The sequence below is a fragment of the Melanotaenia boesemani genome, chromosome 10 (genome assembly GCF_017639745.1).
Source record: "Melanotaenia boesemani isolate fMelBoe1 chromosome 10, fMelBoe1.pri, whole genome shotgun sequence".
In the NCBI taxonomy this organism is placed as follows: domain Eukaryota; kingdom Metazoa; phylum Chordata; class Actinopteri; order Atheriniformes; family Melanotaeniidae; genus Melanotaenia; species Melanotaenia boesemani.
In genome coordinates this window covers 18,227,649-18,371,827 of record NC_055691.1, presented here as the reverse complement: position 1 = coordinate 18,371,827, position 144,179 = coordinate 18,227,649, and the positions used below count along the sequence as shown (strand labels likewise).

The following is a 144,179-nucleotide window of genomic DNA, read 5'->3' as shown; positions in this document are numbered from 1 at the left end:
AAATAGTTGCCAACTTTAGTGCAAGGCTTCAAAGAGCCACGTTGATCCTTAGATTTGTATGTGAGGTTGTGATGCTGTGAATGAGATCAAGTAAAGCTCCTTCATTTTGGAACCTGTTGTGAACATGTCAGTGATTGCAGATAGACTGACAGTGAAGCAGCTGTAACCATTCTCAGACTAATCCATTCAAGCTTTTGCAAAACTACATTAGCTGCTCATTCACACAGCTTCAAACTTGGCTCCATACTTCTCTCAGGTCCCCAGCAACACGCCCACTAAATTTATATTAGATTGGATCATTGATTGTGAAGAAACACGAAGAACACACATGCACTACATTTCAAACAATCTACTTCAAAAAAAGGTTCAAAAAAGGGATTTGAAAGAATCCAAATTAAATAAACAGATTCAGATGTGATAAAAGTGCAATTGAAGCTCTTCCCTATTTTCAGCTCAGCTCACACAACTGTTCTCTTAAAGGATTTGGTAGCGTAAAAAAACAAATATGGAATCCTAAAAAATCCACTCACAGGTCTTAAGGCACCTGGGAAATGCAGGGGTATTGAGTTAAAATGTTTGTGACTATGGTTAATCTTTTTGCTCTGTGGACTCTGCAAAAGGATCTCAAGAAGCTCCAGGTTTATTACAGACATATCTCAACAACACACAAAACAAATATCCACAATACTCATAATGCAGAGGAAGCAGAGCTGAAATTGAAGAGATTGAAGTGAAAATTGAATTGCTAAACCTCATTTGTCAGTGGAAAAACAGGAAATAGAAAACGAGAGCTTTGCTTAATCAACAAACACTAACATGTTCTCTTTTTTTTCTTTGTTTTTAAGTGTTTTCTGCTTCATTTTATTTCACATTATTTGTTGATTACATGCACTTCCTTTGCCTCTTATTTTTCTATCAATCTGATGCTGCTGCATTTTTTTTTATTTATTTAATTTAGCTTATCTAACTCATTGCAAAACTCACCCACTCACTGTGGCCAATCCCTGATTGTCCTCAGCCTTTATTCTGTGTTTAGCTGAATAAATGTTAAAGACAATAGGCAGACCTAATTGCCCAGAGGACAAAATAATAAAGATCTGTGTCGTTTTGTTATTCTGTCTCCTGCACCGTTTTGCCTAATCGTTCTCAGAGTCAGCTGTGAACAGGCTGTGTCATTAAAATTTTGCTCAACACGCCAGGGTAACTTATGAACCTTGTCATGGCTGAATGCCTGTGCACAATTCCAGCACATTGAACAGCGTGTTTTCTTCATTTCAGTGCCACCCCCACTTGAGTAGATGCAGCATTCAAGATGAAAACTACCTGTTCATTAAGGCAACATTGCTATAATTGTCCAAGGTGCATCCAAACTCATCAGAATGAGCAAATTTGGCATGACAAATATGTCAAATTTTATTTTGGAGAAAGTAAGTCAGAGTGTGTGCTGCTTTCTGACAAGACAGGTACATTAAAGCTCGGCTGTGTGTAGCTCACACAGCAATAGCGTCAGGGTCTATTGATTTAGCAGCCAGCTCTTGGCATAATCAAAGCCCATCCCAGAGGCAGCACCATCACTGCTCTGCTGCACTCCAATCATATTTGCACTTGATCACATCCCAAAGAGCTTGTCACCTCAGTGTTTTGTGACACTAAAACCAAACATATACACCCCCGATGTGTAAAATGGAAGCTGACCTCTCTCTCCCCTCAGGTAAACTGCAGGCTCCAGTGCCCTTTGAATGAGATTTTGTTTCACAATGGAGTGCCTGTTACTGCTGTGCATTACACCACAAGCCAACTAAAGGACTAATATGTCAAACTTTAGTTTAAGGAGTTTTTATGGAAGAATAATTCAAGGTTATTAACTTGTCAGCATGTGATATTGTATCTTAAATAGACTTAACGTTATTAGATTTGCGGTAAGCAGCGCCTGCTAGGAGTATTGAGTGTTTGCCTCAAACCACACTCATGCTAAGGTTGTTGTTATACAAAAGGAAGTAGAATAGAAATAAAATTAAGATCAAAATAAGATTAAGATCAAAAACATAAAAGGGTATAATAGTCTACAAACCAATCCGCTAGAATCATCTTGTGACTCCCCTGGTTTGGCAGACCATCAAAAGAAAGAAAGAAAAAAATAATTAACTCATTTAAAAAGGAAAGAAAAGAAGAAGAAAAAAGAAAAAAAAGAAAAATGGAAAAAATTGTTATTATTTATGTTAGAATAAACAAGTGTGCAGGAACACTAGGAAATTCAGCTTTTGTAGGCTTTGCACTGCATCCTGTGAATTGAGTTTAAAACCCCATGATTAATTATTAAAGAACTTTCTGTGGATTTTCCATGTTATTAAAATGTTTACTGAGCAAACATATACAAGGGTGTGCAAAAATATTGAGCTAACCCCTTATTTTTTTATAAATTACAGGTGGAAAACATGGTTCTGTGGAAAGCTAATTATTATTTTATCCTGAAATACCCATTCTGTAGATAGGCAATACTAGGGATGGAAGCTCCGACTCTTCTGGTTCGACTCGATTTACAAGAGCCGACTCTTGTGGCTCGCAGGTGGCTCTTTATGCATCATGCATTCCAGCTGTCTTTGGAATTCATTTTTTGAAGGAATTTTTGTTGGAAATGATAAAGTGACCTTCTTTTTCCATACTGAAAACTAAAAACTGTGTTGCAGAGACTCCAAATTTAAGATGGCTGCACCCAGTACCACCAGTAGTTCGTTATTTTTTCTACATGTTTTATATCCACTAAGTTTCTGGTGTAAAAGCACAGTTGTTGTCGATAATTACGTTGTTATGGTGGGGTTGTTAAAGAAATGTTGCATATGTGTGGTTTATTAATCATTATTGTCAAAATTGGCTGTAGTTCACATGATTTTTGACTTTCTAGTTATTTACAGCATATTTGTAGATGCTCACAAATTGGCTGTATAGGAGGCATCAATTTTTTCTGACTTGTTACAGCAGGAACACCAGTCGCCTAATAATAGGCTCTACTCTCGGACGCTAGGAGTTACATGACAGCTGGAAAGCACCATTAGTATCACTCAATGCTTTAAATGTTAGACTGATTGAGCAAATATGAATGTTTTGTTTGCTAGGAAGCAATTCTTTTATTCACATAATGAACTATATCTATTTTAATTTTAAAAATTCAGCTTTAAGCTTTGCACTTTCCTTTCTTTTCTTTTTTATTGAAATGAACTACAATTAAATGGGAAACTACTTTTTCAATCCCCTGGAGGAGATTATAATGTTGTTTTGTGTTTGTTTGTTTGTTTGTTTGTCATATCATATTTCAAAAGAAAACAAGATGTTTCTTTTTAAGTTTTTGCTCACTTCTTCACTTTTTCCCACCCTGCTTGTATTTGAAACTTTCTCTATCCCTTTGTGTACCTGGCCTGTACCACTTCACTGCCTCTCTTTAGAGCATTACCCCTTTTACTGCTTTCAAGTTATGGTATGATCCTAGTCTGTTCTCACATGTGATTGGTCATATGGTGCGCCCATCAAACTATAGTCCCACCCCTGCTGGCATGGATTTTCAGCTGAACTGAGCAGCAGAAATAGAAGATTCAGGATCCCCAATGTGAGTCATTTCTTCTTGTTTGTGACAAAGAATCTGTTCTTAGAGTTGGCTCATTTCTGAACAACACATCACTGTTGGATACAGTTTATCTTGGAGCTCCGAGGACCATCACAAACCTTAGCACCTGTACACATCACTGCACATTGGATGCTTGAGTTAGATGGTCTGCTTTGTTCTCTTGTAGACTCAGACGCTGACATATTCTCATTAATTAAGCAGTTCTTGTCTGCGTTCAACATATCTACATAGTCATATCCTTCAAGGATATACTGGAACTCACTATCTTTGTCAAAGAGCCATTTGTGTTTTCTATCCCCAAACTAAAATTGAAAGAAAAACATTTTAGCACACTGCTCTTTCTGCTTGGAATAAGGTGCAAAAATCATCAGAATCATAAGAAGCCGGTTTCACTAAACAGATTCAGGCTCATTTTAAGAATAGATATGTCTGGTTGTGAACGTGGTGATTGACCTTTCTAGCTCTGTTTGACCTGCAATAACTGAATGATTACATTTGCTTGTGATGTTTTAAGTTTTGTTTTAACTTGTGGTGAGTTTATGTAATTGGTGTTTTTAGCTGCAGGCTTGAGCTGCTCCCTCTCCTTGAAAAGATGTATTTTTTTGGTAAAAAGTTCTTGATTAAATAAAGGTTTAAAAAAATCAATACATGAAATATAAAGAATGAAGGCATGGCCTGAGACTTCTGCACAGCACTGTGTTTACAATGCCCTTCATAGATCGTTTTTCACGCTCTGGTTGCATTTATTTTACTGTTCATTGTTTGCCAGACCATAAACATGAGCACACACTGTCTGGGGAAAATGGTGAATTACCAATTACCAAAGGCTTCAGGATGAAAGTTGCTGAGAGTTCACTTAAGTTGTCTTGAATGTTCAGCATCAGAAAGCCTCAACATATGCAAAGTCTCCTAGGGCAAACCGGTATCTCTTCCATCTATCCAACTACCATGGAAAAGTATTATTTTGCTTCTGGTCATCTCAGTCATTTCAAAATGCTTTTTTTTATGTTTGCTGCCTTGTCTCTGAATTTGCAAGAAATATTTCCTTTATGTCTTTTAATGTCATTCTGGAGAAATGATTTGACTTTCTCTTCTCCTAAGAGAATTACAACCTATTATTAGAAAATATCAATAAAGCAGTGCGCCAGTTTTGTGCTATTATGGTGGAATAGAGCATGTCAAATGTTGGCCTGATCCTCTAAAAGGTTACTGATCAATTTGTGGTCACATGGATTCATGGCGGATAGAAAGCCATCAGAGAATGGCTGGAAAAAAAGGCATCCCCAGGAAACTGTGTACAAATTACCATTCTAGCTATCAAGCCCCTCTCCATCAACCTGCATCTGGCTGGCAGGACAATTGATTGATGACAGCTGTCAGTCTGCTGCCTGCTCCAACACTTCACCCTGGTCAGATGCCACTTCTGTCACAGTAAGAGTCCATCTCCCTCTCCTGGCAGGTCTGACAGAAAAACCGCATTGAAACGAGAAACCATCCAACCAGTCAACAACAGCTGCCCTGTCTTTCCCTTGAAAATCTCTGAGCTAGTAAACTTGGTGTGGGGAGGGTGCTTACAAGAGCGATGGGATGTACTCCGATCAAAGTATGCACCGTTTTCTTTAGGGATACTTGGACATAAAGACAAGCCTAAAGGTCTGACTAAAGCTAAAATAAATCTACAATGAGAGTTTCTTAAAACATATAGAAACATGCTGTTAATCACCCAGCCAAACTGAGTGTTTCGTGATTTCGTGTTTCCCTTTCACCCAACCTGATTGCTGATGCGCTCCACCTGCGCTATGCTCTTCATATACCTGTGTGTGACAACCCCTCTCTGCCAGATCGTCTTGGTTCTTCCCTGCACATATCCAGCCTTTGTTTTCCTGTCTGCCTGCCTGCCATCGACCTTGTATTTCTGGACCTGGATATTCGCCTCTGCCCACTACCTCGGCCTTGTTTATTGATTGGATCTCCTGGATTACTGACCTCTGGATTGCTCTCAGGATTTGGATTCTGGATCACGGACTTGGCTTTTCTGCCCTGACGGAGAAACACGGAAGCGCCCGCCGCTGCCTTCCACCACTCGGACTCCCTGATCTCCGCCAGTGACATCATTACTAACCTCTTCTCTATTCAGCAGTTGTTATCCCCACTCCAGCGGGATCCTGCCAGGTTCCTCTGGTCCTGTGCCAGGTGCTCACTCACCACCTTACGCTGCATGCACAACAACACCTGTTACGTGGAATCATATTATCCTGCATCATAACCACAGACTTCCTGGCTACTAACACCTGTTCTCGTACCCCCATAGGGGAGATGACCAAGAGTGGCCTGATTTCACGTCCTATCTTATTCACATTGTTCAATAAAACTCCTTTACCTATCCCTGGGTTTCTGATATTGACTGAGTCCAATCTCCGGGCCCGTGACAGAGTGAAAGAAACCAAATACAGTACATAATGTTTGTGTTTGTGTGTGTTGCGTGTGTGCCAGTGTAGTCAAAAAATGGTTACTGCTGCAGTTTGCAGACTTCTGTGGTAATCAATGCCTATCACTGTTGTATTACCAGTTATCCTGTTCATGCATAAATGGCACAGCTGGATTTTCTGTATATCTTCCCCTTGAAAAGTATTTTCCATTTTATTTTATTTATATATAATATATTTTGGCCATGTAATAAGCAAACAAATATTCATAGATTAATCCTTAAAGGTACAGTGTGTAAGAATTACTGACATCTGTTGGTAAAGAATGGCACAGAATGCAAAGCACAGTTGTGAACAGACGGTGGCTGTCAATGGTCAAAAGTGAATCCAGTGGCCTTAAGTGTGGTAATGACTGCACACCAGGTAACTACTTAAGAATTGTGTACATGTGGTCAAAACTTATTTTCCAGGTGGAAAAAAATCTCTAAGGTCCACTCCTTTGATTCTGTGTTAGTTGCAAATGACTCACAAAGGACAGGCTTATTTAATGATAAAAACTTTAAGGCTCAAGAGTGCAAGCTTTCTATAATATTCTATCTTAGGGTTCATTTCTTTCTAGAGCATCATTGATGTTATTTAATTTGTAATTAAAATTGAACAATAGAGTTTCAAAAAAAAAAAAAAAAAAAGAAAGCTTTAAACACTCTTTTGGTGTAAAACCTTCAATATATAGAATATTTCCATAACATTCTCTGAATTTAATCAGGCTTTAACAGCCACTGTGGTGTAAGACGTAAACTGGCACCTCAAAGTTTTGCAGCTTTTGAGGAAGACTGGTGAGACTGGAGGAAAAAGAGAAAGTCAAGACATCAAGTAAAACCCAGAGAGCTGCTGCTGATCATTGTACTACAAATGTGGTTTTGCTCCAAGTAAACCTGCCAGAAAGCAGCTGAAAGGCTATGAATGTCATTATTAGTAACATTAGTAACAAGTAACATCAGAAGTCTCCACATCTACATCAAAGTAAGTAACTTTACTTTCATTTTGCTAGCAGCGCCAGGGATACAGCCATGTGGAAAGGTTGTGCTTCTTCTCATTTTCTTCTTCTTTGCTAAATAGGAAAGAAAAAATTTGATTATTGACACATTTGAGCTTACACAAAGAGGAAATGTGGACAGCCATCACTAATTTTGGCAACATAATATCAAATTTTTGTAGCTTAGTACTGCATACTAACTAAATTATGATTGAGCTGCTGGATGCTGGACAAAAAATCTGCATTTTAGCATTTTATATAAGAAATATTTAAGGATTTACATTTCCCTGTAGAAAAAGGCATCTGTTCTTTCTAATAACAATGTTTATCACATACCTTTAAAATTTCCCAACTGTGATTTTTACTTGCCTCCTTATCAACCTCAAAACTCCCATGGCTGCAAGTTTCCCGTTGGCTGGAAGCCAAAAATACACTATTAAAACCTCAACATTTATAGTACAATACTTGCATGGTAACACAGTGCTTTATACTGCGTCATAGAAGCTGCATACCTGAATATGATGCACACCATGAGCATATATGAGCAATGACATGAAAGTGTCAGACTAGTGCCACTCCAAAGTGCTCATAACTGTTTTCCCTCAATAGACGTCCTGATTTATGGGACCAGTGACTAATAAATATACATAAAATATCCCCATAGATGCTAGCAGACTGTTACAGGGGCTGGCTATATCATGATTAATCTACCAGTCTATCAATAACTCATGACCTCCCGACTGTGTGCAGACCAGAGCTACTGGATTATGCTGACTTTTATATGCTCAAACGACATAAAACAAACCTAACATGATATAAATTTATGAGGTTTGTCTTCTCCAATAAATTATTAAGCTGAAGAAAATCAAAATAACTTAATCATGTAATTATAGTATAAAAGTAACACAGGACAAACAGAGCAGATGTATGGCACACTGTGCTGCAGTTGTAGTTTTAATGGTCTGAGCCAGGCTGCTAAGCTTTAGCTTTTCTACATAATATTTGCTGTTCTATTTTTACTCAGTTAATTAAAGACCAAAAGAGATTAGTTTTTCTTTTCTTGAAGTAACACAAACTAATTCTCTTAATTGCATCAGACAGCAGAGCATGATGAGATTAGAGAACCAGCGTAGAATTTGAACAGATAGGGTAAACTAAGAGTTACTGTTCTAACCAGGTCCTAGCAGAAAAGCACATTTTAAACACCTAAAGTAACTCAAATCTCAAAAATGTTGCCACACTTCTGTCAATGAGCGATTGTCTGTGGCTCTGTGGCTCCACAATGAATGATAAGGCTTCACATCCTTGTATGCACATTTCAGCTAATCAACATATCCTGCCATTGATCAGCTGAGTCTCTTAGTTTTTTGCTATTAGACTGGTAGAGTTTTAACCCACTAATACATAAATTGTGAAAAAACAGTGCCATTATTTTTTTATGTGCTGCTTTTCTTTATTTTTGATGTTATTTGAATTTTTATTTAGTTAGTTAAATTATAAAATATGTTGTCATATTTATATAAGATAAACATTCATAAAATACAGCTGTATCAATTTTTTAATAATAATAACAATAATAACAATAACAATAACAATAACAATAATAATAATAATAAAAAATAATAATAATAATGGATTAGATTTATATAGTGCTTTTTTTTCAAGGAACCCAAAATGCTTTCCATTGTAACCATTATTCAGTCACTCCTCACTCATACCTGGTGATGTTAAGCTACATGTGTAGCCACAGCTACACAAGCTTGTTTGTCCTGTTTCTCAGAGTCAAACTTGGTAATTACAATGGACAATGTATATATATATATATATATATTATATTTTAGCATATATTTATTTACTCTTTGGTAAGTGGTAGCATATTGAGTCACTTCAATGTCCACTGAAGTGATTAATTTGCAGATATACCATCCAAATCCATGCATATATTAGAAAACGGCTTTAAATTTGTGTCTACTGTAGTGGACACTATGCATAGAAGGGTTAAGTTATAGCTGATAGCTATGCCATGGTCTGTCCAGTCCTCCTAGAAGGACACATACAGAAAATATTCAAGGGGATGCAACCAGAAGGTATCCTGATGAGATGCCCGAACCATCTTTCCTGACTCCTTTCCATATGGAGGAGGAGCAGCGCTACACAAAGCTCCTTCCAGATGTATAAGTTCCACACTCACAGGCTAAGTCTAGTCATTTTCCAAGGAAGCTTAGTTCAGACATTGGTATCCAGAGATGGGGACTCGAGTCTTGTCACTCTTAAGTTGCACTTCTAGTGACTTGAGATTAGACTTAGACTCGCAATTTTAAATATTTGTTTTTGTTTTGTTTTTTGTTTTTTTATTTTTTCATGATCTGTCTAATCTCCTGTCTGTGTTGCATGCTGTAATTTCCACAGATGTAACACTGACGTAACATCACAGAAGTGTCTGCACACGCAATCAATCAAAAGGCAGAACAAATGAACATATCTGTTGTTTTTCAGAATTCCAAAGACAGACAGACAGACAGACAGACAGACAGACAGATAGACAGATAGATAGATAGATAGATAGATAGATAGATAGATAGATAGATAGATAGATAGATAGATGAAAGTGGAGTCCTCCAGGGGTCGGTTCAACTTGTATATGCTCCCTTTGGGTCAAATATTACAGAAATATAGCATTTATTATCACAGTTATTCAAATGATACACAACTTTATGTGTCTTTGTCACCAGATGACTGCAGTCCAATAGACTTATTGTGTCAGTGTCTGGAGCAAATAAACACCTGGATGAAGGAGAATTTTCTACAATTAAATGAAGACAAAACTGAGATTATTCTGTTTGGTAGCAAAGAGAAGAGGGTCAGCATTGGCAAACACCTGGAGACTCGGGCTCTTAAAATCACTGACCAAGTTCGTAACCTTGGAGTGTTGACAGATTCAGACCTGACTTTTAGCAGCCACATCAAAGCTGTCACTAATGGTGTGTTTCCATTGAGCGGTTCGGTTCGGGCCGGTACCAGCAAACAAAGGCAGAGAGGGAGGGCTGGAAAGAAGACTCGGCAACTGCACTTCTAGAATCCATAATAGATCCTCATGGAAAGAATTTTCCCACTTGGGATGAGCTTCAGCTATGCTAACTAGTTAGAAAATTACAGCAAACAACCAGTCAGTCTTTGCACAACTTCTTTGTAATTCAGATGAAATGAAAGGCTCGTAGTTAGAATGCTAGCATAGCTTAGCATTCTATTGTTTCCTGCCTGATGCTAACAGCTATTTACAATTGCTAACTGTTCACATCCTGTGTATTATTGTCGTTGTTTGTGAATCAAACTTGTGATATTTTCATTTTCAGATTTAGTGGAGGGACGTGACACCGATGCCTCGTCCTTTCTGGACGAGGGTTCATCCACTTCGTCAAGTAGCCCCAGTACCCCGGTAATTGCGTTACCACCGACCCAACCAGAGATGACACCCACTGCACTCCGGTGTCAACACACTGGTAGGTCATGATGTTCTGAATAAAAGTTGTGATTATGTATTTCTCCAAACTTAGAAATGACATTAAGCAGTAAACAAGCTTCCTCTGTAGTTTATTTGCATTGTGAAATCCATAATCATAACTCTAAATAATCTTTAAATATTACTGTTTTATTTTCTTAATGTGTTTTGATTTTCTCTTTTTATATTTTGTATTTGCGTTTGTGCGTAGATTTGCCTTATTTTTTCTGTTGTTTTCCGTTTATCTGATTGCTGCTGTGATAGGAAATACCCTTCATGTGATTTATAAAGTATCTTTTAAGCTATGATCGCAGTCTGACCATATCTTAACTAATGTATAATCACCCAGTTTTTTTTTTTTTTTTTTTACTGTTGCTTAAAACCCACTATTCTGGTCTTTTGCATATTCCAGTTGACAGAAGACGGTCGCAGCTGGATGTGTGCACAGTCATGGAGGAGACGCCAAGGAAGCGAGGCAACAGGAGAGAGAACTTACACGGCAGCAGGTGGAGCAGTCAGCTTCCTTCAACCAGGCCTTCCTTGGTGTCCTTGGGCAACTTATTCAAGTGCTGGGAGGCAGTCGTGACCCCATGCCACAGCCCAAGCAATAGTGAGAAAGCGACAGAAAAACTTTAGTTTAGTTTAGCTACTATTTATGTTTTTATTTTATTGTTTTTTATAAAGGTGGTCTATCTAGTACATTTTTTGTGGATTTCTTATTTCTAATAAGTAAAATATGTAATCTGTTTTTTGTCTAGGTTCTGTGTAATTATTCCAGTTTATTATTATCCAAGTTATTAAAGAAAGATTTTAGTGCCCTGTAGAACAAGGTAACAGAATTTATCAAGGCAAACGATCACTTAACAAAATGTGTAGAGGCCATGGGAGTGTCTGCTTATATGTAACATTGAAAAACCTTGTTAAGTGTTGAGGTGCCGCATCAGAGCCTCACATACTTCACTCCCCTCTTCTTCAGCATCCCAAACTATTAGAAGTACTGGCTCTTCTGCAGACATATCCAAATCATGCTGGTAGTCTTCTCCATGACTTTCACAAAGGTTGTGAAGAGCACAGCAAGTAAGCACCATGCATTTGACAAGTTCAATGTCACTATCATTCTTCTTTAAAAGACATCGCCACCGACCATGGAATGCCAGCCTTTTCTGTTGAAGTAGTCAGTGTGGTATTCTTGTGGTGCTATTATTGGTATGTGTGAGCCATCAATAGCACCAACACACTGTGGAAGGCCCCACCTTTTCTCAAAGTATTCAGCCATGTCTTCAAGCTTTTCCCGGTCTGGAAAACAAATCATTTCAGGAACTAAAAATGAGCAGGCAGTCTTACAGAAGTCCTGCACACACCGACACACTGATGATTTACTGACACCAAAAAGATGACCGATACTTCTGTATTCACTGTTGGTCGCCAGCTTCCACAGTGCAATGGCAACTCTTTTCCTCAGGGGCAAACAGGCTCTGGAGTTGGTGTTTTGCTTCTCCATCACTGGACGTAGCCGTGCAAAAGGTATGAAAATGTTTCCTCAGACATTCGGCAATTGCGGACCCATTGCATGTGTGTGAACCCCAGGACTGTCACATCCCATCATTCATTGGCCCGGCTGAAAGCCCAAATGACTGGTCGGCGGCGCTGCTTCAACAAAAGAAGAAGCATCTAAAGAAAAAAAAGAAAAGAAAAAGAAACACAACTTAATACACTATTAAGTCAATGTAATACAACATAAAATTCCTTACAAAAAAAGGGCATGTATAAAGGGGAGCAACATAAATAAGGAAATATGTGATTTAACATAGATATATATGAAACCTGTATCTTGTTAAATCATGTATATCCTTTCCATCTTATATGTTTTCTTTTTTTTTTTTCAAATTTCCTTATTTTTATGTTATGTTTTCATAAACAGAAGAAGTAAACAAAAGACTGCAGAATTGAAAACGGAGTTCTATTCTATTCTACAGTCATTTAGCAGACGCTTTTATCCAAAGCAACTTACATTTGAGAGTAAGAACAACACAAGCATGAATTCAAACAAGATGGGACGTCATCATTAAGTAGTAGTCAGACTGCTGTGAGTCCAGTTGGACCCAGGTGCTGTCATAAAGTACTATAGGCAGTGCATATATATATATATATATATATATATATATATATATATATATATATTTAAGTTTTTTTGTACGTCATTTTGTTTAAATACAACATCACGATTTCATCAAACAATGTCAACTTGGGCATAAGTGCACACAGCTTATTCAGTACTTGGTTGAGCCAAAGGGCTGGACAAATGTTTCTAACTCATTACATCACAGTGCAGTTCATATTTAAGCTACCCATGTAATATCTTTTCGGGTACAGAGGTTTTTTTTACAAGTTAGTAAACATATGAGTACAACTACATGACATACATGATAACATGGCATGAAGTCGCTTACCCTGTGGCGCCTCTGTCTTTGTCTTTGCCGCACAACGGTGTATCTCTCGTTCCACCGCAAGACCCAAGCCAGAAGTTTTCTTCTCTTTTCGGCTGTGTTTCTCTTTGCCGCCCGCAATCTTCTCTCGTACAGTGTGGCTTGTGATGTTTGTACAAAGAACCACAAGCTACTTTGGTGGCGGCCAACATGTGGAGTGAACAAGTTCAACTTTGTGCCAAAAATGTGAACAGGCATACAGGGACCTCACAGCATGCAAAAGTGACTCTGGCACCCTGCAGCAGCACCCACTCACACAATTCCTTGAGAGATACAATCATAAGTTTTTCTAAGTCCACCAGGCACATGTATCGCATGGTCAACCTCCTGCATGCACCCCCTCAGCACCTCCTGAGTTTAAATTGGTAAACAAATTGGCCGGAGCCTCTTTTCTATTGCTCTGCAGTAAATTTCCCCAGCTAAGCTAAGAAATGTGTGGTCACCCAATAGTTGGAACACTAACGCAAATCCCACCTTTTTTTTTTTTTTAAATAAGGACTAAATATATACATTGTGCTATTTTCAATGTCATTATGTTGTGAAAATTCAATGCAATTAATCCATGAAAAACAAAATAGAAAAACAAAACAAACAAAAAAAAAACAGCATTTGTTATTATATCAATATTTAAAAACATTAGTTAGTTCTCTAGCATTTTTAGCCATGTATTGGGAGCCATTGTGGAAGATCCAGAGAATCACTTGCTGTTCCAGAGCCGCAGGTTGCAGACCCCTGATTTAGTGATTGTAAACCAAACAAGCATTTCATTCATATAGCGGTAGGCCCTCTTTTAAAGGAAAATAACAATGCATAACAATGTGATTAATCATGTTTAATCACAACATTTTATGTGATTATTCTTTATTAAAATATTTAATTGTTACCCAACATTGATGTATACAGTATGATTCATATACAGTATGGATTTTTCCAAATTGGATGTCACTTTTTTTTTTCACTGAGGTAACATTTTAATTATAGATGAAAACCGATTCCTTCCAAGAGATAACCACTATTTTTCCTTAAAAGTAAGTTTGGTAGTTTGCTGTTTGTTGAAGTACAAATTTAAGGTTTATACGTACAATAACTATGACTTTGAATTTTAAATGTAAGTCTATGTGTATCACACAGCCTAGAATTCAGATTTACACAACTTAAAGACTAAAACTTCCTCTTCAGCATTCAGAGCACATTGTGACAGAACTCTCCAGGTCAAGAACAAGTGTCACAATGAAGGGAAAAATTATACGCTTTAAATCTATTCAATAAAAGAACTTTCAAAAAACTTTATTTACTGGGATGCTAAACATCCATTTAAAATTAGAGTGTATGTACTTTCCAGAATGTCAAAACAAAATCACACAGCTATTTATCTCAAGACCCCCAGCTGTAATGCTCCATATATCTGAGGGCGAAATGATGCAGATGCTCTCTAGACTCGGTTGTTAGTAGCAGATATGGCTGGTTATATGTGTGTTTCCTCTGGTGGCATTTGTCGAAGGGGATTAAAAACATAAATATGGTGAGGGAATCCAATAACCGTGTGCAGTGAAGGGGGATATGCATCATCTACTCCTCACAAACACAAAATGTCAGCAAGCATAGCTGCAGCTGTAACCTTGACAATGACAATAATGCCTATTAAAATGGAAATAATGATAGCTTGCCCAAAGGGATTACCACGTCTGATCTGTCTGTGCAACCATGTTGCACTCACAAGTGGCTTGAATCATAAACCTTATTATAGTATGATCACAGCACTGCCGCAACAAGAGATTGATTACCTCATAAAGGTAGTTAACAGAGAAGGCTTTTCACTTGCAACAAAGGCTACATATGAAAACACAAGGCACAGAGGAACCTGTACTGAAGCCTCATATAGTACATAGAGGCATGAATGGTTGAAGTGACCAGCTGATTTAGTGTAAGATTGTTACTCTTCATAACAATAAATCTCAATTTATCTAAATAGCGTCAGCTCACCTGTCTGTTAAAAACACTAGTAACCCACTTGATGCTCTTAGTGTGTTAATGTTCTTGGTGTTCTAAGAAAGATGCGTGCCCCCTTTACAGACACAAATGCTCTAAAATTACTGCCTTAATCATAAATCAATAAACATTTTGTTCTTATTTTTTAATTAGAAACAGTATTTTACAAAATGTGATGTTAGACCAGTTTATAGTACAGTATGCCTTTAAATTTAATTTCCAAAGGCTTGGATAAGAACTGTACTAGCCACTTGGAGGTGTATTAATTTGAGTGATAATTTCTCCGGTGGGTTGATAAAAAAATGTCATCTGTATAATGTTTATTAAACTAAACTCTATCATTATTTACTTAATATAATAGGCTTTGTCTGGCACATGCAACTTGTTCTGCTATTGACAAGCAATATGTCAACTAATATTGTGAAAACTGAGGCTGAGGATTTATGTGCATATATGTGTCAGTGAGAGAGCATCTACTAACAGAGCAAGTTCTGCACATCTGGTGGTGGATAATTTTACTGCGTCAGTTTCTGTGGCTTTTCAACTGCTGATCACCGTGAAGTGTATGGTAAGGATGCAAATAAAGCAGCTGGTGCCCAAATATAGGTCTGCGGGGACAGAACTGTGAACGCCTCACAGTGGATACAGAGAGTTCTTGGCAGTCTGTGTTCAAATCAATACAAATGAAGATGTCTTTTTGAAATAGGGCAGCAAGCTACTGCTTCCTGTTTTGGCTCTGCCAGCAGATCAATGAGACAGGGCTATGAGTAAGGCAGGTCTACAAACACAAGTCACTTAAACATAAAAACTGATATTGGCTCAGTTCCTCTGCAGAGATTTGTTTAAGAGTCCCCTTCCTTACAGATCTTGATTAGAGATAAAGTCTTCCCTCTGTGAACTTTGCTTATTAATTCCATCAGATCTTAAAAGCAGAGTAGCTGTGAGTAGCTATGGGTATTTACTTGTTGAACTTAAATTTTGGGGACTGTAACAACCTCACTTCTGCAATTTGCCTTTTTGACTTTCTTTTGTGCTTTATTCTGAAATAAATTATATATATTATATATATTATATATATATAATATATATAATATATTATATTTAACTTTTTGTGCTGTCTTCCTTTATTTGCCACAGTTTTAAAGCGGACGCCACCGGGACAAAAATGTTTACAGTCATCATTTTTTAAAATTATTTTAATTTAATGGCCAAAGAAAAATCCCCACAGAGTCCCCAGTGTATTAATTAATGGGTACAAGGCTTGTTTTACTGTCAATACTAACAAAAATTCCCATTGCTTGTCAGGGTGCAATGCAGACTGAAGAGGTGGGAGGCAGAATAAAGGTTTTAATTAGAACTGACACAGAAGAACTAGGAAACATGGCGTATCATGACATGAAGACAACAATGACCTGGAAATACACTGAAGAACTAATAGGATACTGGTGAAGTAAATTAGCTAATTGAACCAGGTGAGCTGACGAACAGGAAGCAAAGCAGAATAGAATACGCAAGGGGAATGAACTTACAAAATACAACAGGAAACTAGACAAGACAAGGGTGGAGGTGGAGCAGCCCTCCTCAGAGACAGGAACCAAGGGCAGAGGAGCATCCCATCCTTGGATCCTCTCGGAAACAGGAATTCGGACTGGGTGAGGTGCCTCCCATCCCGGGACCCCTTCAGAAACAGGAACAAGGCTTGGTGTGGGCGGTGTCAACGACGAGGACTACTGCAGCACTGGACAGGATGTCAGAAACAGAAGCACTGGACAGGACCTGGACGCCGGCGTGGGATGCTGTGGAGCTGGTGGCGATACAGGAGTTGAGGGCCGTGAAGTTGGTGGAGACACAGGAGACATGGGGCGTGGAGCTTGAAGCTGTGAAGATTGCAGCTGTCCATGTAGACCCATAAGAGCTGGGTCTCCCAGAAGGCATCCAGACCACCAATCTGGACCCCCAGAACGGTGACTTCATGGGAGCATGGTCAATTTCTGGGATCCAAATACAGGCTTACAAAGCTGGAGGCAGGCGGGTACAGAATAAAGGTTTTAATTAGAACTAACACCGATGAACCAGGAAACACAACGGGTACATGACATGAAGACTACAACGAACTGGCAGAGAAAAACTGAAACCAAGGGGTATAAATACACTGAGGAACAAATAAGAAAATGGTGAAGTGAATTTGATAATTAAACCAGATGAGCAGACGAATAGAAAGCAAAACAGAATACAATCCACAAGGGGAATGAACTTACAAAATAAAACAGAAAACCAGACAAGACAATGAACCCATAGAACAGTAAAACTAAACCAGAAACACACAGATCATTACATTGCAATTAAAATTACCCTCCACTACAAAACTCAATCAAAACCAATTTGTCTACAAGACATATGATGAGCAAAATTAGCAATGAATAGTGCTGTTAATGTATCAATCAATCAAACTTTATTTATAAAGCCCTTTTCAAACCAAAGGCAATACAAAGTGCTTTACAAGATTAAGACATTTTTTTTTCAACTTGTAAGATTAAGACATTTAAGCAGAATCCAATTCATGCATATTAAAAACAAAATAAGCCTTTACACATCAAAACTGAATTACCTAAAAATTAAAAACACTCATTATGATCTTTCACCCCACCCTTTCCCCCAACTCTTTCCCTTCTGTCTCCAAGCTGAAAGAAGGTATAAAAAATTAAAAGTAATAAATAAATACCTGGCTTGATGCTGCTGTGAGGAAACGATATTATTATGGGGATCCATCCACACCCGGAGCCAATCCACCCATGTCCTACATGGGCCGCCGCCGTGGCAGCCATCCCAATCAGAGCAGACCGGGGCCCACACCACAGTCATAAGGCTGCAGTGCAAGGCCCCAGCGAACCAGACGAGGGCAATCAATGTGGCAACAACCCCCAGACCAAGCAGGTAAAACCCCTGGCGTGGAGGATCCCTGTGAGGAAAACACTGCAGTTAAAACGAAAATTAAATTACCTCAAGAAACAGTAAGAACAGCTAAGAATGAATAAATAAATAAATAAATGAGTAATTAAATAAATAAATTAATAAATAAATAAGGAGCAATAGAGTCTAGTAAAATGAAAAGAAATTAATGTGAGATAAAATGATGTAAAATAAATTAAGATCAAATAAAATTTAGTTAAAAGCCAAGCTAAAAAGGTAGGTCTTAAGCCTCTTCTGCCATCTAGCTGCAAGGATTATCTCCTCTCTAAGCTACTAATGAGCATTCACAAATTTACCAAACAATCTGGCTTATCCCGTACCACTGTCTGCTTTTAGATATCACTACTCTGTTGTGGAATCAGAAGAGGTGTGGTGTTAACTCAGCGAGTAAAAATCAAAAATTGAGAATATTCAGACTAAAATCAAATAAAATGATGTTAGTGCAGTAAGATAATTACACTTGGTAAGAATTCCTGAAATTAGAAAAACATCTAGAATTTACACAAATAGGCTAAATCTTTAAAAAAAAAAGTTGTGAAACACTCATTTCAAGTCCTTTATTAAATAAAAAACAGCAAAATTACAGTACTTATTTTCAGTGCTGTTTCGTTCTCAGTGGTCTTACTGGCCATGATAGTTAGGCAATACATCTACTAAAGGGAAGGAAAGAGTTTAAAATTCACTTCCAAGCTCTGATGTCAGTTTCACTAGCAATAGACAAAAGCAAACGTGATAGATAAAATTATGACAATGCACATTCTCAAACAGAGACAAAAAGAAGTAGTGTAATAGACAGTGATGGTCTGTGCAGCCATTAAATACATCATGGCTTTTTCTTCTTCGTTTCTTTTGCCAGTTGCACCTACTGCCCTCACATGGTACTGCTCTATTTGTTATGTTTAAGTACACATTTGTGAGCTCTCTGAAAATATACTGAAATTCACCCAAAATGAATGCTGAGGATGGGAAAAAGGCTCCATCAGTATGTGTAATTTATGGTGAGCATAAGTGAGCCCTTAAAAAATTTACACTAGTCCCATTGTAGTGTGATTGTTTACACTTTGTGGTGGTGCTAGTGACATAGATTGTATGCCGTCATATGCCAGGGACTTTTTTGCTATGGGCAATGTGGGCAACCCAGGGCGCAATCTGTAAAGGGGTGCACCGTACATGAGGGGAAATATATATATATATAAATAACTGTGTGTCCGCTAATTTCATTCATAATTTCATTAAGTTATGGGGGTGGGCGCCCTCTTTTCTCTGGAAGTAAGTACAGAAAGGGGGCTGCTGCTGAGAAAGTTGCTGTTGCTGTAAGCAGCAGTCTGTGTTGGAAGAAAGGCAAGAGGGGCAGAGAAAACGCTTCAAAATAAATTGTATTTCAATAATGTTCTGGCTACATATAGCTATACTTAGGATATCCTTATTTTGCTCACACTGTAAAATATTAATAAGTTTGTAAAGAGACAGTTCTCGTATTGTTTGTCATGTCTGTGATTGGGGATGTTAATTATAAAATGTTTTATTTAATCCTACACAAAATTATATTAGGTTACAAATGATAGTCCAGTGGTATGGGTATTTTTGACAGGCTAATCTTATAAATTGGCTCATTTTCCATACAGACAAATCCATTGGTTGCTTATTAAGTTTTTTTCAAAGCTGATAAAGATACAATTATATACTGAGAAGGGTTTTTCTCTGTTCAACATTAAGTAAAACTGTACCGGGCATGTATGCAGAAGCAGAAGACAGATGGGGATTGCATCTAAGGAAACAGGGTTTGTCGCCAGAAAGCTATTTCATTAGTTGATTCTCAAGTGCTAAATAATTGATGGAAACTAAAAGGTCAAAAAACCCATCAGGCTCCTAGTTCAGAAAAAGAAGAGAAAGAAGAAGAGAAAAGGACAAAGGACAAAGTTATGCACTATGATGTCATGTCATCTGAGTATTATACATGCAATGAAACAGAACAGCCTTATGTGAATTAGTGTGTTTATTAGCCTCTTGCTAATAGTAGTTAAAAGTAGCAGTATTTAGCTATGCTACTACTTATACATTAATTTAATTTTTAAGCTCTGATGAGTGCAATCTGTGGCTGAAAAATATTATTTTATTAGTTCAACTATGAACAGGCTGTGTAACAATGTGGAGGTAAGGACCCAGTCGCAGGACCCAGGATGTAGGAAGCAGAATGGTGCACAAACAAGTTTCAATTAAATAATCAAGAAACTCAGGCACCACATGACAGGGAAATACCACAAGGATCTGATTCGCACTGACTTAAAACCAAGAGGTATATAACAGAAACACAACTAACGAGATGCAGGTGCAGTGAATTAACAATGAGAACCAGGTGCTCTAATGAACAGGAAAATAAAACAGGATTAAACAAACCAGACAAAGACCTACCAAATTAAAACAGGAAACCAGACAAGACAACGTAGACAGGACAGTAAAAAACCAAAAAACACACAGATCATGACAGGCTGTTTACATAAAGACTTTCTAATTATAAAAATTGTGTCTTGGTCTCTACCTTTCTAAATGCTAACATCTAATGTACATTAACATTTTGTAAGCTGTACTTTGTGGCATCACTTTTTGAATAATTTGGAGTGTGTTATGACTAGTTAATTCGGTGTTAAGTTTACTAAATTGTGTATGGTGACATGTTTATTTTAATTGGGTAACTAATGCATGTTCAGTGTATTTTACTTACATATTGTATTTTAATGCAAATTCAGGGGCACTTCTAAAATACTTTGGCGCACCCTTTGCCACTAGGCAGAATGAGAAGCTGTGTACCTCCTCATTCACACAGGCCTCTCCAGAAATGGTCCTGGACTCTCAGAAGGAAGAGGCATCTACTTCCTCAGCCACACGTGTGTCTCAGAAATATATCCTAATTTGTATATTGCTTTTCAGAATTGGTCTGACCCTTCTGGTAAGAGCAGCTGAGGAGATTTTGATGGGTTGGGTTTTATGATAAATAAAGACACATGAGTTGGACCTATCCCACATCTGGCCTTTCTAAAATCACACTCACTGCAAATGGAAGTGCGTGAGTTTGAGCTTGAAAAAGTTTCTGAAATTCGTTAGTGATATGGCTGAGAATTTCTGCTTGAATATAAAGAGCACCATATGCTACAAGAATAAAAGATATTTACAACTTGCTGGGTGGGACTTTTGGCACATACAATGAGGAATTAATTAAATGAGACATTAGCACAAGATAGAAAAGAAGTTAGAGAGAGCAGGGTGGAAAAGACGGCAAAAGCAAGGCTGAGTGGGGCAGTGGCCCTGGCCATGAGAGACTGCAGCTGGCAGGATGGAAAGCACCATTTATAAAATAAGCTTAAAAATTCTGCCTTTGGGCAAGCCCAAACCTACCTTACAACCTGATGGTCATGTGACCATGAAATAGCTTGCCAGTGAAACCAAACCCTACATCGTATTTGCATCTGTGCTGAAGTGTACAACTTTTTTTTCACATAGTTTTAAGTTTCTCAGTCGGTTTTTGATAGAAAATTATTTATAATAGTATGAAGTTATATTAATACCCGCAGTTTCAAGGCTAGAAAAAGATATATGGTGAAGCTAGTGCCAGTAGGACTGAATGAATGCCCATATGTCTATCCACTATCACATTGTGACTGCTAACAAGAAGCATTGAGAATTTCACAAAAACCACCAACAGACATTTGTTATTGTTACTGTAACCAGACATGTCATGGTATTTTTTAACATCTATACAAAAACAACCAAACGTTTTAGTCACTAATGCTAACAGACAGACAGACAAACCAACAACAACACAAACACTTGACTTTTTTTTTTTTTTTTTTTAAACTTGTCCTGTCCAGCATCATAGCAAGCAAACTGATAATCTGATTGCTGTATCATGCTGAACAAATTTGCTCTGCCAAGGGGAGGCCTATGGGTAAGGCTCCTCTTGATAATGTGATTAATTTATTTATTTATTTACTTTGAATCACAGAATCTATGTAATCTTGCTGGACCTGACCGGAGGGGACAGAAAAAAGATGGAAAACAGCAGAAAGAGCAAAAGGGAAAGAAGAAAAGAGACAAAAAGATCACAGACAGAAGGCAACGACCCTTCAATCCACACCATCACCAGACAACAAACAAAAAACTGTTAGACCTATACATGAACACACCAGAAAATTTCCTACAACTTTTACAAAAGCAGAAACATGCACACAGAAAAAAACTAGTCATTAAGAGTTTTTAAATAATAACCAAATCAAAAAGACATAACAGCGACCAGATACTAACTCACAGGAAGAAAAAAAAAAAAAAAGATAATCACATGTTTATTAAAACCCACTGGACAACTCAGTGACTGTGTCAGCATGCAGGGCATGAGAAACAAGGAGTGATCAGTGATGAAGAGTGATGAGTGAGATCATGCAAATGCGACCACGCCTCCACGGAGGCCAGAGGCAGACCAGGGACAGAGGCCCGGGCCCCCAGCAGCAGACCCGGAGCACCAACCCAAGCCACCCCACCACGAAGATGACTCCAGCCCCACCCGAAGGGCGGCGGAGGAGAGTCCCAGCAAGAGCCCCCCACGGTCCCGGGGCACAGGTCCCAGTGGGCCAAGATCAGCAGCCGCTGGCCAGGGACCGGCTACCCAGGGCAGCCCAAGCGAAGGGCCCAGGGCCCCAGGAGCCCAGAGGCAGCTGCCCCACCCCCCCAAAGGCAGAGGGCAAGCAACATGCCTAGGAGTACCAGGCCCCCCCAGACAGCCACCCGGCGCAGGCCAGCACACACCCCAATGTTCCAGCCACACACCCCGGGAACCAGGGTGCTATCGGCCCCCTCCCCCCACTCCCCACCTGCACCCTATATAACCCCACACTCACACCCTCCCCCACGCAGCACCCACAATCACTCACCACCACACAGTCACGCCACACACAACCCACCCACCATGCCCTGTTGGGGACACCCCAGGCGGACCAAAGGACAGCGAGCCCCAAGCACCCCCCCTTGACCCAACACCCACAGAGCCAGCAGCCCACCAGAGCAGCCACCCCGGGACCCAGCCCCGGGGCAACCACCTCCCCCCGCCCGCCCCCGGCCACACACAGGGGTGTGAGAGGTCCCCAATACCCTCTCCCTCCCCACTCCTGACTGTTTAGGTAGTGTGTGTTGTGTGCAATTAAAATTGAGGGGCAGTGACCACAATGAGCCGGGAGCCGGGCCACCTAAGTGGCCCCGCCCGACATGCACCACATGCCGTGCCCCCCAGGTGTTGTTTGTGTGTTGTGTTTCTTGTGTTTTGGTGTCTTGGTGCAATTAAAACTGAGAGGCGAGTCGCCACGGGGTCCATCCAAGGAGACCACTGAACGGTCTCTTCCGTTCGACCCCGCATGGCTCTACGCCTCCCAACTCCCTATGTGTGTGTGTGTGTGTGTGTGTGTGTGTGTGTGAGACAGAGAGAGCAGGAAGTAAGAAGGGTCCGGGGATGTACGTCCAGAGGGAAGTTTGCTTCCCTCTGGATGATGAGCCTCTAGTGGCATTAGGCACCCCTGCTCCCCAGGAGGCCCCCCAAGGCAAGACAGGCCAGGAGAGGCCGCCCCCATGACCAGGCCACTCAGGGACCACAGCCAGTGAGCCGTCATCAACCCTAGAAAGTACCCACCCTCCCACAAATAAGAGGATGGGGACAGCGGCAGACCCACGCAACAACATCAACATCAACAACATGAGATTCAGCTAAATAGTCAAACACTTGACTTTGATTCTGACATTTCCACTTGATTATGATTTTGTAGAATTTAGCTCCCTCTTCTTGAGAACTGCTCTCTGGTTAAATTACTTTAACATCATAATTGCTAAACAGGGTCTAGGGTAAACAAAGTTGAGTATCATCTGCTGGAAACCAGACATGTGGGCAGGGCTAGTTGAACATATTCACTGATCCTCATTCGATGAATGACAAAAAAGCCATAGTCATCCTCAAGTTGTTTTAAGGCCAAAAGTGCTTTATCCATGAAAACTGCCCCAGGGACATACCTTAAAAAACCACCCGCCTCATTTACATAATGAGGCAGAAATGCATGTAAAAATGTAAAGAGGAGTCAAAAATACATAAACTTGAAAAAATAGAGGACAAAAATGCAATATTGAAAATAATCACATAAATATGACTGAATTTAAAAGAAAGGTGTCAATAAATAAAATTTTATATGAAAATGAAATACAGAAATAAATAATTTTGAGGATAAAAAAAAGGGAAAAGGAAAATAATACAGAAATAAATACTGGCATAAAAAGAAAGGAGGAAAAATGAAAATAAAATCCCCAAATAAATAAATTGAACTGAAAATGACAAGAAAAGGTAAATAAATAAGAAGATTTTACACAAAGTTAATTTAAAACAAAACAAAAGTTTTGTAATTATTTGTAGGTTTCTTAGTGAAAAAAAGTAATTTTATTTATTTATTTATTTATTGTATAATGTACTGGCACATTAATTTGTTTAATGAACCACTTTTATATTTCTGTATTTATCTTTTTCATTTTGGCAGTTTCGGTCCTCCATACATTTTGGGGAACGTGATTAATTATGTTTTACACTAAAAATAACAACTGGAGTGAGAAAGGATATGTGCAAACACTTCATATGCACAGCTTCAATCCTGTTTTGAGAGCAAATATATTTTAAACAGGTTCTGAGTCACACTGAGTTTGGTTTAAAAAATGAATAAATAAGCACAACTTGTCAATAATTTAATCAGAATTTTTCAGTGGAAAACAAAACTGACTTTTGGTTTGTCTTTGTTGTTGTTAATAAATGTCAATATATAATGATGACATGTACATGTAGACACGTATTCACTTGAAAGGTTGCAGTGGCTCAATGGAAAGAGGTTTGATTGAACTGTTCAGGTCAAATGATGGTGTGTTTGTACAGCAGCAGTTACCTGGACACCAAGTAACAAGACTTTCAAACAATATGGGCTTTCTAAAATACCAGTCCAAAATTTCAGGACCCTCATTTTTAACACCACTTTTGATACTTTTTGTATGTCATTTCTTTTGCATTTTCAGTTTTTTTTTTTTTTTTTTGTGTGTAATTTCATACTGTGTTCACTAAATATAGTAGTTAGAGTAAAAGTACAGTAGCTTGTATGAAAAATCAGATTCTTCAGACTACTACAGTTCTTAAATTGCAGCTGCACATACAGCATGAAGTCAAATACACCTTTCAAACCAATTTGAAAACTGCTTTTTATTCTTTGACTTTGACTCATTTTAGTTTCTGTATTTTTGTCTTTGTTTTTCTGATCACCACTCACTGTTTTTAAATATAAAGTAAGCTTATTGGTCACTAGTCTTCAGGGCCATTTTAACTTGTCTAGTTAAAGCTGTCTCATAAATCGGATGTTTTCTGATTTACTCTCTGAAATAACGTTTGTAGTTTCAATTCCATCCATTTTTTCAGCATTTGAGGCATCCCTCCTCTCAGGTTTAGACTTCATTTCATTATTAAAAAATCTTCCATGCTTTATTTGAAAAACCTCTCTCTCGTTTGCCATTCCTGAATATATGCTTTCACTTTGAAGCCATCTTTTCTTTGTCTTTTTAGATGTTTTTGTCAGTCATGATTAGATTTTTATCTCTGAAAGCCAACTTTATCCACTTTTTATAATGCATCAGATTTCTTGGTTGAAGCCTTCTGTTCCCTCCACCATCTTGTAAAGCTTTGTCCTCCGGGTGACTCACTTTTCTTCTCATAGGCGTCTCATACTTTTCATTGTTGAAGACCCTCTTTTCATGAAACATGGCCTCTGTTTTCTGAACTGATGGCGCTCCTTCTCTGGTCCTCACTGAATTCTCTCTTGAAGATTTTTCTTAACTGATGCTCTCTTTCTCCAAGTGGAACACGTTCCTTCACTTTTTACCTTTTTTCTTCAGATGCTCTTTTTCCCCACTGTTCCTATCCACTCCAAGAAAACGTCCCTCTATAATTTCCCAACAACAAATTATTTGGCTTCTGCATCTGTCTAGCTCTCTTTTTAGCTATTTTCTAAAGCAAATGAGCGTTTTATACATATAGCCAAGATGTGCTTTGTAAAGATCTCCTTAAACCAGGGATGGGCAAAGTTGGTCATCAAGGGCAGTTTTCCTGCAGGTTTTGGATGTTTTCTGCTGCAGCACACGTCAGTCAGATTAATGGGTAATCATGCTTGGACAGAACTTTACAACACGATGTTGAGGAGAGACTTTTTATCTAAATCAGGTGTGTCCGAGCAGGGAAACACGTAAAACCTGCATGACTGCAGCCATCAAGGAGTTGCTCATCCTTGTCTTAACCTCATCAATGTGACAATTCAGAAAGCAAGCATTGGGCCTTTCCTTGTCTTTAAGTGTGGCTCAACCATGTTCCCAGAGAGAACACTTTTTCAACAAGAGACAGACAAGTGTCCAAACAAACACTCGTGCATTTGCCTTTTGTGTTCAGTCTTTAAAAGCTGATGAGGCAGTCTGTCAGGCACAACCAAACTAAGACCAGAAAACACAAAATATGATGCATATCTATCTTCTATTTTCTACAACAAACTATATAAAGGACTTTGTAAATGTTTTATGGATTTATCTGCTACAAATACCTCTGGATAGGCATGTAATTTTTCTCAAATTCTTGCTATAGAATGACAGAATGCAGAGCCCTGCCTCTACATAATCAAGATCAGTCTGGGACCAGATGCAGCAATTTCATTCTTCCCCCATCTTCCCATAATCTAATCTAACTATTTTTGGTAATTTCTTAAAAGCATACTGTTCATTTTTAAGTACACACAGTGTAATTGAAGCTTTATATCAATCTTTTAAAAACAATAAGTTCAAGTCAAAGCAATCCTTTCTTACCTGGTCCGTGAGTTTTTGTGCCATTTCTTTATTGTTCTTCTGTTGCCATATTTGTCTATTTTCTAATGAATTGCTCAATGGTTCTTTGATGAATATTAAAAGTTTGTTTTTTTTCCTCTCTTTTTCATAACCCAACCCTGATGTAAACATTTCCAGAAACCTGTCCCTGACTTGTTTAGAGATGGGTTGAATACTTCCATTAAGCATTTTACATGCATGGAAGGGAGAATACTGTGCAGATTGATGACCTTTTAAAATTAGAAAGATGGCTAATTACTTTTTGAAAACAAGTTCATGTTCCACAAGTCTAATATAACATGATCATAAAAGCAGAAAACTCAAAGCATGGTACATCCTAAGATATGAACATGAAACATCACTGAGATTCAGTATTAGACATGTTTTACACTTTATGTTGGTAAATAGACAGGATCACTGTGGTCCTCTTTAATATGCAGTAACTCAAATTATGTTTATAGCTCAGTGTATGTTTCACGGATTTTGGATGCAGAGTTAGTGGAAGGACCCGAATGCAGGGCTCGCAATGATGAATGAAGGTAGAATGAAGGTTTAATTAAAGCCACAACTGCAGACAAGACAACACTACTAACACACAAATAAAGACCATGGAACTGATGGGACTAACTGCCAAATAACACACAATGACCTGGCAATAAAGACAAAAAAAAAATGTAGAGCATATATACAAGGGGTTGATTACAAGACGAGAAGCACGTGTGACAATGACCTGAAGCCTGGAACAGGAAGTAAAGCAAACAGAATACACAAAGGGAAGTTGCTCTACAAAATAATACAGGAAACAAGACAGAACTAAAAAATGAAAAAAAGACCAGAAAACTAAATAGACAGCAATAGAACAAGAACAAAAACCCAGTGATCATGGCAGTATTATTTTTGTCCAAGGTTAGACATTTTAGAAAGATTCAGAACAACAAGATAATAATGTCACACAAACAAAAGAACACAATGCTTTCACAAGAACTCATTATATAATTCCAAAGCCTTTAACTGCCACAGCCATGAAATAAATATTGGAGCAATATCACGTTGTAATGAGAAACTTTGTCCCTGCTCTAATTTCCAATATAGTCAAAGTAGCTTTACAAGAAACTGAAGCTCAGGCAAAGTTCCAAAACTATATTGTGTCCTCTCTGAAGATATTGTGCTTTGCAACTTTCCACTGCTTGCTCAGAAACTTGTTTCAGATGGTCTTGTCCACCAAAAAGCTGCAGAAGGATATACATCATATTGAGTCGGCCACTTAGAACAATGGCATTGCTGCTCTGATAAATGATATGGGTGATCCATCAGTGAATTCTTTCTGAAAAGCAAGCAAAAACAACAACAAAAAAAAAGTTCCTAAAATAATTATTCCTTTTGCATAACTCCACCCACTGCTGAATTTGAAAAATGCCTGAAACTACAAGGGTGGGGATTAGGAGATGTGGGATGATCAGGAGCAGAGTGGGTGGGTCAGCATACACATGCAGAAATGATTGACAGACAGCAGCTCAGCTCACTTGCACGTCGCAAAGCGAGATTCACAAACCAGCTACTCTACAGAGCAGTCTTTGAGGTGAAAGACTTTTCCCATCCTGAATCTCCTCACATGAACAAGGTGGTCTTGAACCGTATCAGTCTGAGCCATTAGCGCTGTTGCGCTGGGCTGTCCGCAGCTCCAGCAGCTCTGGAAAGCTGTGGAGACTCGCGGCAGTTTTGCGGCAGCTGCAGGAAGTGCTGCTGTAAGTTGCTGCTGCTACAATTTGAGCTGCTGTCTGTCGCCAGATGAGGATCAGCAAATAAAGAATAAAGTCTAGTGTTCCTTTTACACCCCTTAAAAATCTCAAATCCATCCCACCGCAGGAATATTTCATCAGAAACTCTGTGAAAGAAGAAGTCTGAAACTAGCAAATCTACACCAAATAAGCTCACATCCCTTCATATGCATTGGTGGGCGTGGGTTTCTATGCCTGCAAGGTAAGGAGTCATCTATCTGCATCTGGAGGGAGGGGCTGTGGTGTTTTTAAATTTTCTTGTGACATTGATAACCTCTCTATGTCAGGAAAAACATTACCTGGTTTTACCCTGCAGAGGTATGAGCTATTTTTTACCCACAAAATCCCATTTTTAAAATAAATTTAAAAAATACAAATTTTATCAACAGAATGTAGTTTCCATCTCAGTTAAGTAATTCAGTGTTGTTTACAGCTCATAAAACACGTTTTTGGGTGCACTACCCCTTTAAGCTGAAAACAACACAGACAGAGTCCAGCGATAGTGAAGGGCTGCAAACACCAAAAACACAAAAGACATTTGTTTTCCAGCATTCTGAAGATTGGTCTTTAGGTGATTGTCCACTTGGTGTACACAGTAAAGCCCTCTACAGTTCTAGCTTGCACACTTGCTACTCCTTATCCTGTCCATGTATGCAAGTAAATTATTACTCACAGTAAGGATTTTATAGTCTGTAGTTTCCATCAGCTCTGCAAAACCATTTCCCTACATTCTTTTGTGTCTGCTATTTGAGTTGTTTGGTGACATTTTTGTATAAAATATTTTTTAAGCTCACTGCAACCTGTTCAGAGAGTACCCTGTCTCTCGCCTGCTAATTGAACTAAGCAGTATTGAACATGGATGGATGGATGAATTGATGGATGGATAAATTTTTTAACTCATTCCTCTGGAGTTACCAACTTCAGTCCTCAAGGCCCACTGTCCTAAAGGTTTTAGATGTCTTCCTGCTGCAATTTGCCAACATGCCTGATTCAAATGAAATCGTTCTCAAACAGCTTGTTATCAATTTCTGCACAAGCCTGTTAATGACCCATTGATTTACGCCTGTTGTGTTGCAGCAGGAAAACCACAGGACAGTGGCCCCTGCTCCAGCTGGACAAGTCACAAAATGCAGCTCCACATTGACCTGGGTCAATGTCCTATTATGGGCTACCTCAAGATTTGTGCGCATAAGAAGGCAGTAATATTTTATATAAGCCTCTCTAGTTCTAGATCAGATGGTGAATAGGTAAAAACTTGTAATCTATAATCTATATCTTAAAACAAGCAGTAGGGACGAAAGAACACAATAGAGAATACAAATTCACCGACATAATCTTTTGTCATACATCAAACTCCACACCTTCCAGTTAGTTATGCAAAATTAGGTAAAACATCAAGTCTGAATTAACACAATAAAAATGTACTTAAAGAATCTAATAAAACAGACATACTGTGTATTAAAAAATATTGTTGGGATAACCTTGATAGCAGTATTTTATTTGGTGAAACAATAAAATGTGGCTGTCACCACTACATAAAAGGGATCCAAAAAACCACAATTAAAACAGACTACAATTCACAAAATGTTTAATTGTAGAGCTAATCTTCCATAAGAAAAAAGTGCCCTACAAAGTAGATATGTAGAGAAGATGTCACCTCAAAAACAAAAGGACATGATTCGTTTACAATCTGCTTGTAATAGGATACAGAAAATGTTTGCTAATAAAGATGATTTTCTTTAGAGCTTGAGAGCAACATACAAAGCTGAGAATCTGTATTATCCTTCTTTTAGGCTTTTGTCAGCTAGAGGCAAGAAATACTGTATCAAGCTGCAGGGAATTGTAATACTCCCACACAGACTGCACAGTATTGAATAACAGCCTGATTTAAGTGCCCATCACTGTCCTAATTGGTTTCCTCTGGCTCAATGTCTACTCTATTTTCTCTGGCTCTCTCTAACATTTGGACCATGCCGTTCTCGTTCTTCCTGAGAGATTGGGCACATCTCTTTCTGTCCTCTTTCTTACGGTGTCTTACTGTTTGGCCTTTTGTTTTACTGATTTGGCCACCATCCACAATGACTATTAAAAGCTGAGCCAGGTAGCACTTCCATTGATTTGTCCTTATTCTGCCACTTTTTATTATTGATAAGCATTAACAATTCTTACAAGGACATTTCTTATTTTGATGTCTGTTTAAATCACCTCTAGTAAATGTGCAGGTGAGGAACTGTAGTCTTTGTTCAAAAGTCAACACTTTCTGATTAAAACTTTTCCACTAATAGTATACACTTCCTTAAAATACCAGGTTAACAGCTACGGGTTTAACAGTTAACTGGATATAAATCAATCAACCCTTGAAACTATGCTGCTTAAACAACTCTAATAGGTCCACATATGGACTTTATAAGCCATTCTGAAACCTCAGCCCTATAAGTTCCAGTCAGTTCCAGTCGGAGTTACCTTCACAGCTGACTTAAGTTGCCTTTGTTAACATATAAAAATAAAAAGTAGTGGTGGGCATATCCATCCAAATATCAATAATATCAAAACTAACATTGGTATTGATTGATACTAGTGTAATAAGATTGATACTTTAGTTTTGCTTTCTCTCCTATATGCCCAAACAGACCCAGACCCCTGAACCAGAAGCAATGCTAATTGACAGAAGTCTTTCAGTGTAGAACAGAACGTTTGGGTAAATCGTAAAAGTACAATTTTAGTCATTTTCAGTATTATTAATTAATTTGATTATTTTTCAAAATGCAACTCATTTATTACATTGTCCAAATCAAATATTACAAATTTTGCTAAGGCATAATACATTTATTTAACTGAATTGTGCTATTTAAGTTAATATGTTTAATTCCAAACATAAAGTGGGAAAACTTTTTCAGGGTCTATGTACACAGTACAGGCCTGATCAGAATTGTAACCTCATTTAAGACATGTTGGTGAAAGCATGACTAGTGATTCGACTTCAACCACTGCATTTAAGTTTGTACATGTGTCCATAATAAAGCAGTTCAAGGTCTTACTTTCTGTGCATGAAGTAGAGGAACAACAGAAATGGTTTAAGTTTTTCAAAAAACAGCTTCATTTATTGCCAAGTGTTTGTTGTTTACCAAAAACAGTGGGTTCTATTTGTATATTTGTTCATACATTTGCATCTGGTGATGTAACTAACTGAAATAACCAAAGAAAACTAGCTATACTGGAAGTAAAACTGTCTAGAAAAAAAATATATTAACTTCACCTAGAACAGAAGATTAACAATAGCAACAGAACCAACACTAACCAAACTAGAAGATAACAGAACCAAGATACAATACTAATAAAAAAAAAAACCCACAGACCCTGAAACCTGTGATATGTTGCCCACTTGGGAGCACATCAGTGTGGAATGTCAAAGTAACATGCACCTAATTAGCAGGAAGCAAGGTACAGAACATTGCCCAGAGCATTTACGCTGCATGTGCTGATGTGTCCTACTCCCATAGTATGTCTTATTCAGGCAAATGGTGCTCACACAACCTGTTTTCAACATCATGTAAAAAAAGTGTCATTCAGATTCAGCCACCTTTTTCCACAGCTCAATAATTTGATTCATACATGCCCAAAATGAAGGTTTTCAGCAATTTCTGCTGCAGTTCAGTGAGGTTACAGTTGATAAAAGCATGGCACAGACCTGATTTCATGATGACCTTGCAGAGCCGGAAATTTTACTCTTTGCCTTATGTAAGCTTGAAATTAGGTTGAGATCATTGGGGTTGAAGAGGAAATGTGGTTGGAAAAAATCCTTAATGATGATGATCGCGAGCACTCTTTTTTTTTCTTTTTTTTTTTTTACCAATAATAAATCAGTAATTACACATTTGGTCAAATCCAACTGAAGAAAAACAACAGTAAAACTCAGGGCTATATTTAATAGTGAAGGTAAGCGCATTTCTACAAGCACAATGTGAAGGGAACTCAAAGGATTTGGACTGAATAGCTGTGTAGCCATAAGAAAATCACTATGTGAGGCTAAGTGGAGAAAAATGCTCCAATTTGCGAGACAGCATAAAGATTGGACTCTAGAGTAATGGAAGAAGGTCATTTAATCTGATGAGTCCAGATTTACATTGTTCCAGAATGATGGGAGCATCAGGTTAAATCTGTGAGTCAGAGGAAGTGATGTGCCCATCATGCCTAGTGTGTACTGTACAAGCTTGTGGGCGCAGTGCTATGATCTGGGGTTGCTGCAGTTGGTCAGGTCTATTTTCAGCAACAATATGTACCCAAAGAATGATGTCAGGTGACTACCTGAATATAATGAATGACCAGGTTATTCCAGGTTTCTTCCCTGATGGCACAGGTTTAATCCAAGATGACAATGCCAGGATCCATCAGGCTCAAATTGTAAAAGAGTGGTTGAGGAAGCATGAGACATAATTTTCACACTTGGCCTAGAGAAGGCTTTGTGCAGTGGTCAGACTCTCCCATTACCAATAAAAGACTTTGGTAAAAAAAAAAAAAAAAAAAAGTTACATTTCTTTTTTAGCTCTTGTCAAAAACCTGCTAAGAATTGCAGTCCAATGGACCTTTCCCACTAGTATCCACTTACCCCTACCTTAATTCAACCGACACCACATCATCCCAGTTTCGATTGTTCCCATTACAATAGTAGGAAATTAAGGCCGCGTGGTACACACCACTGACTCATTACAAGATTGTAGACACCTGTGATTCTAATTAGTGGACACACCTTGGATTAACATGTCCCTTTGGTCACATTATTTTCAGTCTTTTCTAGGCGTACCATCGTTTTTGTCCAGGCCTGTTTCATGAGTTTATTTTTTAAAATAATTCTGTTGGAGTATGGTTGAAAAGCAATGTCTGACTTTCATTGGTTAAATTTGATAGAATTTTTATTTATTATTACTTTTGTCAGATTCAAGTTATTTTTGTGACCATTGTGAGTTTTTCTTTCATTAACCGAAGGGTACCAACAATTTTGTCCACGTCTGTAAAAACTCATTTTAATTTACGTAAAACCTCCAACTCAAGTATAAAACATCAAAGTTCAATAACACAAACCTGATCATACTCTCTTTCTCACACACACACATCCTCACACTCGTCCACCCAGCAAACACGTACAACCCCCACCCCTCTTTGAAAAAACATAAACTCTGGCTTCTAGTTTCTGTCTCTTTAACTGAAACATCCCTGTAAAAACATAACTGGAGATAAACATCTTAAGATAAACATATGGCTTGATGCTGAGGTGAGGAAAACAATATCTAGGCAATCCATCCACACCAGGAGCCACTTCACCAAGGACCACAGAGGGAGTCACCACAGAAACACCTAGATCAGGGCAGGCTGGAGCCCACACTACAGCCAGGGCTGCAGTGCATGACCCCACGAGCTACCCAGAACCAGGGAGATCTTCACAGCAACAGCCACACAGACCAAGTAGGCATAGTCGATGTGGCAGATTCACATGAGGAAAACACTGGAGATAAAAGTAACAACACGATCAAAATAAACCTAAAAACAACAAGAACAAAAAAGAACCATAAAAGTAAACCTAAAATAATACTAAACTATGTAAATATAAATATAAACATAAATATAAATAAGAACATAATTAAATATGTAAAAAGTAATAATACATAAATGGATAAAAATAGATTAAATAAAACAAACAAAATATATAAATTAATAAATAACATTTTCAACTTTAATTTAAACTAAAAAAGTAGGTCAGGAAGCTATTTAAAGAAATGGACAGTCTGCCCTGAGGTTCTCGGGTAGGCTGATCCATAGACGAGGACCGTAACTGTGGAATGAGATTTCACCATAAGTTTAGGAACGACTAGAAAGCTCATACCGAAGGACCTCAGTGTGCACGAGGACCCATAATTTAAACGAAGGTCAGAAATTAGAAGGCCTAAACTTTGGTAAAATTATGTCTCGCTTGTCTTCACGATATATAATTAAAACTTCAGTTTTGTCCTGGTTAAGCTGTAAGAAATTCTCTGCCATCCATGAATTTATATCTAAAATGCAGTTTAATGCAGACATTAACTGGCTCCAGGTGATCTGGACACATGGCAATGTAAAGCTGCTATTAAAATCAATGCCTCCTGATGACATCCCCAGGCAGTATGTACAAATTCAAAAAGTTTGGGCCTAAAATTGAGGATACCTGAGGAGCATGTATCCCTACTTCTGTAAATTTTCTAGCCATAAAACCTGTTAAAACAGTACCAGAGATACCCACCAGACTTTTGTCTGTTTAATAATATATGGTAATCTACTGTATTGAAAGCTGTGCTTAGATTCAGCAGAACCGGGACTGAAAGCTTCTATGAGTCCACGTACATCTGAGATCATTAACAATCTTTAAAATGGCCATCTCACTGCTATAATTTGTCGTAAAACCACGTTGATGTTTTTCAAAAATGCTGTTGATTTAAAAACTCTAAAAACTGTAATTGGAGAAAACCAAATTTTTCTATAATCTTACTTACAAACGGCATGTTGGATACAGGTCGGTAGTTATCAAAAATGTTGGAATCTAAATTAGTCTTCTTCAGAAGGGGTCAAGAGTTCCTATGTGTATGTGCAATGGCAAATAAATTTCTTCAATCTTGAATCTCACCACTGCTGTTTTACAGGCAGATGTGACAACACCTGTCTGAAGATAGCAATTTATTGTGTTTAAAAGCTCAAACTCAAAGAAACCACAAAATGTATTTATAAGCAATGTGGGAATAGGATCTAAAAGGCAGGTTGTCGGCTTTAGTTGGAAGAAAATTCAACCAAGCATCAACCAGGACAAAACTCTCCAGTGTTTACTTGGGTAGAAACAATGCATATGACATGTTAAAATCAATATTTTATTGAGATGAAAGACTGGATAATAGCATGGATTTTATTTCTAAAGTGGCTTGCAAAGTCCTCATAAACAACATCTGGTGCTGTCATGGAGGACTTGTTCAAATCTGTGTTTATTAAAAAAAAATGTGTGATGAGGTTTGAACAGAGGAGAGTTCTTGCCTGTTTTACTGTGTTGTAATGTTTTGTTGTTCCTGAAAAATCTCTAATTTTGTTTTCCATCATTTTCTTTCTGCTTTCCTGCAGTTCCTTTTCATGTCTTTGTTCTCATTTCAACTTTTTCTGATTTTCTTTTAAGTGGAGCAGCAGCATCAATGGTTCACTTTGATTTGGTGTTAAAAATATCTGCAATAAAAATAACATGATGCAAGTAAAGATTGAGCAGGGATATGGTGTAAAATGTCAATAAAATTTGCAGCCACCATATTTCTATATATCGTCTCCTTACAATTCTCACCAGGGCCTCCTGTTGGATAAACTGGTGATATTTTAAAAAATACACAGCAGTGATCAAACAAAGCCAGGTCAACAACAGAGGACACACCAGAGGACAGGCCGTAGGTAATGACCAAGTCCAAAGTGTGCTCTCTGTTGTGGGTAGGCTGTGTGACATTAAAATCGAGATTCAAACAATCAGTGCATATCTTCCACCCATTTTGCCTCCCCTGATCGGAAAAAAAAAAAAAAAAGAAAAAAACTAAAGTTGGAAGGGAAGCATTAGTGAGAATTACTGGTCAAGTGCCGAGCCAGACCACTGTCGTCTACTGGACTGTTTCGTTTTATGGCTTTTTCCAAGAATGTTCATTATCGTGATCTCGTCCAAAGTTGCCATGTTGGTATCTAAGGGTTTCCTGTATGTGTGTTTGTGTGTGTGATCTTGATCCCACTGAATAATTGTCTGCAAGCACTGACAATATGCCCTCCCATTTAGCTGACATATCTTTAAATTTAAAAGTGACATTACAGATATAATCAGCTACTTTAAAATGTAAAATGATTTCAAACCATGATTCCATACAATATGAATTCTACTTAAACAGATTTTGGCTATAAGTTTGGCTAATAATGGGGTATTTGATGTATAGTCAGGCTCCTTTTTTTATTATTTAAAATATCTTGGCCTCTTATTTATTTATACTGAAGCGTCACTGTGAGAGCTATGTATTCCAGTATATGTTACCATTATTTATAATGATGAACAAAATCTAAAAACATAAACCAATGGTGATTAAGGAGAATAGCTTTGAAGTGTCCTCTTCTAAAGGGGATGGTGAGAAAATCCGTGCTTGTGATAAGGGCTGAATTCATAATATGACAAATTTAGAATAACAAAGAAAAGCCATATCACTGACACAGAAATGTATGCCAGAGACATGATAAGGCACTCTGAAAGCAGGGATGCTATTGATTCTTGCAGAAATATTCTCAACATTTCATCAGTCAGACATTAAAGTCTTAATTATTCATTGTCAGCACACTTTCATCCTAAAGTTTTCCAACAAGGCTGCTTTTACATATAAGCACATTTACTTCCTGTTAGAATGAAGTGCCATGATTAAAATATGTCTTAAATACTTTCCATCCTTGCAAGGAGTTGCTGCATGGCATTATTGTTACCATAGTTGTTCTGACAGGATATGAGCTCTGACTCAGAAAAACTATTTCCTTTTACTGTAGTAAAAGATGGCAGCTCCAATTTTTTATATGCTGTTTTTCAATCTGAGCTGTGAAAAAAAAAGTACAATCTCTTTCTTTATGGGCTCACTCACAATAAATGTGAACACTGAAAGGCTCACTTTTATTGGAACGAGTTTCTCTAAAGGTCTTTCAACATCTTTAAAGAAAGAATATGTGTTGTAATAGTTAATCCAAGTCTGTTTTGTGACAGGGCTTTTTGTGTGCTGTAGTACATAAAGTTACGTAAAGCTCTAAAAACCCCCTCATCACTGAGACAGCTCAATATATCAGCTGAAGGAATTAGATACCTATCGGCCTGGTAAATGCTTGTCAAACAACCTGTCATGTTAGTGCAATGGCAGACTGGTGGCTTCATTTTCATGAACATTAAATGCAAAATAAATTCCTATAAATGTATTTTATAATATTATATTATAACACAGTAAAACCTGTGATTTAACAACTGTGTAAAGGCGGATTTATGCTCACGTGGCGTCTGCGTGCAGTCGGCCACGGCGTAGCTGATGATAGTAAGTTTGCTCTTGTACTCGAGCATAGGGGGTGCACATCATTTTGGTGTTGTGCTGCAGTTTCTCCTCCTAACCTGAAGGTGGCAGCAGGGGTGGTATCGGTAGTAGGGGTGGTACCTGGTAAACTCACCAGGTCAGAGTTCTTTTGATGGTTCACTTCAGTTCAGTAGGTTTTTTTTTTTTTTTGTTTGTTTGTTTGTTTTTAACAACAATGGCATCCACTAAGGTTCAGTGTCTTTATTAGCTTGTGGAAGAAAGCAAAGAACCCAGAACCTGGGTGGGGGTGTGTGTATATATAGGTGGGTGTGTGTGTGTGTGTCTGTAGGTATGCTTGTGTGTGGGTGGGTGTAGAGGGATGTGTGTGCTGTACGTGTGTGTAGGTGTGTATGAAGGTCTGGGTGTGTGCGTCTATGTGTGTGTGTGTGAGGGGTGTGCGGGTGTATGTGTGGAGGTCTATGTGGGATGTATGTGTGTGTGTGTGTGAAGGTGTGTATATGTGAGTGTGTGCATGTGGAGGTCGATGTGTGTGTGGAGGAGTGAAGGTGTGGGTGGAGGCGTGAGTATGTGTGGAGGTGTTTGTGTGTATATGCAGGTATGTATGTGAATGTGTGTGTAGTGGTGTATGTGTATGGAGGGGTATGAGAGTGTGTGTGTATGTGGGCGTGTGTGTATGAAAGTTTCCATGTGTGTGTATGGAGGCACCGGTGTGTGTGTTTATAGGTATGTGCCTGAGGTGTGTGTGTGGAGGTATGTGCACGTTTTGAGGTGTTTGTGTATAGAGGTGTGTGAGAGGGTGTGTGAGTGGCTGGAGGAAAAAAAAAAAAAAAAAGAGGGGTGTGTGTGTTTGCAGGGGTTAGGACGTGTCCTCTGGGGGGCGCCCTGGCCGGGTGTCGGGGGCGTGGGCCTGGGGTTCCCTTCCTTCGCCTCGCCCCCCTCCCACTCAGAAAGAGGAAAGTGGCCCCTTGGGCTGGTGGTTGGCCCCTGGGGGGGTTCGTGGCGTGCTTGGGTTGGGTGGCTGCTCCGGGCCTGTGACGCCCTTCGGGGCCGGCGGAGGACGGGGGCGCCCTGAGCCGCTGGCGGGTCGTCTTCCAGGGGGGAGGTTTACTCCCCTCTGGACCTACATCTCCTGACCCCTCCCCTCCCCCACTCTTCACTACATACACAGGTAGGGCTGTGGGAGGTGTGCTTGTTGCGCTGGGCGGGGCAGGGGGGTCATCATAGTGGCCCCATTGCTTCGCCAAGCGGCAGCATGCCTCCCAGCTTTTAATTCCACTTAGTCACTGAGCACAAATAACATTTGCAACATACAAACACGTTTTGGGGGGCGGAACATGCGAGGTCAGGTGGGTGGGACTGCTCAGGTGGCCCCACCCCCTCCTCAATGCAGTTACTGCCCCCCAATTTTAACTTTTTTAATTGCAAACAGCACATAATATATTCCCTCACTAGTGGGGGAGGGAAGGGGGATGGGGTCTTTGGCATTGGCCCGGGGCGTGGGCGGGCTGTCCAGGGGGATTCTGGCTGCTGGCCCTGGGGGGAAGGGGCTGTTTTGGGGGTGGAGAGTGGGGGGCTGGGGCGGTGTGGGGGGGTGGGGGCCTGGCTCATGTCTCCTCGCCTCCTGGCTGAGGCTGTCCCCCCGGGACATAAGGTGGCGGGAGGCTGATGGTGAAAGGATGGTGTTTGTGTGGGAGGAAGGTGTATGTGAGGGAGGATGGTGTATGGGTAGGAGAATGGTGTGAGGATGGGTAGTGGAAGGATAGTGTGTGTGTGTGTGTGTGTGTGGGAGGATGGGGTATGTGTGGGAGGATGAATGGTGGAAGGATGATGTATGTGTGGGAGGATGGGGTATGTGTGGGAGGATGGATGGTGGAAGGATGGTGTGTGTGTGGGAGGATGGATGGTGTATGAGAGGGAGGATGGTGTATGGGTAGGAGAATGGTGTATGTGTGGGAGGATGGGTAGTGGAAGGATAGTGTGTGTGTGTGTGGGAGAATGGGGTATGTGAAGGTGGATGTATGGTGTAGAAGAGGGAGGATGGTGTATGTGTGGGAGAATGGTGTATGTGTGGGTGGATGGGTAGTGGAAGGATAGTGTGTGTGTGTGTGGGAGGATGGGGTATGTGAAGGTGGATGTATGGTGTATGAGAGGGAGGATGGTGTATGTGTGGGAGGATGGATGGTGGAAGGATGATGTATGTGTGGGAGGATGGGGTATGTGTGGGAGAATGTATGGTGGAAGGATGGTGTGTGTGTGGGAGGATGGATGGTGGAAGGATGGTGTGTGTGTGCGGGAGGAAAGAGTATGTGAGGGATGGATGGTGTATGCGTGGGAGGATGAATGGAGGAGTGGAAGGAGAGTGTGTGTGTGTGTGTTTGTTTGTGTGTGTGTTGGTCTGGGGGGGGGCAGGATTAGTTCTCGGGGTGTGCGGCTGGGCACTGGGGTGTGGGGCTGGCCTCTGGCGGTGGCCGTCTGGGCTGGCCGGGTCCCCCCGGGTGGCGTGCTGGCCCTTGGCCTATGGGGGTGGGGGGTGTCCCTGCGCTCCTGGGCCCGGGCCCTCTGCCCCGTCTGTCCCGGGCGGCCGGTGCTCGGGGGGGGTCGGGGACTGCTGGCCTCGGCCTGCCGGGGCCAGTGCCCTGTGTCCGCGGGGGGGCTCCTGCTGGGGTCTCCTGCTGCTGTCTTCCTGGGCGGGCGAGTGGTCGTCTCTGTGGACCGGTCGGGGTCTGTTACCTACGGGGGGGCTGGTGGCCTGGGTCTCGGGACCGCTGGCCTGACTCTGGCCTCTGTTCAGGTGAGGTGGCATCTGCATGATCACTCTGCATGGTTACTCCTTCCTGAACGTCTCCACTCCGTATATTCTGTATGTTGACACAGTCTCTGCGTCGCCGTGTAGCCGAGTCCTCCAGCACATCCACACAGGTTTCTCTGCGCGTGTTCTTGAATACAGCAGTTTCACTTATATCTATTATCATATTTTTTTTTTTTTTTTTTTTTTTTCTTCAATATACCTTTTCTCTCTATTCTTATAATTATTCTTAAAATTTTATTATTATTTCTGTTATTATTATTATTATTATTACTCTTATTATTATTATTATTACTATTATTATTATTATTATTATTATTGTGATTAATATTATTGTTACTATTATCAACTAGTTGTGTAATGACCTACTGGCTAGGATGATGTTAGCTATATATGTTGTAAGAAGTATGGATTACATGGTCTTTTGTATGATGTCTGAAGTCCCCACCTGCACTCCCCACACCCTTTCTGTCCCTCTCCCTCCCCTCCCTCTTCTCTCTCCCTTCTTTTCTCTCTCTCTCTCTCTGTCCCCTCCGGTCGAGTCCAGCATTAAGAGTTTGATTTAATAAAGTTTTTCATATCATCAAGAGGGACTTTATACATGTAGTATAAATCCCTGCTTGATCGAGTAAAATTGCCCGGCACCAGACGGCAGCCAGACATTCATTCTGTTTGCAACGATGCTGGACAAGACAGGTGAAAAAAAAAAAAAAAAAAAAAAAAAAAAGAAAAAAAGGAAGAAAGCAAAGAAATAATTTGATCAGCCTCTCATCAACTTGATCCACTGGTTATTGAAGAGCAGCAAGAAGATCCAGATATCTGGCAACACATGATCCCAAACTGATCAATCACAAGGGAGTCCCTCCATGTAAACTTCTGCGTAGCAGGGTGCACGTCAGGTCTGGAAGAGGTGCGCGTTGAGCCTCTTCGGAGCAACGCCGAGCCAACGGCAGTGAAGGAGACGCCTCACGACCATAAATCCTGCTTAAGTCCCTGTCTTTCTGAGAAATAGATTTAGATTCCTTCTACTAAAATTAGTTTTTACTATGCCAACAAATAATAATCTCTGCTGGTGACCTACTGTATTTCACCTTAAGAGAAGAAAAAAAATCTATACTTATATACTTATACTTATAGATCAGGACAACAGCTGTACTCGCTGTAGCACATCCTTAGAGAAAATCCCAGATATGTCTCAGAAAAACAACACTTATTGTGCTTTTGGAGCAGATATTTAATTTCGCCCAGTGGATGTGATGTGAGGCCCCAAATTTTCCCATTTACATACTGATTTGCATGTCATAGAAGATCAGCTGCAGGGTAACTTTATTAGGGTGGAATGACTGGCGTATCTTCAAACAAAACATTGTTAAATGTGAATGTCACTGCTTGTTGAAACATGACCTTTGCAGCAAAAATACGTCTCATCATTGGTTCACTGTGGGCGCAGCACTGTTTGTCTTGTTCAATGTGTGTGTGTGTGTGTGTGTGTGTATGTGTGTGTGTGTGTGTGTGTGTGTGTGTGTGTGTGTGTGTGTCTTCTGATCAACACAACATTCAATCTGATCAGTTTCCTTAGAAAATAAAACAGACAAATGAAACTGTTTCTGTTTGGCTTAGATTAATTAGTAAAGAAATACTGATTATTCTAAACCGTGCTCTTTTTGGCTTGTACAGGTTTCAGTCTAATTTTATTAATTTTTTCTTTAACTTTTTAACTATGAAGGCACACTGTTGATTTCTCATGCAGACAATGAATATATGCTAAGAGTTTATAGTGTCTCAAAGTCAGAAAATTGCAACAAAATACATCTAGAAGTTCATGATCATGAGATAAATGGTCTCTGCTTATATGGGACATTTTAAGCTTGTTTAGGTTCTACAAAGTGCTTTAAAACTAGTTATCGTGCACACAGCATTGCTTACTTTATATACCTGCAGCCTACAAATCAATGCAAGTGAATATAAAAGCTAATCATCCAGAATATTCACATCAAATCACTGTTACTTTTTCATATTATAATCTATTTTTCATGTTATAATCTACTGATTATTATTATTATGTGGTATTAATGTCAAAACAGTGATCAGGCAGCATTATCTGCATCGCAACATGATGTAAACAAAACAAAGATTTCCACTGTGTTGCTTTTCTATCATGTCCTGATATATGTGGGCTCAGCACAACTGTTATTCCATTTCTGGACAAGAAACTGAATCTCCAGTCCAGAATCGCCATCTGTGAAGTGTCTCTGTGAACAATAACTGTTTACATTAGAAACAATTTATCATGAAGCTCTGAAGTTTATAACAAATCATCACATCTCCAACTGGTCTGCTTTGTCTACGTTCAGATATAATCATCAGTTTGTCCGTTTGTCTGGCAGCTGTGTGATGCTCTCATGTAAATATGGACCAAACCCTTGGAGGAATATTTTCCTTGTTGAATCTATTTCAACAAGAATTAAGGCAGTCCAGAGGGCAAACAACCTGGTTTTAGCAAGGTGGAGCTAATAAAGTGGCTGGTGAGTGTAATTTCAGAAACAAATAATGCCTGCCTGCTTTATTGTCACAAAACATGATAACGGGTGGAAATGTTGAGCTGTGGAAATAAAAACTATATAAGTTATAGTGAAGGACAGCTATGTATGATATAGGCAAACCTGTAGCTTTGAGTCTGTGATGCTGGGAAAGCTAAGCTGTTGAGCCATTTCCACCAGGCTAAGTGCTTGAACTCTTGACAGTGTGATTGCAAATGACTCCTGTGAGCTCCCATGAGCTGTGGCTTGCAACTGAAGACAGGAAGTAGCTTAACTTTGTCTGCTTTCATGAAATTACCAAACATATATGACTTGTTGTAGTCTTGTTTCAGTAAGAAACATGAATGAAAATGAATTTTCAGATTTATTAAATATGTATCCTACAAATGCTCAAGAATGAAACCATGCCAGAGTACGAAGAGTCAACAGAAGGCAAGACAGTAACCTGTTGCACCACCACAGCATTGGGTGGCATCTATCTATCTCTCTATATAATCAGAGGTGATGGATTGTGTGAATGAATTGTCTTAGAAAGCATCTTTCCCACTTGAAATACCGCTTGAATCCAACTAAAATCACAATGACCCAGATTTGCACCAGCACTTAAATGCACAAAGCTGTGAGGCTCCCAGAAGTGTGAAAAGAGTCTCAGAACCCCTCGTGCACTTGTAAACTGATCTGTGCGTATATACAGTTTTGTCTGTAGCCATAACCGTCAATTCCTGTATATGCATTTAAAGATTTGTATGCATAGCAGCCTTTATGAGCACAAAACTATTAGATTTATGCAGTTGAAGGTTTAAAAAAATGTGTGTAAAATAACAATTTTTGTGCCTTTTTTGTAATTTGTGCACATTTATTTTGTGTGCTTAATTTCTTTATATTTGTGTGCATTTGAACACACATTTGCAAGTACCTGACATTACGCACAAAATGGTTTACACGGTTTATGGATCATGTAATACAATGAAATTGAGTCTATTTTTATTAAGCTTTTTTTCTGTAAAAGGTGTAGGTGGATGAAAATCCAAAGTTACTGTTGACACCTGAATTCAACCAGATGTGCCCTGAGGAGGTTGGACTGTGTCCGCTGTCCTCTGAAATGAGTTTTCTCTTTTCTTGAGTAGCTTTGTTTGGAAGGAACGCCTTCCCTCTTATTACCTCAGTGTCCCTCTTCCTCTTCTTGTCCCATTTACCCTGTACAGCTCTAGAGGAGAATCTTTGGTGTTTTTCCAACCATCTCATGTGATTGTCCTAAACTATGTGTGTGTGTGGTTTCACTTTTCATACAAGAATGAAATATACAGACATCTTGATTCTGAAAGACTGTCATTCAAAGCATTCAATTGGTCTTAAAGGGGAACTTGTATTGAACTAAAAGTATCCACCACCTGTGAAAGTTATTCACTTTTTTACCCTTTTCATGAATAGTAATCTACTGATGCTTTGCCCTGCAGAGATACAGTTCTGGAGTGTTAGGGCAACTTTTTATTTTAGAAAGTAAAGCAATGTAAAATATATATATATGAAAGTAAAAACATTTATTTGAAATATGTGTAAATAATGTATTCTGTAGACCTAGTGGGAGGACTGATTGAATATTCTCAGTTTGGACATGTACTGGATGTTGGTTTATTTAAAGAAAAGGAACGAAAAGAAAGAGAAAGAGAGAAAGAGAGAAAGAAAGAGCTAGTAGGTAATAAATGCCAATAATCAATTTACTGAGGACAAAAAGGTTTTAAAATTTAAAATGTTTAGTTTTATATCTCATGGAAAGGAAAACTGTCCCAGGTGATCTTAGAAGTTGTGATGGCTGGGGGTGAGATTTTCTTTTTCACAACCTACTGTTACACATGGACTCCACGGAGACAAGGGCAGGTTAACAATACATTATTAGCAAGACGGAACACAAGGTAAAGGGCTTACTCAGACAGGACAGAAGGAGGGAGAGGAACCAGGAGCGGAAAAGGGATGAGTCCAACAAGGTCCGACAGGGAATGACTGTGGTGCTGGTGTATATAAGGACTGGTGAGTCAATGGGGGACAGGTGCGACCGGTTGGGGAAGTGCTGGAGGAGTGGCAGGACAGACTGTGACACCTACAATATTTTGTGTAGTATCCACTTGAGTTTATAACAAGGCTAGATGTCCTATTTAGAAAAAAATAAAAGCTGACACCTTGGTCTAAAGAAAAGAATAAAATTGTATTCAAATTAAAACAGAGCATCCATCTTTCATTTTATGCTTTTATCACCAGCTTCAAGGTAATCACTGATAGGTCTCAGTGTCTCAAAAGAAAATGAAATTTTAAAACAAGCTGCTCTACTCCAACATTCATTGTACAGTAATGAACTGTGGGTGTGAACTGACAAGGACGAAGGTGCAATAATTTTAAAAGATGAAAAGGATCTGGTGAGTATGCAGAGTTTCACACAATCATACGGGTGAAGTGAAAATCCTGCAGATATAATAGAAATAAATCAAAACCCATAATAGCAATGGGACTTTTTTGCTCTTTAATTGCACCTGCAAGATTTCAGGTGTTGAAGCCTTAAAAATTAAAAAAGGAAATTAAAGAAATCAGTGGATAATTGTATATTTGGGTTTGAGCAGCACATACTACAAATCTTTGCATTACACAATATTCTGACCTGTATCTCCATCTACTTTTAAGGGATAAAGTCAGTGTGATGGCATTTAAGGAAAATGAATGACTACTTTGCTGTCATCAGGGAGTTTAACATGTTTCCTGTTGTAGTTCATTGCTTGTGGAGGGAAAGTGAAAAAGCAGATTTTTGAATGACTGCATGATATTTGATATGTGTACAACCAAGTGTAACATTCAAAAAGAAGTAGTAATAATAACAAAAAACTATTTTCCTTCTGCCTGCTCTGTGGAGAAAATGCCTTGTGTTTTGCTTTAGTGATCTAAAATAAAAAAAGATGTATTAACATGGGTATAAATACAAGTTTTGTTTGAGGCAAAACCAAGAAAACTGCTCATCTGTTTCTGGCTTGGTTTTTATCAAAAACAGTGTCTAATCTTCTGACCCCCGGGAGTTCGAGAAAGTAGCTGTGATTTTTGCCATTGTGCAATGGTAGTTGAATCTCATTACATCCAGACCAGCATTCACTGTTTGGAATGATGGAGACAGTCAGATTAGTCCATCCTGAAGGCCTCAGCATCGAGAATTCACTCATTAAAAGTCTTGAAGAGATTTGTTTAATCAAATAGCAGTGTCTCAATTTTGGAGAGGCGGAAGGATTTTACATCTAGTCACATCATTAGTGCTGTTGAACTCATGTTCACTTCTCTTCCATATTAAAATACACTTCTTTTTGTCCAGAAGGCTTCATCTGAGTGTGTCAAAAACACAGATCACTCCGTCCTGCTTATACTGCAGGACTATAAAGACAGCATGATGATGAGGAGGCAATAGCTGTTTGAGGAATTTGGCAAAGTGACAAGTCAGATTGAAAGTCAGAAGTCAGATTCAATCATTACACTGGCATTAATGAAATCTGTCTACCTTAAAGAGATAATGGCTCTGCCGGCAATTTACATGGAGAAGGCTGTGGTTTCAAACACACCACAGAGAGCCATCTGGAACTGCAGCACAATGGCAAAGATCTGGATATTCTGTTAGTACTGATTGCTACCACAGTACCTAAGCCAATCAGCATCACATAAGGAGCTTACTGTGTGAAGCAGCTGACACACTAGTTCCCAGTCTCAGTGTCGGTTGCCCCATCTTGTCCCAGGTGTAATTTCCTTGTTTGTTTATTTCTGCTGGACTCCAATTAAAATGTGTGTTAATCTGCTGCACACTGATTTGTTCTGTCAGTTACATAAATTACATTTCAGATGCTTTACACTCTTTTTGAAAATAAATAAATAAATAAAAATAATAGTTTAATCTTTCACAATAGTACTCAAATACAACCAACTGCAGTAATACTGTCACTGGAGACAGAAATATTCTCCACATGCAACTACATCATTTCTCTAGATGTTCATTTCCATGCCACAGTAATTGTCAGTGTTGTCAAAGCCCCAATACAGGTTCAGTTTACATTACTTCGAGGTCATGTAGACAGTGCACCATAGTTACATGCATGCAGTCATTATGAGCAAATTAAAATATAATAGGAGTCAATTAACCACCCAAAATATCAAGCAAAAGACTCCAGTAATAAAAATTATTAAATTAAAAAGAACATATCTTAATTTTGTTTTATATTTTTGTTATAGTTAACATCTTTATAACGCCACTCTCACAATTTCTCTAAAATTTGTGTTCTTCAAAATCGACTATTTTGACATTTTGCCACAAAAGAAGTCCTTAAAGTAGATTATGTATGATGTTACTGAAAATCTTCATTTGGCCCCTCTTTCCAGCTACATTATGCCAAGTAGAGGTTTCTGCAGAAGAGATGAGGGCATTTCTCAGTTGGAGTGGGAATTTTTCAATCACAAAACTTGATTGGCTAATTAAACCTGAAGCTTGCATCTGCTGCTGATTTAATTACTGCTTATTTCTAAAAATGTCTCAGCATTTTTAAAGTGATAGAGAAGTGACCGAGAGGTGCGACACCAGTATTGCCTCATGAGGACAGAATCTACTCTGAGGTGAGTGTGAAGCACTATGTGTAAATATAGTTAAATATACTGTAGTTCAAATCACAGCACAGATGGTAGGAATTTAAGTAAATGGCATTTTTGTGATGCGCTTAAACTTTTTTTTTTTTTTTAAATATGTATTTTGCTTGCAGAAGCCACACAATGCAATGAGGGAGTAGAAATGGTAAAATACAACTTGTAATGGGACACCTTTTTGTCTCAGTTTTAGACCTGTTTTGCCTCAACAGAAACAGAAAATAATGTGAAAGAGAAAATGGTTAAAGAGAAGCAAATAGGTGTAAAGGCCTGTCAAAAAATTAGAATGCAAATTTGATATGATGGTATCATGGCTATATTAATTAGCAGATTAGGTTGTCAACTTTAAATTACGTTTTTCATACCATTGTAAATAGCTGACAACACTTTGCTGCTGTTATATTATTCTACATGCTAGCAGGATCTCTGTTCATCTGACAAAGTAGGCTGGTGGTAATAGCATTTCCCTCTTCACAATTTTCTTTTGCTGTTACCATGAAGTTAATGCAAACAAAAACCCCATCTCCCAATAAAAAATTTGCATGCTTTGACAGTAAAAATACCATCAAGTACTCATTCAAAGTACCATTAATTTCATTCAAACTCATCTGTTCTTGCATTTCAGGTGTTTTGCATTAGAAAAATAAGAACTTTTGTTTGTATTCTATCACAATGTTGCACACCGTGCAAAACAGTTCACCCCCACTTTCATGACAGACACTGGAAATCTGACATGCACTGACCTTGGCAGTAATTTAAGGCGGCAGATGCGACACATTTCTCTTATTTTTCTTTTTCGGGTCGAGTAGACATGTCTACGTATATTGCTGCCATCTACCATTTGATATTATGCAGGTCACATTTCTCTGGCAGATATCTGGGCATTACAAAAAAAAAAGCAAAAACATGAAAATAAAGTTGACAAGGTATTTATATCAATGCTACAATTTGTCAAAGTTAAATGAAAACTGCAGTGACTGGACAAAATTGCAAGGCATGCAATATTCAAGAGGACTGGCTGAATTCATAGTTCCACTTGCAACATCACAAATTCCTACAGGGACTATAGGCCTCTTTATTTATTTCATCATTTATTTTTACTTTTATTTTATTTCAATATTAAATTCAATTGGTTTTGTTTTGTAGTTTATATTTGTTTGAAAAATTGTGTTAGTGGTGCGTATGTGTAAATCTGATAAATATCAACTTTACAGTATAACTGGTAAAACAGACCGATGTCTTCATTTTTTTTTTTTTTTTTGGTTTTTAATACAATATTAATTCAAGCTTCTTCTACCACAAACGTATAGAGTTGCGCTGCACCTTAACCTCCTGCAGCAAACAAGCATCCATTAAGAGGAAAATCGTTCTTTAATGTCACTCTGTAAGGTAGACTGGTAATTAGCCAGTGAGTTCACCTGACAATGTCAGTCATACCAGCTGCTTAATCATGTAGTGTTTATTCCTCAATACTACTGCAAACAAAGCACTGTTTATCTACAGCTACAGCTATCAGCAGTGATATGTGGCTCTGCGAGCAGAGCTGTCAGTCAAACCCCTCTGAAATGTTGAGATTATTTCTGGTTTAACTGCAGCAGTTCCCATTTTACAGATGAAGATTTTCACATCATGGTGTGTTTTTTACATGAAAAATCCATGCCAAGTTGTATCAGTTTTTTTATTGTTTTCTTGCTGATGTTTTTATTGACATCAGTGTTGATGCATGTTGTCACTCAGCTTGTTAGCATCACTAACAGCGTTATGTTGACGCTGTAAACACTGCTGTTGTGAAACTTTAACACTCCACAATACATATTATGTCTCTTTGAATGTAAAAGTCATTATCTTCTATTTCATATGATGAATTCCCTGCTCTGTCCTCACACCTCCCCCAACCTTTCTACTTGCTATCTTTATTAGCTTCAGGATTTGTTTCCATTTTACAGCTTTTGGCTCACTCTCACCCGCTTCTCTCATTCAACCTATTGGTGTTCAGCTGAGAGTGCTGAGTGAGTACTAAAGTGCTTGTGAAGGGCAAGGTGTGGAACATATGCCTTTTCTTCCAGAACATTTTAACTGCTGTTAAACTGCTGTAGACATCGACATATGCTATGTATTTAGACATTAATGTGTTAACGTTTGCTGGTGTCGGCATGTGGGCAAGAAACTTTGTAACAACCTTTGCATCGGCTCATTGAAGAAGTTTCACTTTTGATTAAAACTTGTAAGAAATTATCGTATTTATGACGTATATGAGGGCAAATCACAGATTTCTTGGAACCTATAGCTCACATTCTGCTGAGGTAAATGATAAAAATAAAGCATGCTTCTATGATACTAAACATCATTAAGTGCGCTTGTTGATTTTAAAATACCAGGGTGAGGAAGACTAAGAAAAGTGGAAAAAACCATGAAGGCCAAACTGTGGAAATGCACAGCATGTACAGTGAAGCAGTGCAAAGCTTTACTGCACTTTTTTTTTCTTCTGGCAGTGTGTGAGGCCTTATTATTGCAACAGAAGCCAGGAATCCTTAATCCACAGGGGTCTCAGTGGGAAGGAAAAGCTTCTTGAACAATTCCCGTTCTGGGAGCCTGTGGTGAAATCCAGCGATCAGTCAACCCTGAGCCACTGAGCCTCCTGAGAGTTTGGGACTCAGGCCAGTGTTTTACAATGGCCCTGGTACACTGAGGAAGAAACAGGGAGAGCGGAGCAAGGGGAAGCGACAGGGGCAGAGAGAAAAAAAAAAGAAAAAGACAGAGATGCAGCAATTGAGACAGAGAAAGACAGCCAAGGTCTGCTGGGGGGAAAAAATACCATAACTCACTAACATAAAAAAATAAGCTCAGCATTGGTGTATTCATCGAGCTGAGTTACAAGGCTGGCAGAACACATGGGTGGGTGTTGATTTTGCAGGAAGCCTACACACATCCACATCTCCAGAAAGAGTGTCTGTATTGCACCATTGCATTTTTATGTGAATAGAGGAGGTCTCTTCACCAGGGACCATTTTTGTGAACAAAATCCCCTTTCAGACTTTTATGTCATTCAAGTCATCAGGGTCCAACAGAAATCCACAGGAGGCCATTTTCTTCATTTTAAAACAGTGATTTAGAAACCATTCATGCTGCACTGTGCATAATCTGGCTATGTTTCTTGCTAGAATCTCTTCTATCAGTCAGAGAGGTTTTATTGTTGGAATGTGAATGGACTGCCACATGGTTTCGCACAGCTCCTTGAAAAATGTAAAGTCTTTCCCACATTGATTGCTGGCATAAAATATCTTAAATGTCACTGAAATTAAGAGCTGTGGTGAAATTCTTGTTCATTAAAGAACAGGATTTTAGGGGTGGAACTGTTGTCCTGCACGGCTTCAAACTGTTTCATACAAAACTGTGTCAATATTATTGTATTTTCTATTTTCTCATCAACTCTCTAATTAATAAAAACCTTTGACTCACAGAGAAATTCCATCCATGAGCATGAGTTAAACATCCTGTAGTGTCTTTTTCCCAGACGCACTGACCCTGCCCCGTCATTTATAAGAGCACTGGAAATGTGTGTTTGTCCATCACTGTTTTTGTTTACATAATGGTGACTCTTTCCATGAGTATTTCACATCACTGAACAGCACTGCTCTGAGAATCGGAAGCAGTTGTTATGGAAATCTTCCTCCTGGTGAGTCATGTGTGCATCAGACTCTTTTATTGGAAAGGTATTTTCCCTTCGGAACAATCTCTAACGCACAGTGATTGTAATTCCACAACAAAGTGCTTGCAGGCAAAGCGGCATAATGAGATGTCATTAAAGCTCATTTATTCCTCCAGCAGAGGGCAGTCTTAAGTGCTCTCTTGACCTCACAGCTCTCCTTGATTCTGCCTGGTGGTGCAGCAGCTGTATGTCATCCCACACAGCCGGGTTTATGTGCACTCAGCACACACATATATATTCTATAATCCCAAGTTTTTAAAAAAAGCCCAACTTGCTGTAGTTTAAACTGTAGTAGATACAATGAGCAGTGACATTTAATAAGAATTGTGCAGCTATGACCTGTAGACTGAACCTTACTCAACACAGTATAGAGCATCATTCCCTTTTCAGACATGGAAACTGCTTTTGACCTGTCAACACATATAAAAAATTTCATACAAGAAGGATTATGCACAGTAGTCATGAAAATGCTGCTGAAACTGATTTTTTTTAAATAGTCACCTTGTCCCACTGTGATAAGCTCTGCGTCATGATTTTGTGTGTTCATGAGCTCAGAGGCACACAGAAACAGAATGTCAAACATTTTTTGGGCTCCAAGCAGACTCCTTTAAATGTTTAAATGTTTAAATGATAAAGAATAACATGTCTTCACATGTCATCCTCAGTCAGCATTGCAAAGTAAAAGGTTATGAAATAATTTGAAGGTAAGTTTCAGTATGATTAAAACAAGTGTGTGACAATGACAGGCTCGATTTGTCATGTGACTGAACTTAAACACAGAAATTAGCATATCATGATGTCATATTTCATGTCTACTAATTTGAGCCGACTTGATGGAAACTCTGGCTTCCACCTGCAGTCTGAAGGTCACTTACTACCCTCGTCTACGTACCCATAACAGCCCCATAACCTTTGTAGGATGGGCTACATTTGTTTCACTCTTGTTATTTTTTGTAATTTCCTGCTATGTTTGTCTTAGGCAGGTGAGAGGCAGGGTACACCTGGACAGTTCATCACAGGGCCAACACAGAGACAAACACTCACTTTGTACTTCTAGGGAGATTTTAGAAACATTAGTCTAGCAAGTATGTCTTTGTACTGTGGGAGAAAGGTGAAGTACCTGAACAGAACCCATTCATACAAGGGTAAAAAATGCAAACTATACAAAGAAAGGCCCCACCTGAGGTCCTAATGGTGGAGACTTATTGGTGTGAGGACAAGATAACCCAACAGGACAAAATCCCATGACACAACCACTGCCAACTAAAATAGGTTCAGTGTGGAAAAGGATTAATAGTTAACTGTATAAAGAATAAATGGATGGATTTCAACTCATTTAACAGCTGTGGCTCCAGTAAATTCTAATGTTTATTTACCATGTTATTCACGGCTTGTTTGATGATTTTACTTACCCTGCTTCTAATGGTAACATTTAACTTAATATATTTATTAAATGTCCACTCATTTATCTAATGCAATCAATAAAAACTCCCTCCATCTCAACCTTATAAGACCAAAGCACTCTGCTGGGAATTTTTAGATGACTTGAATATATTTTGAATACTGGGTAAGTCCAGGTTTGCAGAAATAAGAATTTGATGCAGCATTTATAACCCGGTAATAAGCTGCAGCACATTACTTATTGATTTCAGGTGAGGGATCAAAGAGGGTTTTCTCCTACTTCATAGACTTAAAAGTCTCACATGGCTTGGTCTATGTTTGTTTATCATATATTAGAGCCACTCTTGTTCACAGCAGAGGGACTCAGTGTTAGAGAAATAAAGTCTGACACCCTACTGTCTCCACTTCCGTTTAGGAGGCACATGCAAGCAGCTGAACAACTGGCATTTCTCCCCGTATCAAGTGACACAGAGCATGAAATTCTGAATTTAGGTCTGTGTATGTGCTCACTCTGGCACACAGCTGATTGTTAGAAAGATTTCTGCCCCACACTGTCACACTGATGATCTGGTGGCTTTGATGGAAGGTAAATCCAAATTTATAGGAGCCGCTGTGGTGTTACACATCAATGTATGAAGCATGTGTCACCAAATATGATTAGAAAAGTTATTTTTTTATGTTAAAAAAGGCACATTTGTTTAAATGTTAAATTCTAAGAAAACGTTTAGATGTTCAGCACAAATTATGCATTTATTATAGTAAGTGTGGCTGATTAGCTATTATTTTCCCTTTTGCCTTCATCATTATTATTATTATTATTATTATCAATTTCCTTTGCATTTTTTTTTAATTCACTGTGTTTATTTTTCTCCAGAAGCACTGTTTAATACCCGAGGATGCCCATCCCATATCTCTGATGACAACACTCCCCACAGCATTGCATTTGGGACAGATATTCAAAGTCACAAAGCTGTCAGGGAAGTGATACACAAACTGGATGCAGGGAGTGTTTAGCCAAGGAGCCCCTGCACCGAAGAAAACTCTATGTTAATAGAGATTAAAACCCCGAGCTGAAGTTCACAGCAAATGCCAAAGCAGAGTTTAGGCTGAGCTTCCAAATTTATTATCATGTTACATCACTTTAAGATCAAGGAAGAATGTGATTGGCACGGTTAATCATTCCCTCTCCTTAGGCAGTCAGAACAAATGATAACTTAAGCTGGAAAAAATTAAACAGAATACAAACAAGCAAATTAAGTTAATATGGGTGATGGACTGTCAAAAAAATGAGAATAATGGGCTTAAAAGTAACTGATGACTAGTGTGTGCTGAGTTCTGCAGCACAAAACAGAAGCTTAAAAAATGGCTTTTGCCATTAAGTGAAAATATTGGCTGTTGATCAGCTGGAATACTTAGAAAGTTGAAAATGTAGCCTGTGAGTGAGCTGATGTTATCAGCAGCTGTCGATCAGCATAGAAAATCACTGTGGGTGCTGGCCATGAAAGCCTGGATCATTTATCGATTGAAACCCCCTCAATAATTCCTAGGGCTTCAGATGCTTTTGCTTGACAAAAACATCAGATTTTAACCTCAAAGAGTTCAGTTAACACCTCCCTGACTGACAGCAGTAGATGCTCTAATTGCACTGTGAAACCACCATTGAGTGTTAGGAAGACATGGAAACTTAAAAGAAAGATATGGTGGCAAAGGTTTATGCATCTTAGTCAAAACTGTTTCACAATTCCAAAACAGAATCAAGTCAAAGATGTATTCTTAATGAAGTGTGATTGATGTTTTTTTAACCACCTCCTGTATGGATAACAGTTTTAAAACCATTACCAGCAATATTTTATTTTATTTTATTTTATTTTATTTTATTTTATTTTATTTTTCACTCAGTCTTTGAGAAAAATTACCTTTGATCTGTGATATTCCCAGACTGTTTTGCACTCCTTGTTGACATCCTAAAGAAAATCTTTACTTTGCATTATTCCCATTTGCCAGGGATGCACATTAGGCTGATTTGGACTATTACTGTCGGTCATCTGAATTTGCTGGTCCTCCTTATTTACCTACAATCATAAAGGATGAGGAGAAATATGAGCAACAAGAGGAAGCTACACTATTTCAAGTAAAATAACCTGCACTCAGTCTGCAGCAGATTTCTTTCCATTCTTGAAACAGCATTTTTCATAAGGGAAACTTTAGAAATCTACATTTTTGCCCTCCAGCTCTGTCACTCTTACCAGGGCAGAGGAACTTTTTTTTATCATTAGGCTCCAGCTAGAACACAGAGGTTTACTAATCACATGCTTTTAGATGTTACAAGATACAGTTACAAAAATAGTGTTCATGACTTTCCAGTGGTCACTGCTAATCCATGGAACAACTTAACTATTCATATAGGAACTCAGAGATATAAATGAAGACCCGCTTTGAATTTAAATAAAGCCTTACACCTTGATTTCATTCATAGGTTGTTATTGTGTTCTAACTGGAATATTGCTTTATTCATTTTAATCCCCCACTGGGTATCATTACAATCTGAGCCACGGCAAATATAATTACTACATTATATAGTAGTTATTTAGTGATTACTCATCATGCTGCTTGATAGTAATGTCAAATGCAGCCTAGACTGAGGAATTTTCCTTGAAGTATTTACATTTATAAAAAAAAACATAAAAAAGCAGAACTGAACCAACTTTTTCTTGTGCCTAAAACTGAATTTATGAGTACAAACCAGTCCATATATTCATATAAACCTCTTCAGTGCAAGACATATTTCATTTTGTATTCTGTGGGCTACCTATAATAACTTCCTCGTAGCTCACAGGTATGGTGTATCAGTATTAATGCATCACAGCAATGAAATTGAAATCCCAGAATAATAATGAGATTTAGACTCCACTTTTTTAGGTACCACTTGCTAGTATTGGGTTGGATCCCATTCTGTCTTCAGAGCTGTCATGGATTCAACAAGAGTTGGAAAAATTCCCCAGAGATTTGCTCCATATTGACATGACAGCATTACAGTTGCTGCAGATTTCAAATAATGATAATAATGGATTTAATTTATATCGTACATAATTTAAAGCACTTTACACTGAATTCATTATTCATTCACTTGTTCTTCCACATTCACACTGGTTTTAGTAAGCAACTGCATAGCCCTGAAATAGAACATGGCAACAACCTCGCCAAGCACCAAACATTTCACTGGCAGTGAAGTGTGAAGTGTCTTGCCCAAGGACACAACAGTGTCATGGGTTCAGGTATGTGTGTCTCCACCTGCTTCATGGAGTCGCTGTGTGGAGAGGTGTGGTTGCTTTAAATTTTGCAGGTACATCTGGCACAGCTGTCCTCTATCAAGGAAATACCCTGGATTCACCTTCAGTTAGCAGCAGATTGTTGCCTATGTGGTATAAAGCTGGATCCGCCTTGATGAACCAAAAGTATTGTGAGTAGTGTTTCAATATGTTGCTTCAGCATGCTAAAAGTCACGTGAGCACACCAACCAGGCATCGTCATGTCATTTGTGTGTGGAGCTGGAGGACAAAAGGCTTTTTTGCATTGTTGTAGTGCAAATCATCTTTAAAACTACTGTAAAATGTCTCATATAGAGGTTGTTACGACCCGACTCAGGGGTATGGAAGGGCGTAACAAAGAACACAGCGTGGACAGGTGGTAAATTATAATGAAAGCACATTTATTTACAATTCCCGTGAAAAGTGATGGACAACCTGTAAAACAAAATAAAGATGAGCTGGGGTTAGCGGACCTGCAGAAAGAAACAAACCAAAACCTATACCAAACACTCACTGAGTGCACACAAAGACACGACCTCAACTCGGTGAGGAAACTATAACCAAACAAAAGCAGTGGGCCCATAACTAAATAAAACACTAACCTAGCCCAGCACTAAAACAACCACAAAGTAAACTTAACACAACTAAACACTTAAAGCACCCATTGTGGGAAAAGGAGGTGGTCGCGACACACACACCCGGTGCACAACATGAGGGGGAGAGCGGCCAGAGCCATTCTGGCTTCTCCCCCTCCAGACCTGCCTCGGCTGCAGCCTTTTCAGCCGGAGCTTCCCTGTAGGCTGCAGCCTGACTGGTCCAGAGGGGTGCCAGTCACACAGGGGCAGGGACAAAGGCGCTGGCCTTAGCCACTTCGGGCAGCGCTCTGCCGCCCCTAATCAACACACAAACGGCCACAGCTGTCTATGACAAGCAGGGCCGTAACACACCCCTCACAGTGTCAAAATCCTCTCAAGGATTTTGGCACAAAATAAAGTCACAGAACACAAACAAAGAAAACACACAAACATCCTAAGTGGTAGCGCTGCTCTACATCCAGCCTGTGCCCCAAAACGTTCCCCACTGAGAACACAGAGGTACGCCAAACCTTCTGGGACCATTCTACCGTCCCCGACTAGGGACACCAATCCGGCAGGACCCATCCTGCTACTTACACTCGAATAGTCCGTCTACCAAAAGGCTACCAATCCGCACAGCTGGCACACAAAACACAACACTACCACACTACAAATGAGGGGAGACAAGACACCCAGTCTTGCCTCTTCCTCCAAAGGTGAGGGAAAACAGACTGCAGGCCAATCACACTAAAGTTTCAACAATCACTCACTGATTCCGAAACTCTCACACACACAACCTGACCAAATCAGTCCCTCACTCCAAACACGAGCGAACCCTTTCGGCCACCACAACCGAAAGGGGGCCGACGGCGAGTTCACCCCCGCCATGCTTCAAATGACAGGCTCACAATTCACCACGGAGCAGCAAAAGACATAAATAAAGGAGAGCGCCTGAACATGCGCAGCCTTCACACATCCGCACCGTCTACACCCCCACCAGGGGGTCAGAAACAGTGGGCGGCATCTCAGGGGAGGACTGCAGGCACTCAACCTGCGTCACCCTCTCAACCTTTGAGAGGTACGTCCTCCATCTCCCGAAGGGTCGCCCCTAGGCCAGAGCGCCCTATACAGCTGCTGCCTAAAGTTCAGGTCACCATCACTTTTACACACACACACGCTCCCACTGGAGTCGTGGCCACAGCAGCTCCGAATGCCCGTCATCAGTATGGACTGAACTCACCCATCGGCACCACGCTCCACCGGAAGCTGCCAACCGGAAGCCCCTTCAAAATAACAGTGCCCAATCACGCACACAAGAAAAAAAAACAAATGGCTAAATTCGCCACACCGAGCAAAACCCCAGGAGATCCTTCAAGATGACCATAGAAGAAAATCTCCCGGACAAGCTCCCACTTGTTACGACCCGACTCAGGGGTATGGAAGGGCGCAACAAAGAACACGGCGTGGACAGATGTTACTTCAAAATAAAAGCACATTTATTTACAATTCCCGTGAAAGTGATGGACAACCTGTAAAACAACATAAAGATGAGCTGGGGTTAGCGGACCTGCAGAAAGAAACAAACCAAAACCTATACCAAACACACACTGAGTGCAAACGAAACACAACAGCCACTCGGTGGTGAAACTAAAACCAAACAAAAGCAACAGGCCCATAACTAAAGTGACCGTCGTCACAACACAATAAAACACTAACCTAGCCCAGCTCTAAAACAATCACCACAAAGTAAACTTAACACAACTAAACACTTAAAGCACCCATTGTGAAAAGGAGGTGGTCGCGACACACACACACCCGGTGCACAACATGAGGGGGAGAGTGGCCGGAGCCATTCTCGCTTCTCCCCCTCCAGACCTGCCTCGACTGCAGCCTTTTCAGCCGGAGCTTCCCCGTAGGCTGCAGCCTGACTGGTCCAGAGGGGTGCCAGTCACACAGGGGCAGGGACAAAGGCGCTGGCCTTAGCCACTCCGGGCAGCGCTCTGCCGCCCCTAATCAACACAAACGGCCATAGCTGTCTATGACAAGCAGGGCCGTAACAGAGGTGGATATGAAGAAGCTGAAGAAAAACGAACAGTTAGAAATCACCAAAGTTATGCTGATATGCTTAAACAGCATGTAAAGAAACTCTATTTTGAGATCCTAACCAGCCAACCTTGCTGGCGGAGAAAATCAAGATGCTGTGAAGCAGGGGACCAGAACTAGCATAGGCCGTCTACAAGTGGATTTCTGATATCCTTCATTGGTATTTCTGACACTGAATGATGACATTTACATCTGTCCATTGTGTAAACTGAACGGGATCATTTTATCAAGCGTCTACGTAAACATGTTAGCTGGAGTTTCTGATCAGATTGACTTCAATCACATAGATGACATATTCGTCCATGTCAGTGATTGCCAATTCATTCAGTTGTTGAGTTAATACATTTATTGAATGAGTGGGCCAGCAACACTTTCACTGAAATGCAATCATGGCACCATGCACACCATGACAATTTCATGATGATGGTCTTATGCTGCGTCCTAATCAGGCCGTTGTCTCTCGACTTCTCCTTCATGTCCACAGATGGGCAATAGTCTTTGGTGTCATCAGACAGACAACTGGAGACAAAGACAGCACTGTACACCCAGTAACAGTAGGACATAGCCTTTCATTTTGTGCAGCTGATCACATGAATCCAGACTGCTCGCTGGTGATTGTTCATGGGTAACCGGCGGAAACTTGATCATGTGCCTTCTCACCTCGACATTTTGAACACTCAAATACACAACAATGGTCCGGCATTGCTCTAATGTCCTCGGTAAAGACAAACACATAACCTAGTTCACTTAACAGCTGCGCTTTCTGCAGAAGCAGTTCGGTGCATGCGTGAGCGACGTCTGCATAACGTGCGAAATTGGTCCATTTTGAAGGGGTTGACCCTGTTAATCTGTTAATATTTTAAAAGGGTTTCAGTTGCATTGTAAATCGAAGGTTTTGGAGAGTAGAGCTTGCTAGCAGTCATTTAGAATATTAGCTTGTTTTAGAACGTGTTTGTTCTAAAACAGGAAATGCTAAATAAAAAACAAAAAGGATAACAAAAATAATTTGATCTGTGTTATTAATGTATTTTCTGTTTAACTCCAATAATTTTTTACATTTTCTTTATGACAATAATATATTTATGATAATATGTCATTACCTGCGAATGCGCTACGTCTTGTTCTAGCTCTGGAGTGTTACTCTTTAATTATTGTAGCACCTCCCCACAGCCTTGTAGTATGTACTACAACGATTTTGTAAGAATGTTGAAGCCTTTTTCCTAGTTTCCTAGAAGTGTTTTCACATTTGAACCGGCTTCAGTGCCGTGTGGGCATAGCCTTAGTTGACAAAATTGGCAACTTGTGTGGTATTCTGCTGCTATAGCCCATCTGCATCAAGGTTCACTGTGTTTTGTTTTTTGTTTGTTTGTTTTGTGTGTGTGTGTGTGTGTGTGTGTGTGTGTGTGTGTGTGTGTGTGTGTGTGTGTGTGTGTGTGTGTGTGTGTGTGTGTGTTCAGAGATGGTATTCTGCATACCGTGATCGTAATGAGTCCATTACATCAACAAAGCATTTTAATGCAGAGAACTGCTGTTCACTGGATATTTTCTGTTTTTCAGACCGTTCTCTGTAAACCCAAACTTGTGTGTGAAAATCCCAGTAGATCAGCTGTTTGGGCTGGTCTGAAATACTCAGACCAGCCTACCTGGTAACACAGGCAGTGGATTTTCTTAATTTTAGTTAAAGTACAGGAAAAAAAAAAAGAAAAAAAGACTAAATAGTCAAACACTGAAATTAGGAACCTACATTTTGGATTATTTTCCCACACAATTAATCTGTGAATAGCCCTTAAAGGATGAAAGAAAATAGATTAATGAGAGGGAAAGTGAACATTAGTTTAACAACTGAGGTAATGACAAGTGAGCTATTTGAATATACCAAAGAGACAAAGCAGGCAGGCTCAGAAGTGTTATCTCTTGTACAAAAATAAGAATCTATGATATGACTTTGACCCTTTTCTAATTGCTGCCAGTTCAAGCAAAAGTTCTTTGTTTGGAGGCAACTGGATTGTTGTAGTGTTTTAAAAACACTAAATCATAGTGATAAAAACAGACCTATGTGATTATCAAGCATTCAGCTCAAGTTTCTATCCTGAGAGTGGAAAAAGAGAGGTTTCAAATCACATTGACATATTCTATGTGGTCTAATCAAGTCTGGAGTTTTAGTGGTGGTCTGGCCAGACGGCTGCACCAACACATGGAGGTGATATTTGAGACTGTGTGGTGAAAGATGAGCTTCTGCACTCTACCCAAGATGACTTGAAAGGTGATATTCTAGCAAAATACATCCCAGCTGCTGAAGTATGTGAAAATTACATCAACTGGAAGAGAAATAAGATCTGATAAAACCTGCTGAGCTGACTCAAAACAGGAAAGTTAGGAAGGTATAACACTCAAGTAATATGAAATTGGAAATATTATGTGGCTACAGTAGTGTGGAAATCTTTCCATTTTAAGGGTAGATTTGAGCATGTTGCCAGATAGAGATTCCTGTATACCTTCAACACAAATTCTGTGTAAAAGAATCCTCTTTTAAGTCTAAGTTTGTATGTGAGAGTACAAAAAAAAACTAAAATGTGGTAAAAACACTCATTATTCATTTCACAAAAAACGTTTGTGGAAAAACTAAATATAACCCATGATTTAATAGCTTGTAGAACCAACTTTAGCATTCTAACTTTAAGATATTTTTTTGCATGTTGTGGAGGAATTTTGGCCCAATTTTTTTGGCATTTGTTTATGCTCAGCTCTCCCAGTGTTCTGCGCCACCACTTCAGCATTGTTGAGGTCTGGACTTTGACCAGGCCATTAGCAACGCCTTGATATTGCCTTTATGTCATGCTTTAACTGTCAGACAGATGGCTCATATTCAACTCTATGATGAGTATAGATGGTAGAGGAGTTAGTGGTCAATTCAGTTGCTGCAAGCTATTCAGGTCCTGTGGCTCTACAACAAACCCAAACCATTACAAATCCACCACTTCACAATTGGTATGAGGTGTTTGTGCTGAAATACTGTGTTTGGACTCTTGTGCACTAACGGTTAAATGTCTCCACTTGGGTTTTGCTTGTCCTAAATACACTGTTCCATCTTTTGGTTTGTTCAGCTGCAACTTTAAATAAATACATTTTGATTTGAAAAAAATCCCATGTCACTCCCATAACATGTTTTGTATGTTTTCTGTGTTGTTTCACAGAGGCTACTCTGAATTTTTACAACAGAATAAAGATTAAATTAAAATTTAAAAGTTTGTCATGTTTTTTAAAGAAAAGAAAACGAATATGGGCTACTGGTCACAAAAGTTCAATTAAATCTTTGTCACATTTAGAAAGATTGGTCAAACTCTTCATCGCCATTCATATTTCTGACATGTATAGAAGCTGGAACAGGTGTGTGGCTGCAAAATAGTCATAACTTTAATGGTAAGGTAAGCTCCAGTTTGACTGCTGTCTCCATTATCCTCTGTCATTTTATTAGGTTTGGTCCAGTGTGTCCAGCTGAAGTTGATAAGATGGAAAAAATTAAAGGGCTTCTCCTTAACAGAATTGAAGCTTTTATCATGTCTATCTCTAAGATGTTTCTTTCATTCTGTTGAGAATCTTCCTAAGCAAAAAGGACAACTCGATAGGCCTACAACCCTCTGCAATTTAATTATTCTAAATATGTTGATGGTATTCAGTGTATGTTGGTGGATCCGTTACCTTTGTCAGATTTCCACTGTCATTAAAGGGCATTTAGAAGAAGAGCTCATTCTCATCCCTTTGGAAATTCAGAGCTTTTACACTAAAAGTCTCATTCACCTGTTTCCACACACATTCAAACTACACCTTTCAGTCTATACAGATTTTCAGACAATGTGTTGTTTTCATAAATAAACTCTCACACACACTCACACACACAGAGAGAAATCAGAGGCAATGTTAGCATGTTGCCCAAAGACATCAGGACTAGGAAAGGCAAACATCAAGCCAATGACCTTCTGATTGGCAGATAACTGCTCTTCTTCTGAGCCACATTAGCTAAATTTGATTTATTTTGTATTTTGGTTTTTAAAAAAAAGAAAAGAAAAAAAAGCAGCTACTGCGTCGGACAAGTGGAGGTGTAACTGTGATCTTTCATGCCAGCTGATAAAAGACTTCTGCTTAGAATGCAGCTGTGTTTCTTCACCCTGACCTCCTTCAAAAGCCTCCTCACTGCTTGTCTTGACAATATCTGGAGGAAAGGATGTAAGGAAACATAAACATAATGAAAAGCCCTGCATGCTTGAATGGTTGCAGTTTTCTTTCTGTTTGTTGGCATATTATCCTTGATGCACTACTGCCATCTTTCTGTCAATGTAATATTGTGAAGCATAGCTCTGTGTGCATATGGATGTGCATGAGTAAAGTAACTTTTTTCTCTCGTAGACAAATACACAGGTCCAACTGAATGCAAATATTACTCCATGCCTGCTTTAGGCAAATGCTTTCTTACAGTAGTCTATCTGATCTACACTGATCTCCACATGCACACAAGGGTTAAAGGGATATAAATTAAACCATAAAACGTACCAATGAAGCTATAGAAATAGACACAGAGAAGTGCGCTTGAGGATGTAAACAAAACAGATTTCAAAAGATTGCAAACAGGGTGAGCAGATGTTTTTATGAGGTTGAAAACACATTAAATATGTCTCTTAGGCCTTGAGGATACATATAATGTAATTAGGTGTGTAGCTGAATGTAAACAAAATCTCGTTTCTTTCCAAACCTCCACAGGACACCTTTAATCAAAGCATACACATGCATTATTAAGCCTAAGAAGGCACTGAAGCTCTGCTGATGGGTTAACACTCTTCCACTTACATCATCTGGGGTGCTTATGCTAAACGGGTAACGGGTGTTGCAGCTTACACAAGCTTTGCTTGTGGTCTCACATGCTGCTGGAGCCCACTCATATCAGTGGGTGACACCCCTCCAGGGAATGGAGGGGTGTTATGCATCCCCAGGGAGGCGAGAGCATGTCATCAGCACAAACTGTTGGCTAAGGCTCAGAGGGAGCTTTTTAATTGTGGCTCGTGTCATGCTGAAATAATCATGGAGGCTGTGGTGTCAGGAAAGGTTGCCAGCAATAAACAGTGTCATGTTACGTGAACCATGTGTTATTTTACAGGTCTTTTTACTTGCACAGTTATGCAAACATTTTGGGGAGAGTGTAAAGAGATTAGAGGGGTTTGCTTAATAAGTTAATAACCTGAGTGAGGATTTTTTTGATGAGAGGTGCTATTGAAAGGAATCAATATAAAAAGCAAAGGGAGTTATAGTGTATTTTGAACTAAAACACTCAAATTATGCATACCCAAAAGTTTTTATGAATAAAAAAAGAAAATAAGGCCCAGTTCCCATTATAGCCATTTCTCATTTTGACTTGTTTCTTTATATTTCACATCACAGGTAATTTGGCGATCATGTCAAACAAAGGGTTTGTGTAGTTCAAAAAAAAAAAGAAGAAGAAGTCTAATTGAACTTCGTGGGTCGCAGTCAACAATGAATCACAAGGTGTTATGGAAATTCTAATTGTATTCCTACTTCAGCTATCAGTAAGAACGGGGGTATAATTTACCAGCCAACTGACTGTGAGACAGGTGAAATTGAACGTTCAGGCTTTGAGAGGAACTTGAGCTTTAATCGCAGTATACAACTAGAAAATCCTCATGTGGAGTGCCCATGCATGTTTACCACCAAAGATGAAAGGAAATACCAAGTAGATGTCAATCAGCATGGTATTTAGCACAATTGTAGTCTTTCTTTGGATGACTTGAGCAATAAGACTTTTCCATTGCCTGCTGCTTTTCAATATAGAAGAGACTGAATGCAGATCCAGCAAAAGCCACCTTTACTATATGCTTAAGTTTGAGCTTAATAAGCTTCAGGAGCAGTTTGTTAAACAAAAAGCTGAAGAACTAGACATTGATCAAGAGAAAGGCTGGGAAGATAAAGTGGCGAGAGAGTTGGGCAACCTGCTTTGTCTTTAATTAAAAATAAAAGGTTTATCCTTGCAGATAGCAGCTTCTGGTCTCCAAGGGCTGCTCCAATTACAGAGTAAGAAAAAAGAAGGGAGACTCACAAGTCCACAAGTAGGAAAGATGCAGAGAGGTAGTGTAGGTCTGCTGTAGTTTGATTTGTGGTACAAGTGTATAAACTGATACGTGTTTCTCTTACACATAAGTGTGAATCAACAGGTCTTGTGCTTGTGAATCTGTAAGTGCTGGGTCAGCAGAAAGAGGGAGCATATGATTTTCCAGTGCACAGAGATGTGTTTGTATGCATGTATATGTGTGTGTGCTGGAAAGGGAAAAGAGGGCGTCTCTCGAATGGTCCCTCCCCAGCCCTGCCCCTTCACATAGAGGAGTCTCCTGTAGCAGGTCCCAAAACTGGAAACTCATTCAGTTCCTTCTGAATGGAGTGTCTTTAACGTGAGAGTGACGGACTTAACTTTCAGCAAAGAAATCATGAGAGTCCTGCAGTCGGTCCTCGCCGGTGTCTTCCTGACCCTCCTGCTCTGTCTCCCCAAACTCGGTCATGGAGGTAAGTGCCACTGCAAATCACTCTACCAGTGTCCTGTTACCCCCCACCCCCCAATACAAACACACACACACACAAACACACACATACACACACACACACACACACACACACACGTCTATTCCAGTCTGTCAGGGATGCATCAGAGATTATATCATGGTGTCTGCCCAAAGCTTCCTCATTACATAAATCAAAGTCTAGCAGGCTGGTGAGGTAATGCCTCAGACTTGAACTAGAATAAATTTAGCTTTAAAACTAGACTGAGCAAACAAACCAAAGAAGTCATATCATTTGCTTTCATATCTATTATTAACACTACACAGTCCATGTGTCATTCATTCTTGTGCAGCTTTCTTTTTCTGGAATGAAACTCAATACATAGTGCCATGGTCTCACCCTTCTTCAAGGTCTGAGACAACATCTGTTGGCTCCTCATCTTTTTTTTCTTTGCCTTTCAGCCTGCATCTGGCTGAATGTGAGAGTGTATTTTATTTGAGAATGTTTACACTGAAAACATGTTGCCAAAAGGCAGGAGGTAGAGAAGCCGAAGCACTCTTGAGCTGAGGTCCCTCTGCCGGCAGCAATGAATGGCTCTTTGAAAAGGAAGTGCACAGTGGCAGGCAGAGCTGCTCCTTATCCACCCAAAGAGAAGAGATGAAAGTAAGCGAGAGCAAGGGGCTAGTAAATCTGTGAGAGGCAGTGTGTGCTTGATGGCCAAGGCCTATACAATGTTGCCATAGAGTCTAAGTAGAGTGCCACAGATACACCTTTTCAATATAATACAGTATGTTACTTTAACACATCTGGTGGAATATGTATTGTTTATTATGTGCATGGAAAATTTAAATTTTGTCACCAAACTGTTTTAAATGCAACAAGAAGAAGTCTATTTATGCACTACAATGACATCTGTTGATGTTTTAGTACAAAGGTTTTTTTACATAAAAAAAGAAAACACTATAGCAATATTGGCTAAAATTGATATACTAGCAATCCAGTACAACAACTTGCTGACATAACTACACTATCAATATTTGATATAACTCCTAAAGAAGGAATTATCTTATTGGCATATTTATGTGTATGTGTTACCGTGAATGACTACTTTTTTCAGGATTTCTGGATTATATCTTTTCAAATTCATAGCTAATGTAGGTCAGTAACTTTTCAAACACAAGTTTCCACATTTTATGCATATACTTTGTAAATAGTAATCACACCAGGATGAAACCACCACCACATAAAACTGTACATAAGGGAAGTTGTATCCTCAGCCTTGAACCTAGAGTTCTTTGAACAGAATGGCTGAGTATTGGTTTGTTTCAGTGGCACAGAATCAAAGCTCAGCTGGAGAGCTGGATCCAGTTTCTCATCACTGTGATCAGTTCATCACATGCATAAAAAGAGTTGTCTGCCCTTCTGTTTGCTCATTTAGAGATAAGAAGCCTCACTGACTGGAATGACGGTGACACCTCTGCATTACACTGAGCCAACAATGGCTGTCTGATTATGGTCACCTTTTCTGGCAATTTACAGACACAATTTGCATGATAGTCTGAAGAGTTTTTATGTATGCTGTACAGAGTATTATTGCTATGGTAGTGCTGACTGGATAAATGATGCAGCAGATGTCATTTTCCATAGGTCTGAGACCAAATGCTCCTCCAATCAAAATGATGGCAGGATGAAACAAGTTAAAACTGTTCAGGGTTACGGTTTCTCCTCATCTAATTATCTGTTGGCACAATCTTTACTGCCTCAGTGTGAACAGGACTCACCCACTGACCCCAGAGAGATAAATGCTAATGTTGACCAGATGTACCAAGTCACTGATTAGATTTTTGGCCCCCCTTGCTCCACAAAATGCCTACCACAAGCTGTTGGGGGACTCTTCTGAAAATTACAAACAAGGCTTTCAGAGGGTTTGGCTTCTTCCCAGAGTTTACATCTTCAAATGTTTGAGGTCATGCTCCGTATGAGGTCTGGAAGCTTTCTTGTTCTGGTATTGGCACCTTTCTTTGAGGAATCACAGTACGGGCTCTCTTTAGCTGTTAAAGTGATTTATCTGTCCCATCCAAGGAGATCTTGAACAGTAGCAGAAGTGGTTTTAACACCGCACAGTGAGCCATTCCCTCTCAGATTATTATGTTTTCTTGTGTGAAGTAGCCTCCAAATTTCCTATATAGTCTTATTGTGTTTCATCTGACCACAAACACTTGTAGTATGAGCAAATCAAATCAAACATTATTTTCTTAAGGTATATGAATTTATGGGAGACAGCAAAAATATGAGATGAAAGACAGAGATCCTTCTGTTAAGCACCTCAGTAATCTAACATCCAAGTGCACAAATCCTCTAACTTTATCAGTGACTATTTCCTCATAGAATTTAAAAGTGACATTTTTTTTGGCACTGAAACAGACAAGCAGCATGGTTCTGTATTGAGCAGCCATGTGAGAACACTTTTTCCACATCAAGGGATGTTCATTTTATCGCGGCTGTATCTGAAATTGGACATGACATCCTCCTGTTCCATGTCTTCGAAACACCCCGCAGCTCTGTAGCTCTTCAGCCATCATTAAAGTTACCCTTCAACCACTACTTTACCAAAGTTTGGAAAAAATGGGAAGGGTGGACATTTCCAAACTATAAATTGCTCTTAGTGCATGCATGTTGTTTGGTTGGTATGGTAATAGAGGTGGTTTCCCCATGACTTTTTGTCAGTGCATTGATATAAGGACACAAAGTGTGCTCCCACAGAGGCCACGTCTGCGGCCACTCCCATACGTAAACAGTGGAAAGTTAATGACTTTTCTTGCCCCATTAACAGCCTTCCTATATCATCTTTATTTGTTGCCTTAGCTAGCTTTTTGGGCATCCATTTAAAGCACTTAGGCTTGGCTTCAAAATAAATATGAACCAACAGATGAAAGAAAGAAAGCCCATAATTGCTGGCAGAACCAATACTGCTATCTGTGTATACTACCATATACAGTATGTGTGACATGTAAAAGATGCCAGATAACAGTTAAAAGCACTGACTTATTTAACATATAGTTCAAATAACTTGTAGTAAGATCAAAAATCTACAATAGTACAATTTATTATGCTCATTTGTGAGCACTTCTATATATTTTGCTCCTGACTGTGTTTAAATTCTCAATCACAGAGCTGAACAAAGAGATTTACATCCTGAGACTGCATAGGAGCTTGCTATTTCCCCTTGGGTGTAGTGTCTCTATGGAAACAAGAGAAAAAAATAAATATGGAATTTGCCTAGGCTTTGTGAAGTGTCAGCATACAAGTCCTCCATGTGTTCCCTGATAGTTGGCAGAGAGAACGTTGCAACTACAAGTGTCTCCCCAGAAGATTAATAAGTCCAATATTTGCAATGGGAAATTAATGAGATTAGTGTTCTGCTGCTTGTTCTTGCCCCACAGACACATCTTGTGACCCTCCACTCACCCTTTTAGTTTAAACACATCATGATGCTGAGAAGGATAGAAATGTGGCTTTTGGAGGAAATCCAAACAAGAAAACCAGAGTGTTTATAAATGTAGAGGAGAATGTTCTCTCTGTAAATCCCTCCACGTGTCAATGCAAAGCATATTCTATTGTTTACTCTAACTTTCTGGGACTTGTTGGAATTCAGAATCTACTTTCAACCATGCAAAAATGTCAGAAAATATAACTTTACCATGAGCCATTTTTAAGTACAACAGTACGCAATGACTCAAAAGCAGTTGAGGGAACAAATTTACTTTTTTGTCTTAACAGCTGTTTTCTTTAAAAAAAAACCATAAACTCTAGAGGTTTCTGTGCTTAAAAACGAGGGCACTTCCTCTAAAACTAAAACATCTTGTACCAAAGGCATTCAATCACTGACAAGCTTTTGGTTTCACGAAAATGAGACCTTTCTAAGACATCTGAACATGGAAGACAATCAATATTGATAATGTTTCTTGTAATATAACTCCCTCACTTCTGCTTTCCTGACATTTCTCCCTGCCACTTTCAGAGAAAAAAAAAATGGTTTATTAACTATTTTAGAGGATTTGGGCCCAAGGCGAACATCATTGCAAGAATCCAAAGTTAGTTGTCGTAGAGCAGCTTGCCTTACCCCAATGCTTTCCTCTCTCAGTAAATTCATCCTGTTATTGTAGAAGGATAGGTTTGAATTATCTGACCTGCAGCCAAAGATTGAGCAGTATGTCTGCTCAGGGATTGCAACATTGGCCCAGAGTGAACTTATTAAAGGTTTGATTCCTGCAACAGCAATACTTCTGTCAAGGTGTTGGTGAATAACTACTGCTCCTACAACTGAGCTGCTTCGATCGACTGTTAGATAGTGTTTTGAATGAGTTAGAGATAAAGTGTATTTTGTCATTTATTTCACTTAATTACAGCCTTGTATCTCTCAAACTAATCGCTGAAACCTCAAAACAATCATATAAGGGTACACATAAGCCAATATTTATTTCAAATTATTAAATCTAAATCTAATTTCAGAGTCAGAATCTAAATGAAAGCACCAGAAAAAGTATGATTACAGTTACTTTGGTTGGGCAAAGTTAAAATATAAGATCTGCAATCTGTGAACTAATAATTTAAATAATTTAAAGTTATGTTTTTAGTTTCCTCTACAAACAAAATTGCTAATCTTGGGGTAAGGCTACCTTATTAATTAGACAACTGTCCCAGGTTGTCCACACAGACTAATAAGTAATTCAAACATTGGAGAGATGGTTAACAGAGCCTTGCTTAATGGTTTCTTTTGTCTATTTTAAATGTTTTAAGCAAGTCACATTGTAAGCACAGGAATGATGGCATCTAAAATCATAACACTTGTCTGCTATTAAACAGGATCACTTTTGAAAGCAGCGGAATTATGTGATGAAGTTATCTGGTTGTCCTTCACGAGCTTTGCAGATGTAACAGATGAACATATATTCCACAGCAAAGGAGAAGTTCTGCTCTCCTTCTGAATGCATCATGAGTACTTAGTGACTTCAAAAGCGAGAGCACTGAATTTATTCTTATTAAGATGCAAAAATCCGGAATAAAGATATGTCCTTCGCCTTGAGGACTCAATCCTTCCCAGGCAGATGATCTTTCCCACATTGCTCTCTTTGAGGTTGCTTGCTGTCAATGGAAAGCTGCTTGGATTATATTTTGGGGTTATCATGTACTTAGAGCGGGAAGAGAGCCCACACACAGACCTTATTCAGCCTTGGGTGTGTACACAAAGAGTTTCTGTGCATAAACACAGACTGAAATTCTGTCTCAAGGTAAAAGGTCAAAGGCCATCTTGTGGTGGCCTCCTGTGTTGGCGTAACTGTTTTTACGTCAATCAGATAAGCTGGCGGGAAGGGTTTTTGCAGCAGTTTAGTGATAAATGGTCTACGCCCATATTTAAGGGCCACAAGTGGCAATTTGGGATTTCAGATTGTTGTGATTACCTTGTAGCCATGCAATTTTAGGCAATTAAAAGGACACAGTCTTACCTACAGCAGCAGCAGAACAGGATAATATCTGCATGACTGAAGGAAGAAAATACCCAACATTTAGTTCATGGGCGAAGAAACCCAATCTAATGGATGGACACCACCAGACATAAATAAGGAAATAGTCACTTTGGGGAGGAGAAAAGCTACAGTATATTTAGAAAGAAAAAAAAGTTGGTGTATGCACTAATTCTCCAAATAATGCTTTTGCATAACACTTGACATTTTACTAAAATTTTAGATATAAAGCATTGTTTGGAAGCAATATTATATGTAGTAAATGCCACAGAAACGACAAAAGATGCAACCACTTATTGACTTTATAGAAAATTACTCTATTACTCTTCAGCGGCAAATCTGTGGAATTACCTGCTAGCTTGCCAGTGAAATGAGGCATTGGATGCATCACAAATAAGCATGTCAGTGTCATGTGTTCAGTCTCATCTGACTGCCTGCTATTCGGCACAGTCAGCTTCAGCAGGCGTCTTGCCAGAGACTGGAAAAGTGCAACCACAAAGATTTAAATGTAAACATATGAGCCATGTTGGTTGATGTTGGTTTATTAGAGGGGTTTGAAAAGCTTTCTAAAATATTTTAAGAACTAAATGTTTATTTATAATTTTTTTAAACTGATTTTTGGAAAAGGTGATATCCCTATCTCTCACTAATGATCCCAGTTTATGGCCACTTATGATACAATATAATATGTCTAATTTTTTTTATACAATGGAGACACCATAGTAAACACTTTCAATTTAAGCAATAAAGCCTAGAAGAGGTTTTCTAAGTCAACCAAGTAGAAAAACAAACTGTCAAAGTTCATTGGGACCACATTTGCCTTTTTGTTTTTTCCTTAATTTAATTATGTGGAAATCACTTTAGTCAAAGAAGGCCACCTGGATAATTGGAGCAGTTTTGGTGTATCAGAGTTGAACAGTGTGGATGTTTTATGAGAGACGAGAAAATCTGTTTATCCCACGTGTTTATTTTTCATGAAGATCCAGGCCTCCTTTTATATTACTTAAGTTTCACTAGGGCATCATTAGAGCATGAGGCAGACTGTTTGAGTGGTAAGATGGCTTGCAAAGTGCATCTAAGACTAATTTTTAGAAGTCATAGGAGTAGTCTTTAGTAATTTACAAATAATATTTTTAACCTTAGGTCAGTGCTCAAAAAGTAAAGTTGTAGGATCTCTTGGAGGATTCACTCAATAATATGTATTTTGGGTTTTAGTCAGAACAATGAATCTATTACTTGTTTAAACATTTCAGGCAGAATAATGACACTGAATACACCAACATCAAATCCAAACTGTGGTGTGTAAAGTCCAATTTATTGTGTCGACTTGCCAAAAATTGTACAATGCCATAGCAGTATAGAGTGAATTAAATGAGATAAGACTAAGGGTGACTTGTCAGAATGTTGATGTTGCCCCATTAGGTTGCGGGATAAAAACAATTAAGAGTGATTTCCAAACACAATTAAACATGTTACAACTAGTATGCAGTATTATAAGAAAATGGGAATACTGGTTGCAGTATAATAATATCATTGCGTCCATACTTATCAGACGCAGTGGAACCTGAATGGGAACATTTAGAATTTGAGTGTGTTGTTGGGCCCTGAGAAAGACAGGCTCATACTCTTACCCCACTGCACAAACTGAACTGTGTTTATTTTTGATAAGAGCTGTTGGGAGTTTAGTGCCCAAAATGAAAACTTCAGAGAAAATTCTCATCATCACTGAGTTGCCAAGCTTTCAATAAGCAGGAATTATGCATGACCAGATGTCTTGATACAAGCAGCCTTTTTTTTTTCTTTTTTTTTTTTTCATTTTTCTCCCCTTTTGTTTCTGCTTTTCTTTTTGGAAAATAGTCTGTTTTATCATTTAACTGAAAATTAATACATTCTTCACTGGCTACCATTGTTTTTCTTATCCGCAGAATGTAAATTAAAAGCAAACAGGAATAACAAAATATCTCCTCTAACAAAAGAGCTTTCATGGAATTAATCATTCAGTTTACCCACCAAGATCATCTGTCAAGATCTTTTCTACTTGTTTATTGTGAATGTTATCAACTAATAAATCAATCAGGCCTTATAACATTATCAAATGATGTGAATTAATGTCTATATTTGATTTATTAACAATGCAAATCACATGTCTTGATCAGTGGTATCAGACCAATGTGGCCAGAAAAGGCATGTCAGGTCAAAGGGAAAGCAGCATGAATCATGGGAACTGTTTCTACCATTGAGCTGAGTCACCTGAGGTTAGGAAAACTGGAACCAACTTTTTTAGTTAAGATCAAGCCAAAGATGAAGGTTGTCATCAAACTGTCCCCCAGCCTCTCTTACCTAATATAGACAAAACAACGTTAGTGAAGGAAGGTCAACACTCCCCAATTAGCCAAGTTTGAATGAGCGCTGAAACAGACGGAGAGACAGGTTCACTATCAGACATAATTATGTTCTGTCACCAAACATCCACCCCCCCCCACACACACACACACACCCAGCGCTACAGAACATGTGTCAAGTGTCACACTCCAATCATCCAGTTTGGATGATTCCAGGAATGTGGCCAGACCTAGCAACGACAGGTGCATTAGTCCCTCCTTCTCCTCTACCTCTGGAGGCATCATCTACAGCTGGATTGAACTCATTCAGACTCACTTACATTTTTGGTATGTAAGGTTTTGATCTGCTGCAGATGTTTCCTTGATGTTTTACAGAGTTGAAGTTGCAAAAAACTAAACAAAGTTTTGGTAGCGCTCTAGTATTTTTCCTCTACAATGAAGTTATGTAAACTTGTGCAGGTTAGTAACTGTTTCACCACAGTTCCTCTTTGACTGGATGTAAAGGTTTGAGTGGCTATCATGACGGAACCATCTGCTTCGTGCTGAGCATTTGTGTTTTTTTGTGTAAATTTTGATCCATGGGTCTAAATGTAGCTCTCATTATATTGCTGTTCAGGTTTTTTAATTGACTGATCTCGGCCTCAGACAGTCTTGTCATTTCATTATAGGGTATTATTGGGAGAAATTACTAAATTAACTTTGTTATTCATAAATTAAATGTTCTATTTTCTGTTAAATCTCTTGTGTTACAGCTGATTTCTGCTGGATCCGATATGAAGTGTCTGCAAAAGTTTTTTTTTTATTAATTGTTGAGGAAAATACTTTTTTTTAAATTGTATTGTATACATGATCTGCTTCAACATGGGCCAGGTATTAAATTATTAAACTGGAATTTGTCCTCTTAGAAATTCAAAATTTACTTAATAAATGGGGCGATCAATAGCCCGACTTGTTACTGTGTCCTGGTGCAGAAAGTGCAACCCCCTGGGAATTTTACTACTTTTGTATTCTGTAAGCTACAGGTACTAACTCATGAAATGAAAACTAGATGACACTGTAAAACATGTTGAAAAAGTGGTTGTGATTGCTTACTGTTTTATTCTACTGAGGGACTGTTTTGTTAACACTATCCCTTAGAGACTCAAGTCTGCTATTTTTACAGCAGAAGCTGCACATGACTCATTATTTTAAATAAAGAGAAATGAGCTGTAAGTGTGGGGAGTCTTTCATGCCCAGAGGGGCTCTGACTCATAAGCACAAGGCCAAAGTGGCTAATCATGAGACATCAGACTTCAGAATAATTGTTTTTGTGCTTCTAATTAGCACTGGACAGCTTGTTGGCCTCTGGTTTAAAATGACAGGATTGAGCGACGTAGCTGATGATATATGTAAACCTCGGGGTAGAAATGAAAAAATATCTACTTATTGCATTTGCTGACCAAAAGAGTTCTGACTAATTTTAAATTCAAACACCTGATGAATCATCAATCATTAAAAAACGTGACATGATCCTCTCTATTTTTCATATGGGCAATATTTAGTGAGGTGAAATAAATAGGATTGGCCTGTTTTCCTCCTGCTCTGTGATTCCAAAAATATGGCAGTAGCAGGCTACTGTTCAGAAGGCCACTTTTCAAATCATGCTGACATGATAGCAGATCGGTGCCAGCTCCTGTCCTGTTGAAGATCTTCATCAATACTGCTGAGGGATCGTGAAACACAGTAATTTGGAGCCAGGCGGCATCATTATAGACTGGGTTCAGACAAAATCGACGGGGGTGGTGTTAGCATCAGGCCCAGCATCTGGCAGATGACATGCTGGAATAGCACACACCAGATAAATAGAGCAAGAAGTACCAACAACAGACCATGTTGCCTCACATGAGGTTGATGAATGAGGGGGAGGAGGTGGAAAGGCGATCCAGGGTGGGGATTGTGTATGTATGTGTACGTGTATATGTGTGTGTGTGCTCATGGCTATGTTTATGTTTGTGTATGTATATAGGGCGTGTATGTGCTGTGGTTCACACAGATCCCAGTGTTCGGTGGCAGAGCAAATGTCGTCATCCCACTGGTTATGAAGGCTTAAAATAACCGAAGGAAATAATGTGTCCCATGAAGTTTGGTTTGACTCACTGTTCAGCCGTCTGCAGAAACACGAAGCAGAAACTAGCTGCACAGCAGACCTTAAACACACCCATTGGCCTATTCACACAACCAAGTTCTTTGTAAAGTCTTTCACACAGATCTGGCAAAGTAGATACTAAAAGGTTCAACATTGTTCAAAACTGGGCAAAAAGTTAAGTGTGAATTTTGTGTAAAGTAAATTTTTCCTTCACTGGTTAATTTACAATCTGTTGAAGGTTAAAACTAGCATATGCTTAAATAAGGTTAATATAATACAAATCAGAATATCTTTTTTTTAAAACCAGCCCACTTTTGGGGGATGATGAAATGAATAAAAACTTTAAAGTATTTTAAATAAAGAAGTTTAAAAAGAAAGTACCAAGTGCTTACATCCTACATGAACTTCCTGTGAACAGAATGAACTAACCCTGGCAAACAGCCACATCTATTGCAACATTTGATAGTCCGGCATGTTTGGAGAGGAGGGTAGAGTTTTCCCATCATCCTCTGAGATGGAGGTCAAATCGCTAAATCCTAATGGCTTAAGTAATGTCACAGCTGTATTTCTGATGTCTTCATCAGGGTAAAAAAATGTTATGAAAAGCAGAAGTACATCAAACTATTGCAACAGAACGCATGACTCACACAAGCCATGGAAATAAGCATCAACATAACTTAAAAAAAAAAAATTGTCACCCTATTTTTACTGGGAGATGTGTCCTTGGACTGTTGCGTTTTTTAAACATGATGCAAATCATGATGCATGAATATCATAATGTTCAATCTATAACATTTAAAATACCAGTACCTTTCTAAAAACATGTTTTGTAACATATACAACCTTCAAGATGCAGGAATTTGATAGGGGTGTGCGAGGGGGTGGGGTGGGGGGTCACAGATGTGGACACTTCTGAATTTAATTTTTAAACTGGTGGAACTTAAAATTGTGCAATTACAGCGCATGGACATTCACCTAACAGACACCATGGCTGAGAGTGAAATCCGAACAGCACCCTCTGCATTAAAAGCTGGCTTGTGGAAGTACTTTGGATTCTGTTGGGGGCTTTGTTTGCTCAGAAAATCCAGTTTGTTTGGGGAGGGGTGAATTTGTAAACAAACACTGATGGACAAAGCTCTTGGTTTGCTTCAAGTGCACCAAATACAGGATTGGACTACAATTGGACTACAATTCAAAGGGCATTGTGGGTTCAGTGGAAGGCATTGTAGATAAACCCAACTAGAATATACCAGCTGTTTCGTAATCAAATCATAGTGTGCCTAAAGATCCCCATCCCTAATTGGCATGCTGACGAATCAAAACTTGGGTTACATCAACGCTATGCAGAGAACAGAGAAGGTAACAACTGCACAATTTCATCACCTTTTTTATGACACTGCAACATTGTAGACATTTCATGTTCTGTCAAGACATTTGTTGCCGTCATGACCTTTTGTTCTGTAAGTATGATGTTAGCCAGTCTGTTAAACAGGGCTTGTGGCTAATCTTTGCTCCAGCGTTTATAAAGGAGTGGTACCTCTTAGTGTTCTGTGGACTGAAAAAAGTTCTGAAAATGTCTAATGTGAAATGTGCTGTATGTTATTGATGCATCAAAACTAGTGGAAAGAAAAAGTTCTGATTACATGCTCATTACATCATGGTATTATTTTTTTCTAAGCAAAGTTAATTTATTTTTCCTTGGTAAAACTTTTGCCCAGTCGTGCATCTAGCTATCCATTAGAGCATAGGGCACATGTCTATCCATGTCCCATCAGCAGACCCTTGTGTGCAGTCCTCTCTTGTGCATACTGTTTTGCAGAAAACATCTTGTGCCTCTTGTGCTTTGCTACCAAGCTCACATTTGCATCTCCTGACGTTATTCACATTTCATGAACTTTGTTGAGGCCAAGTACAAAAGAAAGAAAAAAACAATTACATGCTTGATTAAGCAAGGATATAAAGCAAATAGTTTCACCCTCTGGTCTGGATGGATGGAAAGACAAAAGACTGTGAGAGAAGAATCAGGATTTCTGAGCAACTGACAGCAGCAGCTGAGCGCACTGAAGTCAACAAACGATCAGCCAAACCGAGAAAAAAATACAGATGATAAAAGGGATTGCTGTGAACTGTGAACAACGCATATTTTTCTGGCCAACTATGCAATCTGATGTCCCACATCGTGTCAGTCTGAGCCATGGCAGTGAGCCCTTGGGGAATGTGAAGTTGCAGAGAAGGGCAGCTGGCCATGTGTGACCCCAGAATGTCTTGTTCCTTTACAGCCAAAAGTGCATTCCCAAGCTTCTCCTCAGGATCGATCCCCATTGTAGAAGTGACCACAAAGGACGTGTTTGAGGCGTTGTTTGGTTCAGTTTGGATTTGATGAGTTTAATTGCTATGCTCTTGCAATTCTTAGTTGTTTACGTCCCTCTGAAGTGGCACGTTTGATGCTGTTTGTTTAAACATCACAAGAGAGAAAGCTCCTATTTTTAAAGCAGGCCTTTCATTTAAACGAGCCGTTCAGGTAAATCTAACAGCTATGCACTCCAGTCTTTAACTAATAACCTGTGGAGGCGTTCTAGCTAAATAACAGTGGGAGAAATCATTTTTCTGCACATCATGGTACCAATAATGAGTGGATGGCAGTTTGCTGAAGGCCAGCCTGAGGTGAAAACTAAACCTACTTTTCTGGCTGCCTGATTCCCTAATACAGATGCATTTGTTAGTTTAATGATGAAGCCTCTAGTATGTGTTTGCCCTCCTTCTGGTACACTGAAACTAATCTTGATGTTCACAAAGGGAGAATTGTCAAGAACAAACAAGGATGTGTTTGATAAGCAGATGCCCATTTTAAAGTAGACCAAGGAACAAGTTTGGAAAGTAGTTTTTTATTTTATTTTTTTTTTATATGTAAATGGTTTCTAAAGGATCAGATCTCTAAAGTGTTGAACTAAGACTTTTGGGATCTGGTTTCAGCTGGTCATATGTTCATAACATGATGACCAGCTGCTCAGGCTTCATCAGCAGGTATAAGCTGCAATCATTTAACAAGTTGACTTATTAGCTCCTTGGTATCAAATTGGATCTACAGTAGGTGAAGAGAAGAAGAAACTTTTAGTGGGGTTTAAGTTGCAGCAACAGTCAATTGAGACATCAAAGATGGGGAACCATGTTTAAGGCTTTATGCACTAAGACTTTAGCAGACAGTGAAAAAGAGGTCAGCAGTTTGAAATAGAAATCCCTAAGAGATTAAAAAAAAAAAAAAGGTTTCTAGCCTCAGTAAACTTTGTCAAAATAAATTGTTGTTCCCACTCTGCAAGCAGAGATAATCAAAGCAGGCATGTCAGTTATTTTAAGGCTGATGGGTTCAGAGAACTGATGGGAGTTTGATTCAACCATAGTTAAAACAAAAGATTTAAATAGTATTGTGATGTTTCCAGTCCCTGCAAATGATATTTTTTCTTTGTCTCACCGCTAACTTCAGTAGCTGTTGTTGCAATGAAATTCTGGTGTCATCATCAAGCAGCTACATGAGCAAAAATGTTTTCCTGGCAACTAAACATGGAATGAATGATGTTAAATGCCTCGTTGTTTTTGTGAGAGTTTTAATTCTTTTTTAATTCAGAATAAAAATGAAATCTTTTTTAAAATGATGCATGCAACCTACACTAACCAACCACTTTATTAGATACACATTTAATTTCTTGTTAATACAAAGTGCTAATCAGCTAATCACATGGCAGAAACTCAATGCATTTATGCATGTAGTCATGCCATGTCCAGGTGATTTGCAGGAGTTCAAACTGAGCATCAGAATCAGGAAGAAATGGGATTTAAGTGACTTTGAAAGTAACATGGTTGTTGGTGGCTGATGGCTGGTCTGAGTATTTCAGAAACTGCTCATCTACTGGGATGATAGGAAGGCAACTGTAACTCAAATAACTACTGCCCCCGAGAAATACAGATTGCCATTCCTACATCCCTGAACGTTGATGGGCTACAGCAGCAGAAGACAACATGGGGTGCCACTCTTAAACTGCAGGTATAATTCACCAAAACAAGGCTCACCAAAACTCAAAAATAGAAGATTGAAAAAATGTCATTTGAAAACAAGGATGCATTCAGCGTTGGGCCGATAGTTCAGGCTGGCAGTGTAATGATGTGTGGGATATTTTCTTGACACTTTGGGCCTCTAGTACCAACGTTGCAACATTTAACCTGTTGTTACCAGACATCCGATGGGAAGGACAAATAAATATGTATTTAACTCAGTCTACCTTCCAAGTACCTACATGTTATACACCATTGGAAAGCTAATATTCTTGAGATTTTAATGATGTATACTATTCCAGGCTAAAATCATAACTATAGATTCAGAAAATAAATGATTTCTGTCTAGTCACCAAGGCAATTTATAATTGAAGCCATACTGTACTCCAGTAGCAGATGATACTGCAACATAAAAGTAAAGGGTCCAGTAAAAGTAGTTGCTCCACAAGTCTTTTATCCATTAAAACATGATAGATAGATAGATAGATAGATAGATAGATAGATAGATAGATAGATAGATAGATAGATAGATAGATAGATAGATAGATAGATAGATAGATAGATAGATAGATAGATAGATAGCAACTGTGTGATGTTATCAGAAAGGCAGAGTCTGCTGTCGGCTCTAAACTTGTCACCCTGTAGGAGGTGGTGGAGGAGAGAATGCTGGCAAAACTGCTGGCAATCAGGGACAACCCCTCCCACCCCCTCCATAACACACTGGACAAGCTAAAGAGCAGTTTTAGCTGCAGACTGATCCAACCCCGCTGCTCTAAGGAACGGTACAGGAGATCGTTCCTTCCTGCTGCAATAAGACTCCATAACTCATCCACCTCTGCCAAAGCCATGATCACACAACTGGACTAAGCCAACCACTGAACTTACTGCAACCTATAACTGTCGCTTGATATTATATATCATATTGATATTATATATCATATAATTATACAATATTTGTATCCTTTGCACATCCAACATTCTGTATCATCTTTGCACATCCTTTATTCAATAGTCATATTTACATATTAATATCTGATAGCTAGTTTCATTATTACTTCATCTTGCCACTGCACTTTATCTGCCAATCCACTCTGTATTCATATTTTATTTATTTCTAATTTTATTCCACTCTGGATTTCTATCTTTATTTTATTTCTACTTCTATTCCACTTTACTTATATTGTATATTTTACCTCTATTTTTTATTCATAGTTTATGCCACGTATGACACTGGACTACTGTAACAACGCAATTTCCCTTCGGGGATAAATAAAGTTGTCTATCTATCTATCTATCTATCTATCTATCTATCTATCTATCTATCTATCTTATCATGTCAGTATATTTGTTTGCCCAAACCAAATAAAACAAAGGATGTCAATACTTAAACATAAGATACAAAGTAAATAAATCTAAAACCATCACTTATAACCCAGACAAATGGGCCTGATGAGCTTGCTCCCAGATATAACAGCTTTAAAAAAGCTATCTGAACAAAGATCAAATGAAACATCTATATCAGTATAAGTAAAAAAAAAGAAACGGACAAAAGCTACCTCTCCTCCACTCAGCCAGTCCTTGTTAAGCACATGTCGACATTGCTGTAACCTTCCTTTTTCCTCGCGTTGGAAACTTGATGATGAACTTTCTTTAAGCAGGAGCTGCTGAGCTGCCAGCTCTCCCTCTCCAAAAGTGTCTTTTTTCAATGTTTCACTGGGACACTTCATCCCTTAGATAGGTTGTTTCAACATGACATGCCGAAAAATTAAATTCAGACCAGGTTCTAATAAAAAAAAAATATATGGTATTATTCTCTTAAAAAGCAAAATTCCATATTACTGCCAGGGAATGTTGAGTTGTTACCTGAGCTGTCTTAGTGAGATTTATAGTCAGAATAAAATACAACGTATCTCCACATATTCCATCTATAATTAATCTTTTTGTTTGGGTTACTTGTTTTTTACATGTTTTTATTTCTAATAGGTGCAAGTGAATAAGGAAAACTTTTGCAGTCTCAACGTTGTGCTTAGTTTCTGTTAAACAATTTATTTATGCATGTTAAAACTGTAATTGCATTTGTAGACTATGAGGAAAAAGTTTTCAATTACTCTAATCTCATGGCTCCATAAGAGATTTAGCAATTTCATATTGTTAAAATAATGTTTCTATTTATATGTATACTCTTTTTCTGTGACTTAGGAGGGACTCAATGTACATCTGTGGTCCATGCATTCAACACATCTAGGCTGGACTACTGTAATCTCATTTTAGCTAGATGAATCACTGAGCCAGGTGAATCACTGGCTCAGTGGATGGATTATTGACTTCCCCTGAATATTTGTTGAAGTATCCTTGGGCAAGACACTGAACCTTAAAATGACCCCTGACACCCACATTGTGGTATGAATGTTGTGTGACAATTAAAGCACTTGGTATAAATCCACAGAAGTGTTGTATGAATGTGAGCATGATTGAGTCAATGTGGCATGTAGGATTGAAGCCCTTTGAGTGATCAAGAGGACTAGAAAAGTGCTATTTTAGTACAGTCCATTCACCATTCATACAGACCAGTAATTTGGTCCATCTGGAACAGAATAACCTCTTTTCCGTGATGACAGAATCCATCTTTTTACTTGGTTGCTTAAAGCAATACCACATACGTTTCCGACCTTAAAGCTCCATGCTCTAGTTTTTGATTGCATACTGATATTCATGATGCACATTCCTGGAGACGTTGTTGCCCTGCAGCATTCCAAGGCTGAAAAATCATACTTCACAACTTGACAGCTGCATTCTGCTTTCTGCCACTGCATCACACACCAGTAACTGGATATCAACACATTGTCTGATTTGTACATGTACCATGTAATTGAACATGTAAGAGGACATTATGGGAGGAAGCAAAGGAAAGAAAGAGAAAAAGTTACAGAGTAAAAGAGAACACAGAAGTCAACAATGGACTGATTTTTACTGGCTGGAGAGCTTAGAGAAAGGATGTAAGATGGAAGCTGAAGTACCCTCCATTAGGAGGTGCCAAAATTCAGTAGTGTTGCTTTAAGGACATAGTTGCTGATCAGTTCAGGTTAAAGAACTTGTCACCTGCTGAAACACACTATTAATCACTGTAGTGCTTTTCCAACTGGAGGCTCTTAGTTAAAGGTAGAAGATTTCTGGTTTCATTGATCTTGCCTCAAATTAAAATGTTCACTTAGATACAAGGATTATCAGTCTGAGAGAGCTACTGTGTTTCCTTATCATGGTCATGCTCGCAAAGGAGTAAGTCCTATTGATTTAAATGTCAGTAACACTTCTTGTAACATGCCTTGCACAGGGAGTTTTACACCACAAACCACTTCACTGGTCTGAGAATGCAGAATGATCCAGATGTTTTGCTGGTGGAGTTACAGCAGTGATTTAGCATGCTACACTTTTCTGCTTTTCCTGCAGTGCATGTTATCATCTATTCTATTTGAACTGCGTACATACTCATCCCTCATACTGTGATGCCCTGATTATCTGGTGGCCTCTGTGCAAAACATGTGGTCCCGTTGATGTCTGAGGAGTTATGTTTAGCATTACTATCAAATCTATGAGTCATTTGCAGAAGATAATGGTTTTACCTTGAGTGGAACAGACCTCCTCAGACCTCTTTCAAATGCAAGTCATAAAGTATTGATGGTGGTCTGCATTTGAACCTGCTGCTGACTGTTGAATCTCATCACTGCTCAGTGAGGTCATTCAAAAACAATGAAAGTGGCCCTGAATGTCTGTGTAGGGAAAGTGGGGAGTCAGATAATATGGACAGAAACAAGCTGGGTTCTGTATTTACAAATGAGGCTTTAGCTGTGAGCAGGTATCCAATGTCACAGCCATAATACACTTCCTTCCTGTGGGTCTGAAAAACACAAACAGTATACTGTTTATAAAAAAATGTGCCACAGGGTGAAATACAGACAAATATCAGCAAACCACTGGCCCTCAAGAGATTTAGAGTGTCAGAAGGGCACATGGAAAGTAGTGTTTCCCTTAGGTTTTTAGCAATGGGGTAGCGGTGGGGGATTGCACAATATAGAGAGGAAAGGATGAAATTAACTTGACCTTCTTGGGAGGGTGGGGATTGCCGATGGGGGTGGCAGGCTGCCTCCCTAATAATGGTAGGGGAAACATTGTCAAGGGGGATACCGCTTTACATATGTAAAATAAGAAGAATCCACTGTTATCATTTTGAGCTGCTGTAGACATGTTTAAACTTCAGATAACAAAGACAGTGTTTTCCATTAAGAGAGGCCGAGTAGCAGACTTTATAACACTATCTGCAAACTCGACCTTTGTCTGTTGTCTCCTCACTCATCTTACTTCAATCTGTGGTTTCATGGTCTGATCCAGTAACATTCCACCCAGTTTACTGAAATTTTCTCTGCCTTGGGCCCAGAACTGTGAGCATGAAAACTACAATAGCGTCTGACTGTCAGTGCATCTTTTTCAATTGAGTTAATTCAGCTGCGCATCGTCATGCAGCATGTATGCGAACATTGGATGAATTCTGGATTGATCCATTAGTGCAACTGATCCAGTTTGGCTTTTGGGGACAAAAAAAAAGTATCAATGAAATGTACAGCATTTAATTTGAGTTTAGTGAATAGCATTAACCACACTCATCACCAAATGGGCCTTCCACAGCGTTGCTCTGAGCTGGCTTGGAAACCTCTGTTTGTGGAAAAAAAGCATCACTTGCACAGTTTGTTGCAGCTCTGGATGCATTTATCTTCACTAGCTGTATTCTTGGTAAATGGTACACATGTAACACATCTGAACCCCAGCTGGATGGTACCAGAAGCCTTTGGCAGGAATATTGAGAATCAGTGCATTTTAGAGCGACATTCATTATTCTGAAATGTAATGGAGTGCCTCATATGGCGTGAGGAATTGTATTCTTCAACCTGATTTAAATTCTAATAAACAACTGTAAATATATATTTATACATAAAGGCCAGACTTCATTTCCACTGGACTCACGGGACTGCTGTTATGAATTTCGAAAAGCTTCAACATATACTGTGTCACATAGATGTTTCAAGGCCATTAAAGTATCTAGGATGCCACTTGGAGGAGTGGCAATTAATGGCGTAACTGAAAATAAATTTTCATTCCATGATAATGAAAAGAAAACATGTGAGACCTTTGTGTGAACTATATCACAAACCAAGCAGAATGTGAGGCAGTGGGTTTGTTCAGCACAATAATTAACAGCAGATCTTATTTTCTGTATGAACAGTTCTTCGTTGTATGTTTCTGACAGCTCCTGCTGGAAATCTTTTTTTTTTTTTTCATATAAAACGAAAAGTAACAAAGAATGCTTTACAAAATGGAAAAGAAAAAATTAAATTAATTAAATTAAATTAAATTAAATTAAATTAAATTAAATTAAATTAAATTAAATGCTACTTAGTGAAATTATGAAATAAGAGTTATGTACAAGTAAATTAAAATCAGACAAATAATATATTAAAATTGATTACATTAACCAAGAAGAAAAGATTTCTAAAACCTGGTGGATTCTAAATAAACAAAACAAAAGTAAATAAAAATTAGTTCATTAAAGTTCAGTTAAAAGCAAGACTAAAAATGTAGGTCTTCAGTTTGGTTTTGAAAATATTAACATTCTCTGCTGCTCGAACATCATCAGTAAGGATGCAGCACAGACATGGCCATGATGAGAAAAAGAACCCCTCAACGTAGGGTTTTTTTCTTTCTTACTTCAGGTACCATTAAACAATTTCTTCTAGATGACATGAGATCTCTTGATGGTTCATAGGGTAAAAGCAGATGTGACAAAAATGGCTGGATCAAGTCCAGTTCTAAAATTACGCATTTAGCCGATGCTGATCTCTAATTGTGCTTTCAGACAGACATTGTTTTGGTTCTGGTTGTGGACCTGGCTACTCTCTGGAATCTAGGAATGTTGGTACCTTCATTCCCCGCAATTACACCATTTTAACCAAAACCAAAGAAGGAAGCCTTCACGAAATATAAATAAAGTGAAAATTTGGCCATGAAAGTTGATGGTTAAGTTGTCAGGTTCTATTATAACCACAGTTTCCCAAAATAAACAATATGCACACAAAGGATGATAGGCTACCAATACTAGAGTACATACATCTATTCTATTGAAATTTAAATAACATAAAATTTTTGGTTCCAGTTGAGAACCAACTGTGGTAAAGCTGGTAAAGCTGTGGAGGGGAATGACTAAAGCTGTGGCTCAGGGAGCAGAGGCAGGTGAGACAGATGGGCACAGTTATACTTCATCAATAATCAATGTCTGTCTTTATCAGTAGTAGCAAGCTGAGGACCCGGAGGGAGGAAAGTGTAGAGTTTGGACCAGACAATCAGGGCTAGCTGGTTTGCTTGTACTAAACTTTCAATAAACGTTCAAACTGCACCTGTGTCTCAGCTGCTGTTGCCACTGTGTTGTACCCTGAGGGTAGCAACACTGCTACATTGGCGCCTGAACGAGGATGTGGTGAGGCATCACAGCAGCAGTGACCGCAACTGTATGTGGTCCTGGACCAGTTCAATGCTGACTTCACAGTGGTTCAGCTGGAGCAGGCGGACACTCCAAACAATGAAAACAGCCGGCCCTGACTGCCTGCTCAAAACGCCGTTCCTCCCTCCAGGTTCTCAGCATGCAAATGCAAATATAGACAGATAGTGATTACTGATGAGGTACTGCTGCTCCTTGGACCACAGCTTCATCCCTCCCCCTACAACTGTACTAGAGCCCCTCACACCACCAACATTTGGGGGATCCAACCATACAGTCTGGTTCAAAATTAAGATCAGGAACCCTGCCAGTGTGCAGGGGCTATAAGAGTAGCAAAAGCTCTTAAAGGTAACCAGGGGTGAAAGTAATCCGGTACTGTGTACCACTAAAAGATTCAGTGGCGGTGTTAAGTGAAGACCAGTCTGCCCAACAAGATCCGTTTCCCCTCCAGGTCAGCTGAAGTTTCATCCCATCCACACAAGAAAGAAGTGCGTTCTCGAAAAAAGGACTTTCCTTATGTTTATATTTTCAACAAACTTGAAAAAATGTTGCTTACAGTAACACATGATGTAATGCACAAAAAAAAAGAGTTAAAATGGTTTAAAAGTTTTATACTTGAAACCCAGAACTAGGAAGATGTGAGAGCGACTGCCTGCTATAAAGCTCTCATTCAGAACCAGCCAAGACCGCACTCTGGGTCAGAAAAAAGATCCACTAGCAATATGCAGTCTTGAAAACTACTTTGTCTGTTTAAAAATTCCTTTTAACTCATTCTGAATATTTGTCAGCGCTGTTTTTTAGTCCATGCTGGATAGAGCCTTGGCCAGGCATCTTCCTCTCTTCCTCAAGGCTCTTTCCCTGCTTCTCTCCCCTCAGAGAGAGCCTGGTGGTCTCCCAGCCTTTGAAAGTTGCACCACATGTTTAATGTCTAATACGTTCGTTGTGTCGTTTTGTTCCATTTTAACAGTACAGAACAGCTCAGAAAAGAAACTGCTTCTAAGCTAACAAGCGGAGATTTCACTCACTGAGTGCGCATGCGGGTCTACTTCCGACAACAAGTGGCGTGGCTCGCCGCCACTCAGAGGAGGATAACTACTTAAGCCGTCCCAAAAAAAAGTTTTAAAACTTTCACCCCTGAAGGTAACACATGTATTCTACGGTTCTGTGCTAAATGGCTTTAATGATTGAAATGACTTTTTTTTTTCCACAATGAATCAGCCACTATCAAGATCAACTAAAAATCATTGTCTTAGCTGCTTGTTGCACACAAGTTTGTTCTTTTTGGACAAACAATTGAGCTTATTTCTCCACTGAGTCTGGAGTCTACAACCACATCAGATAAATTAGGCTGTTAAAAATAAAACATGCTAATAAGGCCTCATGAAGCTGCTGTTAGGCAGAGAGTGAAGCTGTTGGAAACCAGACCAACACCCTGATGGTATGCCAAGACCTTCTGGTGAGGCAGCGTATCAGAAGCCTCCAGAAGGAGTTCTTTTTCCCAAAATATATCTCTTGTTGCTCACCAGAAAATCCCCTCCTCCCACTGGGTACATTGCGTACTTTCTCTTTTGAGTCTTTCTTTCCATTTGTTCTTTCCTTGCTGCACTCAGTTAAGTGTCGGTTGGAACAGATTTTTTTTGAGGACACAAAGGCCTCTTTTACAGTAGCCATCTGAAAACTAACTTTTTGTGCCGTTTGTTTGGTTTGCTTTTTTTGGGGTGAGGCAGTTTCCTCCACAGTCTGGGCTGGACCGCCTCTCCGTTTCTGCAATGGAGTCGCCCTGCAGCTCATAAATGTTTAAAAAAAGAGCCTTCTTCTGCTGGATTCAAAACCACCTCAAAGTCTGGCAGAGTTACACAATGAACGCTGTAAAGAGGAGCAAAAGCATTCCATGTCATCCACTCCATAAAAAAATAAATAAATAAAATTTTAAAAATCTGCATGTAGGCATGTTTTCTTTTTTTTTTCCTTTAAACAAAACTCTTCTGTACAAGTGTGCAGTTAATTTACCATGTTCTATTTACTCACTACACCCTGTAAGAAGCAGTGAGCCTGAGCAGTGATTCGAAAACATTTGTGTTGATTTATTGTCTTGAAAGCTTTGTGAACCACGAATAATTACATATCACTCTTTGCACACCTGCAAAGCACAGAACACACACTTCGAAGATAATGCATTTTACCACTTAACCACACTCTGCTTCACATTCATATTATTAGGCATATTCACAACCAGGGGGATCCACTACTGTTAACTGCAAATTTCATGTCTTGCTCAAGGGCACCTTATTGGACCTTTGTAGTGGGAGGAAATGGCATTAGTCAAGCTCGTTTGGAGATTCAAACCGGCATTGCCGCAGTCAAAGAGTTTCCTCTTTAGCCTTCATGCCACCAGCACATGCATCTGCTTTCACTTCATCAGGTGGTTTATCTCCAGCAGAGGCCGAGTGTTTGGGTCTGTTTCTCCGTAAGTGGATTGAGATGAGCATGTCGGTTGCTCGTTGGGAGGAATCTGCGAGGGCAGGAAATGGAGATTCGTGTGTGGGTTTCTGTGAGTTTTTCATGTGTGTCTGGCTACACATGAAAGTTATATATTTTAAGCGCCTCAGTTTTATTGCTGCAAATACATTGGTTCTGTTGGGTTTTCTCTTATAATACAGATTTATGTTCTGTGTGAAAAACATAAACATGTTTCCCAGTTTATCTGACCGATGACTATCATTAAGTGTATGATGAGAGTATAGAAAAAAGCTAAAGGATTGAACTACCCCATTGTTTTTCTATATGTTGCAGGGAGAGCAGATAATAGGTGCAGCAGTTTATCCAAACATGCAATTATAAAGTGAAACACTGCATATAGAGTAAAGTAGTCTTCAGGAATAATTCTCCTGGTTTCTTGACAGACTTTTAAAGCTCTGCTTTGACTGTTGGTTGCTTGTTGTTCTGTCAAGATGATCACTGCGTCAGTAATGCTGAAGACCACGATCATCTCTAAATAAGAACTGTTATTGCTAACATTAGTCTAGTTCTTGGGTCACTTGAGCTGTTTCAGTGTCTCGTCCCTTAAGAACTGGCTTCTTGACAGCCACCTTTCAATGGAGAACATTTCTGATGAGGCAAAAGCAGATGGATCTACTGAAAAAGAACACGCTCTCAAGTACTGTGTCAGATCTTTGCTGGATTTTTTCTTATTTTTACAAAACATCATTTTCAGATCATGTTGATCTGCTGTACGCCTGACACTTCTTCTTTCATCCTCCACTTATTCATTTTACTCTGATTTTCTAAGGATGTGCTGCACAGCATGTTGAGACGCCAAGTTTTAAACCAATGGCTCTTTAAGAATCACCTTGGTGCAAAAATTTAATATAAAATGAAAATGTCAAACATTGCTATTTTTAGCGTTTTTCATAGTTATTTAGGTGCCTTTTTATACTTAAAAAGATTCATAGGTTTGTGATTATTGGCTTACCAAACAAACAAACAAAAAACTCCCACAAGGACTAGACTGAAAATCTGTGAAAAAATAAACCTGCACAACTTTAAAAGACCTTCAGAAAACCTGAAGAAATATGATACGTATAAACCAAATGTGAAGAGAAGAATGGCTCAAGACTTTTCACTGAATGATGTTAAAATTTTATTCATGTAGAAGCTTTGTGTGTTGTTACAGGCTTGTAGAACCAGGGCAGAACAGCAAATTTAGCATCAAGAAGATCAGCAGAAGCAAAAGAATTTACATTCAGACTGTGGCCATTTAGGGAATCACAGGCCCACTTTACTGCTCTACTGTAACCCATGACAATTTTGACATGAACGGATGACACTAAATATGTCTGTTTTCTCTCAGTTTTAAATCCTTGCTATATTGAAGTGTCTTGTTGAAATCTTGTGGTATTTTCATCTCCTTTTCTTTAGGACAGAATCAGGACAGAATCAGTGATGGAGCTTTTACACAACCATATTTAACATAATTAAAATTCAGAGTCTGTTTGTCTAAGACAGCCAGCCGCATACTCAGCAAACTATGCTTTTATTAACCATTAATTAAGCTGTCAGTGCTGCGTACGTACAGATAATTCAATTGAATGACATGTAAACTATCCCTACAGGTGGTCTTCCAACATTCAGTTCAATGTGGCTCTTTGTTTTTCTGCTCAAATCTGCTCTGAATAACCTTAAATATCCATGAAAATGAAAGAAATCCTGTTGTCACTAACAACTATAATGTTTTAGGGTGGTGAGCTGGCATGATGCTTTTTGCATAAAAGAGCATCTTTTTGTCAGAAATGTTTAGTTTTTATTTTGCCAGAAAACCATCTATTTTTTTGGTTCCTCAAACTGAATTGTTAGCAACAACAAAGTAGCAATGCTTTTAGTTTTGTAATTTTGAGTTTGAATTTGGGTATAAAGTACAAACTGGCTCACAACTTGGTTCAAAGAGATCAAGTCACTGGAATCTAATCCAGAAAGCTGCAAACAACAGATGAGATTTTAAAAAATGATATCAACCACATGAAAAACATGCTAATGAGTTTATTATTGTCTGACCCTAATAGGAGAATAACCGCATATCGAGCTGTGAAATCACGTGTTCACCCATGAGTGGATGATGAAACGCACCTCTCAGTCGTTCAGATTATTCCAAGATGCTCCCAAAAGGGGTGTGATTGCATGTGCTCTCGAGAAAGTATTTAAATCTAGAGGAATTTTAATTACACTCAAATAGCTTTTAACTGGGTTAGCTTGTGAAGTTTGGATGGAAATGAATGGTGTTATAAGCTGTGCTCCTTCAGTCTTCAAACTCAAAAGCAGGCAACCAGCAGGACAGCATGTCAGATGATGGCAAGGACTTTAACACTTATCCAGTCTTTTATACAAAGCAGAACCTGTTTCAGGTTTTAGGAGACAATGGATTGTCTGTTGCTGCTGAAGCGCCTGACTCAACATTACATATGTTTGTTTGTCAAGCTGTGTTTTATTTTAAAAGAAAAAAAAATCACATTTTCTAAGAAAACATTAAACGTCTCTATTCATCTGAGGTTAGAAATGTTGTGACAGATGGGGTTTTATGATAAAGCAACTTGGTGATTTTATCATTTAAATGTCTGATGGCAGAGACAGAAGCTCTGTCAGAGCTGCCACATGAAGCCTGCTGCCAGCCTGATACATCATCCAGAGCTGTTGCATACTCTAAAAGATAATCCTCACATCAGCTGGTAGGGCATTACATTATTACATTTTCCCGTGAGGTGTGAGATGCAACGTGTGCCTCAGATTATGTGGCGTTTCGGGTCCCACACATGCTGACACTCTGCAAGGTTTGCTTAGTCAGCAGGTAAGTAGCAGTGAAGACATTTGCACATGGGTTTGTGCAGGAAGAGGCCTTTCCCTTAATGTCTTGCTAGTGAACAAATCAATTGTACTGTAATGAGCTAAAAGAGAGAATGCAAAAGTTTAATCTTCATAAATTCAACCTTTTTTCAAATTATTCAGATGAAGCACAAAGCCCGATGACTCCCTTTCTTTGGTAGTTTTTAACAGCCTGCAGTGAAGAAACATCTAATGTGTAACTATATTAGACGCAGGTAAGGAAACAAGATTTCTGCAGTAGGTTAAAAAGAGCAGCTTTATGCCTAAAAGACTGCCTAAAACATAAAGATGTAGATATTTTACATTTAACACTAACAAAGTTTGGTTCTAAGTCTGTTATGCACAGCTACACCTTCTTCTGTTTCCACCTGAAAAGTGAATTTCTGCACCCACTGCGGTTATGAATAAGCTAATAAAATTTTTGACATTGATCTGACTTTTTGTGCCTCGTTTAAAGACAAATTATGCAAATTGTTACTACAGTGATAAATGCATCTTCTACATTTTCACCTTTCAGGTGAAGCAAGCCTAAATCTCCATATATTTATCAGTTTAAAGGGATGTTTTGGTATTTTTGAAATGAGGCCTTTTGACCAGTCAAACACTGGGCAGAGAGCTCTTAAATGGAGAATTAGGTGGTTTCTTGACAGACAAGCTAACAGTTACACTATACTTTTTTTTTTTTTTTTTTTTTTTTTTGCAAAAGACAGTTAAATGAAATAGGTCTGCATACCGTGGTCCATGTTTAGACAAAATGTTTTAGCCTGCAATCTGCTGCCCAGATGTTCTGTGTGGTGACAAAGTAAATAACTGCCTGCTGCAGAGGTAATGCAGTGAAAAAAAAATCTGAAATCTAGATTTGGCTTGAATTGCTTTAAATATTTGATGGTTATGAGACATTTAATTTCCTTTTCTTAATTTTCCTTCTGATTAGCTTTTAGGTTGACATGCCCATCATTTTTATTTCAGCTTCTCAAGAATCAGACACTGACTACTCCTAAGAACCCACATAAAGAAGAGATGTCATATATCCCATAACAGTTTGACTGACATCTTGATTAATGGTACAGAGAAGAAAATTACAACTGACAACATCTAAGACTCTGTCCAAACACACAAACTATCCAAACTACAAAGCCAAAACATCATGCAGCAAAGTGAAAGTCTTTTTTTAAGCACTAGATAAAGTGTACATGCATGGCAGAGCTGCAAGATTACATGTAAGACATGTAACCAGGGAACAGATATCTACCAGACATTCACATGTTGAGTGCAAATGTTCAGAGGAAGCAGAGGAAAGAAGATGAAGGACAGAAGCTGTCATCTGCAATAGCACAATTATTATATGCTTTCATTCATCCACTGGGAATTCTGTAAAAACAAGTAGACTAATGGAATTCATTTACATATTTTAAACACGGCATAAAAATTGTGTTTAGTATACTGGATGTAAATATCCTTATGTATGCATGAATTAAAAACAAGCAAGCTAACTAACTAAAATAAAAATATTCTTCATACCATGCTGAAATTTCACCTCCTTCATGTTTTGCATTGAACAACACAACCATGCACCATGCAAGTCTGTCTAGTTTCCATGGGAGCCCCACCTCCACTTTCATAGTTTGATGTTAGAAATTTCCAACCACTAAAAGTGAGAGGTAAGAGAGTATGAGGGCATCTATTGCCATTGTAAAGCTTGTCTTAAAACCTAGAAAGAACACTGACAAATTAGAATTATAGACTCCAAATTTAAGACTAAAACTTTTCAAACGATCAATACTTTGAATCCCCAGCTCGTTAGATTTATAAATCCTCAGGGTTTTTTTTTTTATTTCTCCACAATGTCAAAGTTTGCAATGAAACTGGTGCCTCTATTGAGTTGTGTTCTGTTTCCCAAAACAGAGTTTTTATGAAGTTGAGTATTGATTTTAGTCATCAGCTTTGTTTTAGTCCTCAGTCAAGACAGTGACTGTCTCTGCGGAGCTTTTGCCTCCAGCAGTATATAAAAAAAACACATTGCTCACTTTCCCTTCGCCTTTACTGGCTTTCATGGTGCTGTTGATGATCTCCCTTGCACTCACTCTCATTGACACAATGTTTCAAACATTGTGGTCCATTAATCCCTTGGATTCATTAAAGTCTGACAGTCTTGTCAATATTCGCCACACAAACTGCAAAAACAAAAAGAAAAAAGAAAAAAAAAGACATCTAGTTCTTCGTGAGATGAGCAAATGTGTCCATAAATCTAAATATAGACCAGGAGCTGACAGCTTTGTATGTAAAACTGTGTTAGAAATGTGTGTACTACGCACAAAATCTGTGGAAGCCATCTGTGCTCAGGCATGTTCTTATACCATGAAATTACTCAACCATATGTGGCACTTGCATTACACATAATTATGCTCTGGCATGATGAAGAGCTTAAGATGCTGCTGATTTTGGTTAGTTCGAAAGACGTGCTCTAAAACATGGACCAAATGATTGATAAAATGTTTGATGTTTTCTTTAATATTCTTTATTGACAGTATATCGTTGTACAATGAGGCATAAAAACGAAGACACAACAGACACTGCAACTGATTATTTTAGCATTGTCTGATATTAAAACTGTTCTGTTTCATTAAATTTTGGGACTAAACCTTTCCTTTTTTCTTTTTTTTTTGTTTTTTTACTTTATACTGTAAACTTAGCTATAAACTAAGGCAGTAGTATAATAGCACATTAAGAATTAAAGGTAATATTTGTAATATTTCTACATGTTCTCTTAACTTTACACCAGGAACATTTCGGAAGTGGAGGATTGTTTCTGCTCTAATAAACATGTCATATCCAGTCAAGCCAAATTTGAGTATTATTGTAATATTTTGTAGCATGAAATAAACACAATTTGTCACTCTACATTGCATCTACTCTGTTATTGTCCCTTGTTTAGAAACAGCCTGTGGTATGATGTTACAAATTTTATGTGTTTTTCATCTCCTGAACCATTAATTATCCTTAGTAAAATTCCTCTGATTGGTTTAGTTATACGCTGGTATTACCAGTTATATTCATTATGATGTGATGTATAGACCTATAGCCTCTTAGCAAATCTAAAATTACGTTTAGCTGTCAGACTGAAAGACTTTGTATCCTCAGTTTGGGCAATTTAGACAAGTCTTTGGCTGTTTTATGATAGTTTTATTTTCAGAGCACAAATTATAGATTAGGTCTGGAGTTATGAAGCAGTCAATCCCAGACAATAACAGCCCGGATCTGTTGACATCTGAGCAGTTGATGGTAGAGAATGTGGGAGGTAGTTTTATTTCTCCTTAGCTGTCTGCAGTACCTATGGCTGTTTCAAACAGAGTGACAAGCATTTAGCTCAATTCGCCAGGCACATTTGGGGTATTACACAAAGGATGCTGCTCATCTCAAATTAAATATAGATATAACTATCTAATTAGTGAGAGGTAGTAGTTTTGATTACATTTCTTCAATGTACACACATGTTGCCTGGAAGAAACAAAATAAAAACAGTTTATTGAAACTTCCTGCTCCTATTATCTAAATGCAAATTGTGTATAAGGACCTCTGTCGATCTGCTGAAGTTTCATGCCAACTTTCAGGAAAATATATGAAGAATAAGGCCTCCTGATGGAGCTCCAAAAAATTTGTTATTCACTTTTTGTATTTCTCAAGATTACTTTTTCCAGCTGCCACAAGTATGCCTTCTAATTCTCTCTGTGTTTTTCCTTCGTATTCTTTCTCTCAGAACATTTGGTCCTCTAATTTTTCTCCATTTCTTTGTGCTTTGTGCTTGCAAGGCATGCCTGAGGTTCAGCAAGCTGTTCTGCGCATGTGCTTGTACCACTGTGGCGTCAGTTCTGACTCATCCTTGTCACAAGCTGGAACTGAAACAGATAAAACAGACTGCCCTCATTAAAAAAAAAAAAATAGGTTGTTTGTCCAAATAACGTTTTACAGTTATTCAAATAATGTTTGTCTTCTTTAGATGTGCTTGTCATGTGAAGAAGACCATAAACCCTATTTCATTCGTATTGCTTTACAAATTAGGACATCGTCATGGTTATACACTGTCTTTTTTGGGCATTTTTTTTCTGAGGCACAGGCTGAGTTGGGCAGGATTTTGAGTTCTCCCTCCTAAGTGGAGTGTGGTGGGCTACTGTTCTCATGCTGCCACACCTGTCTCTCATCCCCCTTGTTACTAGAGCTGCTTTTCAGGACCTGCATGTACACCCAGACAACCAGTGACTCAGCCTGAAATCCTTCTGAGAGCACAAAACAAGATTCATATATGAAGTTTGAAATGTTTCCTGGATCCCCTGAAAATCCAGCTCATACCTACCTCTTCATTTTCACACATTAAAGGTTTTTATCATGTTTATCGTCATTGTGTATGTCTAAAATGTTTGGTGGCAAAGATATTTCCCCTTTAGGGAATGAATGATGCTTATCTATCATTCAATTAACCCTTTAGACTAATAGCCTATCTTGAAATCGGCTGTACAAGCCATGACAGACATCATTTAAAAAACCACCTGGTCCTTTTCAGGTTGAAAACTAGGTAAATATAAACTCAATGAACAACAGCAGACAATATTGGTACATTGTGTCATTGATTAGCTAATGAAAAAAAAGAGCAGTAATGTAGAATCAGTATGTTGAAAATCAAATTCATTATTCAATAGTTTATAAAAACCATATATGGCATAACCACTAGTTTGATGTGTAATGTTTTGTCTCATAAAGCATTTCAGTTTAGTAGAGGTCTTGATTTTGACTAGGCCATTGCAGCAGCTTGATTTAATTTCATTATTAGCATTGTGTTGATTTGCTGCTATGCCTGGTTTTATTTTTGTGTTGCATGAATTTCAGCCGAGCTTTAGCTGTCAGACAGATGGCATCACATGTGACTCTAGAATATTTTGTTATGCAGAGGGGGTCATGATTAACACAATGCCTGCAAGGTGTTCAGGACCTGTGGCAGCAAAACAAGCACAAACAATCATAACCTTTCCACCATGTTTGAGAGTTGCTGTGAAGTGTTTGTGTTGATAAGCTAAGCTTGGTTTGTGGTGCTATGTATTATGGTTAAACATATCCACGTTGCTCTTACCTGTCTCAACGATATTGTTCCAGAGGCCTTATCGGTTTTTTAAATGCAACTTTGCATACCAATGTAATGTTGCTATTTCCTTTTTTAAGAGAAGAAGCTTCTTCCTGCCAATCCTGTCAAATAAAGCCGCACTTTGTTCACGCTTTGCCTAATTGCATTGTTATGGACTTAAAATTTTTACATACTAACTGAGGCTCTGTGACCCTGCATTGGAATAAGCAGGTTTAGAAAATGGATGGATGGATGGATGGATGGATGGATGGATGGATGGATGGATGGATGGATGGATGGATGCACGGATGCATGGATGGATGGATGGATGGATTTTGAAAATTCCCTGAAGCTTTTACACTGCTCCTGTGTCTGATTTCCTGTCTGCCCCTATCTGAACTGCTGAGTTTGGCGCGTTCAGGACAAATGTTCCGTCAAATATAAACTTGGCACATAAACTTAGCGGAGAGCCACAACAAGGCACTTCTGGGACGCTTCTGACGCTCGCCTTCATGCCCAGTGTGAACCAAGCCATTGACTAAAATGGTCATGAATAGTTACGGCACAGACGTAATACAGCGCACACGCACCCGGTGGAAATTGGCCTTTATGATCCATCCCAGACTGATGGACACAAACATTTGCTTTACCAGATTATGGCTTTTATTATTTCTCTTTGCTAGCACATAAATGAAACCAGCAAACTGACAAACTCTCACTTTCATTGTAACCAGTTAAACTAGAGCATCTGATAAGCAGTACGGGATCCTTCACATTTCCACTGGAAACTAAGTGTGGATTTATTTTTCACTAAGTATCTCTATATGTTGCCCTAGTATTTTTATACATGTTGCAATGTGTCATGTCTTGTCGTTTAGATTATGTTTATCAAATTTTAGACCTGGTAAGGTTTTAATTGTTATTTTTAATGTGCTGATAAGTAAAGCCTTAAACATGTGTTCTTTGTTTCTCACGACTGACAGTCACTTTAAATACAATAACAAAATGTAGTTTTTATCAGTAATTCGGCATAAAAAGCAAAGTAAAAAACCACATGCACTTTCAACAATCATATGTGGCTTTTTTTTTCTTTTTTCTTTTTACTTAAAGGACATTTCCAAACCATAATCAAGACGTTTTAACTGCCAAATATGAAACCAAACTCTAAATACTATGTGACTGACCTAGTTTTTTGTCCCTGTTTTCTAGTTAGTAAAACAACACATTATGCAGTCTAAATATAAAGACCTGCTAAGATTAAGGTATCTGCAGTGTTTGTTTAAAATGACACCTTTGGTTTTTGGGAAAAGATGGAGCAACAACTGAAGCAGAACTTCCCACCTTGTTTTTTTTTTTTTTGTTTGTTTGTTTGTTTGTTTGTTTGTTTTTGTGTGTGTATGTTTTGTTTTGTTTTTATTGTAGTGTCTGAGGCAAAAACTAGTAGCTTTAGTGGAGGAAGAATGTATAGTTGAATCACTGGCCACCATACTTCAGGTGCTTTAAATTTTAACTGATTTAAATAGAAGTGGTTGGTCAATATCAGGCACGGGAAAGTGTTAATTCACTTTGTATTAGTGCAGGTCAGAAGGTGCTGAAAGTGGGCAGCATGGTGGTGTGGTGCTTAGCACTGGTTAGCATTGCAGCCTCATAGCACAAAGGCCGCTGGTTCAAGCCTCAGCTTAAATAGTGGCCTTTCTGTGTGGAGTTTGCATGTTCTCTCGGTGTATGCGTGGGTTCTCTCCAGGTACTCTGGCATCCTCCCAGCATCTGAAGATATGCAAGTTTGGTTAATTGGTCACTTTAAAATTGTCCCTTGGTACTGAGTGTTTATTTTTTGGCCCTGAAATGAAAAAGTTGAAAGAAGTTGAGGGCTCTGGACTGGTTCAATGTTTATTTAAAAACCTTTCTAAAATTACCTTATTGCAAATATTGAACCTGGAACTATTAGTTATTGCCTATAAAACAACATTATTCATGCAAGAGAATAATTATCCGTCTTCCATGCGGGAGACCTGAGTTCGAATCCCACGGGGAACATATTACAATGGGGTGTATATTAACAACTTGCAGTTGGGTCCTTGGGCAAGACCCTTAACACTACTGCCTAACCACTTCATCATGCGTGCAATCGAACAGAGAGAGGTCAAACAAGGTCTGTGTCAGGTACTGGTGAACCAGGGTACTATGGCAAGAAATGGGCTACTAGAACACAAAATAGATGCCACTGGACAAATGATGTGAACCAGGCACTGTTGGAATGCTACTGCTCTAGAAGACAACGTGGGATATGGATACTTCAGTACTTAAATTCTATACTGACATCAACTCGTTGCTCAGTGTTCCAACATCTGCAAACAGCAATTGCTATCACAGTTAGAGATACTACACACTAATGCTACGACAAGGGGGTGTTCACACCAATTACCCCCCAGAGACTGGGTACCAAGCCCCAATGATGAATGAGAGAGAGCAACTGTCCAGTTTTAGTCAAATAAGAAAGTATTAGTATTTTAACAAATTAATTTAGGTCAATAATACGTATTAAAAAGTGGAATCAAGGTTGACAGGTTATTACAAGTATTGCAATTCATAAAGTTGACCTTATTTTTTTTTTTACATAATAACCAGATCCTTTACCAGACTGATAGCTTTAGCCGAGACTTTTCCATCAACAGGGATGCAATGCTGCTGAGCTATACTTAACTGCTTTTATTTCCATTTTTCAGCTTGTTTCATGAATTGATGCCCTATTCATCGTACAAAAATGTCAGATAAGAAAATAGCAGATCTATAAGTTCAGCCTATAGCAACACATTGTGAGCTTCTTGTTTGGTTGTTTTCATCAATAATTATAAAATTAAAAGGAATGGTTTTAGACTTAGAAGGTTTCCCAACCAACAGCAAATACTTTCTGATCTACTTAGGGTTATGCATTGCACAGATAAAGTGCTAACTGTGGAATCAGTTACTCCAAAAAGGCAAAGCGCAACAGCATCTTACTTTGGTGACTGTGGCTTTATTTCTGAGAATTTTCTGACGTGCAATACTCCACCCTGAACATACACACGTCCAAAATATGAGCAAAGGATGAGGAACACATGCTCAACTTGACCTGGTCTGTCAGTAAAATTATAATGGATTATAGTTAAAATATGTCCATGTATCGTTTCGTCGCTTCCACCAAACCCCTTCGTCGACGCTGCCTCCATGATTCAGCAATGAATGAATGGACTGCTTGTCTGTGTGCACGTCTGGTGGTGGGCGTGGCCAAGGTGCAGCAGCATTGCTGAATGACAGATTGCGCTCACAATAAGCAGAATGTCGTGTTTTTAATGTTGGACAATCAGCCCTTGAACATTTTTGTCTTGTCTTGTCAACAAAATCTCATAAACATCTTGTCATGTTTTCGTCATCACAGAGCCATTTTTAGCTCATCACCATCTCCTTATTGTCATGAAAAAAAGGTTCGTCAATGAAATAAATTCGTCATCGTCATTGTTGACTAAACCAACACTGTTGCAAACATATCTGCTTTCAATGTCCACTCTACGTTTAGCCTTTTTTGGGGGGAGATGGGTCGTTGACAAAGGGTAGCTCCATCAGGCTGTTAGAGAACAAGGTATAGAGATGTGACATTCATGAATGAATTGATTCTTTGAATGGCTCTTTTATATGAACAGCTGTAAGCCATTCATTCAAAAAATACATTTTCCTTACAAATGTGGCAGCATTTAAAAAGGTAAGTAACCATACTTTCCAGCAGTATAAGATATATTGTCAAGAAGCATTGTTACAACAAAGAAGTAGTTGACCAAATAAAAATTTCCTTACTTTTTGTGATTAAGTTTGGAAAATGTATGCTCGCAGAAACAAAATGCCAAATATGATTGTTGGAAGTGGATGCAATGCATGCTGTTTGCTTTTGAAGTTGATCTGATTGCCAAATTAAAAGCTATAACTACACAGCATTGCAAAGAGGTGTTAGTTGTGTTCAGTGATTTAAAAGAAAAGAAAAGAAAAAAGAAAAGAAAAGAAAATTAAAGAAGCAAAAAAGACATATTTACGGACACATGTTGCCATGATGTCCCACCAGGCCCACTGCGGTGCAGAGAAAGGTTGCTGTTACTGAGTGATTTGGCAGAGATGCAAAGCCTGGTTTACCCCTGAGGAAAATTTTCTCACCACATGTTTAATCCATTACCACAGATGTGGAATCAGCATTGGTCCAACTAAACAAGTTTTTACCTTTTAACGTGAATTCCATGTTTAAAGTTTCTTGTGTTGTACACACCTTCAATGAACATAGGGTGCAGTTTGTTTGTTTGTTTGTCCTTCTTTTAAGAAAGAAAAAGCATTGTTATGGTAAAATGAGCTGGTTTGATACTAAGAGCAGCTGGATGAACTTGGGAAAGAATGTGATTCTCTCTCTCTCTCTCTTTTTTTTTAATTAGAAAAAAAAGATTGCCTTTACTTCTTGCCTTTACAAATCTTATATGAAGAGTTTCCTTTGAGACTAATGCTATCCAGCCTGTACCGCGGTGCCACGAGGCCATTCAAAATTGTAGAAAATATTAAATAAATGTGTAAACTGGAGCTGGAACATTTGAGTGCAGTTGCAGTTGTTACATAGCTTTCCTGAGCTTTTGTTTGTTTGTTTGTTTGTTTATTTTGGGGCAAATGAGGTGGGTAGAAGGAAAGTGAGCATGGTGGGAAGTGATGGGAAAGCAGGACAGGGGGATGGGGAGTGCTCCCTTTTATACCCCAAACGGTAGGTGGGGAAAGAGTGGCTGGACGGACTGGGTGGAGCAGGGCGGGCCTCTTCCACCGGAGTCTGGTGGAAAACATTTGCGTGATGGGCATGAGACGTTGGGCTGACTCAGCCAGTGGGCATAAGAAGAATGACTGTCAAGTTGTGAGATTGTGGTGGAGAGAGGGAGAAAGTGCACGTGTGTGTTCGTGGCCACTAATAAGTGCACGAATGAGCGTGGGTGTTTCTGTTTGCGCTGTGTAACCACGTCCTTCTGTCTTTGGGTTTAGCACACGGCAACGTTCAGAGTAACGCCGGTTGATGGAAGGGTATGAGAGAGAAAGCATCTGGATAAAGCATTTATCTGGGGTGAGGTAGAGAAATGGAGTGAAGGGTTGAAGGGGAGGGTCAGTTTGAGCTGGAAAAGGTTAAGACTGATGGTGTATGCCGTCAGCTGGTTCTCATTAGAGGGCTAATGCCACGCTCTGATCTCAAACACACACTGACTTTGCAGGCCCAGGTTAAGCCGGATATGGGTTTTGAGAGGCCCCTTCACTGCAGGTTGTGTATCATAGTTTCCCCCCTCAGAGCCCGCCAAGACCGGGGGCCTCATTCACAGAAAGACCTCTGTATCAGACCTGGTCATGGAAAAGCATGCAGCTATGACTTTTAAAACTGACCTAATAAATGTTCCTGCTGACATTAGATCAGAAGGGGGAGAGAAAAATGAGACATGTAACTTTTTGACGATTTGTTTTTGTTTACTTTATGTTTTCTAAGTGACATTTCAGTATGGTAGCGTCTGCTCTAGCTGAATCCTCAAATGGACATAATTGTTCTATTTATTGACAATATTTGACACATATTCAGTTAATGTAGCTTGGTAAAGTTATGCATCATTTGAGATGAGTTTGATTTTGTTTGTAAAACAGAATCTATCCAGAAACATGTTTATGTATCTTTTAATAGCTAATTGGAAAAAGAACATGTTTTAATCATGGGTATGGACAAAAAAATCAGAAGGAAAACAAACACATCAAATACCATAATGGGTACTGGATCAAATAAACAATGGGAAAATATCAGATCAATGGTAGCACGGTAAATGATGCTAGCTGATGATTATGAAGCTTATGATTAAACTGAAGCCACAATATGCAATTTAAAGGACACTGAATAGATTTCTATTTGTATACATTTGTTTAAACTTGAATTTTTAAGGAACAAAACACTAAAAGCTCTACCTAATTTAGTGCTCCAAATCCTTGTAAAAATGCTTAAGGTTTCTTCGTCAGGAAAATCTGATTATCATGAGACAGCTGATCAAAAATATTATGATTCTCAGTGGTCCACAGTCTTATTTACTGCTCAGTGTAAATTATTGCTGCACTAAAATCTCGATGGGGGAAATGAGGACGCTGCCTCAAATATCGGCAGTTACATCACAAAATGTCAAGTGATATTCAGATCAACATTAAACTCATCTTTTTGCATCGTTAATAAATTAGACCCACATGATAGAAAAACAACTTAAATAGCAGGGGGGAAGCAGGAAATTGGTTAATTCATGAGATCTGCATCGTCAAAGCATCCAAACCAAAATCAAAAGTCATCTCTGTGAAGTAGCCCTCTGAGCTAAACCTCAGCTGAGCAAGGTTTCTCAGTGTCCTGCCCCTAAAACTCTTCCTCTGTGCCGACATTTAAGTGGAGTGATTTATGACTGTGAACTGCAACTCAGCAAAAGGGTGTTCCAGCCCACTGAAAAGCCAATGTCATGCTGATAATTAGCGGTGCAGTGACTAATACACACGCTCGTACTCATAACTGCAGTCATGAGGGTGCTCTTAACGAACTGTGAATGGAGCTATTGATATCATGTCAGAAATTACTGTTAATGACGAATGAGGCAGACCCAGACAGAATAAGGATGAGTGCAAACACGCAGACATACATTTTCAATTATCCCAGTAAGTGTGATTGTGGAAACTATTAGGCCAAACAATTGTGCTGTCAAGTCTCTCCACTCATTCATACTTAAATGAATGCAGCTTCAAATACAGGTTCAGATACTGAAAAATGTGCTGAAGCTTACCAGCTGTACAAGACATTATTGTAAAACCCACAACATAACTAATGGCAAAAATGTAAAAAGCTGGCTTGCATTATGACTAGGAAGCAAATCTGAGTCAAGACACAAATAACAGAAACATTAAAGATAGAGTTAATGTCTAAATTCAAAAACAAATACTCACATGATGTGTGTCTTTTGAGATTGTGTGTTTTCCTCTGTGCCCTGTCAATCTAAGTACATCCAAAGCTCCAACTTCACTTATTTGTCTTTGCGTGAAATATCTTTTAGCCTGTTTTGAGTTTTTTTACTAAGTGCTGGTTCCAGTTACAGACTTTACTTACAGACATGGGACAAAATAGTTCTCATCATTATTGAACAACTAAAAGTGCATAGTAGCGTATCTATCTGCCATCTAATGTTATCGTCTCTATTAATGTAAGCCAGGTTTTAACACAGGTATCGTAATCACACCTTAAAGAAAACATGCATTGACATGCATTGGTCTAATTATCTGTACTAACCACAGCAGGACACAGAGCTTCTCTGCAAGCTGGATTTGGGTTGACACTGTACATGTTAGAAACTTAAGCTACTATAATTAACTGCATGCTAATTTCCTGCTGCTCTTAACCTCTGGACTACGAATGATGTGTAGCGCAGCCATAGAAATCAAAGCATCTATGCTATTCTTTCACTTTCAAACTTCTTTTTTTCCACAATTAAGTTCCTGGTTGTCCATAAATAAAAAGAAAAAGTCTCCATTGACCCCAGAAAGCATAATTCAACTGTAAAGTTGCACAGGGACAGCACACTTCCTGTTCTGCAAAATGAGAAGTGCATCTGTAAAATAGTCAAGTTCAATAATAAAAGCATGATTTCCATTGCTATTAGGATCTACCTTTTTCCTTCCTGCCCTGTCCCTTGACACTATGTGCTACAGCCTCTTTTTACACACAGCGATATTTCACGCTGAATGTCATTATCAGGGTGTTAAAAACGCTCTTCAGCTCAAGTCTATAAACAGCCTTGCTTTGGCTAAGGGAAAACAGAAAAAAAAGCAGCTATACATACAAACAATCACTTGTTAGAATGATTCTGGCAAATCAGCATTTGCCTTTAAAAAAAAAAGAAAAGAAAAGAAAAAGAGGTGTTTGTAACTGGATGTAGAGAGAGCTGTTTGGTATGAGGCTGTAAATGGGTTAAAACAGTGAAGGAGAGGGGCCACTCCTCTTATGTCACAGGGGGATTATTTTAACAGGACCCACCAACTGGGACCTTGGTGGTCGGCGGCTTCCATAGGCCGGCTGGGCTGACAGAGACATGCTTTGTATTAGTTGGTCATAAACCACAGCAGAGCTCTGAGTCACTACAATGCTTCTGTTCACAACTGTGTTTGTCTTGCAATGTCCTTAGGTGAGTGAGATCACTTGTCCGAAGTAATTATGACCAACAGGTCCTGTAGTTCAGTTTGAGGAGCCAGCAACACTTTATTCAGCTGGAAAATTTAGCACTCCTCTCCATTCCTTGTAACTAAAGCTAGGCATGAAAATGTCAGAATTTCCTATTGTATACATTGGGTACTTTTGAACCAACAAATTACTCCTTTATTTGTTTTTTTCCAATGCAAAACATTGCTGCAAAGTCAGTTTAAATGTAGCCAACGTTTGATGGAAATGGCCACTGTGGCCACTGTGCAGAAGAGTGTAAAGACCATACATTTTCTGAGGCATTAAACTAGACTATTTTCTTCTTTTTCCAGTGACATGATTTGATGTTAGGCTGCTACCCTTTAACCTCTAATCCCCCCGGATTTCATATTCCCAATGTCATCTCAGCCCTGTGATGAAAGAAGCCAGACTTTGTCTTTTCTTTTAGAAGGTTAGCCTTTAGGTCCCACCTCTAACAATAACACCACAAATCCAGACAGCACTGTCTTTTATATCCTTCTTTCCATGGTTTCCCTCCATTTTCTCATCGGTCCATTTCCTGCACTAAAGTTACATTACACTACTATTCTCCTTTCTCACAGAAAGGTCCAAATGTTTGCATTGCTGGTCCCACACCTTATGTGTTGTGTAACTGTGAATTTTACAGACTTGAAAAGTTGTTGTGGAAGCCTCCTGCTGTTGCACCATAAGCATTTTTTTTTTTATTGTCCCTCTTCACTCTGGCTAGTATTGGAGTCTCAGAGAGATGCAGAAGTAGATGTGGATTTGAAAAGGGGGCTAAAATATGCAGCTTGCTTTCATACTGACACAGGCGGGTCTGAGAAATGGCTCCATAAAGCCTGTAAAAGTGTGTCCCTGGTGACTTCTGAAAAGTCAGTGGGGAAGGAAGGAGTCCTAATAAAGCAGCACTGTCAAGGTATGTAGAGTTGTGGCTGAGCTCTCTGCTGTTTAACGGTGCAGGAGTTGGCAGTATTTTCTTGTACAGACAGGCTGCTGTATTCCCCAATCAGCTCTATAAACTTGATGTCAGCATGATTAAGAACAGTTAGTGGGCTGTGATTAGTTTGGGAATATTATTTGCTGAATTATTGAGCTCATCAGAGGCTGTCATTTGCTTTTCACCTATTTTTTTCCCTCTAGAATGTGACGCATGGTGGCAGCAAACTGTAATAGGTCGCTAGCTAGTAAAATGGACAAGCTCAAGGTGCAAACAAGGTCTCAAAAAGAATACAGAGCATGAAGTATGTTCTTCACAGAGACATGGCTGCATGCACACATACCAGACTCTCGTGTGTCTGTGCACTGCTTTAAGACTGTATGCGACTAGAGCAACAAGAAAATCTAAAGCGAAGCTAAAGCGAGGTGGAATTGCAGCGCTTTTTAACCACCATTGGTACCATCCTGGACATGTCAATGTAAAGGACAACATCTGCACCAGGGAATCAAACTGTTAGCTGTGAGTTTTTGTCCATATTTACTCAGGGAGTTTACCTGTGTTATTCTGGTAGCAGTTTATATCATACCTCTGTCGTTGCTAGTCTACAAACACAGTATCCTAACGGATTTATTGTGATCTGCTTCAACTTCTCCCTCTCTGCAACTACCAGCATTCCAACGATTTGTCAGCTGCTCCACCAGAGAAAATAATATGTTGAACCTATTTTATACAAATGTTAAAATGCATGCAGCTCCTCTGTCTCCTTTAGAAAGATCAGACCATAATCTGGATCTTCTCACCTCCACCTACATGCCCATCATTCAGCAGCAGCCAGTCTGAAGATGGTCTGAGAAGGTGCTTTTAAGGCCACAACCGGAATGTCCTCTGTGAACCACATGGAGATGACATCAGTGCCATGACTTAGTGTGGGACAGATCAACTTCTGTTTGGACAACATCAACCCAGCAAGAACAATGAGATGTTTTCCCAATAACAAGCCCTGGATCACCATGTGACCTGTAAAAACTGCTAAACATAAAAAAAAAGCCTTCAGTGAGGGAGGCAGGGAATTTTTAAAGACAACATAAAAGAGTTCATGTGTTGTGGAAAACATCCTGCCTTGTTCCAGTGCCTAAAAAATCCCAACCACCTGAATCAAATGACTACAGATCAGTGACCCTTACATAACACATCGCAAAAGTCTCTCAATTGAGCCAATAAGAGACTCAATAAGCTAGTGAACACCTTTCAGAAACCATTACAGTTTGTGTATGGTAATGAGGTTGGGGACCCTTCTTCAGAGAGCCCACTCTCATCTTAACCAATCAGACAGCACTTTGAGGATCATGTTCTTTGCTTTCTCATGTGCTTTTGATAGAATTTAGCCTCTTCTGTTATGTGAGAAGCATCATAATTCCAGGTGGATACCTTCACAACCACCTGGATTTATGACTACATAACAAACACACCACAGTTTGTGAGACTGAACGGTTGTGTGTCTAAGATGGTAGTCAGCAGCACGGGAGAACCACAAAGGACTGTACTCTCACCATTTCTCTTCACACAGTGCACCTCAAACTTCTAATACAAGTCTGAGTCCTGTCATTTGCTAAAATACTCTGATGACTATATAGTTGCGGGGTGTATCACTAATGGACAAGAAGCTGAGTACAGGGAATTGGTCAGTCAGTTTGTGAGATGGTGCAGAAACTTATTACCTTATCTTGAACACAAATAATACAATGTTGATATGTTGATATCTTCTACAAGTCTTATACATCTTCTATAAATCTTGTATAAAGTGTACCCTTTCTTTGCAGCTACAAAATACATAAAAAAAAGGCTACTGCTATATTGTAATTTCCCTCTGGGATAAATAAAGTATTCTTCATTTAATTTCCTTTTGTGGTTGCCACGATACACAAAAAAATCTTGCAATTTCACAGAATATTCCTTTTATGTTTCAGATTTTTTTAATGGTGATATTAGCTGCAGTATGGTATACTATGACTATATTTTGCTGCATTTATGCATTTAGCTGGTACATTATTAAAAGCAGTCAAACTTGTTTTCTCTCCATTGTGACAAATCAAACTACAATGAAGCATGTCACCTCTCAATGTACAGGTGAAAAATGTACATGTGGATAATAGGTGCAGCTTATCGGATCATAAAAGCAGAAACCATGGACTGTATTCATATGATGCAAAAAAAAAAAAAAATAAAAAAAACACTCATATAACAGAAGTAAGGGTTGCAGGGTGGTGTAGCGATTAGAGCTGTGGACTCATAGCAAGAAGGATTCTGGTTTGAATCACAACTGGGGCCTTTATTTGTGTGTGAAATGTGCATGTTATCCATGTTTACATAAGTTCATGTTTCTGTGACTGACTGGCAACCAGTCCAGTCCCCACCTTGCTCTATGGTAGCTGGGATAGGCTACTGTGACCCTAAATAGCAAAAAGTGGGTATAGGAAAATGGATGGATGGGATAACAGAAGAGGAGAACCAGCTATAAATACACAGTTAACATAAGAGGAAAATACAAGGTCTGCAAGATGGAAAACCTCAAATCATCCTTTCTGGGAAAGTCTGCCTGCATAGAGTCTCACAAATACTCATCATACACCATGTGTGATTTGTAGCACATAATCTATGTTTTAGTCTTAGAACCAGTTAGTCTTTGGATTATGTTTATATGATTCAAACTATTGTATTTAGCAGCAAACAGATCTACTGATATAATATTCAATCAAATTTGGTCATCTGAAACTTGCAAATGTGTATTTTGGAGTTTGAGTTTGAGGAAATAGATGCTGCCTCATCAGTTAGCAAATTAAATTTTCTAGTAATCAATCAGCTAATTAGTTAAGTATATTTGTTATGTACAAATTATTTTTTTTATTTATTCCAGGCTCTCATAGTGCACAGTTGCTGTCTACAGACTTAATTGGAAAAGTAGTGTCTAGCACAACTGCTTTTGACCCTTGTGAAAGATGTAATTGCTTCTTACGGTAATGACCATGTTGCCATATGATGAACCCCATTACACAGTGAACTGTTCTCCAATTTTATCTATGGTTAACAACACCCTATCCTTCATAAAATTATATCCTGAAGCTATTATACCACGTTGTAGTAGGCACTGCCCAGCAAAGGCAAGAAATTACCAACATAACCTCTATTTATAGTCAAGAGAGCTGTGGTTTAACCACTTTTTCTGAAAGTAGATGGTTTGTTTAGGCTTCAACAGTGTCACCACATTCATAGAGGAAAGACTCATGCTAGAGTAGGTATATTCCTTTCTGCAAAACAATTCTGTTATATAACATGATGACAAACAGACTAGACCAGTGGTTCCCAACCTGGGGTCTAAACTATTTAGACAGGAAACCACTTTGGCTTCTGGACTTCTGGATTTTTTTTTTTTTTTTTTTTTTTTTTAGCAGACCTTCAATATTACAGTGGCAACAATCAGTGTCCTTATTCTTGAATGTCCAGCGCATCTTTATGCTCACTTAAAATATTACTGGAGTCGCTCTGACTCATCGGCACAGCAAGTCACACGGCTCAAAATCGCCTGCATGTCTCCAGTCTTCCTGCACTTGTGGTCAACTCTCAGTCTCTCTTTGCCCAAAGCTGTTCTGGACATGTGTCACTAGATGGAGACCAAAGGAGGATAGAGACGAGGAGGAGGAGGAAAGAGAGAGGAAGACAAAAGAGTAATTCACTCAGTTGTAAAAGAGAGGAAGGCTCAGTTTCCTCTGGGAATTATAAATGCAAGCACAAATTATAGCCATCTGCATTGGCATGATACCAAGATTCTGCTCGACGGACAATAAAGTAGTGTAAGGAGGGGTGTGGTAGCTGAAGTGGATCGGAGACTGGCCTTTTAGGTGGTTAAAAGTGCACACATTGACTCACTCTGACTGCGGTGGCAGCTTCATGGATCCAGCTTCCACTCCTCAGGAGCGAGGATGATCTTTTAAGATAATGAGGCCTAGTCAGAGTAATTATTTCAGCTCATTTTGATCCATACCGACCCACAGGCATTCTGGGGATGGAAAAGGCATTTTTGTGCTCTGTTGTGATGGAAATCAGTAGGTTTAAAATGTACAGTCTAATTCTAAAAGTCCCCTCATGAATGAGGCGGGCATTGGGGCTCCATGTTTGAGGAAGGGTGCAAAGAAGGGCCCATGATTTTCTTCCATGAAACTCAGAGCTTCGCACTGCTTAGGTGGGGAGCTAATGAATTCCAGGCACTGGTACACTGCAGAGAGTAAATTGTTTCTGTGTGTCATTAGGAAATATACCCCCCTGAAGGCAACAATAGCAACCTGAATTTCAACCATCTTGGCATCACTCTCTTCTTGTTTTCTTTTTTTAGAAAGTTTGGTAAACAGTCCAACAAAAGCTTGAGTTTAGGAGCCACAGCTCATTGTGATTGACTTTGTCAACACGATTGCCTTGAAGATTCAGCTCCCTCATTTTTTAGGTTAGGCCTGGAGGCTAGTATGCAATTAGCAAAAGTCTTTCATTTAGAAACTCTTCACCAGAAAACTCTATGCTGAAAGTTGCCTCTGGCACAGTCAGAAACAGCTTACAATAGTCTCCCAAAAGTTACATTTTGCAAACGAATGATTTGTAACTGTGATCAGTTGGTTCAGTTCAGTAAAACAAAATTGTTTTCATGTTTAGTTTTGTCTTTGATTTTAAATTAGCCTATTTAATGTCATTGTCTTTGCATTATTATTTGTCAGTGCCCATAAAATATGTATATCAACACATGACAATATCAAAAAGCATTTTTCTCTGATTTGTTTTGGAGTTTTTGTGACTGCAGAAGAGTGGTGTGTTTCATCAGTATGCAGTCAAAAGTCTCTGTGGTTTCTAGCCCTGTGCTGAGACCATTCATCATTGACTTTGCTCATGACAGAGCAGCCTTGGAACCAAAAGCAAATGCCTCTTAGTGAAATCACAAAAGCATGTGCATGATGATAAAAGCTTCACTTTCGTCCTTGCTGACATCAAAAGACTTGTCTTTGCTCACATTTCCAATGTTTGTTGTAGATGTGGGATGTTGGGGGTTCATTTACAGGATGAGAAACCAAAGGACAAGCATACCCTTCAGCGCTGAAAAGTTGGCAGCATGGCATTAATGTAGATGCAACACAGACATGGGCTGCCCTTTAAAGGCATACACGCATATTTGCTTGAGTCTTGGGGAAATACTTTTCCCATTTATAGTGATGAATGTGAATGCTTCATTATCTTGTTCGCTCCTCATCTGTATTCTGACATCTGTAGTCTGAGAGGTTGGTCTGTGAGATTTTTGCTTAATGGCATCAAGCCCAGCATCCTGCCCGGCTACTGGATGCTGCTGTTGACTCTAAAGGAATATTTTGGCCCTCATGGCTTCATAGGAATGTTCCAAGTTTGACACAGCACTGCATCACTCTGCTTGAGTATTGCAAAAATCCCAAAGCATTAGCATTGTGTGGGGATGGCCTTCTTCATTGTGTTGCAGTGAGTTTCTGTGTCTTGAACTATCCCTCCTGTGAGGGCAAGTGGGTGACTAATGGAAAGGCCCCTCCACCCACTCACACACACACTTTCTAAGTCTCCTGACTAAGGCAGTGGAAAACTCACGCTGAGAAAACCGGGTCTTGGAAGCAGTCCATTTTAATTTCAGGGCATGTGCACTGGGAAATAATTGACTTCCTCCCTGGTTTACATTTTCGTCAAGTGCTCCAGAGAGCACAGTCCGAGGCAGGTGGCTGAATTAGCATATCACTGAAAATGAGACAAGCCAAGCCTGGGAAATCCTGCACCCCAACATTCTATATGCCCGGAAAAATCTCCACAGTGGAAGTGACTGATGTCTCAGTCAGAGAATCCCTTTGAGGCCAGAGAAGCTCCTCTACAGCCAAGAGCAGCTGGAGGCCACCTGATAATACAGAAATCACGTCATAAGAGAATTTGCATGTAATGTCAGCCTCTAAAAAATGCTCATCTGATTGGTTTCTCTAACTTTTTACTTTAAAAATAACAGTTGCCAGTCGGCAGCTGTAAGATCCGTGTATATACTGTGTTATCTTGTGCAGGTGTCGTTCTGTATGATCTCATTGTAATGAGCCATGTATTGATGCTACCAGTAAAGCAGGTCAGCTCAGTTGATTTTATGATTCCAAACTACAATTAGGTGTTTTCCCATTCCAAATTACAAAATAAGATTCAAAGAAAAAATAGTACATTGTCAAAGAAAATGAGAGATATTTCCAGTAACATATGTTGTTACTATTTTTAATCTTTACAGAATCCTACTTTGGGGACAGCTTCTGCAGTGTACAAGTCGTCCAGGACATTCGCACATTTGAGCTGTCACTACAGCTCAAGACGAGTCGGCGAAGCGGGCTTCTGCTCCTGGCTGCTGGATTACAGGACTACCTTTTCCTTGAACTTCTAAATGGGAAAATACAGGTGAGGGGTCTGCTAGGACTTTAAGAAAGAAGAGAAAAACAAACTGATATGCACACAGCAACAGTATCCTGTTAGCTCAGGCCCAACTATCATCTATCCATTTTCTACAGCCTGTTTATTATCAAGTATGTTCAGCTAGCCATATTCATTAGCCAAAGGCAAACTACAAGATACATGACAAAAAACAGGTTATAATGATAATTTCTTGGCCATTAGCATTGATTTCACAGATGTCTCAAACTCTGCTGCAATGAAGGAACATTATTCTTGTTGGTTTGCTGTCTCCATAAATGACCATAAATGCCACACCATATAAGGATTCACTTGCTTTTCATAATAACCAAACCACTCCAGTGACTCATTTGTGCTCTCAAATGTAAGTCGCTTTGGATAAAATGTCTGCTAAATGACTGTAGAAAAGAATAAAGAATAGCATGGAAAACAGCTGAATAAGCATTCGGTGCAACTTCTAAAAGTGAAGTTTAAATCCATGGGTTTTATGAGTTAATGATAACAGTGTTGTCTATACACTTTAATAATAGTGCATTGTTAATAAATATTAAAGCTCTCAAAAAATCTTTCAATAAAATCTTTTTTTTGTTTGTTTCTTATAGGCACGAATGAACCTTGGGGCTGGTGAGATCATGCTGATGTCCTCTGAAGGAGTGCAGCTGAATAACCTTCTCTCCCACAAAGTTTCATTAACTTGGAAAGATGGCAAGCTCACCATGAAAATTGATGAACTCATCCCAATATATGTCCCTGTGAGCGATGGGGATGAACTAAACATCGATATGGGCATTTGGTTTGGAGGAACTGGAGACCTCGATGCTCCCTATATCAGCAATGCTATTCCCCCCTTTCGTGGCTGTATCACTGACATTAAATTTGAATCCCATCAGTTCAATATTCTGACCTCACCATATAAGCAGTGCCACGACACAAAGGAGTCCTGCAGTTCTGAATTTGAGGCCGGAGATGGGGAGGCAACAAGTTTTAGCACTCCTGATTCCTTTGTATCTTTCCCCACATGGAGTGAAGTTTCTGGTGCTCCAAGGACTTTGGAGTTCCTGATGAAAACCACCATAGAAGATGCTTTACTGATTTTCCACCCAGGCCGAGAAAAAGATTTTATTGCTATTGGTCTTGTGAAAGGCCATCTTAAAGGTATACTTGACCTCGGGGGTGGTATGGAAGTACTTGAGAATAAACAGGTTCAGCTGGATGATGACCAGTGGCACAGAGTTAAGGTTCATGTCAGTCAGGACTCATTTGCTCTTATTGTAGACAGCCAGTCATCTCCTCTTCCTCTTGACTCAGCCCAAAAACTGGATTTGGTTGGAAATCTGTATGTAGGAGGGATCCAGGGGAAAATGAAAGAACTCTTCCGTGAGAGCGGGTCCTTGAGTCGTTATGAGGATGACATGACATCTGAATCTTTCATTGGATGCTTAGGGGAAATCAAGGTAAATCAAAGAGATAGAAGCCTTCAGGATGCTCTGGTGACCAAAGATGTTCATGTAAAATGCGAAGGAGAAGACTACGACTACTCAACTTATTATGACCAAGACACAACAACAACTTCTCCACCTGTGCGCATTCGATATGTTGATGTTGCACAGAATGAACAACACTGCACTCCAACAAACGACATGCCTGAGATATTCAGAAATGTATCTACACTTCTCATTGTCAGCCCTTTGCTTGTACCTGAAGGTGGAGAAGCTTTTCTTAATATCGACAACCTAAGCCCTGCATTTGACCTCAGTGCTGCAAGAACACGTCAGTCTCAGATCATCTTTACTCTGAAGAGTGATCCTTGGTATGGCCTAGTTGATATGAACATCAACACCAGACGCACACAGAAGTTCACTCTTCTGGATGTTGTCAATAAGAAAATAAAGTACATGCATGATGGAAATGAAAGGTATGTGGATCAGATCCATCTGGAGGTAGTTGTTCAAAGTAATGAATACCTGCCAGAGTGTTTAAAAGCCCCTCATGAATACATCCTCCCAGTGGAAATCATTCCTGTCAATGACATACCACAACTCAGTGGAGGAGAAATCACCATCACAGAAAATGGCCGAACCCGTTTGAATCCAAGTCTTATCAAAATCATGGATTCAGACTCCCGCTGCGATGACATAGTTGTAACTGTAACCTCTGAGCTTTCTAGGAATGTTGGTTACTTGGAAAACAGTCAGCAACCAGAAAGAAGCATCTCAGACTTTACGTGCAGAGAGTTGAAAGATGGAGATATCTTTTTTGTACACAATGGGGGTGGCACTGCTGAAATTACCTTGAAAGTGTCTGATGGACAGTCAGTAAGTCAGTCAACAACTTTTAGTCTGTTGGTGACACAGCCCCATATGACTATCGTCACCAACACTGGCCTTATTTTGCCTCAGGGAAGCAATGCTTCGATAGATGTTCAGAATCTGGCTATTATCGGTCATCCACGCAATGGAGATATTATGTACAACGTCACACAACCTCTGATGTTTGGAGAACTGAAAATTAAGAGAAGTGATGGCTCATACAAGCAAGTTACATCTTTTCACCAATCCGATCTTGATCAACAACGTCTTAGGTACTTCAGCACAGACTCAAGTAATCAGGAAGATACTGTGGTGGAGCGGATTCAATTCAATACTTATCTGGGACAGTTTTCCCTTTCAAACAATACTTTCTTAGTCAAGATTACCCCTGCACACGTAAAAGTATCTAACATGGTAGTTTTGGAGATGGAGGCTGATGAGAAGCAATTAATTGGACTCACAGATCTTCAGGCTGAAGTGAAAGGTAAAAATCCAGATCCACAAACAATCAAATACATCCTCATCAAGCCTCCAACACTTGGCGCTCTCCAGCTGTCAAACAAAGCGTTGGTTGAGGGCGACATCTTCACCCAGAAAGACATTATGGACAAAACTGTTAGTTACAGGGTCCGGGTGCAAAGAACTGTGGATAGTTCAGACCAGTTTCAGTTCAGAGTTTTTGCTGATGACCAGTATTCTCCTTTGTACACCTTTCCAATCAGTATCCTTGCCAGTGTAAATGGTCCAGTTTTAACAAGCAAAAGGCTGGTTGTGTTGCAGGGTGGTGAGCAGACTCTGAACAAAAACTACCTTTGGCTGCAGTCTCCAAGTTCATCAGATTATTTGTATCAGGTCACACAGGAGCCGAAGCATGGGCGACTCATAAGGGATTCACCACCTGGAATGCCTAGATTTGAGGGGGCAATCAGACTTTTTAGTAATGAGGACCTCCAGCTTGGCAGGCTGATATACAAGCACGATGGCTCCAAGACAAGCAGTGATGAGTTCCATTTCTCTGCAACTGATAAAGCTTCAGGTGATCCGGAGACAATGACTGGTGTCTTCAGAATATTGATTAAATCCAAGAATGAGCATCCCCCTGTTAGGATTGTGGATAAAGTCTTCAACGTGGTCCGCTACGGTCAGCGCCTGCTAACAAAGGAAGTTATTCAGTTCAAGGATGATGACTCAGGCTTCAATGACACACAAATTGTCTACGCCAGAGAGGGAATCCTCTCAGGTAATATTGTTTCTACTTCTAATCCATCGCAGCCCCTTTATCGTTTTACACAAGCCGACTTGCGAGACAAGAACGTCCTGTTCATTCATCACGGAGCAGATCGGGAACGCTTCTCACTCCAGGTGTCAGATGGATTCCATAAGACCACTGTGCTGCTTCAGATCCAGGCAGGTGAGCCCTACCTGCGAGTGGAGAACAACACAATCATTGTTATTGACCATGGAAGCACCAAGACACTTGACACCACCCTGTTAAGTGCGGACTCCAACATGGACATCAGAGATGACAGTGAGATCATCTTCAAGGTTACATCACCCCCCAGCGAAGGCAGGATTATTGTGAGTGGTATTGAGGCTTCAGAGTTCACCCAGGAGGACTTGAAAAAGGGTGTAGTGTCATATGAACACAAATATGAGAGTCTGAGGTCCAAGGATTCATTCAGCTTCATTGTTCAAGCAAAAGGACATTCTGAAGAGGGCACATTCAGGATTAAAATATTCAAGCAAGGTTACTATTCTGAGCCTGAGGTGATAACCAATGAGATCATCATTTCTTATGAGGGAGAGCACACCATAATCAGCAAGGACTATCTCAAGGTAATTTTACTCACTATTTTTACAATATAGAGAAAAATGGATGGATTTTTTTAAAATACTTTACAATTTTTCATGTGATCTACAGCTTTAATTCACAAATCCAGTGCATATATTAATTTGCTTTGCTTACATTCAACCTGCACAGCAAACAACTGGTTTTTTTTTTTTTTTGGTTTTTTTTTGTTGTTTTGTTTCTTTTTTTGTCAAATCACAGATTTACATACTGTATTGAAGCAGTTTGGCAGCAATAAGAAGAAGAAAACTCATTGCCCCTTTAAAGTTTGTGGGAGAAAAAAAGGTTTCACATGACTTGTCAAGCATTTTTTTAGTGTTTTGTAACCTTGCCTCTAATCTACCACATGAAAGTAGGGCTTGAAATGACTGTACAGTTGCTGCTTTTAATTTGGTTTATGTACTAAATTACACTCTATTAAGTGTAGAAAACAGAGCACTAAGTATCCCCTGAGGAGCTTCCTGAAGCTTACAGTTATTTTCTAAGATGTGCCTGCCTGCACTTCATTCTGAAAGCAATTAATGAGGTTTAAATAGTTGGTCTGTTTGTAACCCACTCTCTGCATGTATTGACTTTCGAAATAATGAGGACCATCTTTGAGAGTAAAATATTCCTTCTTTTGAACCTTCACAATTGTGTACTCTTTCCAGGTTCGCAGTGTTGACTGCTGAGAGCATGCACTACTGAAATATGTATCAAACAAAGCCTTGACAGAATAGCCTGTCCAAGAGCTAACATGTTGATTTCACTTTTGGGAGCTTTCCCAGACGTGTGTCCTTACTATAAAATGAAAAGTTGCATTGTGAAATGAAAAAAATGCAGCCATTACTGCTAGACATACTGTGGCTTCAGACTCCAGAGAGCTGATTAAAACGTCTTAAAGTGGAATGACAATAAATCTGTCTGTGTGCAAATAGGAAGCATGCTTCTAAATGTTACCAAATGTCAAAAATGTGTCTTTAGATTTTTGTTTGTCATGTTGGCCCTCAATACAAGTTAGCTATACAATATAATAGGGCCATTAAATACTGTATGTATATGATGAATTGAACTTTACATTTCATGGTTTAAATGAACAAAAGAATGTAGTGTACTTACATTCATATATAATACTGTGTCTCTTTAAGGAAAAAGTGAGCAGAAAAGGCAATCTTGTGGTAGCTTTTAGGCACTAATGCTGATTTAAAGTTCAAACTGCAGTCTCAGATTTGTTTTTCCAGCTGGTACTGGAGAGGTTTCAAAGTGCACTGCTTTTTTTTATCAGTTGTGGCTTTGAGAGCTCATCTGTGCAAAATATGCATCTTAACTAATCATTTTCTGCACAGGATTTTTGCAAAAGCTTTTATACTAGTGTAAAGACTGCTGTTACCTTTGTGTTTCAGGTGGAGCAAGCTGATATTCTATCCACAGAAATGGTGTTCACAATTAAAGAACCTCCTCAGCTTGGTTATGTGGTCAAGCTGACGAACCGTTCAGACACCATGGCTACACCTGTCCTTGACCACATCCACTCCTTCACCCAGGAGGACATTAATCAGGACCACATCCTCTACGTGTCTGCATCCATCCAGGTTTATAGCCTTTTAATTCATTCTACTCTGTTAAATCAGATGTGGCAGCTTATTTGCTTTTATATTTAAATTCTGAATAAATGCAGGCAAAAGACAATCCCTGCCTCAGATGACATATCAATCAATATCTATCACTGAGCTCAACATGCATCTTTTTCAGGGCGATGATGTCTTCACAGTGGATGTCAGTAATGGCTTTACCACAGTGGAGAACCTGCATGTCACTGTGAACATCGTGCCTCGGCTCATCCCAATCCAGACCTTCAACTTTACTGTGAAGGAAGGCCTCAGCAGATCAATTAATGCTGACATTATAAACATCTCACATCCTTTCTACAGCTTGGCAATCATTGAGTTTGTTGTGGAAAAGCCTCCGCAGCATGGCGACATTCGCTACCTGGATGGTGATGAACTTGCTTACTTTACATGGGATGAGGTATGGAAATTTAACCGATGCATGTAACATAGATGCACCTCCATTATACCTTCTTTAAATAGAAGTATGTTTTTTCAAGGTAAAATGTACATGAAAACATTTTTCATTGTATAACTAAAGCATCCCAAAAGACCCCAGATTTATCCCTCCTCAATAATTTCTGGAGTATAATACTTTTCACTTATAAGTACATTTTGGTTGTTTTTTAACTGGAAGGTATCACCGGGGAACTGCTTTGGATTTGTTGAGCTTTACTAGATGGAGAGGGGAGGGAAACTCTAGGAGGTGGTGCAACACAGCTATCTGGTTCATGTAGTTCAGACAATCCTGTTTCAGGAAAATATTAAAAATGCATGAGTAGTTACTAGCAAAAAAAAAAAAATATTGTACATTCTGAACGAACAGTGTAGTTTAGTGAGACTAGTTAGTCACATATATTGTAGATCCTACATCTGGCCCTGGTCTGCACTCTCTGCTTTGCTGAGCCATTGTGGAAAAACTGACGATGCCTTCGGACTGCCTGAAGCCAAAATAAACTGGCCTGGTGTATTCCTGAAATAATGTGTGGGAGCACACAAACCTTCCATTGCTGCTAGACTCATACTCATACTGTCTCTTTAGGATTCTAATGTCAGACACGAATGACTGGTGAATAACAGCAATTATGTCAGTAGACCAAAAAAGAAGAGGAATATCTTTATTTTCCACTATGAAAATGTCCTAGAGAAAAAGACTTCTCTACACATAGCTCTGTGCTGTTTATGTGTCCACTGTGGAAGCTGATTACTGCCATATAACCCAGATGTGTCACATAAGAACAGACTCCGAGTCAAAGTCATGTGCACATGCAGCAATGTCAAACACTTCATATAAATCTTTGTTTTCATCTGGCTCAGTGCTCAAATTAGTCTGTTTTGATTCTTTAAGTCCATACTGTAACAGGACACAATGTGTTCAGTACAAATTTATATTATATTACTAATCCTCTGAAATACAGTAGCGACAAAGAGCCAGCTATTTGACAGCAATAGAAAAAAAGCAAAATAAACTTAATTAGAATTAAATAGCAATACACATTTCAGTCTTGCTCTTAGTTGGCCATGTGTCCAAGAACCACCCACTGTTTATTGTCCCAGCAAGCAGACTGATTGTCTGGTTGACTTTCCCTGATCAGTGGTGATGATGGGGGTTGTTACTCCAGAGGGATGCCAGTCATATGGGATCCATTTGGCACTTCCTGCACTGTGAAGCAGGTCCCCTCATCCCAGCAGCTTATTGGCACTTGTCTAGACAAAGTTCTCCCCCCATTGCAGAGAAGTACTGTGAATGTGTTGAAAAGCACCAAAAGAAACAAATATGTATTTAGATTTGATCCCGACAGGATTACTGGCCATTGAAACAAGGAGAGTGCTTTGCAGTAAGATTTCTCCCATGTATGCAAAATCAACAGAGTTGGCTTGGCCCAGCTGTTTTCCATCCAGTTTGACAAAGAATGACTGATTTCTTTTGTGCATCTGGTTTTTCTCAAGGTTTTGTCCCACAAGGGGAGAATACTGAGCTAGACAGCGACTGTCTCTGAACGCTGAAAAGCTATATAATATTACATGCATCTGTAATGGAAGGTTTTTCTTGTTATAAAAGTATGGATGCTTGAATAAATATTCTTGGTTATTACCTTGATTTATTTTCATGCCTGAGGCATGATTCATTCAAAAGACATTATTAATGCCTGTCAGTTGAATATTATAGGATACAGCCAAGAAATGGTTAGCTTAGCCTAGCATTGAACTTGCAAAGAAGTGCAAGTAGCTGATTACCTTAGCCTAACATAAAATCTGTAATCAAATTAAGCAAACTGATTAGCTTGGCCAAAATTAAACCATAGCTTAATAGGAACCTTAGTTTAACATAAAATTTGCTTCTTGTAACATAATACCTTAGCCTAAAATTTAAAAAAGGCCAAATGTAGCATAAAATCTGTAATCGAGAGACCTTAGCTTAGCTAAATATGAACCTCAGCTTAACATAAAATTAGTTTAGCCTGATCTGCAAGCAAAAAGACGTAATTGTAGTGAGTCACCCAAAAAAAAGAAAGAAAAAAGAAAGAAAAATGAAATTAAATCACTTACCTGCACCTCTAAAGCTAACAGGTGATATCTTGTTTGTTAAATCTATGCACAAGAGCTGTAGCAAACTGACTTGTGGCTAATCTGGCATATTTAACAAGCAGCGTGAATGGTATTTATCCTCTCATATAACTCCAGGCAAGAAAGGGAAAGAACAGATTTATAGACCACTTTTAAAATCCAACGTTGCAAAGTGAAGTGTAAAAAATTGCAGCTGTGAATTGTTTCTTGAAACCTTACGAAGTTATTCTTTTCCATGGCTGTGTACATTATTAATGGGCAAATTGGGTTTTTTAATGCCTTCAGCTCATAGAGATCAAGCCTGTTGAATAGGTTAAGTTTACTATAAAGAATCACCCTCGTGTGCTGCAGATAGGCAACATAATTCTAAGGTAAAAGGGATGTAAGGCTTTTTATGTTGTGCATGCTATAAAGTTAAGGGTCTCACATGAAGCCCGATTTTAAAGATCAAAACTGAGGTCGTGTTATGATGATTTAAGTCGATTAAAGTTTGTGTTCCAAAATCACTGGTTCCTATACTTACTTTCATGCCACCAAAAGCATCTATTTGGTTTTTCCTATCTTGTATATGTCTCCAGATGTTTCAGTTTAAAACACATGCTTTCTGCTATAAATATGTGGTCTCCAAGGCAAAAGTTGTTCCAGATCCACAAAAGACATTAAATAACTGTTCTCAGAGGCTGACAAATAATCTAAATGATTAGTGAAGTGACTGATGAGACTAAGCATTCCCCCCTTTTTCTCTTTAGGGGGACTAAGAATGGGGGTAAATCACACTAATTACACAAATCTTTTATCAAGGAATGCTTTGAACTCATCTTAAAGTCATCTTGAAGATCTTAAATATTGTTAATTCATTTTAAAGACCTCTTTTTTCCACAATTTTTAAGAAAGCAAAGCAGTTGTGTGTGGATGTGTTTTCACTTTGTTAATTTCTTTAAAAAAAAAAAAAAAAAAAAAAGCTGAAATGTGTTGTTTTCATACATTTTGAGAATAAAGAGACAGTTGCAATAAGCTTTGATGCATTCTACCTAAATATAAAGTCTTTGAATTAATGTGTAACCTAACTTCAGTCCATTTGCTTCAAACTGAATTGGACATAATTTATTTGGCAGACATTTGTCTAAGATTTACAGTTAATGGTGTGAATCAAAATTCAATTCAAGACATGAAGTATGATATGTGTCCATAGATCTGGGAGAGAGTACTGTTTTGAGGCACAAATCTTAAGAAACATACATGGAGGCAGCACATTAGCCTTCATTATTCTAAAATAAGAGAAGGTTGGAGTCCCCAACAGTCTTCCTTGGTGTAGCCAAACTAGGTAATTGGAATGAAGGGCCTTTGTAGAGATGTAAGAAACTCACAAAGGAAAATAAAAAAAACATTAATTTGCCTAAAGATACCTGAACAGCTCTAAGAAGTCAAATTCTCTTTGACATATTTGGCCAAGTTCTCCCATTTTTATCATTACAGTTAAACATGGTGGAGGCAGCATTATCATAGGAATGTGTTTTTATGTGACATTGGGCTGGAAATTACACAAGATGGGAGGAAAGATAAATGTGAACATCAATAAAAACATTTTCCAGAGTGCTTTAGGCTGGGGAGAAGGTTTATATTTCAGCAAGACAGTGACTTCATGTATACCACCAAGAAAACACAGGAATGTCAATAGTAAAACATATTCAGAACATTTGAATGACCCAGCAGCAGTCTCAAAACTGATTCATTCAGGTTCAGCTAGAATATTTATCTTTTCCTAAAATATAATAAATGACAAAATATGAAATATGAGAGGATCCATAAACTTTGCTCTAGTCCTCTTATGTAAGAATTTTAATATCACCTAGTAGTTGCTAGAGTTAATTTGAGTTTGTCAGTATTTGATATATGTGATTTCCACTGAGATTGGCTCTAAACCGTCACAATCACATTATGATTTCACCTTTTAGATGCACCCGACCTTTTCCCAGTATTATGATATTTCCTATCACTCAGGTCCAATTCAGAATTGAGTGACAACAGAATTCTTTTTCGTTTCCTGCAGATGAAAAGTGGACAGATCTTCTACATGCATGACAGCAGCGAGACCACGAAGGACAGTTTTACACTCTCTGCCTCAGCTTATGAGCTTGAGCGCAGAAGCCTCCCCGTCACCATCTCAGTTACTATCATACCTGTCAACGACGAGACTCCAAAACTGACACGCAACACCGGTCTGGAGGTAAAGCTTTTCACTTTGACACCTCATTAGCTGTTACTCTAACCTCAAAATGCTAAATGAGCTGGAAATGCTAAGTTCTTATCCCTATAACATGTCAACAAGAAAGAATTTTTGTTCTGTTTCCAAACACTCAAAATATTACATACTTTTTGGGGAGATGACAGAAAACCTACTGTGCTTCACTACAGTTTATCACAGGTTTCTGCTTTAGGTTACGTACACACATAAGGATTTTATTTTAATCTGATTAGATTTTTCTCTGTTCGAGAAATCACACGTGAAGATTTTAAAAAAAAAGATACAGGCATTTAACAGTGTTGACCATACTGTGTGTGGTGTGGTCCAATAATCTCATCACAGAACAACACACACGTAAGGATGCTGGCCCGCAACCAATCTACAATCTAGTCCATCCAGAAATCTCACGTAATTAAATGTGAATTAAATAAAAACGAAGAAGAAGAAACATAGCAACAACTGGAAAAACGTAGAAGAAGAACAATGGCAACGACTGGAAAAACGAAGACAGACCATGGCAATAACAGGAAAACACAACATCCAGCACGGAATAGGATCTACAAGACGAGGGAATGATGGTGGTCTTGTGACTATTATTAACAGAAAAAGCCAGAACTGAAATAAATTACAGAGTGGAGACGGCGTGAACACAGACTATATCCTTCCCTGCTCTCCAGTCAGCTCGCTCTCTGATTGGCTACATTCCGTTCCAAGTCACAGAGTCACAACTCAGAAGTCGTTGGCTTTCCTCACACTTCATAAATATTGAACATGTTCAATACTTCCACGTGTCGGCCATGGCTCATTTCAGAGTCAATTGTCGAAACGAATTCGCTCGTAATCAGACCACATGATAATTTTATAGGAAAATCAGGCAGTTGCTATCTTTGGTTGGGAAGGGGCAAAATCAGGAGAAAAACAGCTTGATAATCTTTATGTGTGTACCTAGCCTTACATGCATTTGCTTTCTAAATCCAATATGGTGGAAATGAAACTGCCCCCAACTTGTGCACATGCGATTATCAGCCTGCAGGTATTTCCACCTGCTCCAAACTTTCTGATCAATTTGTTGCCCAATACAACAAAAAGAAGCAAAACAAAAGGAGTTTTTAACTGATGATATTCTGATCTATTTAAAGCTCAATTTACAACCCTCTAGTGCTTTATCTTTTAGTCCTGATTTAGTCTTTCTCTAATAAATAAATGAGATTTTTCCCCTAAGAAGAAAACTGGATGAAGACACTACATGTGCAACGATATGAATCTAAGCCGTTAGAAAAATTGTAGTTTTTGAGAACTTGTGAACTCTGAGTGAACTCTCAAAGCACTGCTGATCATCCATATTGAATATTTGCAGGCCATGAATCCTGTATGACCTGAGTGTTAAGTTCACTTCACACAGAAGGTGAAATAAATGCTCAGAATTTTTACTTGGACAGATTTATACAGACTTCATACATGATGATGCAACTGTTTTCTATGAAGGGCCATAACAGAAAGGAACTAGCATTGATTCAGCTTGAGAGTTAGTCATTTAAGTCATTTAACTATGAGAGCAATGAGCTATGAGCACACAAGACTTCAGATTTACAGGGTCTGATTTTGCATGCAGATTAGTAAAATTTAGTTTGTACTAGAGCGGGCAAGTTGGAAAAATATTATCAGATTAAAACTGACTCTCCCTGCATCTTGACGATAAATACACTCACCCACCACTTATTGGGAACACCTGTGAAGTCTAATTTAATCCAATACAACTGCTCTGCCAAAAACACTACTTTTAAAAAAAACTTTCGCACTCGCACTTCTTGTTTGTCATTCCAAAAAAAGATGATAATTTTACCCTAAGTTTATTAATGTAATCCCATTGAGTACTGTTGGCATATTGGACTGAGTTACTCATATTCTGCCACCTTTTACAACATATACGTTAACATTCTGGCCAAATATTTGGCAGACTCTCAAACCGATTCATTTCTGTTATGAAAGAGAAGTTTTGAAGGTTCAATAAAGTCGACTACTGTAAGAGCAGCCAGGCAGTTGGAAAAAGTCGGCAGTAATCAGCTCACAGGACTGGAAACCAACTGTGTCATTCAGCCCTCCCTGCTCTGCCTGTGGCTCCTCGTCTCCCTGGCAACCCGTATTTTTGGAAAACCAAGATGGTAGTCGAGACCGCGGCTTTCTGGCAGAGTGAGGGGCAGCATCCAATCCCTGCGCCTGCAGAATCTAATATAATATCATGTGGACGTCTAACCCACACAGAGCCAGGGTTGGCGCAGTGAGGCTTGGATTGATTTAATGCAGGAAGTGTGTGCATGTAGTGACCTCTGTAGCAGATGATCAGACACGATGAGGAGCGTGGTTGTGATCAAGTCTTGCTCAAGCTTACCAGTTTGGCCCTGTATATAGGATACAGCTGGTTTTGATGGAGTTTACACTCATGTCTGTCTCCGTTTACATCCCCTTTACTTTTGTTATTAATTTATCCAGCTTTCTATCTTTGTTGCTAAGTGTGGTATTATTGTTTTCTCCCTTATAAAACACAAACGGTCATGGCTGAAGACAGGGTGGAATACCGCGGTCTTCCTTCATTCATGACCACCACAGCTATCATCTTTCCTGTCTCAACATTTTCCTGTAGTCTGTCCAGCTATGGCTCTCACTCCCAGTTGTAGAGTTACAAGGGCACTATTAGTTCTTGTCTTCAAACTAGCTAATATTTTGGATGCCTGAGCAGTTGGAGATACAGCTATGGGCCCCCAGAGTCTCAAACAGTTAGGAAATTATGGTGTCCTGTCAACTCTTTGGCAAACTAAGTCATTTGACTGTGGCAGCTACTTCATTACAGCCTCAAAATGAAATTTCAGCCATTGTGTCAAATCAAATTGAATTTGCAATCTAGCTATCCTCTTAGTTGCTAAATGCATTGATTGTTATATAAATCATCAATTTGCAAGGCCATTTTCCAGAATGCCTGCCCTAGATTGTGTGGCATTGCTAAGGCAGAGAATGGGCTAATGTGGCCATCTAGTGTTAAGGAGTGGGAACTGCACTGCACAAACATCTGAGCCAGCTGAGGCAAGATTTGCTCTATTTCTGTTTATCATATATATATATCATGTTTTTTTTTGGGGGGGGGGGGGGGGGGGGGGGGGGGGTTGGTTTTTTGTTGTTTTTTTGTTTTTTTTGTAAAGCATAATGTAATCAATGCTGTAGTCAGCATCACAAGTCAGTATAATCAATTGAGTCAAAAATAGATGGTGTCATGTAATCATCTAATTGGCACCATATGTTAATGGTGAAACCAAGTATGGAAATTATTCACAGACATATAATTCTAAAGCAATTAGTGTAGTGGTCACTTGTAATAAAAAATAAGTTTTTATTTCATGAAGAAAAAACACTGTATCCTCACTATACTGAGCAGATATAGTCAAAATAAACCTTACTTTGTAAGAAGTCTTTTTATTGTATCTGCATGCTCAGAACTTGTTGGTGCCCTGAGGTTCCTCAGATTAGCATTAACCTTAGAAAAACTGCTTTTGGATGCTTTTTTTGTTTCCATGCTTGCAAATCCGAAGGTTTTTAAGCTCTCGCCTTGGAGAAACAGGTTTGAAATTTTGGTGTGAACTTACTCTTGAGCTTGAGGCTTTCGAGAAATTGGCTAATGTCTAATTAGCACAAATATCTGATGATGAGGTTTTACTACATTAGTTTTTGTTGTTGTTTTTGTTTTTTTAGTTGTTTTTTTCTTTGCTCTTTCTAAGTGCCAAAAGACTGGCCATGTGGGTGGTTCTGTTATCAGCAGAGTAATCTCTGCATACTGCACCATGTCTGGAGTTAGCACAAAGACTACCTCTCTCATCTGAAGGTTTCTGCCAGGAGAGGGATAAAGTAGAGAAGCGCATCAAGCAGCTGTCTCGTCCAAAGTGCACAAGGGATGGTGGGTGTTCCGCTTGAAGGCAAACAGATCCACTTCCAGCCTTTCGAATAGACTCCACAATTGGCTCAGATTGTTTAGGTTAGTCTCCACTTCCCCACTGTCGGTGTGGCCCTAGAACAAACTGTCAGGCTGTTCCTTCTGCAGGCCTGAGTAGAAAACAGCCCTGAGGTGATGGACCTTCTCCAAAGCCTGCTATCACGAGATCTCTGCAAACTTAAACAGCAGGGCAGATAAAATACCGCCCTAGTTTGTTGATATGAGCTGATATGATGCAGTAGTGAGTTCAGCCTTAAAAATGTCTTGCACTGCTTAAGGTCAGGTCATTCACTGCTAAAAGAAAAAAATACCAGACTCAATTGTAATCTCTGGTGTTATCTCATGTACAGGACTTTGAAAATTAAACATTTGCTAGGGCCTCCCACATCTGTAAATCCAAGAAGTAGACTTTGCTCTCCACACCCTGTCACACAAGACAGCCCAACATGTATTTAAATGACTATGTTCAGTGTGAAACAGGGATAAGTAGGCATGTATTTAGATGCTGTTCAAACAAAAGCTACAAATAGCATAGTCATAAAAAAAAAAAAAACCTCTCAAATAATTGGGTTAGTTTGAAACTGAATGCTTAAACATCCTTTAACCTGCCAATTACTAAGTTAGAGCTCATCTTAAATAACCAAACCTACAGATATTCCAGTGCAAACAATGCTAATGCATTACAACTTATCGCAGAAACATTCTAAATATCATTGTGATTTTATGTCGTCATGCAGTAATTTCAGATACTCTGGTTTTGGGACTTGGGTGTAAACAACTGGGCTATTTTTTCACTTCCAACCTTAAACCTTCTTGTCTTTGAACTCTTACCCAGTTTTAAAAGTTATCATTAGAGCAGAACAAAGATACAATCTCACATTTAAAATGAAAGCAGAGTCTGCAGTGATAGATTACTGCTTTGAAGTGCTTGTCGCTGTGATGGAGCTTTGATGGAGTGTGAAACTGAACAGGATGTTTTATGCAATGGACTGTAAGGCAACTAAATTATGCACTTTACATTGTTACTTTGGACGAGTCACGAAGAGTCTGAAACACCAGATTTGTGAATTCACAACAGCTCCAGCCCGTAAAGATTAAACTAAATACATAGAACTTGTAAACATGTAGGAAAGGAGCGTCACCTGGAAATAATGGCTTGTCTATTACTTTATTATTTTTTCCGAACTTAAAATGTCCACACTATTATTTTTCCAATAGTTACCATAATATTAAACATCACTGATAGCTCAACAATAGAAAGTAGCCTAGAATAAAATGTGGCAAAGGGCTTTCCATCTCAGAATAAGAACAATAAACGCTAAGTTGCTAGCTTGCTAACGTTAGCATTTAGCTCAAAGCGCTGCTGTATCCAATTCAGCGTTCAACTCAGTTTAGCTTTACTTGTATAACATCAATTCACAACAAAGTCATCTCAAGGAACTTTTACAGATACTCCAGTTCATCCAATTCCCTGTCATCCAATTATAATCTAATTTAAACTAATCCATTATGTGATACACCTAAAGTCCAACTTATAATAGCAATGTGCTAATAGCCCATTTCATGCTAAGGAAAGGAACGAAATACATCAAATGATTTTATTGATTTAATCACCCATCTTGAACATGTACAAGGTGACAGGCTACAGAGGAGAGGAAAAACTTTTAACAAGAAAGAAAGAAAGAGCCAGATTGTAATTAACGTTTTAGGGGCAGCCATCTGCCTCAACCGATTGAGGGTGAAGAAGACAGAACCGTTGGGTCAGCATCACCACCCCTCTAAGCCATGGATACCTGCAGAGGAAGAAAGGGAGAGGCACAAGCTAAAGACAATAATTTTATTATATATTTATATAGAGAGAATAAAAAGTATAAAGAGAAAAATCCTATAAAGTCAAAGCCTATAGCAGCATAACTAAAGGTTCACCAAAGCCAGCCCTTACTATAAGCTTTATCTAAAGGGAGGTTCTCAGTCTAATCTTAAAGGTAGAGAACGTGTCTGCTTCCAAAACCCAAAATGGGTTCCATAAGAGAGGGGTCTTATAACCAAAGGCTCTCCCTCCCATTTTATATCCAAACAGGCTCAACCATGACTGTCTGTCTTTTGTTCTTCTTTCAAATAACGACTTAATCTTTTTGAGCTTAATTCTGAGTGTCAAAAAAAATGTTTAGATAAAATCTTAAATAGTTACCTCAGTATTTGGGCAACAAATATCACCTACAAGCTTAAACTGTAATGTGCCATGTCTCACTCATGTTATTTAGTGCTGCATTTTTTAATTACCATGAAAAACTGGGCATATAAAGGCAAGGTGGGGTTTTATGGCAGAGACAGTCATTGGAGAAATAAAAGCTATATTTTACGTAATTTATACATCATTAACAAAGCAGCCAGTGTTAATCTCAATAAAGAAATCTCTTACAGAAGTATTAGAAACACTTCCTTTTTCCTTCTGAGGCAGAGTCCATATCAGACCTGAATGTTTGGTTTTAATTTGTTTCTCAACTTGAAAACTCAGACTTGGTGTTATTGCCTGTGTTTCTGATTTATAAGTGTTACAGTAGGAAAAAAAACACAATGAAAAAGGGCAGGTCAGGCCATAAAAATCTGTCTACAAAATGAAATAATTACAGTGCATCTAGTAATTGTGTGTTATAATGGATAATGTTTGCACATCCTGAGGAGTAAAATCACCTCTAAATATAATTAAATCTCAGTGAGTGGCACTTGAACCACTGATATCTAAGACTGAGGTATCTTCGCTTCTCTTCCTCTTGCCGGAGGCTTCTTTCTCTTTATCCAGACTGTGGAGGAAGTGGGAGAGAGGTATCGGAGGGCGAACGGCTCTCTAAATCGATATCTGCCTCTTATTGCAGGGCACCCTCAGCTCACTCTCCCAACTGATTCCAGCTATTTAAGAATGTCTTTCTCTGGATCTGGTCCATTTCTTTCAATTAATGCTCCTTTCAGCCAGCCGACCATTAGAAGTCCATTAGAGCCCCTCCACCCAGGAAGAGTCATTCAGCCTGGACTGCCGTGCTCCATCTTCACATAACAGGAGCAGTTAGACTGCCACAGAGGAATAATTAACCTTTTAAATTGTTACTTTAGAGATAGTTGTTTCTTTGATGAGTTTCTTGTTTATATACTTAGTCTCTTTATTTCTTTCTTCGGTATTCTATCCATTCATCTGTCTCTGTATTTCAGCTGTCTTGTATGTTTGTTGTTCTATCCACATGGATCTCTTGGGGAATCTGTGGTCCGTCTTCATCACTGCATGTCTCTATCTCTTCCTGTCTTTGATATTTTGCAGGTTCTTGCCGGTGAGGAAGCTGATATCACTTCCAGCATGCTGAGCACAGAGGATGCTGATACCCCCGCTGAAGAGCTGGTTTACCACATTGAAATGACAACCAAGGGGATGGTGGCACTGAAAGAGGAGCCTGAGGAGGGCATCCTGAATTTCACACAGGCTCACATAAACAGAGGAGAGGTCATCTTTATTCACCAGGGCGAGGGTGAGGCAATTTGGAATGAGAGGGTGTGACGGGAGTGTTGATTCATATCAACGCCTCTATCATCATCTCTATTTACTTATTTTTTTATTGTAACCAGTATAAGCCACCGGTACTGATCAATAAACCTCTGAAACTCTAATCTATAAAGGTACTGTTTACTCAAACACACCTTTGTTTCTCAATTTATTGTGATAAATGAGTTCCCTTTACTCAGCGAGGCAGCAAAGTTATAGTACATTCTCAATAAAACTCCTTTTAACATATGGTGACAACAAGTTAAAGATTAAGAGAGACTAAAGGGACAGTAGGAGCTGTAGATTCATCCGAATGGATGACCAGTAATTAAGATCTGATCCTTTTCTCCTCTTCCAGAGGGATCGAGTGGTTTCATTTTTACTGTGACAGATGGGGAGCACACGTCTCCTCTCCACCAGTTTGTCGTCACAGCCAGGCCTCTCACCATCACCATGGTAACAGAGGAGGAGCTTGTGGTGTTTCCAGGTACAATACCAAAATCCTCCAGATTTTCACCCATGAAGTTCCGAATATATGTCTCATGATTCACAAAATGTGAGTAAAGGAAAGAAACATGAACAAAGGAAAGAAGACATGGTGGTGCAGGAGGAAGGTAGACAGATGGGGGAGAGGACTTGCAGATCAGTAGGAGGGAACTATGCGACTGAAGCCCTTTCCCTTTGTCACAAATGATCATTTTTAATTTAATATTTCTATTTAACACTATCATATCATTATTCCTTCAGACATTTGACTGTTTTACTGTATGACTTGTGACTGATTGTTAGACTTTATGAAAAAGACCTTTTCTATTAATTTTTTTAAGCCACATTTAAAAATTTGGGGGTTTCTCAGATTTCCATAATGGTAACAACAGCACTCTTACCAGTAGCTAAGAGGGAAGAAAGGTGGAGGAAGGGACTTTTCTGTTAAAGGCCCCAGAAAAAAACAGCCCTCAAAAAGTCTTAACACTTTGAGGTTATATAAACTGTTAAGACAGTGCACTCATATTATCTAAGCATTTCATACAAAGAGGAGCAGCATCTTTTAATGTCTTATGTAACTAGGCTGGAGGAAGGGGCCCTTTGTGAACCACTCTGAACACTTTGAACAGTGGAAAGTGATGCCAAGCTTTAAAACAAACATAATCAATATTTTCAACACATGTCCCATTTTGATTTAGTTTTAATTCTTTTATTTGTATATACACAGCGTTTATGTTTGTTGTGTAGACAAAAGCTTAACTTCCAAACAGCAGAAAACATCAAGTAAACACTTGTTTAACTCACATGGTCATAATTAGAGATAAAAGAAGAAGCTCATACATTCCAGTACAACAGCTCTGCTGTAAAAACAAAAGTTATAATAATCATTTTTACTTTATTAATCTTGATTGCTGTGCATTTAAGCCATATCTAGATGTACTGGAGAGCAGTGGGCTGCCATGTTTTGATGCCCCGGGAGCAGTTGGGAGGGGTTTATTGCCTTGCGGAAAGGCCCACAGTGATTCATCTCTGTTGGTATGCAGGGACTCAAATTAGGGTTCTCCAGATCCAAGCCCACTTCTGCTATCACTAGCCTACCACCACCCGTAAATGATGTTTAAACTGTTTAGTCTTTGCTCTGTTATGGGTCTTCACTCTAAGACAACTGCTGGTAATGATGTTGGAGTATAGTTTAAAGTTTGAAACTATTTACAATGTAACGGTAAAATTAGGAATCACAGAGCTGCAGCAGATGGTAAACTTTGATTGAATTTGAGACCTATGTAATGTTTGCTAAACAGCTCCTCCATGTGGCCACAGTGGGTAACTACAGGACAAAGTCACTGAATTTTCCAGATGTTCCTCATTGTTATTTCTAGTCAATCATGCTTGTGGTAGGAATTTATAAATGTGATGTAACAGCATAAACAGAACAATTTAAGGAGCTTTGCAAACTAACTTATGTGAGTTTTATATTATACAGGCTATCAGCCATGCACAAACACATTTTTGACAATAAGAAAGCTTTAGCCAAATGATAAATTTTATCAGTGGTTTATCAGTGGTGGCCAGTTACATTATATAGCCATCAAATAGGGTGATTTAATGATTTAACATCCTCTTCATGAAATGTAGCCTGTTTGGATAGACCAATATGATCTATATGATATGTATTAATGCTGGATTATGATAAAGGCCTGATGTTACTTGCACTTGGGCATCTGTGGTTAACCCAAGTTTGGGTCAGTTTTGGGCTGGTCATATCTAGAGTTGGCCCCATCTCCTTTAGGCCACCACTTTGCCACTGCCCTTGGCTTTGAACCCTTTAACTGCTGAGTAGCAAACTGCAGGCTCATATTAGAGACATAGTTGTTTTATTTCAAGTTTGCAGAAATGCTTCCTGAACAAAAGATCTGCCGATTAGAATAGAATAGAATAGAAATACTTTATTAATCCCTTCAGAGAGCCCTCAGGGAAATTTGGGGTTTTATTTTATTTGTAGTTTTAAAAAAGCACGCACGGGAGTCGAAGCAGGCAACAAGTTTAAGCTTCTATTAGCATTGTGCATACTGCACAAGATCTGTTGTCACATTTACTGAAACATTGCATTATATTTAGCTACCCTATTGACCAAAAAAAGTTTCTCATGTAGACTTAGAAAGTTAGCAATCAGCCAGGAATCTTCCAGTTAAAGGACAGTCAGCATATTTCGTGAGCTACAGATGCCCCCATAGCGTTTTGAAGTGCTGCTCTCCATATCAGAAAACCTTTGCATACCACACAGGCGTTACAGTTTTAGATTTTGGATATTACACTGCCAAAAGGTAATTTTCTTCAGATTCCCCTCAGTGTTCACAGTACCACATGTCCGTGTGTTTTTTTGCAGGAACGAGACAGCCCATTACAAGGACCAACCTAGGGGCTGAAACCAATGAGGACGGGAATGAGATCACCTTCTCACTTATCCGTCCACCTCGTTTGGGGAGACTCATCCTGGCAAATGACAGAAACCAGTATGAGGAAATTTACCAGTTCTCAGAATCACAGGTAATTTTATTTTATTTCCCTATACTTTTACATGTAATGATGATGTCAATATATTAGACATGAGAATTATCTTTTAATATTCAACTGAATTTATTGGGGCACTGATAGTTCAGCTAATGTGCATTTTGTTTAAAGAAATCCTAACATTAATATTAACTGTTAAGCAGTTTCAGCTGTTAAAGGCATTCAATAAGATGTAATTATCATCTGATGCATAAAACAGAGCTAATACTTTCAACACAAACGCTGCTACATTTAGTCATAAATTTCTTTTTTTTATTATAATTATTATTATTTGTTTAATATTTCTTTGTCTATGGAAAGCTTTGGGGTTTTAAGTATGTGCACCCAATACAGTCTTTCAAAGACAATGAAGCACATTTTCCTCTTTCTCGCTAGCAGGAGGAGTCATTTCACATAGATTAGACCCTTAGGTTCAGATTTACTATCCCAGGCAAAGTATGTGGCCAAGCCATTATTTTGTAGTGTTTTTTGTTTTGTTTTTTGTCAATTTTTTAGTTAGCTAATTCTAATGGTAAAATTATCCCTACCACCCCATAGTAGGAATCCTGTAAGAATTCCTGGATCCACGCAGTGATCCTGATCATCCACAAAATCTAATCACTTGTTCCTTATTCCATTTCTGAGATTTCCTGAAGATTTAATCAAAATCTGTCCATACCTTTTTGAGTTATGATGTTAACAGGCAGTCATTTCAAATTAACTGCTGGTTACCAGGCCTCTGCAGAGCTGAATGACATGCAGATGAGGGAATTCAGCCATTTGATTCAGGTGTGTTGGGGAAGACTTCTAAAAGTTGCAGGACAGTAGATCTCAAGGACCGGATTTGGGCACCCATGTATTAAATTAATCAACACACAACAGTGCCTAATTAATGCTATTTCAACAAAAAAAAAAGAAACAATGGGAAAAATCAGGAACCAAAATTAAATTAAACATAACCTAAAAGTGAACTATTTTTGGAGCTCCCTCTTAGTGTCTCAGGTGTTTTCAGGAAAGTTCATCTGCTTTGCATGAAAACCGAGCTCCCCTTAGCTCCTAGTAATTTGAACCATGTGCCTAGAGACTTCAGGTTGTTTCAAGATAAACATGGTTTGACAAGTGAATCATTCAGATGTCATTCAGAATGTCATAATTGGGATAATTTCTCAGCTTCATAATATCATGTAATAATGACATTAAAAATAAATTTACACAAGTGAGAATCTGGTTTTTCATCCAACTGGGTATCACCACTAATTTCCTAAATCAGTCCGGTGTGGTTCACAACAGCCTGATTCAATTAGATTTCTTTAGATTAAACTTGTTTTTCCTTTTTTTCAGTTAAAACACTGAGTCTGTTTACATGACCATCAACATCGTATCTGGATGTAATCTGATAATTGTGATAATTTGATATGACGTGTCTACACACACTTCTGAAATAACAGGTAACAGATGAAAAGTGATCCCAATAGCAGACATGCATTTCTTGAGTTTAAACAGTTTATTGTAAAGTTGTAAAAATGGTTGTGTCCAGGCTTATAGCTATAGTTTTTTGGCCAGGTGGATAACCTACAGGGCAGGTTGGTAGGCCAGCAGGCTGGAGCAAACTGGAATGTTGGTGGAGCAGCGGGACGGCAGAGGTGATAAAAGAGAGAGCAATGATCTGGCAGATACTGGTGATCAGACCGGAGTTGAAAAGCTAAGGATTGATGAGATGATGACTGTCAGCTGTGTCTGAGCCTGTTGCCAGATTCCACAGCTACACCTGCAAAGCAGACACGCCCATGCAAACAAACAAACACACAGACACCTGTGAGGATCTGCAGGGGAGCCAAGACAGAATTGCTGTGATTAAAAAATTAAAAAAAACACTCTGGACTGGATAGAGAAAGCTAGACCTTTACATGTCTGATGAAGAACATTTCATTCAGCGAAGGTGCTCTAAATATTCTTAAAGTGAAGATCTTAGACGACGTGTTACTTACAGAGAATACAAAGAATCCATTTTAAGTTGTTATACGACTCAGAAATTACAATGACGATAGATTCACTTTGTTCAGCTGTGCATTCCCATGATGCCCATGACGCTCTCGACCTGACACTGGCGTTCTAACATTTCAACCTATCCGTTGAGACGTGCTACCTATGCCTTCTGCACATGTGCACAAGAAAACTACATTTCAATATGCCGTAAGGACACGCCCATAAATCCATGCTAACCACAAGTCTAACAGCTCTACTTGTTGTCAGGCTTTCGTCAGCTGTACCTCTTGAAATAAACTTTCATTATATATGTATTTTATGTATTTTCAAAGAAATTTTATCCCTATATTTAAAGTAATCCAATGATGAAAGCAAAAATCTGAATTTGGCATTTTCTTGGTGAGAGAAGCTGATATTGGAAGGAAGTGACATGGGCAACCTTTCAGTTATATATGCTAAGCATCGGTAAGTCACACGAAAGTAGGGTCACTGCTGTCACTGGAAAAGGATACCTATTTAAATATTATATATTGCATTATTAAATTTGAATCAATTCAAATCGATTAATCAGTTTTTTTTTTAACCCATCTCTAGTGTTGCCAACACCTTTTTGTCCTCCAATCACAGCCACATCAAATCTGAAGGCATCTGTTTGTTTTTTATTTAGCCATGGCACAATTTTCATTCAGTTGTGCAGCATAAATTGTAGTAAATCCCTCTGTATAATACATTTACATTCACTCTCCTCCTAATTTTGAGCTTTGAAAGGAAAACTCCCAGGAATAAACTTACATCAGTGCCAGGTGCAGAGATCAGTGTCCAACCCTTTCCCTGCACATGTGCAGTCACCAAATTAGCACCAAAACAGAGTTTGGGTGGTGTGCAAAGTGATAGTAAATCTGGGCCTTGGTGTTATATGAGCCCTGATGGTTTTGATATCTTGTTCAGACCGGGTGCCTTCAGCATTGCATTTATCTTCATTATTGTCACATTGAAGGTATTGTTGAAGGTATTTAAATCACTGTGGGTTCTGACAGAAAAATATGCTGGATGAATTAAGATTTTGTGTTTTAAAAAGGCCACTACTTGTAAAATAAACAGAATATCCTCAAAGTAAACAATTTTTTTGTTTGTTTTTAGTTGAATATATACATTTTCTACTAAACCCATATGAACACGTATGTCTTGGTTATAACTTATTGTCATGGAAGGCTTTTATTTATTTATTTATTTTGATTATATAAACAAATTTCCAGAAAGCAAAGACCATGATTATGAAAACGCCTGTCATGGATTTGGTTATCATTTTTGGGATACACTAGTTGACAGTTTGATGCCATTACACATGCAGCTGGCAAGGCTGCAGTCAATTCAAGACCGTCTGTTGGTTACTATGCTTGGATGAGCAAACTGCTCCGTTTAGACTGTGGAAGAAAATCTAACACTAAGCTGAGCTGAAAACACAATTTGACTTTCTCAGTAGTGTGTCTGTTTGTACATGCATGAATTCACTCTAGTGCATTTGTGTGAATGTGTGTGGGTGTGTTTGATCCAGATATTGCCCATGCTGTTGTGACTTAACTCTATTTAACACTGTCACATTATGAAAACCAAAATGATTAAACTTGATTTGAATTCACAAGTTAAGGTCACATGTTAAACTTAGCATCTTCAGGACTCAACAGTAAGTCAAAGCGGTTTTCTTTGACATTATAGAAATATAATTATGTAAGTGTATGTGTGTGTTCTGGGGATGGCCTTTCGTCAAGACGTCATCAATAATGAAAGTGGGGAGGTGGAGGAGAGGGGATTCCTTCTGGGTGAAGCTGCAGCCAGCTTCAGGGTTACCTACCTTCAATTTACCCAGCAGTGGTGAAGCATGGGACTCTGCTATAACTAGAAGAGCTGTGTGGTGTTTATTCCTAAAGCTTGTAACAAATAATTCACCACTAATCAAATCAATTTTCACAGTAACTTTCTCGCTGTGCATCAAACCAACTGATGACGTGCTGAGTGTGATTAGTTGATAAGTTTCTAGTGTGTACCCAATTTTAGCACCTCATGGGGATAATTTTTTATTGGACAGATGCCATACTGCATACACTATGCCTCATAGGAATATATGATATGGTGTTCTGGCAGGGAGAACAGAAATCATAACTTTTTAGTCATGAGGTTGTTTTAGAACAGGTCTAAAGTACAAATATTGTATGTTGTTTAGATAAGGAATCAGACTGTAGCCCAAATCTTTAGTAAAGTAAAATTATTTTAACTACATCTTGGGGAACTGGAGGAGATGGAGTTGGGGTGGTGGGATTTGCAACACGGGGTCTGGGAAGATGAATGACAGTAGGAGTGAGATATCTAACAGAAATACAGAAACAGAAATATTCAAAGGAAAATCATCGATTGAGACAAGTTTTGAAAAATCCTAATACAATATTAAAACTTTACCGCTACTGTGAAAATAAAAAGGTAAGAAATGACAAAGATTAATTTGTTATGACACTGCCCTTTTAATTGTGTCTCCCGTGATACACAGCTGGAGTCGGGCATGGTCTACTATGAGCACCAGCTGCCTGCTGAGCCTTTCTGGGTGGTGCAGGACTCAATGGAGTTCACTCTGTCATCCCAGCCGGCCCCAGATGTCCGTCACGTCCTGCCCATCACCGTCTCTTATTATTCTGCTCACAGCAACATCTCCTCACAGCTGTGGAGAAACAAAGGTAAATGATTAAATAAGGCAGCAACGCAACCATTTGCATAATGTCAATTGCATAATTTTTCTAAAGAACAACTATTATAAATGAGCATGAATGACAACTCAGCCACTAATTCAACTCAATCATGGTAATTGTATAAACATGTCTGCAACTGTTAGAAAGCAGAGATGAGTGTGTAGCTTGAAAAAGTTGCTTGTAGCTTTGTTTAATTCACGCATGGTTTTGTTTGGAATTTGTCATCAATCTAAATCTGGATTAAAACAAAAGTATATCGATTACAGTTTCATCAGATACTTCACCAAACAGAGAGCTTAAGTGTGAACTTTAATAAATGTTCTCAGAGATTTTTCTGTCACATTATACAGTATAACTTTGTTGGTGTACAACATTATGATGTAATTTGTTTCATAAACTTTATATTCATTGGTTTAGTGCATCCTATTGATAGGCATCATATTAAAAGTATCTTTCTATTAGGGCTGGGTGATTAATCAAATTTAAATCTCAATTACAATTAAGTTTTTTAATGATCATAAAAGTGAAATGATCCAATTTTTTTGCTCCTTCGCAGTTTACTCTTGTTCCCTTTAAACAATAGCTACGTAGGACCTGGGTGGAAAAAAACTAGTCTGTATTAGCACAGACAACGCTTCAAATGTCACACTGGCTGCCTCTCTCTCTCTCTCTCTCTCTCTCTCTCTCTCTCTTTCTCCAGATCAGGGGTGCCCAAAGTTGGTCCTCGAGGGCCGCTGTCCTCCAGATTTTCCAATGTTTCCTGCTTCAACACACCTGACTAAAATTAAATAGATCCAACAGCCCATTAAGTTTTTCACAATGACTCATCAATTTGAGTCTGGTGGTGTTGGAGCAGGAACACATCAAAAACCTGCAGGATTGTGGCCCTTGAGGACCGGAGCTGGACACCCCTGATCTAAATAGATAGATAGATAGATAGATAGATAGATAGATAGATAGATAGACAGATAGATAGATAGATAGATAGATAGATAGATAGATAGATAGATAGATAGATAGATAGATAGATAGATAGATAGATAGATAGATAGATAGACAGATAGATAGATAGATAGATAGATAGATAGATAGATAGATAGATATAGAGACAATAGATAAAAAATCATATTGTTAAAGTAAATAATAAATAATTGTGTTAAATAATCGAGATCTCAATTTAAGTCAAAATAATCGTGAATGTCATTTTTGCCATAATCAAGCAGCCATACTTTCTATCTACACACTAATAGTTATCACCGAAATTTAAAGTCTGCTTCAAACCTTATTGATTTCTATGCCTGATTAATTTTCCATTACACTGGGAGGTCGTGGCTTATTCATCATTTTAGAATATCTTTCTTGTTAATAATTACTATTACTGAACTGTCCAAACTCATAAAGAAGGTTCTGGCTCCTGCTGTTGCTCCCAAGACAAACATGATTAAATATTGACAGCAGACAGTCAATGTTGAACCCTAAGTATATTTTAAAAGTTACTTGATGTATATTGTATGTTTATGTTTGTTTTTATTATTTCTACTCAGGTCTGGATATTGTGCAGGGCCAGAGGAAGACCATCGACAGTTCAATTCTTGATGCTTCCAATCTTCTGGCAAGTCTTCCTGAAGCAAAAAGAGACAATGTGGATGTGGTTTTTGATATTAAGCGTTTCCCTGAACATGGTCGCATCACCCTGGGTGGTCAGGACCTGCCTCGTAATACACCATCCTTCATGCAGGAAGATGTATCTCAAGGAAACCTGGAATATCTCCATGATGACTCAGGGGCAACCGCTGACAGCTTCTCTTTCAGGGCACGTCTAAAGTCGGAGGGTGCTGCTGTGCCCTCACCTGCTGAATCTGTAGTCTTGGAAGAAGTCTTCCATATTTCAATCAAACGGCGAGGCTCTGAGTCCCCTAAACTTGTTACTATTGATATGCTCCTGGAGGTTCTTCAAGGTTCCATGACCATCTTGACTCAGAAATATCTTAACACTCAGGATGAAGACAGTCCACCAGATGAGGTGCACTTTAAGGTGAAAAAAGTACCCAGCAACGGTCAGCTGGTGGATTCACTCACAATGGATCCCATTTCCGAGTTCACACAAGAGATGGTCAATCGTGGGCAGGTGGGCTTCTACAGTGACGGCAGCCTCGCAAACGGCTTTGTTGAATTCATCTTGTCAGATGGAGAACACCAAACGGAGCCATACACACTTCACATCATCGTCCTAGCTCACACCCTTCTTCTCAACAAAGCCCCTGAGATCAAGGTGAAGCAGGGTGATGATGAGACTCTGGTGACTGAAGAAATGTTGAAGGCCACCACAGGGGGTCCTGTTGAGGAGGAGATCCTTTACAAAATCACAAGTGTTCCAAAATATGCAGCTGTCATGGTAGACAGGCAGCCTACATCTGCCTTCACCCAGAAACAAATTAAAGAAGGAAGAGTCAGCGTCCGCTTTGTCAAGTCCACTTCACCTCGAGACAGTGTTTCATTTGTGGCCCGCAGCCGTGCTGCTAATGTCTCCTCTGTTCTCAATATCACTGTGCAGCCTCTGGCCAACATTGCTCAGGATCCTCTGTTACCCCAGGGTGCGCTTGTCCAACTGGACAGAAAGCTTCTGGATGCAACTCCACTGGCCAATAAAACCAGAACCTCCCCCACATTCACAATCATCCAGCAGCCAAGAGGTGCTCGTTTTGTGAGGTCTGGGCGTCCTGGTGCAGGTCAGCCAGTAGACTCATTCAGCCAGAAGGACCTGGATGAAGGTCGTGTAGCAATGGAAATTTTAGATAATGGCTCTGGATCCCGAGGTGATGATACTCAAGATGAAGCTCGCTTTCTGCTCAAAGCCCATGGAGTCCCGCCTGCAGAGTGCGTGCTGTCCTTCCAGACAGGTCCTTACAACTCATCTGGAGTTTACCCTGCCATTCTGCTGAGGATTCCTTCCAAGGACAATAATGAGATCCCTGGTGTGGCTGGGTCACCTCGTGGCACTCCACGTGGCCCAACCTGGAAGGGTAACATGGACTGGCCAGGTGGAGATGGCCTCACCACTGCAGCCCCTGGTTCTCGCTCCCACGGAAAACCACACGTTTCCCGTCGCAGCAGTTTCTGGTCTATTCTTATCCCCATCCTGGTAATCCTCATCCTCTTGCTGCTGGCTGGCATCTTGGCTTACTACTTGATTCGTAAAAACAAGACAGGAAAACACAACGTCCAGACTGCAGCATCCAAACCCAAAAACGGAGAGGTGGCTGGCACGGAAACCTTTCGCAAAACTGACCCGGCCAATAACATCCCAATGTCCACCGTGGACTCAAAAGACACAGACCCCGAGTTGTTGCAGCACTGTCGGACAACAAACCCGGCCTTAAAAAAGAACCAATACTGGGTTTGAAACACTTTGAGACACAGAGGGTTTATGATCATCATGTGTGTGGAAGCCTCTTCAAATAATTCGTCTCAGTCCTAAAGACCTCTTGCCTCAGCCGTTTAAATGACACCCACTTTTAGTGACTTTTGTCAGCATGACTATGGACAAAATCTCAGGCAAGTAAACACTGAACACCTATTGGCAAAGAAAGAAGCAGTTTTGTTGTTGTTGTTTTGTTTTTTTTTTTTATCTAATGAGGCTTGTGCCATGTCTATTTATTTCAGTTGTATCATTCCTCTTTGTCAACGGGCAAAAATGAAGACATGAACATGCCATGTGTTTGCAACAAAGTATTTTGGACGTGCTCTGTTATCTTATTCAATATTTTGACTGCAAATATTATTCAACTAAGTGGATAGGTCATTAAGCATATTGGTAATAGTTTATTTCAGTTTTTGGTTAATCAGGAAAGTTGTTAAGCATGTACATAAGTGATGAATATATGTCATCCAGATGAGGACAAATTGCCTCTTTATGGTTAGTTTTAAATTGTTTAAGGTCCCTTTTGTATGTTGTTTCTAAGGGCTAAAGTCAGTAACATTTTAAGAATATTTACACTCAGTGACAACAGATAGCAAGATGGATACCACTCTCCTGTCTGTGTATGTCTCATTGCAACATATAGCTTTGATTTTAAACGGATAATGTGTGGGATTTTATTGTTTTGTTTTTTTTATTTTTTCCAGTACCATTGTGTAAACAACCTATGAGTAGTTAGTGTTTTACCTACAGCAGACAGCAATCAACCTACTCCAATTCTGGGAATCAGAAGCATCAAAGCCCATACTAAAAGCTACCCATACATAGGGACCACTACAACAGCAGTTTTTTTTTTGTTTTTTTTTTCATCTCAAACTTTTCTAAAATTAAAAAGGTCAAAGCAGTTGCTGTAAATGCTGTGTACAAATCGTTCTATACCATTCCATTTTTGCATCAGTTTACTTGGTCACTTTTCCGTCCAGATAACATCCACTTTGCTTGGCACCATTGTCGGCTCTGTGACTCCATGCTCTCTCCTGTTGCTGATTTGGTAGATATGACGACTCTGTGAGTTCAACCCTAAAATGGCTTTGAGACAGCAATAATTATCATCACAAAGTACTACAATGACTAGAAAAGTAATTAAGTATAATGATATCTTACCTGACAGATATGTGAATGGTTCTTTTCCTCAGTAACTGCCAATCTTTTGTGACAGGATTCAGTTGCATCCTCATCTGAAAGTGCAGCAACAGGAGTGTTGACATCTAACTCTAGTGCAAGAAGCAGTTGTCCGTGACGATCAAGGAAAATCAGTGAAACTTCTATAGTGACCAGGATTTTGCTCTAATGTAACAGCCTGGAAAGCGCAAATATTAGACATCCTATAGATTGCTGCAAAAAGCAGTAAACTACCCAACAAATCTGATTCAGTTCCTGATGGATACCTGATCTATGCTAGGATACAAGGCTGAGCCACAGTGCATGCAGTGATGTAAAGCAACAGGCATGTTCTTTGTTCTTCAGTTGAGAAAATAGTGACTAAGTAAACAACAATCTAATGCTAAAGTGGCTTGGTGATAAAAGATTTGTATACAGTATTTGCTTGAAATGTGAGGATGTCTTTCAGGTTTAGGTTCACTCTTACAGCTGCCCCCTTGTGTATACCTTTTAGCTTTAGCACACCTGTTAGGACAGTTATGACCACATGTAAGACACTACTCATAAGTACGCCACACAACCCCATTAGAGAATAAAACAAAAAAGAATTTTAAATTAAGCTAAAGGCTACTGTTTTCCTTCTTTTTAGCTTTTATGCTAAGCTAACTTCAATTTCAAAGCTAAGCTAATGAAGTTAAGCTAATGTTGTAACCCCATACTGAAGGCACAGATTTGAGTATTCTTGATCTAAGACTATAACAAGTGATTTAATTTGACCCGCTTAAAAGGAAAGATGTTTAAAACAAAAGACAAAAATAGGACAATGAGTTAAAAAAAAAATTGAATGTTTTTTTCAGGGCTTGCACAAATTTGACTGAGTTTAGCTCTGAGTCACGTCATTGTCTGATTCATGTTATTATTTCTGCATGCGTCCAAAGAGCTTGTAAATATTCACTGGACTGGCACGGCACTGACCGCATAACTACACAGAGTACACAGTTTGTAGACCACAGGCAGGATGTTGGTTCAGTAATATTGGTCTTTAACACATTCTTACTGGCTGACAGTGCAGAGTGAGGTCATTTGAAACTGAAGTTTCCAGTTTCTAGTCTGCAATTAGGAATTCATAAAAACTGATTTGGTTGTGACAACTGAATAAAATGCTTCGCTGGTTAGGTTATGCTGATTTATAATGACACTGATTTCAACTTTTCTAAGCTATTATTCTTATTATTAGCATTCCATATGTAAGCTGAATTTAATTAAATGATTTAAAAAAAAAGAAAAAAAAACTCTTTACACTTGCTTTACATGTTAAAGCTAACTGTGTTACTGTAAATCACAATCCTCTGTCTTTCCTTCCTTCTGGCCTGTGATGGTTAAATTAACAGTTGTTGTTTTTTGTTTGTTTGTTTGTTTGTTTGTTTGTTTTGTTCTGTTTTATTTTTTTTTAATTTTCAAAAGTATAGAATGGGTAGTTAAAATTGTAAAGTGAGAAAATCAGGAAATTTTAATGATCTAGAAAAGAAAATATA

General features: G+C 38.9%; 1 protein-coding gene across 1 annotated transcript; it reads left to right on the top strand.

Moving 5' to 3' along the window:
* The first annotated feature begins 65,403 nt into the window (after window positions 1-65,403).
* On the top strand, window positions 65,404-143,438 carry cspg4 (chondroitin sulfate proteoglycan 4). The gene is made up of 11 exons (XM_041997099.1): window positions 65,404-65,479; window positions 112,062-112,225; window positions 112,840-116,382; window positions 117,778-117,966; window positions 118,127-118,402; window positions 122,600-122,776; window positions 130,087-130,291; window positions 130,664-130,792; window positions 133,178-133,338; window positions 137,870-138,053; window positions 139,610-143,438. The coding sequence occupies exons 1-11, from the start codon at window positions 65,404-65,406 to the stop codon at window positions 141,466-141,468; spliced, it is 6,963 nt and encodes a 2,320-aa protein (XP_041853033.1). The 3' UTR covers window positions 141,469-143,438.
* The last annotated feature ends 741 nt before the right edge of the window (window positions 143,439-144,179 follow it).

What these genes read in the sequence shown, in the direction of transcription:
- cspg4 (XM_041997099.1), top strand. Translation starts at nt 65,404, where the DNA reads ATGAGAGTCCTGCAGTCGGTCCTCGCCGGTGTCTTCCTGACCCTCCTG. An exon ending in CTTTATTCACCAGGGCGAGG is followed by an intron (nt 130,292 to 130,663) that starts GTGAGGCAATTT and finishes CTCCTCTTCCAG; the next exon opens with AGGGATCGAGTGGTTTCATT. An exon ending in ACAGCTGTGGAGAAACAAAG is followed by an intron (nt 138,054 to 139,609) that starts GTAAATGATTAA and finishes ATTTCTACTCAG; the next exon opens with GTCTGGATATTGTGCAGGGC.